General features: G+C 45.6%; 2 protein-coding genes across 8 annotated transcripts; both read right to left on the bottom strand.

Annotated features, from left to right (window-relative positions):
- Positions 1–823: 823 nt before the first annotated feature.
- Positions 824–23,235, bottom strand: TRAP1 (TNF receptor associated protein 1). Its single transcript, XM_032197844.1, has 18 exons — positions 23,123–23,235; positions 21,173–21,340; positions 19,690–19,772; positions 19,154–19,294; positions 11,841–11,912; positions 10,963–11,123; positions 9,707–9,816; positions 9,445–9,518; positions 6,742–6,897; positions 6,280–6,400; positions 6,085–6,154; positions 4,803–4,950; positions 4,087–4,272; positions 3,589–3,727; positions 3,028–3,113; positions 2,466–2,611; positions 1,986–2,058; positions 824–1,700 (listed from the first exon to the last, which is right to left on the bottom strand). The coding sequence occupies exons 1-18, from the start codon at positions 23,226–23,228 to the stop codon at positions 1,599–1,601; spliced, it is 2,142 nt and encodes a 713-aa protein (XP_032053735.1). The 5' UTR covers positions 23,229–23,235; the 3' UTR covers positions 824–1,598.
- A 1,111-nt stretch (positions 23,236–24,346) lies between these two features.
- Positions 24,347–118,988, bottom strand: CREBBP (CREB binding protein). Of its 7 annotated transcripts, XM_032197346.1 has the most exons (32): positions 118,614–118,988; positions 105,000–105,535; positions 104,823–104,873; positions 83,769–83,945; positions 74,427–74,676; positions 73,771–73,884; positions 66,334–66,576; positions 65,616–65,715; positions 65,008–65,154; positions 64,429–64,546; positions 61,576–61,768; positions 61,334–61,387; positions 60,335–60,459; positions 59,587–59,775; positions 57,690–58,106; positions 56,871–57,050; positions 56,452–56,638; positions 51,506–51,624; positions 51,131–51,370; positions 50,551–50,639; positions 44,980–45,090; positions 44,240–44,296; positions 42,298–42,375; positions 41,737–41,804; positions 37,891–38,041; positions 36,961–37,107; positions 36,418–36,531; positions 35,974–36,139; positions 34,587–34,754; positions 30,894–31,055; positions 30,362–30,643; positions 24,347–28,758 (listed from the first exon to the last, which is right to left on the bottom strand). In XM_032197346.1, exons 1-32 carry the CDS (start codon positions 118,696–118,698, stop codon positions 26,590–26,592), a joined length of 7,287 nt encoding a protein of 2,428 aa, XP_032053237.1. In that variant the 5' UTR covers positions 118,699–118,988; the 3' UTR covers positions 24,347–26,589. The 7 variants fall into 7 exon arrangements, with proteins under 7 accessions (XP_032053237.1, XP_032053235.1, XP_032053236.1 ...); XM_032197344.1 differs by having other exon boundaries at positions 60,335–60,429; positions 104,823–105,535; XM_032197345.1 differs by having other exon boundaries at positions 44,980–45,060; positions 57,690–58,103; positions 104,823–105,535.
- Positions 118,989–144,179: the final 25,191 nt, after the last annotated feature.

The raw sequence follows: 144,179 nt of genomic DNA on the forward strand, positions 1-144,179 counted from the left end.
CTACAAAGCACACAGCTGAACTTCACCTGTGTTGTCTACTTCCAGAAGCAAAGCCTTGTGTGTTTACCTGTGCCACCTTTGCTGCTGGCTTCCAGTCTGGACAATTTCAGGGTATTTATTGCATGATCAAGGAACTCCAGCAAATCAAAAGGCAAGATGCCATCTAGGTCTTACCAGGAACAGAGGCACGACCCGCAGCCTCTAGCTGAGCAGTACAGCTTCCAGGGATGTAGAAGGTGGCTCCTTGTTCTCAATGCCCCTTAAACTGTCACATTAATTCCATTTTTATTCAGATGCAGAAGAAGAATTTCAGGCAACATTAATAAAACACCTAAAATGACACCTCATGCAGCAGACCCTTTTCATTCCTCTTTGCACAGCCAGGCTTCCTTTTGCTTACTGAGCTCATGGTGTTCAGGGAAAGAGCTGGAGGTTATCCTGTCCAGCACAGCCTCCCAACATTTAACCAAATCCAGTTTCAGAATCTTAATCTGGCAATTTAAGGATAAGGTAAACAAATGTCACAGCTGCCTCGTGGCACCAGCTGAGAAAAGAATTCTTGTAAACCAATTTACATGGTGTAAACCTGATGCACAGAGGGAAATCTCAAGTGGTATTTTCTAACAGAATTCAAGGGTGGAGATTCTCCTGTTTTCCTTCCACACTCTGCTACAACCTACTGTTTTCACAGCCCTCTCTACCCACCACTGTCCAGTACCCAGTGCTCTGAAGAACAAAGCCTCATCTGACAAGAGAAGAAACACGAAATCACCTTCTGGAAGGCACAAAGACCAACAAAGTAAGAGGAAAAGAGAAGAGTGGAGCGATTTGGAAAAGAGGAATTTATTCATCATAAAGGTCAGCAAGACATGCAATTTATCCCAGAGAAGAGACAAGAACCCTAGAGACTTTCCAGAAGGCCGTACACTGGAAAGCTGTGCTCCACACACTGGAATACTGTTTCCCAGTTGCTTCTTTTTCTCTAAAGCGAGACAAGGATGAACTTGATTATTCAGCAGCTCAGTGATCTTTTCTTCCATGGGAATGTACTGACACGTTCCACCAACAGGATCTGTCTGCTAATGGCAGCAATCTATCTCCATGCCACCTAAGTTCTCCTGCCTGGTCAGAAGTTTCTTCACAAATTAATGGATTTTGCCAGGGCTTGTTCAGAGCACAATGGTGCACAAGAAATCGTTCTTCAGTGGATGGGGATATACTCAGAGAGCTAACTGGGACTCCACAGACCTAACTGGGACTCTTGCTGTTTTGGGAAAGGACATATCTAGAAACAGTGTGAAGCAAGGTTCTCTAGGCTTGTGTCAGAAATTTAAGCATATCATTTTAGCAGCAATCTCTGGATTTTGCTCTCACTAAGAACACTGCACTTTGAACAGGCTGATGACATGATGTAGTAACTACAACTGGCTCCTGCCCAGGCAGTGATGGTTGGAAGTCCCCTGCATTCTCCCTAGCCACCTGCCAGGTGAGCCCCTCACTGAACAGTGCCTGCAAGCAGATGCTGCAATAGCTGACAGAGCAACTGCACTTGAGGAAAGAGATATCAGCACAGAGTTCATCCTTCAGTTTTCCAGGGCTCAGTTTTTCTCCAGGATTTTTGTGAGGAGTTCGTTCAGCCGGCTCACCATTGGTCTGGGATCTTCGTTCAGTCCTGCTGCTATCATGGCATTCTCATAAATCTGAGAAAGAGAAGAACACATTAAATAAGCAGCAGGAGCGAGGTGAATGAGAGCTGGGGAGGAAATGAATGTCACACTCCAGGAGTTGCATGCTGACAACAAGCATGTCTTCTAGGCAGCCTGGTAGGAAAACACATTGGCCACAAGCAGCAGAAATACACAGAATGGGAAACACAGAAGAATGAATCCAGCCTGCTAAAAGGGCTCCACCCTGCTCCCTGCCACACACGGTCTGCAAGCTGGCTCTGGGGAGGATGGTGGTGCCTTTGCAGGCCTGGCTCTCACCTGATCAAGTAACATCTGGGCCAGATCAGGCTGACTGTCCTTCAGCTCATTAAGCTTCTTAATCAGAGCATGCCTATAAGAGTAAGAAAGATCCATACTAAGATTTAGCTTTTTTGGACATATGAGTGTTTTGTTTGTTTGTTTGTTTTTTCTCTCCTAGAATAAGCATCTAAGCCAAAGCGGGACAGAAAATGTTCTAACTAAAGGCCAAGACAGCTCCACCTTTCTTGCTCCTGTTCCAGGGGCTCTCTCTTCTCTCCCATCCCAACCCTATATCCCCCACAATCCTCAGAGGGCTGGACACAGTGTGGGTGGGTGGCTCATGTCCACCACACCATGCAGCCACACAGATCAAGGCACTGTAGTGCACGCTGCACTTAATGGGGAGAGTTCTGCTAACCTAGGGGCTTTAAGTTGCCTTCTCTCTGCTTCCACCCCAGCAGGAATGCAGTGCTTAGCACTGGTATTGCCACCCCTTACCCTGTGTTGATCTCTAGGGTGGGCTGCAGAAGCTGGGCACGCTCCTCTTGGGTCTTGGCCAGCTGCTGCATACGAAGGAAGTGTCGGGCAGCCCCCATCTCGAGCACAGTGATCATGGCAGGGTGGGTGTCCAGCCGTGTAGTCACCTGGGGCAAAAACAGCAATCAGTGCTGAGATGGAAACACACAATTCAGAGGTGGGTGAGGTTAAAGGACTCAGTCACCAAGCCTCTGCACAACTTGTCCCCACCCCAGAGGAGCTGCCTAAGCAGGCAGGAGAGCTGGGGTCCCGACCGGCCCTACATAACCTAAAGTAGGGCCTGGTAAAATGGGCTTTGCTCATTACACATTAAGTGGTTCTTCCCATTGCCACAGTGACCACCCAAATGACAAATACCAGCATTCACACCATTTACAGACAGGATGCACAGAAAATGATTTTTCTCATACAGTCCAAAGTAAAGTCTGTGGCAGGAGACCTCCAGTCAACCAGTGCCTTTACTTCCTAGGCTATGATCTCCGTGGATCTTCTGTACTCAGTCACCCAGGCACAGAACACCTACCTTAACATCAGTGACTCGAGAGCCTAAGACATTTCTCATCCAGGCCATCAAATCCCCAGCCTCTCTCTCTGTCAGACGTTCTGCAGCTAGCAGAAGAAAAAGGGCACATCTGATCAGTGGACAGTGAGCTTTACTCCTGGTTTCAGTACATTTCACACTTTCATTTACTTGCTATATTGTGAAAATGGGAATGCAGCACCACTCAGCACACCCTCCGTGCATCCCCTCATCCCAGACCATGACATGCCCGCAGAGGGCAGGCTCTTTCCCTGCCAATGCCTGCCTCCCTCTGTCAGGGCACCAGGTGTGGGTCTGTTTTTAAAGCTCTGTGTATGACATACCATCTGCTTAAATTAGCAAATGTCTTAAACTTTGATCTACAGCAGCATGTGCGACGAAAGGGATCTGCAAGAAGTACAAGCTGCCTCCGCCCGTGAGAACTGCAGGATGGAAAGGAGCGCTCTTGCTCACAGACTCAGGAACTGCAAGAGTGCTGGAAGAGGCACACCCAGGGCGGCAGGACTGCATGCAGCAGGAAGGGCCAGGGGGACCTCACGATACCTGGGCGACTCTCCTCAAAATTCTCTTCCTTATAGTGATCAACAACAATGTCCGTCTCCACCGAGATCAGCTTCTTCTTGTCAAACTCCCGAAGGTGCAAGAGTGTCAGCTCATCAAATTGCTCATAGCAGAACAGGACCTGTGCCAAAAAAGCAGACAATAACACGTTGTTACCACGGATGGCAGGGCTGCAGCTGGACAAGTTCTTCCCCAGCAAGTGAAGCTGGGAACCAGCACTGACTCCAGTCCTGAAAGGGCCACCTGCCTGCAGAGGACTCCTACAACAACGCTGTTACCAGCACTGCACAGCAACTCCTAGGCTCCTGCTCCAGGGTTCAAAGGCACTTAACAGATGTCAGAACCAGCAGAAACATCTAGATATCTGCACAAGCACTAACCCGCCTGCACAGGGTGCTACACTGCTCTGCTCAACTCCAAGATCTAGCTGAGCCCTGGGCTCTGGTGCAGTGTCCTGAGCACAGCACACTGCTCACCTACCTCCATGTCCTTCTTCTTCATGGCCTCAAAGTACGGGGAGTGCTCGGCCAGGTGCCGGTTGGGTGCACACAGGTAGTAGATGTTTCTGCTCCCTGCCTTCATGCGGGAGGCGTACTCGGTCAGGCTGGTCAGCTGGCCTGCAGGCAAGGCAGATGATTCGTAACGCAGCAGCTTCGCAATGTCCTCCTGAAAGAAACGTGTTCTTGTGAGCTAGAGGCAAGCCATTATAGCTCTACTTGATCACTCCCAGTTCCAGGACCTCTATTTGCAATGGACAGGCTTGTTTGCACTTTGTACTTCTGCAAAAGGGCTCAGAGGATTCCGGGTCCCACCTTTCCTGCTCCAGATATTATGGAATGACCTAGACGGGATGTAGGCCAAGCTCTCCTGGAAGTGGGAATCCAGCCTGAAGACAACAGCAGGGGTAAAGCCCTACTTTACCGCCTGCTGTAGTTCACATTCTATCAGTGAGGGCTGACAACAAGTGTGGGTACAGAGACTCTGCAGTGTCCTGAACTAGAGTGGGGAACAGCACCCAGTCAGAAAACATCAGTTACGGCAAGGTGCCCTAGAGCATCCGTAGGTCGTCAGACCCAGAACAAGAGTTAGAGGTATGTAAGATCCAGAGAAGCAGCAATGCCCCTCATCCCAGGTCATAGCAGGACTCTTTCCCATGCTCTTTCCCATCAGCTGCAGTGTATCAGGACTGCTGGTACCTTAACGTCCTGCTCTGCTATCGTGACAATCCCCTCTCTCATGAATACTCCATAGTCCTCAAAGAATTTGGCATATTTCTCAGGGTCCTTCTTGCTCTGGTCAATGAAGAACTTTATCAATCTCTTCTGCAAAACATCTCGGAGTTTCCTGCAGCAAGAACAAGCCTTTTTAAAGACAGCTGCTAGACCAAGACAAAAGAACATCTCCCCATGCAGTGTTTCAGTGATGTGTTTGGAAACAAGAGGAAAAAGAAGAAACTCTAGGGCCACTGTCTCCTTTTCCCCAAGGCTCTGCATTTGTTCTTTGTACCTCAGTCAAGAGAAGTCAAGAGCTGGAGAGATAGCCAGGGCTGCTGTACAAACACAAGGCTGAAGCTCAAATCTTCAATAACTTCAGTGACACTGCAGTACCTAACCAACTGTGCACAGGACACTCATCGCACTCCCACAGCTACCCCTAAACACAGGGAGGAAGCAGCTCTAAAAGGGTTACACTGGGAGGACTCCTTTCTAACGGCTTCAAAATCCAGTGAAGCGGCAGGGTTATTCTGATGACTACAGTGGAGCTCAAAGCATTTTAGCAACCGCTGAATGCCAGTTAGCCATTAAACCTAACAAGGTAACAGCAGAACCAAAATGCATTAAGAGCCTGCTCTTATCCTTGTGTATCAAGTTCCAGTGGTAGATGTTCAAGAGGCAGGCATGAAGCACAAAAATTAAGATCCAGGGGCATTTTATTTTATTTTATTTTATTGAGGAGACTGGCCTGTTGGTGGTCAGCTTCCCTAGGCTTCGGAACCAAATGAAAACCCTGTTGGCTGGCATTCAGCTTTTGACAAGTAACTGTGAGAGCATGGCAGAGCTTTGAAGGAAGTCTGGAGACAACAGTTACAAGATGCTGTTTGAAGGTCTACATGGTGACACTAAGGTAGGAACCAGCTTCCTAGCACTGCCTGTTTGGTTTTGTTTTCCAAACCACCTGGTGGTGGAGATCAGACACATTAAATAGTGAATCCACTCTTACTGCTATTGACCAGAGGTACCAAAAGGCAGCCTAGGGCACAAATTGCACATGGCCAAGGAGGAAACAACAGATTATATGACGGCACACTGGTTGAGATGTGACCAGCATGGCTGTGAAACTACACCGTGTTCACTTTACAGACCAAATAAATTCTCAAGCATGGGAACGCTGCAGCTTGCTTACATCCACACCCCTCTGACTACCCCACAATGTCCCCTCCTCAACCAGCAAGAAGCCACACGAGCCTCAGCCTCTTACCTGATAAGGGCACTTTCTTGCAGAAGCTCCCTGCTGAGGTTCAGAGGTATATCCTCGCTGTCCACAACACCTGGAACACAGAGCGACCCTTGACCAGCGAGGCAGACACAGGAGCCAGGCTCAGGAAGCAGCCCCTCCCCTAGCCCCCTTGGTAGCCACGTTGCACAGCCCACTGCTCCTGCTCCCAGCACACACCTCTGAGGAAGCGCAGCCATTTAGGCAGGATGTCGGCAGCCTTGGTTTGGATGAGAATTTTGCGGCTGTAGAGGGCGACGCTGGAACCCAGTTCCCTGCTGATGTCGAACATGGATGGTTTCTGCAGGAACAAGAGACAAAGGTAACACCAGCACTGCGCAGGGTGCCCGACCATCAGCTGCACACAGCAATCTGCTCAGCAGCACCAGCTGCCCAGGTCATACTGCGGTCACCTTTACCAGCACTGAGTCCAGCAGGAGCTGAAATCTTGGCTGTCTTCCCTAGGGACCTACCTGAGCCTCCTCCAACCCCTCTCATGGCCCAGTACACCCACCATTATCCTGTAGCACCCAACCCACTGCAGAGATGCCACGCTGGATGCTCCTCCTCGCAATTCTGCCTAAGGAGCAGTCCCTTTCTCTCCTCCTCAGAGGAACTGGGCAGATGTCCCACTGCACGTACTTGCTCAGGCACATAGAAGATGCTGCGGATGTTGAGGGGAGCGTCGGTCTTGTAGTGCAGGACATAGCGGGGCTTGTCGTAAGCCTGAGCTATGAAGCGGTAGAACTCTTCATGCTGCCACTCACCGATGTCCTTGGGGTCCAGCATCCAGAGTGCCTGTGGAGGAGCAGAGAGATGAGTCCCCACCAGCCCTCATCACCCATGGCCTCACAGCACAAAGCTGCTCTTCCAGAGTTGTATTTTTCCCTCCAGGGTGCCTGAGCGAGGAAACGCCGTCTTTCAAACAGACACACTCTCCTCTGCACAGCAGGAGGGCAGTGGGGTGTAGTAATATTCACACACTAACAAATTACTGCCACTCAGGTGACCTCTGGTCACCTTCCATGCAGGTACTCTTGTCCTGCAGCACATCTAAGGCAGATTTGTTCAGCCCAAAACAAAAGGGGTTTGGCTAACCTCTGTTACTTGACACGTGTCACTGGCCAAGAGCATCCCAGACAATTACCACAGCTCAGCTGACTGGCAGTCCTGGTCAAGCATCTCGGGGCTCAGACCAAGAAGCAAAAGAAAAGTGAAAGTTTAAGTGGGCCTATTCCAACCCACCTGTCCCCACGATAGGAGTCCCGTCCCACTGCAAGGTCTGCTGACTGCCTGTGAAGCAGGTCCTCCATTACCTGTTTTCTGCTTATGTATTTTGGAGCATTTCAGGAGTTGCTTCGTGAACAAATCGGCCAGCTGTGCCTCGGCAGCACAGTTTCACACATCAACACATGAGTTAGTCATGAGCTCCAGACCATGTCTTTCCCTGTGGCCATGCTTTCCACCTGCTGCTGCTCTGAACCCCGCAGGTGCCCAGCATTCTCTGGAGCACTTAGCCCAGTGCCCACACCACATTTACATTCTCAGTACCTCAACACGAGATTAGCATCTAGCAAAGATTTGGGAGGTTCTGCCTAGTTAACAAACACTGGGACCAATTAACAAACTCTTGTTTCCAGCTGGATGAAGACTACTGCACTTACAACTCTTTGCCACTTGAGCCCTAAATACTAAAATATTTAAGTACTTAAGTATTTAAGTAATATTTATGTACTAAAACATATAAGTACATGGAGTGACAGGTGTGATCGACCACCCTGGGCAGTGCAGACATCCAGCCCACCCTCACCTACCAGTCCAAGGGATTCAGGGCTCTGGCAACCCTGCTGTGCTTCTGTATTCCTTAAAGCTGCTTTTGCCTCAGAGCATTGTTACACAAGCAGCTTCCTTACATTTCCAGCACACGCAAGTGTCCTGGAGGGTTTGCAGGATCACAGGTAGGATTAGGGACTCAAGTGGGTACTAAGGTGCTTCATAGCAGCTGTTGGTAAGTAAAGTCCTGCTTTCCCAGAGTCTTACTTGTAGCTACAGCTATCACAGGCAGGATGGAAAAGCCTCTAATTCTATGCTGTCAGCTACATGGCAAGCATTCAAGATCTTATCTAGTAAAACCCACAGTAGGGATCTAACTACAGCTCTGTTTACAGTGAACTGATGTTGATGTGTGGAAAAATGGAAAAAAAGATCCCAGATAAAGAAGAGGCTTGAAACGGGAACATAGTGAGAATAAAGCTGTTGCCATATCCCAATGGAGAAAACACTTTCTGATATAAAGATAAAAGTACACGACTCCATTAAGCTCATTTCACCCCTTGCTCTAGTACTGCTCTTCTCTAGGGAGTGTTTTCTATTGATTGTGAGGTAGGAAGACCAAACAGCTGTCTAAATTAAAAAACTAGAAATAGATTTAAGGGAAACAGCTAGAAAGCCTTTGGAGCAGAAACGCTATTATTGTAGGAATCCAAATAAATAACAGTAACTAATAACACCAATTGCAGAACATTAGGTAAATTAACATGATAAAATATTTAAGTACATCCTTGAAAGCTTGCACATTTGGTGCCACTTCCCAGGAAAAAGCAAACACACACACACACACACACACAGACACTCTGTACCTACTCTCTTAAGTGAGGAAGATTTAACCAACCAGAAAATGAGATGCTGGAGGAAAAACAATTCATAGATTTTTATTTTAAAGATAACTACTTTCACCTAGGAGATTTCCTGCAACTGGGCCAGAACTTCTGACTAAGGTGGATCTGGCTGTATCATTTTAAGTGGTCAGAAAACATCAGTGTTTAAAAAAATGCAATTAAATTAAAAAAAATAATTAAAAAGCAGTTAAAAAAAAATCAGACAGTGAGCTGAGATGCAACAAAACCCAGATGCCCACTGGCATTGGCTATCCCACAGCAAAGGGCAAGAAGAACTGCAGCAAGAGGTATCAGCACACTACTGACGTGAGCAAACCCTACACCACTAACACGTCACCTGGCTTAAACTGTTAGAAGTAGCATTAAAAGCACTGAGACAATCATTCTGATTAGGGAAGAATCCAGAAGATATCTGTAAATAAAAACTGCTTTGTCAACCTGCAGGCATTCCCTCCAACAAACACCAATAGGCAGTACCAGACATGATTTATGCCAGATTACCTCCTCTTGTTTTAATTAACTTGTCACTAAAGGGTCTGTGATATCCTGGACAATCCTTCTGTGACTGCCAGAGACAGCAGCAGCAGCTTTATTGTGCTCCTGTCTCCGGTGGAAGATTACAATGGTTCATCTCCACCAGCAACCTGCCTGTGGCCCTCCTGCTTACCTGCAACGTGTTAATTCGTCTCCCGTTGAGGTACAGCGGGAAGCTGATGAAGTTGCTGTATTTTGTCACCACCTCTGGAATGGAAAGAGGACATCAAAGAGTCATGTTTGTGAAAACAACAGAGTAAGAATTTCTTCAATAACAGCATGTAACGGGTGCCGCAGGAGAGCACGGACACTGTACATTCACCTCCCACTCGTGGGGAACCAACAGACTCCGTGCATCCCCTCAGTGGGTAGCAGCATTTCCCTCCTCTGCTCACCCTTGACACGGTCTTCATTGGCAAATTCCTTGCACTCTTCTTTGAGGTGTATAATAATCTTAGTCCCAGTTCTGACACCAGAAGCTTCCGCAATCTCGAACATTCCTGAGCTAGGATTAGAAACAGAAGCCATGTCAGCTTGTGCCTCACATACAGGCATGACAAGATATGAAAATATGTAATTAAACTGACAGCATGCACAACACCTCAGCACCAAGAGGAAAAGGCAAAAAAATCTCAAATGTTTGAATGCTCTCTGTGCCTTCGAGAAGGCTCCCAGATAACACGTCTGCCTTCCTACGATACCCCAGACTCCTCTCTCTACAGACACCAGCAGCCTCTGCAGGAAAACTTCAAACAAACTTCAGCTTGCATAGGCCCAACATTCAGCCTCTCCCCTACATTTGACAATTCGGACTTGTGGGTCCATGCTCACACCTCCACTGGCCAGCAGTACCTGGCTGCAGTGCAACGCAGCTGTGCCCTGGTGAAGGCAGCCTGTTCTGGGTGACCGCTCCTATTCTGCTGCTGAGTGAGTGCCACTGAGAGAACTGACCTAGCAGAGAGACAGGCCAGCCTTCAAAGCGTTCAGCAGTACAGACTGCAGTGCACAGCAGCTTGTTGGCATCCCAAGACAGGCTGATGTCTCAGTTACAAGTTTTTTTTTTCAAGAATTTAAATAACTTGGTAACTAGAATCATAGAAATACTTCAGTTCTATGGGATTTTAATGGGATGCAGAGCTTCTCACCCCCAGGAGCTCCAATTTCAACAGGGTCCAGCACAGCACAGCTCTGCCATCACAGGTGTTTGCAGCTTGGAAGCAAGAAGCAAAGGCTGAGCGCACAGACCCAGCCCACAGAAGACACGTGCCTACAGAGCCACAGCACTGCACCAGCCCTGCCTACCAGGGGTGCCCTCGAGCAAAAAGCCAGGGAACTAGACCAAAGACAGCAAATTTCTCCCTCTAATCTGGAGTGCTGCTAAGAGAAATGCCTGCCAGCAGGGAAGGAACAGGAGAGGCAGGTACTGTCTTTGTCCACAACATGCCTGCTCTGACAAAGCAAGTTTGTCTGCGGTTGTTCACCCTGGCACATTTGGCCACGCTTTCTTGCTGTGTATAATCTGAGCAGGATCTAAACCAGTAAGCCCAGTCATGAAAGACCACACAAGCCCTGTCTTGCTCTGCTCAGATTTCAGTTTGTGCCTGATCTGGATGCAGCCCCTGCACATTTCCACCCCTTTCTGCAGCCTTACCCGTCTGAGGACCAGTGGTAGCCCGGGCTCCCCGGCTCTGCCGACTGTGAGAACACCTCCACTTTATCAGCAACCATGAAGGCAGAGTAGAAACCCACTCCAAACTGGCCGATGATTTTACTACTGGCTTCTGCTTGGCTCTGCAGAGCATCTAGAAATGCCTGGGGGAAAAAAGGAGGAGACATAAACCAGTGCATGAACTCTGGGACTGCTGTGGGGCTGCGACCTGTCCTGTGCACACTTATGAAGCCCTACAGCAGGCACCATGGGCCTGGCCGCTCAGCACCCACATCCCACACCTCTGTCAGCACTCAGGAGGGTGACTGAGGACAGGGTTTCTCCCTGAGGACACGGGTTTCTCCCGCAGGGAACATGCCTGTGGAAAAGGGGAGCATCACCCAGGGCAACACTCGCTGCAAGGAGCAGTAAAGGAGAACAAGGGCTCGGTCAATAAGGAGCAAGCAACCTCAGAGTAGTGACTTGGGAGAAAAAAAGGTAAATATGACAGTTTGCCAGCATGAGGACACAGCTGCTGCCCTCCCAGACGCAGTGTGAATGCCAAATGAGCATGTGCCCCTCCGTAACGATGGCCTGGGGAGGAAGGCACTGACTTTTGGGAGTGAGGGCAGGCAGGTGCAGCAGCATTACACACGGGGGCCATTAGTGCTGCTTCGGCACCACAGGCCTCCCTGGCACACAGCAGAGACCATTAAGAGGCAGAAGACTCCATAGGAAGGTTTCACCTTCCAAGAGGGGTGTATTTCACAGCTGGGCTGGGGGCCAAGGGAAGAGACAATGAGAAGTTACTGGGAGAACAAGAGAGACTGTAACTGGAGAAGGCTTCCTGAAGGGGAGGAAGGGGTAATGCCACAAGTTACCTTTGAGCCCGATCGAGCAATGGTACCAAGGTTAGAAACAAGCTCCTCCTGGGTCATCCCAATACCTGTGTCCTGAAAAAAAAAAAAGCAAACAGCAATAGCAGCTGAAATACCAGTAGAGAACTGCTGTAGCAACCAGCACCCAAGCAGCTCCTACCTCTGCCCAGTGCTCTCACCCAGCCGCCGAGCAGTAAATGCAACAGCAGCAGGCTTCCAGCTGGGACTGCACCTGCACAGAGGCAGGGCAGCAGGCACAGAAGGGACACGGCTCTAAGGGGCAGCCCCAGCTGTCTTGTGGCTATAAGTCATTAAGAAGTTTAGAAACTCAAGCGTTAGATGGAGAGAAAACAGAAATGTGCCAAGACTGGCTGGCGTCTGCACCGCTAACACGACACAGTATGACAGTGCTGGAAGGAGATCTCGAGCCAGGTCACAGCCTCCCTGTGTGTGCACGAGGCAGCCTCTGCTCCTCAGCAAGCACACAGGGGAGCGAGGAGCAAGAGCAGCAGCTCATTTCCAGCCTGCAGGTAGGGAACTGATGCCCTCACCCCAGGAGTCAGAGTAGCAAATCCCTTAAATCTCAGGTAATGCAGACCCTTGGCTCCACGCTCTGCTTTCGCTGGTCTCCTTCTCCTGCCTGTTCTTTCCCATCCCCTCTCCCCCTCACATTGTGCTCCGCAGAACTTGAGCATGAAGCTGTCAGTGTCCAGAGCCACGAGTCTGAGAGCTGGGCACTGCAGTGCCCGCAGGAACAACCTAACCCCAGCTGCAAGCACAGCGCCCAGGCCACCCTCAGTGCCCAGCCCAGGCTTTGAAGGCACAGCTTCATCTTGTCCTCCGTTTATATAAGGATTCACACTCCTGCATGCAGAAAAACTCCCTGCTGCTAGCGCGTGCCCCTCAGGCAGCAAACCCTGCAGCCCCATCCAGAAAAGGCTGCAGCACAGCTCAGACTAGGCTGCAACTTCAGTCGTTGTCACAACACATTTGCACAACCCCAAGGCAGCATGGACAGCAAAACCCAGCTAGGAATGGCCGCATCCTCACACAGGACCCCAACAAAAACCTTTCCCACTCACAGCCAGCGTTCAGACTTGCTCCATGTGCACCTTCCAAAGAAGCCAAGTACAAGCTAGCGGCCTCTGCAATGCGACTTCTGAAAGGAAGGAGCCATTCCTCCTCCCAAAATCCAGCAGTTTCTTCTCTACCTGCCAGAAACATCCCGAGAAGCCACCCTGACAGGTTCTCTGAGCCACTCGGTGAGGTGGCGGCAGCGTGAAAATGATGCATGTGAAAGGTGATCCTTGCTCAGGGGAAGGACTCGGCTCTGCTCACGTACTTGTGCGTGCAGCTGTCAGAGCTGACAGCTCCCTGCGTGTCCCAGAGCGCGCTGACATGCTCCGAGTGCTGCTGGTGGCAATTCGGCTGGCTGGAGTCAGCAAAATGAGCTTGAGCAGAACCAACTGCTGCTAGGTGGCTCGGAGGTGGGATGCCACAGAGATTTCTGGCACAGCACGCTTCTACCACCCATGTGGGGCACTCGGTGGGCTCATTTACTAGAGAATAAGATGGCATTAAAAATACCTGTACCTATCTTTTGGTCTAGTATTTAACTCCACCGAATGATCAAACTGTGGTCAACTTGTGAGGTTGCTGAGTGAAGTGCCACGTGGACAAGATATTTTTCTGCATCCCCACAAGGCACAGCACAGCAACACCCTCCATGTGATTAAATACGGTAAGGCCAGTCACAGGCATCCTGGCTAAGCGGGAAGATGGCAGGTAAAAATCTCAACAGTGGGAGATGAAAAGCCAGGAGAAACAAACAGAGCATGGCAAAATCTCAGGAATCTGACATGGTCCCTTCCCCCAGGGAAGGAAAGGCCAGAAAAAAAAAAAAAAAAAATGTTAGATGTTTTCAGCATCTGGTTCAGGTTTCCTTCGTGCCAGACCCTGCACAGAACTCTTAACTCCTCTGATCCATGCCTATTTATAGCACAGCGTGTCATTCCCAAATTCCAGTATGTTAAAAAAAATATCCCTACCCTGTGAATATATTTGACTATTGAATTCAGAGCTCCCTGCCAAACGTACTGCAAAATGCTTAAGGACAGTTCCTAGAGACCAGGTCGATGAGGGTGAATTGCAGCGAACAAAGAGAGCCCGGCTGCAAACACCGCCCGGCCACCGGCAGGGGAAGCAGAAAGCGTGCCCCGAGGTGGCCGACCCCAGGCCCACCAGCAGGCACCGCCAGGCAGGAAAAACCTGGGTGGATTCAGATGGGAACGCCACCGAGACTCCAACTGCTCCTGCACACGGGTGCCTTGGGCAGGAAGCACCCTGTGGTCCCACGGTGATTTACGAGCACTTTCTGTCGGCGATCAGCCAGCCTAGCTGCAAGGACTGCTGTTGCTTCACCACCAGCGCTGCGACTTCCCCTGCAGAGAGCTTCGAGCCCTCTCTTCATCCTACAGGAAAGTTTCTGCTAGCTGAGGGCAGCCACAGCAGAGCTTTTTGTGAAAGCACGAAGCCAACGGGACACGGGGCCTCCACAAACGAGGAGAAGTGAGGGATACGTTCAAAGTTCAAAGCACGCAACGCCACTCCACAGCTTCGCAGAGAAACCAACTGCTGTAAAGCGTGACACAGATCCAGGGCACTGACGCTTCGTTAGCTGGAGGCTGATTACAGAAGCCCTTCTGTTGCTCTGCGGAGTTGTGATCTACTCACCTGGCCGAATTTCCCTTCTGGGACTTCTCAGGGTGCCCAGTTAACAGCCAGCCCCTGAGCCCTGAGCCGTGCAGACCGGAGGCAGGAGCACTGCGGTCCCCTGCTGAACTACACATCTGAACAGAGCAACGTTTCCCCTGAAAACAACAGCAGCTGCACATTTGTTTTCAGCACTCTTCTCTTTTTACATGGAGACCTCCTAGGTACAAAGCGTGCTGTTGGACCGCACTGGACCTTTGTTCTTTCTCTGCACTTTGCTCCAACCCTCCTGGTGCGGGTGCTGGAGGCGTGCAGAGCCCACCCTGCGCAGCTACGGCTGGGTGACTGCCTGGCACGCAGCTCGGGACTCCCACCACCACACACCTTCTGCTTGCTCAACAGCCCTGAGGACTTCTGTCGTCCTCGAAAGACATAAACGAACACCTTCGGCCCCACTACCCATCTCATCAAATCAATCTTGCATTCTCATCAGACTTTTTAGTAAATTAGAAACAAACAGCACACAGTTACAGCAACAAATCTAGTTTAAGGTAATAAATTGCTTAGTTTAGCTGGTAAACAGGAACCTAGGTAAAGCATCATTATCTTTGCTCATTACCTGAGTCCAATTTAAGGTATTGCAGAGCCTTGTTACTCAAAACAATCCCTTAACTAAACAGTCTGCTGCCTTTGCCACAGCTGCATCTGAAAGAATGCTTGCAGCTAGATACATGTTAGAGCTACCGTGCCTTTCCTTTTGCTTTGTGGCCAAACAAAGATAACATTGCAGTGCAAAATCTCAATGGGGCATCGGGGGAACATCGACTACCTTATAAAATAAGGACATGCTGCTTTCGCCAACTACCAAGATAATAAAATCCCCAAATGTCAGATTAACAACTGTCCCCCCATTATTAAACGCGTTGCTTAAGGAAACTGAAAACCCACACGACCAGGACAAGGGCCACACCAGAGCAGCATTCTGGTTTAGAACCCATAATGAACGCATCTGCAGCAGCAATGAGGGGAGGAAACAGCACGCTAAAATTCATGTGTTCCAATAGAAGGTAACCTTGCCTAAGACACAGAATAAAGGCAGAGCCTGATGCTTTCTTTCCTTTCCAGTACCATCTATTCACATTATCACATTATCCGCAACAATGCTGGGCATCGCCACAGGCGCAGCCTCCACCCATCCAGGTCTCAACGCCTGCTGTTCAAGAAATTACTTCCTTTTATCCACTGTGAATTTCCCATTTTTAAACATGATGTGCTCTTATTCTGGCATGAAGAGAAAGAAAACAAAAGATTCTGCGCTTCTTTCTCTAGGCCACAGATTATTTGAGATGCATTTCTATGTCTGACTCCCCGGCTTACTTGTTAAAGATGATGCAACGACTGGAAGCTCAACCCACCCCTGCGATCAGAGGCACATTTCTGTAAGCTTCACTCCACCCGAGGCTTCCCCAGGCACAGAGAGCTTCACCCCACGTTTCTGTCCGTGCCAGCACCCTCAAGCCCAAGCAGCAGAAGGATGCTGCAATGCTGCACGCCTTCAGGATGCAGCATGGTGGCACAGGGTGGCTGCCAGGAGGAGACCCAGCATGGAGCAGGACCAGCTCTCCACCTGCACCACGCTCTGTTGGAGATGTGGGTGCACCTGCACTGACCTGCTGAAGTCCAGAAGACACCTCAGGTCCTTATCAGAGCCTCAGGACAACTCAGTCCTTGCTGCAGACCGTTTATAGCTCAGAAGCCAGGAGAGATCTGCTCACTGATCCAGGGAGCTGTTGCATGGTGGAGTGAGTGCTGTTTGCAGGCATTTGATCTCCTCCCAGACACAGCAAACTTGTTATTTCGAGGCTTTGCAAGCTTTGCAAACACTGCTTTTGGATGATTGCAAGGGCGAGAAGAAAGCCCAGCACAGGGCACCGAGCAGCCCAAAATCTAGCAACAATTACACCGCTACCCACGTTAAAAGAGGAGGCATGCTCCCTCGTCCAGCAGCTCTGTGTGTGCTTCAGACAATTTCTCCTAAACCCTCCAGCCCCTCGGTTCACGTGAGCACAGGGTTATCAATCAGCAGGTGGAGCACTAGGGCAGGCGTGCGGCCACCCCAGAGCCCGGTGCCATCACCACGTATGGGTGCTGACACCAAGCTCTGTGGTCATGGGGCTTTGGGGTCTGCTCCCACCTCAGACACATCTGTACAGCCTCAGCAGACAGAATTTCTGATCTTTCCTCAAGGAAAACACACCCCTCACGTTTTCAAGAGGATTTTCTTAACAGATCTGACCCCGCAGGCTGCAGCTGCTACCAGATGGAACTGCCCCAGACACAGAGCAAGGCAGTTTTCAGAGGGGTGGAGGAAACCACGGCGTCTGCTGAAACAACGGGGCTTTGGTGAAGGCACGAAGGCGGTGTAACCTGGTGGGCTGGGCAGCAAACTCCAACACTCACACACAGCGTTCCCCTCTGAGCAGGCACGTTGGCAATGCTTAGGTAGCAGCCCCTGAACGAGGATTCAGTTCTCCCAGCAGAGAAGCAAGCAGAGCCGCCGTCACCTCACAGAGATGAACGTGGTCCTTCATGGGAACAGGATCATCCCTCCCCTGGGGACGTGCCTGTCAGAGGCCACCACACACCACAGCCCTGCCACTTCTCAGATGGTGAGGCACGAAGAGCTGCTGTGTGGTTTGGAACGGGAGAGGAGGCAAGATTCAGCGGACCCAGGGGCAGAGAGCAGCCTAAAGATCTGAGAACAAGGTCCTAGGGGTCAGCGTGAGAACAGGACCTTTCTAGAAAGAAACAGGGTGACCACTGCCAGAGGTGACACATGAGGGACCTGCTGATTCTGTTCCAGTGGGTCCTAGTGGGGACAAAACCCAAAACGTTGACTAAAAAATGTCCATCTCTGCCTCAATCACTGTGGGCAAGGTTTTTTTTGCACCTCTGCAGTCCTGAAAGGTAGGGAGATGTTCTGAGGCTTGCTCAAAGTAATCCTTAAATTCGGTACATTTCTTCAAGAGGTTATAAATAAACCTTTCACTGGAGGTAAGGAGCTTTAGGCACTGTTGAGAAGGCAAACCTATTAAAAGAGATTGGAGCAGCGCTGCTCTCTCTCCCTTCTCAGAGCACGGCACTGCTGCAGTTAGAGGCTCACTCATTTAGTCGCATTAGAGACGCACAGGCAACCAGATAGGGGGTTATAAAAAGATAAATCCCTAAGAGCTCCAGTTGGGTGTGACGTCAAACACACGCTATCTGCAAGGTGGGCAAACAGGTCTCTTAGCCAAAGTGCCACCGCTTCCACAGCCAAGGACAAGAAGGACAAGGCTGGATGGGGTCAGAGGCTGCGGGAAAAGGGAAAGAAAGAGCAAGGCAGGGGTGATACCCTGCTCGGGGCTAAGTGAGAGCTCATTAAGGAGTCAGTGTTACACAGCAGTCAGAAAAATGCAAGTCAGGTGTGATAGGAAAAGCAAAGCCTCTGCATTACGATCCGAGGATCTTTGGGCTGGTAATCATGTTGCCCACTAATGATCGCCAGCTTCCCCATGGCAACTGCAGCCACTTGTTCTGCAGAGAAACAAGTGTAAAATAACTGAGCAGCCTCTAACATCAAGTGCTTTTGTCCACGTGAAAAATAGCAGACCGTGTGCTTTGCCTGTGCCACATCCCTCCGGGAACTGCTCTAGTCATCCCTCACGCCCGCTGCCGTCTGCTTCATTCTCAGATCTCCCAAGAACAGGATGAAGTTACGCTCTCACAGATGATGTTGGTCCACAAGGAAAGTTTCCCGTTTGCCACCTCTGCATTAATATATTTGCCATGAAAGCACCACGACTGAGCCTCAGCCTTCCATCCTGGACAACGGTCACCAACAAAAGCAATCAAAGTACAGAGAGCAGCACCAGCTCCACCTGCCCTCACCACGCTGAGGCCCACAGGTGAACGTGCTTACAGATTTCCCCCATTCCTGCTAAGCATTTTGTCACCAGTAGTGAACTAGTAGGGAGCCAGGACTGCAGAAAGGAGGACAGGCAGGTGCCATGGTGCTGCCACAACCCACAGTCCCTCCTGTGCTTTAGGGCAGAGCTTCAGCTGGCCTTGGCCTGCTCTAGAGCACGAGGATGTGGAGATGATCGGCAGTGGGAAGCTCTGACCACCAGCCCAGTATCTCCCAGCAACCCAGGTGGGAGAGGTCTGCTGGCTCCCAGGCAACACAGACCTGAGGAGGGAAGAGAATTCCGACACAAAGGTCAGGATGAAACCAGACTCCCAACTTCACCACTGAGAAATATACACACAACCTAGGAGGCGCACTGAAAGGATACTGGGAGAAATGCTTCTGGTAGCTACTAAAAGGAGAGGGAGGAGCAACAAATTTTCCTGTTAGGGAAGTTTGGGACAGATGAATTGGTAGTTTCCCATCAAATCCTGATGTACCAGCGTCACGACCCAGAGCCCAGCTGAGTACAGAACAATTCTTCGGGCAGGTTTGGGAATCCATGGGGCTGCACTGCCACTCAGCTCCCACCACTCCTGGCAAGGCCAGTGGTGAGAGCAGCAGGGAGGAACATTCTCCTGTTGCTAAAGGGAGGTACCTGGATAGTGATGGTTCCCTTTCCACCATCTGTCTGCAGGTGGATCTCCATCTCTGGCAAGGCCTTCCCTTCTGCCATCAGCCGGTGACGCAGTTTCTCCAGCGCATCGCTGCCATTGGAGATCAGCTCCCGGATAAATACCTGGGGAAGAGACAACCTGACACTGCAGCCTGGCCTTCTGCACTGCACGGGGCTCTCAGAGCCCAGGAGCTCATTGTCAACCCACAAACTAAATCCCAGCGTGCTACAAGAACTGCCTTTCCCCATTATCTGCCAGGAGAATGGTTTGTCTGAACTCACTAACAAAGCACAGAGCCTCTGAAGCCCACAGAGGAACCTTGGCCATACTTTTCAGATTTTCAAGGTGGCTTAGAAAAGACCATTCAAGAAAGGGTGGGATATGAATAGCACAGGATTTACTGTGAAACAGAGCAGGTATTCTTCCAGCTCAACGGCTGTGAATATAACCCTTGACAGAGACAGGACTTGGCTCACAGATGTTCTGCCAGCGCTGGGGCAGGTGGCAGATGCCCTACCTCCTTTTCTGAGTACAAGGAACGGGCAACGATGTCCAGCAGTTTCTTCGTTTCAGCCTGAAACTCATGCTTGGAGGCCGCACCTGGAATCAAACCAGAAACACTTATTTAAGGTACCTCACTGGGGTCATAATGGGAAATCTGGCAAATCTGCATTCTTACCACGTACTTCAGCTTCCCAGGAGTGAGAGTGTGAAGTGAGACAGGACACAGGCAGCTGTGGCCTCCAAAGAGATGACAACAAGAGTGCCATTTACACACCTTTGTGTTGCAGCACGCTTTGCCAAGCAGATGCTTGGCCTCTGCACCTCCACTCCTTGCATACAAACCTCAAGACAGGCACAGACTGCAGTGCCTGCACATTGGTCACCATGTCCAGGCTGCGGTCAGGTAGCCAGGGGGGAAAGATTCCCCTTGCTCCTCACATGTGGCCCTGTGTAATCCCCAGGCACCCTGTGAAGTGCCCCCATGGCATTCAGCCTGCCTTCTGTACCCTTCCTTGAGTCCACCTGCACGTGCCCAGCTCTAGGAGCTCTGCAGCCAGCTGGTTTCTCTCAGGCCAAACAACGCTCTGAGCCTTACACAGAAAAAGCCAGACTCAAACGTCTCTGTGGGGCTGGCATGGGTATACATTTACACCTATTTATGCAAGTGGGTGGCTGTGCCCTGGAAGAGAATTTTCCTCAGAAAGACTAAAACGCCACAATACTTCAGCCAAGAGACCATCCTTGGCTTTTTAAAAACGGCATTTCTCCTGCTAGAGGCTTTAGAGAACCCTAAAGCAATAAAGGGAGAGCCACAGGTCACACACCCGCCAGGCCTGGCTGGTAAGCACCTACGTTCCCTGGGGACAGAGGCTCAGCTGGGGCATGGACAGCAGCAGGAGCAGTGCATCAACCCTACCGGGAGCTTCACAGCCTGGCAGTCACAGCAATACCTGCCAGGAAAGCCACAAGAGCACAGAGTTAGGATGCTATTTCTGTGCTCAAATAACTCATGCGGTTTTGCTCTAAAGCACCTCTCTCTGGAGATGTGCAAGGCAATTCATTCTAATCAAAGCACTGACAACAGGATTCTCATTAGAGCTTCACGGTCCACAGCAATGTCCTGGGCAGAAGCTGTTTTGGGGACAAAAAGCCTCTTTTCAGGCAAAATCTAGTGCCTGTGAAGCCTCTACACATATGCCTGACAGTCAACTGCCTGGCTAAGCTCACAGATGCAACTTGTTCCCGCAGTCTTGATGGCCTCATTTCTTACTAAAGGCCATTCTAATTTGCACGCTCCAGTTTGGGGCGGGTGATGGTGCAACGCAGATTCAGGCTGCGATCTGCTGGCTAGGATGGGACAACCACAACCCACACCTCACCCCAGAGGGCTCACCCTCACGGTCAGGGCACAGCTACACCCAGCCAAGGCTTTGACATTGTCCTGGGTCTGTCTGCAGCTCGAGAGTGCTGCACGAGACAGCAGTGTCCGTGCCCACCTTTGACGTTCTCTGTGTTGCTGATGATGGTGTGCAGGGGCTCCTCTTCCTTGCTCTCCGCTGTCTGCGTGCTGTAGGTCCGGCCAGCAAAAACGCAGGTGGCAGGAACGCTGTGTCGGAGGCTCCAACAACGGGCTATTTCCCTTGGGAGGCATGCTGGGCCTCTTGCTAGAAGATACAATTCAGGATGTTTCAGTAAAAGACACAAGGATCAGCAGCAACAGGAGCCCTCTTTAAAGGCCCCATTTCAGTAGTCCCGTGGGGAATGACACTGGCCAAGCAACACCGAAGGTCCCTCGTGACACTTGCCATTCCCCTCCAGGAGGTTGCTGCCCCAGCCTGTCCCCTCTGAATTTGAAGTCTAGCCAGAATATGGCAACGTGTGACTTTCACAGTGAATTAACTGGTGAGGAAGAGGCATTCTGCTGCTTCCACTGGTGTTACCTTCTCTGGATGCTACACTAATGCATCAGGCACACCCCTCGGCACCAACATCCTTCTGCTCGCTTTCATCCCACCAGCAGCAACTTTATGAGCTCACTCCCCTATCTCCGAACAGCTCCAGCCAGCCCTGCTAGGCCCCTGTGAGCAGCTCCTTTGTGGCAGTAAATACCTGCCTGTCACAGCACAGGGACGACATCCTCCAGCCAAGCCAGCTCTGGGATAAGCAGCACGTGGAAGACGAGGGAGCCAGGGAGTGGCACAAGCCCCGTTAAGGACTAGGGTTCCCTTTCGCCCTCCTTCCAGCCCTCACCTCACGGTGCCCAGGTGAACTAAGCCTTCTCTCTGTGGGGAGATGAAACCAAAGCCAAACCTGGACACCTAAAAACTATTTACAGTGCTACAGAGCTCGTCCCAAAGCCAGTTGCTCGGTGCTATGTCTCAGGGGCAGCTCACACAGCCTGGGCCCCAGGGACAGCCTGGGGGGGCACAGACCCACTGGTCCTGGGGACAGGGCTGGGGTGGCCTTCCCCGACCTCACAAGGAACACAGCTGAACCGGGCTGTTGTGGGGGACAGGTGACCAGGAGGGGAGGAAAATTAATAAACAACAAAGGTGGCTGGAGGCAGTGACAAGCCCAGGCTTTTCTTACGACTCATTTTGTGCTCGTAAGAAGGGGAAGGAGGCAAGCTCCGAACCCTAGGGCTGCCAAAGGCATGCCTTCAGGGTGTCATTTGAAGGGGTACAAAAAAAAAAAACAAAACAACACCAACAGACAGAACTGGGAGCCATTTGCACGGTGAGTCCTCACAGAGCAACCGTGAGCGTTTTGGACACCGCTGGTTTGGTTTGGCCGCACGCAGCCCTGGGGCACAGCTGACACGGGGACACTCAGCTCTCCTCCGCCTGCCCCAGCCTCATCACAGCCCTGGGCAACGCCGGCACCCAGCCCTTCTGGCCCTACCTCGCATCCTCCAGCTCGTCCGGGAGGTCTCGGGCTCTGTCCACAAGTAACTACAGCCCCAGCCCACCCACCGTGGCAGGCACTAACAGCTCCTGCCCCAACAGCGGGCTCTGCCGCTCCAGCCTGGGCTCTCCCTCGTGGCAAGAGCTACGACTACGGGCAGCAGGGCCCCACAAGTGCCGGCTGCCTGCAGGACCCGCAGCCATTCACATTTATTTTTTTAACTATTAATTTTTTTGCCTCCCGACCTCTGCAGCACAACAAATCAATCATTTAGCAGGCATTTTTCCATCCGTGCCACGTTTGGCCTCACCCCCCCTACCTAACAGCCCGTCCCGTGCCAGGCGGAGCCCCGGCCCCATTTCCAAACCGTTTTCGCCCCGTGCCCGGCCAGCAGGCGACAGCCTCCGGGCAGCGCCGGGCACAAACCGCGACCCCCCCCTCACCGCGGCTACCGAGGAAGCCTCCCGGGACAAGCGGGGGAAGCGGCACCCCCGAGCCCCCCGCCCGGCCCCGGGGGCTGCTCCCGGCGGGGCCCCGCTCACCTGCGGCCCCCCGCGGCCCGGCCCCGTTCCCGAGCCCGTTCCCGGCCGCGGCTCGCAGCAGGGCCCCGAGGCGCCTCCCCCTCCGCGCCGCCGCCGCCGCCGCCATGCCGCCAGCTCCCGGTGCGGCGCGCGGCGATGGCGTCATGCGGCGGGCGTGACGTCATCCCGGAGGGGAATCCCCCCGAATTCCTCCCCCCGAATTCCCCCCCCCACTCCCGGGATCCCCCCCCCCCCCCCCCCCGGCCGCAGCTCCAGGCGCGGGGACAACGGGGCTGCCCCCCCCCCCCCCCTCCCTCCCGGTACCTGCTGCGGCTCCCGGTGGAGGCCTCTTCGTGCTCAGCCCCGCAGCGCCTGCCCTAAAGGGGCCCGGGGGGAGCACCGGGGGTGACCCTCGGCTGCACGGAACGCGCGGGCAGCCCCTGAGTGCCGCTACCAGGGCGGCAGAAAGCAGAAAGCAGGGCTGGGGACACAGAGCAGGGCAGCAAGGTGCTGCTGCTGCTCAGCGTTCAGGCCTGAGCGCCGCCTTTCCCTCCGTTTCCAGCCATTTGTTCGCGAGGGTTTGGGCTCGGCCACCGTGAAGATCCTGCACCAGGCTCCAGCTCTTCTGCTGTGAAATCCTGTGGTCCTCAGGTGCTGCTCCTCACGGCCAGGACCACCCCCAGGAAACACCGGCAAGGCCCTGGAATAGCAGACGTCCGTCCAGACTTCAAACATGCTGAGCTTCGTAGCAACATCCAAAGGAAACTGGACCAAAACCTCTCTATGGGGCTGCAGGGGCTGCACTCCAAGCCCAGCCTCTGCTCACATTTCTCTTCATCTTTGCTTCACTTATCTCCCTAAATTCTCTCCCTAAAATACCCGCTCCTATCTGAAACAGTTGCTCCAGCGAGCTGGGATTATCCAGTCTAAACCTATCCCTTGCTAGGTGCCTGCAGCATACATCGGGTTGCAGTTAAAAACACTCCAGTATTCGCTTCCCACCAGGTCTCTTTTCACTCTTCCCCAGGAAGCAGAGCCCAGGTGAGCTGCAGCCCGGCAGCCCGGCAGCTCTCTGCTCCGTACAAGGCCCAGCTTATTCAAATAGGGAAGCCGTGCCAACAATTCTTTAAAATGGATGCTACTTAAAGGTATTAACAAGATCGGGTGCAGTTATCTTAACCTTAGGCATCAGGCTCTGCCGATCCTAGCGGGCACCAGCCAACTGGAAGCATCCTTCAATCCAAGCAGTTTTACCAGCTTTTATTAGAAACACCAGCACATTTCAAGTTTCCTCTTTTTGATCACAAATATAGTATTTTTCCTCTTTTTAAGTACACAGCATGAGACACAGCATCAGGGCTTTCCATCTTTTTTTTTTTTTTTTTTTTTACAGCAATTTCTTTTGGACAAGCTTTGGGTTAGTGTTCACTGACCTCACCCCAGCCCCCAATTTTGACATCTTGAATTGCTGAAGACAGTTGCATGGGCAGATGAATCCAATGGTGGTGCAAAAGGTACAATAGTTAAAGGTTGGCAAGAAAAGTTTAAGCAGAGGCTCTATAGTTAAGAAGAACGGAGTAGCGCCGCAGCGCAATACTGTTTTGAGGGCACGGGGACAAAAGTTCTCCTTTCAAGCGAGAAACCATGCGCTCTTCTCACCCCATCCTCCCCCAGCCCCGCTCCTAAAAACACGAGGCTGGAGGGAGAGCTAACTGAAGGTGAGAAGCCAAGCAGGCCAGGTGCTCCCCCCAGAGCACAAACAGGCTGCCGGGCGTTGCTGCGAATCCCTCGTGAGTTGCATGGAATCGAGAAGCCTCAGGTCTGAGTGACGGCATTTTAGGCTAGTTGTGGTTTTAGCTCACACCTACGCTGGGGAAGTTTCCCTGGATTTTGACTTGGAGAAAGTAATTCAGTGGGAGGAGAAGGGGCAAGTATCCCAGGAAGATGAGGGCATGGTGACAGGATATTAAAGGGAACATGTACATGATTTGTTATTTTTTATTCCACAGAAAACCCTCAAATCTAGACTCAGAGTTAACAGCAGAAAAATAGTGTTAAAGTCAATAGGTTCATATTTTACTGTAGACTAAATAAATTAGCCTAGAATTAACTCAATACTCTCTATTTTCCTTTCATTGGTGATCCTTCTCTAAATTAATGCAGATTTTAAAAAGCAACGGCTATTAATAATTTATTCCAGTTAACCCTTATGGATGAACACCTGTAAGTATTAAATGTATGGGAACCATTCCCCTCTCCTCTCCCTCCCCGAAAAGGAAACAATCACTAAAGGGTGTTGTAAAACAGACATGCTACCTACAATACTCCATGTTTCGTGCCACTCCTACCGATGCCTCTGGCTGCTCTGTGTAATGAGTGAATATTCATAGCCATGTCTTACAAAGAACATGATCAAAAAATATATAAATAAATAAAAACCTTAAACATTCTTACATGGATTTTTAAAGAACAGAATACATGTTAAAAACTTCAGTAATTTATATCAATTTTAAGCAATACTTTATATACAATGGAAAAAAGACATGCATAGTCCAAATACAATGTTGAAAACAGCATTTTCATAACAAAAAACCCAAACACTAAGTGTTAATACCATGTACATGAATTCAAGAAGGACCACCCTTTTTTTCTGTTGCACACAGTTTATTTAACAATATGATATTATAAGTAAGAAATGAGTTTTTTTTTTTTTTTTTACCATTCTATACAGTGATTGAATCTTCTTGGATTTTCTTATTTATAGTAATTATAGCGCTTGCATGATTTACACTAGAATTGCTTTTCCTCATTTCAAGTTTCACATAGAAGAAAGAAAGAAAAGAATGCTTCTTCTCTATTCAAATCAGCACGGTCTAAGAGTGATCATCCCTATTTTCATCTAAAACCAGTTTTATCAGAGAAACAAAGCAACAATTTCTACATCTGCAAGACAAAGATTTTGGCATTGGCCAATGTGTGTTTTTGTGTGCAAGAGTCAATTCCTATCTTTCCAGGGGTAATACTTCAAACGCCTGCAGAGTTCACTATAGAAAAAAAATCTTCCCGCAACGTGTCAAAGTTACCGGGATACATTATAATGTTGCATTATTTCAGGAAACAGTTTCTGAATATTATTTTTCTTCTTTTAAACGCAAATGTTTAAAGTCTTGAAAATACAAATAAAAAATATGAATATAATGAACTTGTTTTCCCCGTTAAAAAAAAGGTATGAGTCAACAGCAACAAAAAAATAAAAACCAAAAAAACCCACAAAAGAGACCAGATATTTTAACTGCCTGGCTTTAACAAAAAAATATATTCTTTGTATTGTTTTTTTTTTTTTTTTTTTTTTTTAAACAGCAATTCATTCTTCCACGTGTAGGAAGCAGCAGTTCCATCTAGGATTCAAAACAACCCAGATGCCTGAATTTTCAGTACAAAATGTCCCAAGAACACGAAAGGAAAAAAAAAGTGATGCTCCCATAATGCTACAAACCCTCCACAAATTTTTCTAACGTGTCCCCGGTGGTATCACCGACCAGAGACAACTCGTTAGACAACGCACTCCTGTTCGGGGTGTTTAGTTGTGGAAGCATTGCACTCTGTTCTGGGTTGCCCAAGTGTCCCTGATCCATGGAGCTAGCCATAGTAACTGCGAGTCCTGGGTGGGGGGAACCAGTCTGGGGAGAGACGTGGTGCGGTGACGGCTGGGGCTGTATCCGCGGTGAAGGGCTGGAATGTGGCGGCTGGGACTGGGGACGGGGAGACTGAACGGGCGCTGGGGACCGCACCTGGTTGCTGAGGGAGGTGGCGATCTGCTGGCCAGGGAGATGAGACGCCTGCGGTTGTCCTGAGAGCATGTGCTGCTGTGGGCTCATGGGGTTGGGCTGGCCCGGGGACCCTATCTGCTGCTTCATCTGCTGCTGCTGCAGGATCCTCTGCTGCAGTGCTTGCTGAATGTTGGGAGTGCCGTCTGCCCCCATGCCGGGCTGGCCCATCTGGTTCAGCTGTCCCATCTGAGCCATCTGTCCCATGGACCCCCCCTGTATGGATATATGCTGCTGCATCCGCTGCTGCTGCATGGCCTGAGGGTAACCTCCCGGTCCTTGAGGCTGCTGGAACTGGCTATGTCCTGCCATCCCTCCTGCCATGCCAGCCCCTCCTTGCTGCTGCTGCTGTTGCTGCTGCTGCTGCAGTAATTGCCTCCTCAGTATCTCTCTGTACTGCGGACTCATGTTTGCCATGCTGGGGTTGTGGCCGGGGTTCATAATGTTTATCGCTTGTCCCTGGGGATTCATAGCTCCAATCCCTTGCTGCTGGGGAGGAACGCTCGGTCTCTGCACTCCCGCTTGCATCGCGTTCATGTTCTGCAATCCTGGTTGAGTGTGCATGCCTGGCTGTTGCATGCCGGTCTGCGGCTGCTGCATCCCAGGCTGGGGCTGTATGCCTGCTTGCGGCTGCATCCCGGGCTGGTTAGCCACGTATTTGGCTGTTCTTTGCTTTATAAAAGCTGCCATAAGCTGAGGGTTGGATTTAAGGATATTAAGAACCTGCTGCTGTTGCTGCGGTGAACTCGGTGATTTCAAGGTCCTCAGTAAGTCCTGAAGTGCGTTCGGAGGGATGCTCCGGGGCGGCTGTTGCACGCCTGGCATCCTGGGCCCAGCCACTGCTTGTGGCGTTGCCATCGGCATCACTGGTCTCGCCATTCCTGGCTGCATCGGTTGCTGCTGCGGCATCGGAGGCGACTGCCACTGCCCAGGCTGCATGTTGGACATCACCGGGCCGCTCACGGGGTTGGGCCGGGGTACATTCATGCTGACTTGCTGCATCTGGTTCACTGAACCCACCGTCGGGTTTACTAGCCCTGGGCGACCAGGAGGCAAACCATTGTTGATGTTGTTGACCCTGTAGAGTTGCTGCTGCTGCTGGGCAGCTTCTCTCTCGATCTGCCGAGCTGCTTCCACCGCGGCTGGCGGAGGCTGGGCCGGAGGTGGAGGTGCGGAAACCGGGTTTGTGGGTTTTCCTGCTGAAACAGTAGTGGGGGGCTGAGTTCTCGACACGCTGGGGAAGCCAGCCGGTGACATACTTACAGGGGAAGGCTGGGGCTGGGGAGGAGGCTGCGGTGTTTGCGGTGTACTTGGCTGCTGTGTAGGGGTACCAGGCGTTGCTGAGGTAGGAGAAGGCAAACTTTGCTGAGGCACGTTTCGGGTGTTCATGGTAGCCATCCTTCTGCGCATGAGCTGAGCCTGCTGCAGGCGATGCTGGATCTGCTGCTGTCGAAGCTTGTGTTTGATATTGAGACAGAATGGCACAGGGCATTTGTTCTCTTGGCAGTGTTTGGCATGGTAGCAGCAAAGAGCTATGAGCTGTTTGCACACTGGACAGCCACCGTTGGTCTTGCGCTTGCAACCCTTGGTGTGCTGGACAACCCGTTTCATCTTCTGGCAGGATGGCAATGAGCAGTTTGCATTGCGGCACTGACAGGCGTGGACAAGGGACTGAATGCAGCGCTGGATGCTCAGTCGTCGTGACTCCTGGGGGCTCTTGGACTGCTGCTCTCCTTGGCTGTTGCTCTCATCATCCAGACCCAGGCCCCACTTAACCATCTTGTGGTCATGGCTCTTAGTGTTGTAGCAGTTAATGCAGAGGTCGTAGTCCTGAAAGCAAAGAAAATCCAGGGTTCAGTTGTCTGTAAAGCACTAACTAAGGCAGTAAAAGAGGAAAGAGTGCTGCTAGGCGAGCACCATGATCCTGATGTGGAAGCACACTTTGGCTTTCAGTGGGTACACAGCCGAACAATAGCAAGACAACAGCTGCCAGTTTCAATACACTCCTGGTATACTGAGGTAGAGAAGCGGCTGCACAGCCCCCAGGACAGCGGGATTGGACCTTTGAGGCTGGGAGTTTTGGGCAGCAGAAGGCAGAAGCCCCATCAGCTGCCTTAGCAAAGTGAACCTGCAGTCACAGGTCTTGCCTGTTGTGGGTAATAACGCAAACCGGCTGTAATTGTCTCTTGATTTTTCTTATACAGCAGTCGTGTGCCTCCCTACCTTTTGAGGATGGTGACTTGACTTTGCTGTAGTGTCTACTGGGCTACCTACACAAGGAAATCTGACACCTCTGAACAGTTCAAACAAACCTAAGTGCTTAAAAATCATGGCTTTGCTCTCCATTTTACTATTCTTCGTGTGATTACTGACAAATAATTTGTAACCTGAAATGTACTTTTTAATCTCTAAGTGCAGGTTTCATGTCAAGACAGACACATCCGAAAACCTGCTCAAACACCCACATTTTCACTGTCCTGTGCTTTTTTTTTTTTTTTTTTTTTTCTGGAGAAAGGTCACTCTCTCATACGGAAGTACCCAGAAGGAACTTAAAGGCCACAATTCCTTCCACCACTTAATTCCCCTAGTCTATACGATCCGTTTCCTGCGGTCTTGCCTCAAGAAGCTCTATTTAATGCTTTCCTCAGAGGGATTAATTAAGATTCTTCCACCACAAACCTGGCAATAACTTGTAGTGTAAAAACTAGGTTACACTTATTCAAAAAAATTTTTTTTTGGTTCAGCTACAGCCAGAGGTCATCGCAAGCCCTCTAGAGGCTATCTTCTCCTCAAGCCCATCTGTATAACTCCGTGTGTAATTGCTCTCTAACATAGTTCAGTGGAAGTAATCTATCCTGTAATAGGACCAGACATTATAAGTATTGAGCCAGGTTAGGAAGCAATTATTTGGGCTGATCTGAAGGGCAAGCAACCTCCAATGCTGGGCAGAAGAGACAGCGATGAAGAGCCGTGTTAGCCTTCTCAGCCAGCTTCACAGCAGCCCGGCCACGCACCTGGCTGCACTCATTCTAACACCAAGTACCACGAACAAAGCAGAGTTAACCTCTCTCGTGGACATCCATTTAATGGGGATGAGCTTGTGTCTCGCGGATGCCTACTACTCTGGCAGTGTCAAACCCTACCACATCATTCTGGAATTCCCTAATGTTAAGTAAAAGCTTGTGTATGCAGAGGAGATGACACGGCTATACCAGACTCAGCTGTAGCCATTCCAGAGTATCACAGGTTTCCATGTAGAGAAACTAAGGGCACTTATTCTAGAAGAGAGACCCCACTGTTGCAGTCAAATTCCCTTAAGGCTTAGCACTCCTCACATCATGCTTAATTTGGAAGAACTCTGCGCAATATTTAAAAACAGAAACAAAACAAAAGGAAACGAGCTCGATTGAAGTGTCAGGTGATATACACATACCTCACAGACAGTGCAATGCCACCTTGTTTCCACATGATGTTTGCACTCATTGCACGTGTAGACAAAGCGATCCTGCCCTTGAGTATGTAGTTCTACCAGCATGCAGAGCGTGGACCACTTGGATCGGCGTAGTGAGGAGAACTCCCAGTGCTTATCTCTGGCTAAAGTGAGGAAGGCATCTCGCCCATCCATCAGATCACAGCTCAGTAATGGATCAGGGTCCACAATGGGAGGCAGAGTGTTAATTACAGGCCCAGCATGTAAATGAATCACAAAAAAGACCTGCAGATAAACACAGGAAAAAAAGCCAACAATGTTAGATAATCCTGCAGGAAATGCTCACGTTCTGTTGCAATAATGTTACGCTGCAAACGTTATTTGACTTAGTTTATGGTAATCTCTTCAATATGTTGTTACATAACTGAAACACTCAGCATAACCAAAAGCTTTACTCTCCCTGATTTTTCAGTTCTATCATCATGCCTTGATTTACGGGAATAAAATCTCTTTACACAGCACATTTTGACAGTACCTCTTTATGCTTCTCCATGGTGGCATACAGCTTCTGAGACAGATCATTGGACACATTTGGCATGCTGGGTTTCTTCTTGTTAGCTCTGCTGATGCTACTCTTATTCTTGTTGGTTTTTTTGTTGTTCTTTTTCTTGGCATTTTTGCTGTCACCCTGGCTTCCCTGCAATAAATGCATAGGAAATGTGTTAAACTTTATAGAGCTCTCTCCCATTCACTGCAGCTGAAAGTGAAACACTTCTGCTGTCAATAATAGAACTTTGTTCCAATGCCTGCAAATCAAGCATGCTGTGTTAAATATATCTTATCCTCCAGGAAAAATAAAAAGTCAAACCAGCAAGCAAGAAGTTTCAAATGTTGTTTAAAAATAGTCCATTTTTTCCTCAACTATGCATATACATTAAACAGTTTTCAGTTTATTTTTTTCCTTCTCAAACATTGTACTTCAGCTTCCATTGCTTGTTTTTCAAAATCCTGAAGACATTTGATAATAAAATGAGTTACTAGTTTAAAAATGAGTTATTAGTTTAAAAAAATTCTACAAGAGTAGATTTTGCTTTGTTGTGCATTTAGGACTTCACACACTTGCTCAAGTTCTAATTAATTAATCAACAAATCTAAGGCTAATGCATAGATGAAGACACATAGGATTTGAAACTAACAAAACACGTTTTTTCCAATCCTGAAGACTTGCTACTGCATCTGTAACTCCAAACAATATCAAGCTTTCAAAGCCTTCACTTGTGTATGATTACAACATAGACCACAGTGAACATATTCTGAATGCTGAGTAAAAAAAAAAAATAAATAAATGATGCTATTTAGATGACCTGAGAAAACAGGAACAGTTTTATATTTCTAATGTCCCTGAAAAAACAAAACAAAACAAAAATCTCCAAAACACAAACTCCCAACAGGGAGCACACCACCCAATAAAATTCCCCTGACTACTACAATGTTGGTCTGCAGAATGCAAAAATAAGCTACTGAAATCCTCTGATACATATACATACAACAAAAGTTCCTTTCATGAACACTATGTACAGGCAAACAGGTTTTATTTGCAAGCACATTTGTTCAAACAAAACAAAAATACTCCAAGTGAAGAAGCAGTTCTATGTGTAGACCATATGTCTCATTGCCATCTTTCATTTTGTTCATTAGGCTTAGACGGGAATTCCCTGTTGAACCTTGTTTTATTCAGTAACTAATCTTACTGACTTTTTGACCAAACCTGTTTGGAAATTAAAACTACGCTAAGGGCAAGCCAGACTGAGCTCTAAGTGATTTGCAGGTATTTGGAATTGAATTCAGTGTGTTCCTATGACTTTCTCTCCCAAAGTTTTCTACCGCCCCGATGGCATTATGGCACGTCTTCCCCTTTGCCTGTTCATTCTGGAGGACCTACATAGGTTTTAAAATTTGAACACCAAAGGAAAAAACAGATTGAAACCTAGCTGACAGCGTAATTCCGTTTCCTTTCTACTACATCTTTAATTTATACATGGTCAATCACACAAAACTATTCCAAACGTTTTAAGAAGATTGGTTTTGTACTCTTTCATTTTGATACCATTTAACAGATTGTCAGGTTTGCCAGAGACGCCAATGGCGCGGTTACTCACTGAACCTTGTCTCTTCAGAACCTTTTTCACAAACTCCTGAATATTTACCATGTCTTTAGAATCTCTTATAACTGATGCATGTGGCACACTTTCAAACAAATTCTCCTCCTTCCTAGGGTGAGCTTCAACATCCTAGAAGCTTCCTCCTATTCCTCCTAAAAATCAGTAAACCACATCCTCAAGGTCTTTTCTCATTGTCCCAGTACTGTTAAGGACCGAATTTCATACTACATAACCATCTCTGGACTGCAGTAGAAATGTCTGCATCCCTTTAATCTGTAGCCAACTTCCTTGGGAAGCTTGTAGACAAAGAGGAGAAAACGAGTTCTATGGTAGTAATAGTAGGAAAATGCAGGATGGTACCGTTATCTCTGACCCCTAACATTACTTTTGCTATTCCTATTTTGTTCTGATCCTGCATTTTGTTCCCCAGAACATCACTTCAGACAGGACAGCAGTAACACAGCTGACTTATCCATGTTTTCAGGACACCTGCAGAGCTGGGGCACTCTCTACTGTTCAGTTATACTTTAACTTTCTCTCCATGTACATGAAGTTTGTGTTTTTGTGAAGTTCTTGTCATAAACAGGTTCTGTACAACTGCAGTACAAGGCAATCTACTATGATTCATCAATTGTTTCTACATGTGGAGATCCCCCATTCCTGGGCATACTTTCCTCCACAAAATGATGCAAGTTCACAAAATGACTGCACTGGACAAGTCCTCACGCTTTCATTTTACTAATTTTCCTGAGCCAAGGGGCAAAGACCACACTGCTTCCCTTTTATTGCAATTCTGGTTAACATCTTGAGCAAGGTGGATGCAGATTTTGTTCCCACCACACTCCAAGCAACAACAATGGCATTAGAGTGGAATATACGGATTTTAACAGTCATGGCTGTCTCTTCTCGCTTTAAGTAAACTCATGAGTTTAACAGCTGTTTTGGGGATTTTAAAGCACCTTTTTTTCCACCTCTTGGATGCCCATGTTTACCCTGGCATTTTCAGAATGGCAGGCTACAAGGGCAGGCTATGATTTATTGAAAGTGATACTGTTAACAAAAGAATACTGCAACATAAATTTCAAGCCTTGCCTTACAGTTACTTTTATGCTGCTATGTTTGTTGAAATATTTCAAATTTTAAAATTACATTCAGAATGAAAAAGGTGAAAGCCATTAACTTTACAGTTCCATAAAAATAGCAGCAAACTATATTAGCTTTGAGGGAGCCGGTAAGGTTTAATAGATGGAACTTTCTGACATAAATGAAATTGCTCCACATCAATCACACGTGATATGTACTGTACGCAAATTGCCACAGCATCTAAGCTGAATGCAGTTTCTCCCTAGTTAAAGCTTCTGGTTCCACCTTGATCCTGACTTCAGATTTTCTTACCATATTTATTTTAAAAATATCTTGCTGTAAATCACAAGGGAAAAGGACAGTATAAAAGCACTACAACCATTTAGTTACAGGTACAAACCAGACAAATATAAATAATGAAATTCTGGCTGGGATGTGTTTTTTTTTTTTTTTAATAAATTATTCACACAAAAAGAATGCTGGTGAGGGAACACCACCATCAGGATCAAAATTTCACACCAGTGTCAAGTTTGTAGCAGTTGGGAACTGAAATTCAGAAGCATTAATTGCAAGTGACTTCAAGTATCTTTCATTAAATATAGGCAAAATTTAATTCATCTCTGAAAAATACAGCATCTTTCAAAACACAAACACCTTTGCAAAGGTGTGAACTAGAAGCTCCGCTGAATGACTGCAAGCCAACACAGCAATCACGATGCAATCCAGAAGTAGCTTAACACATTTCCCAGAGAACAGAAATGCTGAACTACATAACTGACTTCTAATTCTGTTAATGAAGTAACAAGCCAACAGAATATTTCTTACCTGAGAAGAAAACCAGAAATGCAGATAAAGGGAACCCCTGATTTAAAATCTGATGTGAATGACCTTTTTCCTAGTTAGACTGTGAACTCTAATTTACCGAAGTGTTAATTGTCAGCTTTGTGATCCAGAAGCACATACAACACGTAAAGTTAACTCACCTCTGTTGTTTCACTAGCTGCAGTGCTTTCTTCCTTCTTCCTTTCCTCCTCCTCCTGCTCCAACTCTTTAATGCTTTCCTCCAGCACATTGGGCCAGAAATCACCTTCAAAGTACGGCAGCTCCTTGGCACTTGTCAGCCTGTCCTCAGTCGCTTGTTTGAAGATGTCCTGTTAAGTGACACAATACCAAGAACAAATAAATGAAGACCACTGAGAGCGATGGGAGAACCAGAGAGGCAATCCATGGCCCACTCCTTGCAGGCCTTCTTTTCTGAGAACAGCACAAAGATCTGGTCTGACAGTAGTGCTAACAGCTCACTCCCTGCTTCAGCTTTGAAAGAAAGCTGCTGAGGCTCTCCTGAACCTCCATCACGCAACAGGTGCGTGACGGTACAGACAGGGATAATCCTGGAAAGGGTAACAAAGCCCTCCCTGCTAGGTACACCAATTTAAAAAAAAAACAAGCCCCACCACTGAGCTTTTCCTACACCGTTTCTGAACAAGAGCAGAATCAACAGCAAGTGTGTCTCATCTAACCCTTTCCCTGACAAATCTGAAAGTCTGTGAGCTCTTCATCTGGGAACCTGCTACAGGGTTCCTATCAAGACCAGCTTATTGGCAAAGAAAGAGACGTTCTAGCTTTTACTACTCCACATCAGATGACAAGGTTTGATCTATGCTGTTCTGTTCCACACATTTAGTAACTGTCATTTACAATCAAAACATCAATTATTTTTCATGCACTGTCACTACCATTAAGAAATACATGTAAATTTTAGCATGTGTAGGGAGTGGCATATGCTACCTTTTCCACTCTTTAACTTACTGCTTTGGGTACACATGTGATGACAAAAACCATCCTTTTTCTTCAAGTGAAAAAGCCATTTTTATATATATATATTTTTTAATTTTTAATTTTTTTTATTTCATACTAGTGAGGTCCCATATTCCACGTGATCCTCCAGAATCACCACAAACAGCTTCTCCCCTCCCTCAGCACAAGCTAATACTGACAACCCTGTCCTTTTAACCAGTCAGTACAGGAAAGTCCACTTGCTTTTGCTCATTCTTCTCTCCCTTAAGCACCTGAGTAGGGATGCCATGGGTCCACTTTAGGAATGCCTGCAGTATTTCTTACAGAGTCGACTGAAGAACATGAGCTGTACAATTCACAAACTCACTGAAGAAAGCAAATAGAGACAGCCCATGACCTTCAGTGATGCACAGCTTCGCCAAATGATTTTTTCCAAAAAAAAAAACATTACGAAGAAATGCAAAAGGACTACACTGCCCCCAATTTCCCAGATCACACTGTTGCTTGAAAGCTTTTAAGAAGATACAAATAAAAAGCCCATCAAAATAATTCAGCAAACAAGCAGTAGCAAACCTTGTAGTCATGAATGATTCTCTCAGCAAATGCCTTGTCTAGCATCTTCTTATACCATTCTTGTAAGCGTTTGGGTTTGGGTATTTTCTGATCAGGTGGATGGCAATGAAAAATATAGTCATCTCCTTCACTTGGAGGACAGGCCCAGATGTGTCCTGTCACATACCTGCAATTTACATACACATAAAGAAAGAACCTTAATGATATTGATTACCATCTTTAAATTAACTCAGCCAGACAAAATGAAAGAAAGAATCCTAATGACAGAAAAACAACCTTATTGACAAAATCCAAACTCTCCCCGCTGCAGAAAAGGCACGCGTTCCACAGACCTCAGAAAGGGTAGAAGTAAAGAGAGACTACCCCAAGTGCAAGGCTATTTGGCATCCTGAATAAACAAAATGCTAAGAAAAAAAACATTTCTTAACAAAAGATTTCACTTACCCCAGTTTCTTCACGTACTCCAAATATCCAATGAGGATTTCATGATAAACTGCAGTTCGGAGACAACGGGGGCGGAAGAAATGAATACTATCTAGATACGATATGTACACACGTCTATAATAATGAGAGAAGAATGAAAAAAATGATGTACAGATGAACTTCATTTTTTTCTACCGAGAACTGACTTTTACAGAAGGTATATACATAGCCATACTGAACAAAAAAGATGATTGTATATTATTCTAATGAATATTTAAGCATCTTAAGAAGGTTTAAACAGCCCTCAGAATGAAAAGATGGGTAACATTTTAATACAGCAAGAATATACATCAAGAATATTTTAATACAGCAAGAAAATACAGAAATCATAACATTTTTGTTAAGTTGTCCCTTTCAAAGTCATTTGCAGTTACACTGTAGGACTTATTTCATCCACAGAATTGAAATACATCTCCCACTCTTCTGTAGTTTAAAGTAATCTCCCAGTGAACGGAGCAAGATGTTCTCTGTGCATGAACCACTGGTACAGAAATGCAAGATTACCTTGTATTTGGAGGGGGACAATCTGAGCCATACTCCTGTACATGCATGCCAAAGAAGCATACATCTACTCCGTCAATCTCCTCAAATGCAAATAGAGCTTTGGTACGGTAAGGGAAGGATTCTGACATCTCACCAGAATCCACAAATCTGGAGAAAAGAGTGACAGGAAGGAAACAGAAAAAGAGACAGTCACAAAACCAGTAGGAAAAAACTCTTTAACTTCCTTTTAACTTGTTAGAAATACTTATGCAGAAGTTAAACTAGGGTCAGATCACAGCTGTATTAAAACAGAGCCTGTCACTGCACAACTCAGGGGAAAACAGTGTCCATATAGTTAACATATGACTGAATAGGCAAGTACTGAATACGAGAACATCCTTAGAAACCACCAGCCTTTAAACATACTGCAGAGTAAAAAACCTGATGCGCTACGATGATGTGATGTCAACATTACCTTTATGAATTAAATCCCAAATGCTTAATAAAAATTTAAAGTTTTTCATTTACCATTAAGTAGATTAAATAATAACTTTTGAAAGCTAAAGTATTTATAAAACACAACAAATTGACGGAACAGTAAGTAACAATCTCAGCAAATGTTCCAGAGTAAACTACGTATTCAATGTTAACCAAAGCATGGTCAGACTCTCCCTCTAGATTTAGTAATAAAAAGTCAGAGTATTACAACCAAAACCAAAGAGTGTCCCTCCACATGCCCACCAAACAGCTCAAATAAAGCTGTCAACCTCCTCCAAGTTCACTTGCTACATACTACTTTTTCTTACCTTTCGTAACCTGCTTATTCATGCCTAAGTTTCACATTTCTGCAACAGGATTCAGGTGTAAATTGGCACAGTTTTGCAGCATGTGTGCAGGAAGGCATCATAATAAAATATTAACATTGTGTTTATTGCGATTAATATTACTAACCTGGATTTCATTCCTGGTTTAACCTCTACTGTCTTATCTGAACTTGCTACCACTCGGACAAAGACCTCTCCAGCTTCAGGATGATTCTGTCGTCGCAAAAACTTGTTTACTCTATCTTCCAAATGATTTCCTAAACGAGTAGTCTGTAGCCCTGGAATTGAAGGGGGAGAACATGAGAACACACGTTTTTGATACCGGTGAAACCACTTCATTTCAGGGTCAGTTATGTTTGTACAGTTTCTCAGCTCACTTCTCCGCATAACTATGCTTTCTTCCTTTGTTTTACCTTCACATGAAAATTAAGATTTTTTTTCTTTTTACAGCCAAAATTAAAACAGCAAATCAATGCATGTTTTTAACCAGAGCATAAGCATTCATACCGTTAAGTGGAAACTAAAACCACTACAGTGGAAAAATTACTTAGTAAGTGAACTAACAAAGAAGGCTTTACGTAGCATTTTTAAATTTGCAGGCTTATTTTATGAACACTGCAAATGTTTTCTCCTAACAAAAACACAATTTGGCTGTTTGACAGAGATTACATCACTTTATAGATCTGGCTCAATGCCACACCTTTTCAAGCAAAGCAAATCAACAGAAATGAAAAGCCTTTTGACTTCAATGGAGATTTCATTGCTTTTTCTTTTCTTTTCAGGAGAGCTTTTAGATGGAACAGTTACAGTAATCTGCACATAAAGCTTAAATAGTTCTTGCACAGTGATAGAGGTCTTTAAAAGTTCAAGTCTCCATATTGTCCAGATCCCTTCTCTAAGTCTTTACATTTACAATTAGCTTTTGTGAGCATAGCTGCTCTCGTACTATTACAGAACGTGATAGTTTTCAAATAAATCCACAACAAATTACAGAAATTAAGATGAAGATTGATTTAAATTAAGAAAACAAAAGTAGCACACCACTTTGACTTGAACATTAATAACCACTTTTCTTATCCTACTGTATTTATTTTACCACTAATATTTCTACTTTCTATGGCCCACCAACTACCTTTGGCTAAAACGATGGTTCAATCTACAGATGCTTGTTTTACTAACATGCATTTAATTTTCAGTTCTCTGTTGCTTCGTTTTTCAGTTATTATCTAGCTACAGACACAAGGCTGTTGCTTCTTCCTGACTACTGAGCTTGCATATAGAATGCTGCAGTAAAAAATCTTTGATAAAAATTATTTTAGGCACCGACACTGGGAATGGAGCCACATATACTCAAAGGAAGATCTTACTTTCTACATTCTTAAATGCTTATTTTACGATCAGTTTATACAAATTGTCAAACACAATCTTATTTTACATCTTTTAGTCTTTCCCCTTGGTCCAGTGAGATTCTTTGGTTATAACATCAGCAACACAACACTGATGGCAATCAATAAAATAATTTGAAAGAAGGTTAAAGGATAAAGGTACTTATTTGCTTTACATATTCCAACACAGTACCAGCTAAAGATATTGGGATTTCCATAAATAACAGAAGGTGGTTGATTTTAAAGAATTTTCAGATATTTTCTGAAGAAATCATTTAGTTTTGTTGATTTCTTTTAAGACAAACTAGAAAAAATAGAAACAGCTCAATTTCTGCTAATGAGTTGGTACATTTTTAGAAAGCTCTTTTAGTTAAATCTACAGTCTTAGTGTATTTTCATTTTACCATCTTTCTAATGCTAAGCAACCAAAGGATATCTGCTTCTTCCTTATGCTGCAGTGCAAAATGACTCAAAAAATTAAGAAAAAGGGCCAAATAAGATAGACAAAAAAGGAGCATTAAGGCTACATGCACTGTAAGGAATGGATCTAAAATCCACGTATTATGATATATTAGAACTTTCAAATTCTTTTAAAAAGCAACTGTATTTTGTTTCTTGGACACATCTAATGCATGTACTTCCAATAAAAGCTCAGGACTCAGACTGAATGGATGGACTCGATGATCCTTATGGGTCCCTTCTCGGGACATTCTATGATTCTATGACTATCAAATCTGTAGTTCAAATTTGAAGAATGGTATCCAAACCAATAACAACATAGTAAGGTTTTCAGGCAGCCTAAGTACAGAAGTTTTGTAGTAGCAATGGCAAATGTTGGTTACTGGATGAGTAACAGACAGACAGGAATAAAGTCAGACTTCTGGCTTACTGTCATTTTTTGTCAGGATGCTTCTTTGGGTGACTTATTTGTCAGGATATCTTTAGGCTTTGAAACATTTTCTGCATTAGCTACTAGTCAAACAATATTTATATGTTTTCTTAGTAAGAAAGATTCTTCAACAGATAAGAATTTCACAGCATACCCCAGCTGTACACTCGTTTACAGGTTGTATTTAGTCTGCTATCAGTCAGCTTTATGCAATTTACTTGCAATGTGGCTAAGATAACTGGGTTTACTTAATATACATTATGAATGTTACCAGAACAGCTGAGCAATAGCTTTCAGCTGAGGGATGTGCTTTCTTGATCATATGCCACGTTTGAGAGAGTGTAGAAATACTAATCATAACTCAGGGTTATTATGGGGAGTGAGAGGAGGGGAAAGGAAACATGTTAATGTCTTAAACATTCACCACTCATATTTGTTTTTATGTCCATAGTAAGACCAAGGTTTTGACAACAAGAAGCAGCTTTCCTTCCCAGTTCTTGTGTTTCTATTACAGCACTGTTAAACAAGTCTGATCTCAAGAGCTGACCTCAACAGTGGGCTCTGGACTCAAATCTGGCAGCAGGACTCAAATCATAATGGGAAAAAGAAAACAGGATAGGCAATGAGCAAGGAGAAGGAAAGGGAAACCAATGCCTCCCAGTTATCCCACTCGAAATCTCTTACTATGCTGGAAATGCAGTCAACTATATATGATCACACAAAAATCTTTAATGTAAAACCACTCCTTTATTAAAATTTGGAAGATTCAGGTTTACAAATGTACTACGACAAGGTAGTGCCCAGAATTTCAAAGGATCGAAGAACAAGGGAGAAATCAAGTACACCTGCATGTTCTAGCCATTGAAGTTTGTTTGGATTTCTTCAAAGTACATCTGAATCACTTTGATTCTAAACTATTTTTCTACTCTATGCTGTTGACACTACATTTCCCATAATAGCATCTCTGCTTTTTTTTTTCCCCTGGCTTTTGTCCTCTGCAGTGCATAAAGGTTCTTCGATTATTCTCTCTGATGTTAGCTGTGTGCACAGAACGCCTGTATGGGGATTATTAAGGAGATGGAGACTACTTGATCCTAGAAGTTTTTGGCACACTTCAGTGAACATTTCAACAAGGTTACAACAAGTTACTTCCAAGCCTACACATAGGATGCTATTGCCTACTTATTCCATCTGAAAGTTCTTATACCGTAGTCCACTCTAGAAGCAAGAAAAGCTCTAGAACGACATTAGTGTTTGGCACCACCACAGCACACCTGAAATGCAGTGCATCTTGTTATACTACATAGTTTTTGAAGGGTCTAGATGTGACATTAATTTACTTCAGTTTCAACGCCACATGGAAACGTGTACATGCAGTCTTATGTTTCTTCTGTTCCTTTCATTGCCTTTTTCCTTTCCATTCATTTCAAGTCTCAGGGAAAATAGGTACATAGATGCTAAAGACATCAGGCAGCATTAAAGCTGACTGAACTTGTGAAGAGTAGGTCTATAAAATACAAACAGCTACTGAAGCCTTGGGTGACACTACTCCCCATTTTGCAATTGTTCTTATACTGTCTACCATGACAACAGAAAGTCTCAGTCAAAAAGCTAACATTAAAAAAACTGCAGAAGAAGATATCAGTGATGTGAGGGAGAAAATAAAAGTTGAACACACAAATGGAAACATCAAACTTACTTTTAGCACTGAATTTGTTTTCTTTACGTGTTCTACCAGTTTTCTTCAGACAATTGTCACAAACAAACCTACAGAGGAAAAGAAGCAGCAAAAACTTATAAATAAAGCCTTGATACTGGCTACCTTAAGGTCAAGGCTTGAACGCATAATATTAACTAAGTACAACATATTTTTCTCTGGATTTGAACAGTTTACATCTTTCCATTTTTGAGGGACTTAAAGCCCTTCTGAACTGGTTGAGTCTGGTTGAGTTCTGCTAAGCAGATAGAACTGCATTTGTTTTTTAGTACACATACCTACTTCCAATCAGCTTCCATTGTTTAATTTTTAGAAAGAAACCACAGAAATCTGAGTATATGAACAAGTTTGTTTCATGTTTTCACCTGAATATAGTGAAAGAGACCATAAATGCAAAAAATATATTTAGAAATGCCTTTGTCCATCTGTGCTAAACTACTAAAAGATTCTAATGCATATTAAAAAGCAAATGCAGAAAATCTTAATTATATGAACAACATCTCTCTTATTACACAAGGGTTAAAAAGCTAACAAACATCTTACCCTGAAGGCCAAATAATATCATAATGTAATACACAAATCTGGTGCATCTTCCGACCACACTCTTTGCAGTCAACAAACCTGAGAAGAAAAAAATAACAGCCAATCAGTTTTGTTATTAGTCAGGTAATTTTCCAAAATTGTCTAACCCTCTGCTAGGAACTGAATCAACTTTGGCAGATCCAATTTATACACCTGTTAAAAACAATGCTCATTGTACAGCTTCAGATATACATCTAATTATCTCATGTGCAAATAGGACATACATCTACCTATCTATATATCTTTACATAAAGACCTGTAACATGTACTAAATTTATTACTTAAAAATGTGAAATTTGTTTTTGTGCAAAACTTCCTGAATCATTTCTAAGTGGAGTTGTGAGTTTTCCCAGCTCCACAGAATTCTGCTTAACAATACCTTCACAGATTTAATTTTCAATTGTTGCAACAACCACAAGCTGACTAAATGGTTGCTCAACTTACTGTAAATGTAAAAACTAGTCATTCGTGAATTACTGTGCCAAGAAAACATGTATTAACTTGTCTTCGCCTGCACAGGTCTGCAACACTTTTTTTTTTTTTTTTAAACATATGTCAAAAAAAAAAATTATCTTTTAAGACTGCAACTCTGTTTATGGAATCAAATGCAATGGTCTAGCTCAGCAGTCCATCTTTAAAAGGCTGGCAAAGGAGCTCTATCTAGCATCTGCGAAGATGAGAAAAGGGATTAAAATGTGTTACACGTCAAACTGCCAGAGAACAGAACAGCAGTAAGATCAAGTCTTGCAGACGCTAGTTAAGGACAACAGGAAGAATACCACAATGCTACTACAGAAATATCCCACGTGACTTTCACTGAACTTCCCACAGGTAACAGACTCAAGAAAGGAGGATGTCTTTCAGTGGCTGAGCACGCAGGTGAAGAGAAAAACATGTTTTTAGAAGTCTAGCTAAATTGGATGAGAAAAATGCTGAATTCCCAGTGAACACCCACTGTGCTTGTGGCTGAAACACTGCGTGAAATGCTTGGTACAATGGAGGGCCATTTTTAAGTAGGTTGTGCAGTACCTTGCTGAACACGCCTTAGAAATTATACTCTTGGCTTTATTTGAAAATTACTTAAAACACCTGCCAACTTTTTTTTTTTTTTTCTTTTTTTGTGCTAAGCAAGAAATCTTAAATTTTTTCAAGGTGTCTCCTGTATTTAATTTAGCAAGGTCCTGCATTATCTGCATCCTGTTCCTCAGCATTCAGCGTATCGTGTAACTGGCTTATAGGAGCTACAAGTTACGTGAGGGGGTTACAAGGCAGCAGGTCACCACCAAAAGAGATTTTGCTCTTCTGTCCCACCCACAGCGATGCAGTTTTGGTGCTTTCTGCACCTTTACTGAGCCAGTTCAGATCACTACACCAGCAGGAATGGAATTTATCCCACCCAGGTTTTTTTTTCCTGGTCCTGGGTTAGTTTTCCACTGTGTGACAGGCACCCAACAGCCGGAATTAGCTCACCTAAGTGAACCAGAGTGGTACAAAGCAGCGGGGCAGAACCACACAGCATTGAACATGAGCTCCCTTTCAGCAGCAGCAGCCATTAAAGAAGTTCAAATTTAAGAAGTAAATCTTCAGCTAGACACTCTTTATTTCTAATTCCCCTTCCCTTTGAGTATTCGTAGGTACTCAAATATTCAGGGGAAGAACATAACTAGGCTTTTATTTCAGTGAAACAGAAACAGCCATTAAAAGGGGCTCACGTTTTTGTCCTGGTTATCAATAGTGGACATCAAGTTTGCATGTTGTGCTATGAACTCTAGAGAAAGATTTTACTGTGTTTAGGCAGAAATGAAGGAAATGGGAAGACTTTATTTGCTAATTTCTGAAGTGCTGGCTAAAGAACAAGTGAAAGTCATGAGACAATCTTAAAAAGAATGGTATGGTTACTTACGGCTCAGGATCTAGTGTGTCATTTTTCTTCTTCTCAAACTGATCTTTAGAGATGGTTCTAGAGACAAAGAGTTAACATGAAAACTCAGTAGTACCTTTACATCAGAGGCTGAGACATAATCATGCTATTCTGAACTGCAGCAAATAAGCAAACCAAATCTGAAGAACGCACATCAGTATTTTCTATTCTGAGAAAGTACTTCAGTTCGTTTTATTTTAAGCTACAGAAAATATTTTTCCAATTTCATTTTCTGTGGTAAATTAAAAGCAAAATAATAAATAGCCAAGTATATACATAAATTTTAAATCACAAAGAACAAGGGAAGCTATTGTCAGTAAAGCAGCCACCTTCCAAAGCAGCTTGTGTTCCTCATAAATCTTAGGGCATCTTATTCTCTGGCCAGGTTAAAGACAAGCCATTGGTTTCATAAACAAAAGCTGTGCTTCAAAAGGCGAGACATCAGGATTAGCAGAAGTCTTTCATTTGAAAAGATAAGGGATTAGTGACATTTATTGACACAGCTTCCTTCTCCCCCCTCCCGACCACGTTATTTCACTGAGCAGCGTGAGCAGACACTGCCGCACAGACTTCGCGCAGTAACAACTGTTATTTGTTACTGCAAAAATCTCTCTTTAGTAAGAAAGCCAGCATTTCCCCATCGACACCACACATTTGTATCAGGACTACGCGTTGCCCCCCCTCCTAAAAACGAAATGTGAAAGAGAAAGGAACCGACTTACGTTTGAGGCTGGGAAGGGTCATCACCCAGGGTGACATTCTCCCCCTGGATTTCAGTGAAACACTTCTCACAGAAGTGATACCTGTCAGCAAGAAGGCCATATTTGGGTGAACTGGTCCAGCACAATATACAGCCACCCAAGCACGGAGCCACCAACCAGAGCAGGGCAGATCACCACGACGAAAGGGGGGGCGTTGTTGGTTGATTGATGGGTCAGTGTGGACAATGAGAAGGAACAGAGGGGAGGGAAGGGCAGGATTAGAGAACAGGGAAGGGAACAAACAGCACAGACGTAAGAGGTAAGACGCAAACACCAAGACAACACAGAGCAGAAAGCCAAGGCAAAGCACAGATTAGCATTCGGTCTCATTTTATACATTTCGGCCATCATTATTAACAAATAGTCGAGCGTCAGATTCAAAATTTGGGGAGGATTAATGAAGTAGCTACCAAGCGCTACGTAGATACAGACTTCAAATTTAAGAATTTGGATTTGATTTGCATCACTTAGGAAAAAATGCTCTTTGATTCCAGGCTCTAGACTGATCAAGTTTCCTTTGGTTAAAAAAATAGCCTGTCAAAGAGCTTTAAGAGCACACTTTTACAGATTTAAGCAATTAGAAAATATGCTGAAAGCATTTACTGGTTGTCAGTAAAAATTATAAAAGCAGAAACACTTGGTATTGAAAAAATCTATAAAAATATTAAATCAAAAGTTATTTGACTATAAGATTAAATGTGACCAATTGCTCAGCTTATATTATTTAATATAAATGAAACCAAATCCATACTCTAGACAAACATTTAACAGAAATGCAATTATGGGTCAGAGTTTCCAGCCATTTATCTATTTAAATACGATATATGTATATATGTGAACAACATTAAATATTGTACATACATACAATATATTTATCAAATACGGTAAAGATGTGCAATTAAGCTTTACAAATCGAATACGAGACAGAATTTCTGGTCCCCAGACCAACTGCCAATCCAAGTTATACTCAGCAAAACCAATATTGCAATTTAACAAGCAGAGCTGAGTAAATTGGAACGAAACTCTACAAAAATACAATCTGCATTTGAAAAAAAATCTAAGTTACACAGATTTTTTTTTTGGCATTGTTTGTTTGTTTTGTTTTATTTCAGATGAACTGGAACCAAAGTTGTCAGGGTCATTAAAAAAAAACAACAAGAGGCTAAATGTTTGGAAAGGATATGAATTCACACATGAACAAAGGTAACAAAGAGAGGCCACAGCTGTAAAATGCAGGAAGGCCACAAAGGATCATCAAAATAAAGGAGCTTTATGGAGGATCAGGAGTGAGAGAGTATAAGCAGCAATGGCAGCACAGTAGATGCAGTTTTAGTACTCAAACGCTAGAACTGTAAGAATGGTAAGTATAAAAGGCATCAAACACGACTCAGTGTCACAATGAACCAACAACTTAAGGGATGGAGATTAATATGGCAGCTTGCCCCTTAAAACACATACTCAGACACTTAAACTACTGGAAGCCAGGTGACAGATCTCCAAGACCGTCAGACAACAGAAGCCATTTATAGGCCTCTATTGAAATTTACGGGTCAGGATTTCTTCCTGCGACACGCACTGGCCATGAGGTCACCACCAGACATTTTTTAGATGCTTGTAAAACACAATGCAAGCAAGTGGGACTGGGTCCTTCAGCAATGCCTGAAGAATGGAGGAAAGAAGCTCCTATGAGTGATCTGCATCTTCCCCAAACTGGAGCCAGGTCTGTGTTACCATAGCATAATTTACAAGAGCCTTAAAACTTCTGCAAACTCTGCCAGCTGGCTCAGGCTTCAAGAGCGACTCCGCTAGCCAAGAACCACTTAAATGCAGCAGCACACTGAATGCTGCTTCTGCTGTGGGATTGGGCGTGCAGCGACACAAAGAGGAAAAAGGTGTATTTTATTCTACTTAATATAGCCCATACTGACATATCCGTGTAATAATCTTACCAGCAGGGCAGCTGCAACTTTGATAGCAACCATGTGAGCTAAGATGTCTGCTCCCTGCTTGCCAGCCTACCGCAAGTTAAACTGCAAGTGACTTGTCTTCTCTGGGTCAGCTCAACTAGGATTAAACACATCATCCTCTCAAGCAAAACCAAGGCTTTTGGAGCTGCTAATGCAACAGAATGAGGCCAGGAGAAAAGATTTATTCCATTATTTTGTAATCACTGGGAGTGATAAATATTTCACGACTATTACAGAGCAATATTACAGAAGAGCTTTTTGGGAGTGTGTAGTGACACTTCACATCTCATTTACACTGACTTCACTTGCTCCTCAGCCCATACTCTGAAACAATACAGTATCTTCTAGTATTTTTTTTTTTTAGAGCCATAATAGGGTGAGAGTTTATATCATTTTTTACACATTGTCCGCATTTCTTTTTAAATCATCCCCTTCTTTAAAATTTTCTTCAATTTAAAAACAAGAAACAAATCCACGAACACTAATTCCCACTGATTATTTCCTTATTAACAAGGTTGCTTATTTTAGGAGTCAAATTGGGAAGGACTGAAACGCATGAGGACCCAAACAAAAGGGGGTGTAAGTAAAGAAAAAAATCCCTGATCAAGGCTTCTATAAATACTGTTACATTTCAGCAATCCCAGAAATAGTTCATTCTGATCCATTTTCAGAATCATTTATGGGCTTTCAAAGTGCTCCCCTGAAGCTGAGCAGCGAGGCTGCCTTCAATATTGGATTTAGGACACACCACACAAATCTAACTAGCTCCACCGGTCCCGACTGCTCGCCCCTGCTTCACGCTGCGGCTGTGGGAAGCTCGGTCTCGCAGGAGACCAGCGCTTCGGTTCCCCAGCAATCTGCAGATGGAAGCAGAGCACGGGATCTTTACGTGCTGCAGAACCGAAGCCTAACGCTAGCAAGAGTCAAGCCTTCATATATGATATTAAAATGAAGAAATGGAAATTGAAATACAGTGGAAATGAATCACCTGAAGATCATGAACATCTGTCCATAAAATAACCAAGGTGAAATAATAACTAAGTTATTATGAACATGCACCCTCAGAAATGGAGACCTGCTTGAAATTCATTGATTTTTGCATGCCACTACAAATATTCAACAAAAACTTTCGGAAACATACAATACTTTAGTTGTAACAGTCAGAAAATCTGAGGGATGTACTTATTGCAACACATGAAAAATGAAAAGCTTTTCAAATGCAGACTGTTCACGTGACTGATTCCTGTTTATCAGAGAAGAGTAAAATTATGGTTCAATATCAAAGTCCAGAAGAGACTTAGTTTCTACATTAACACGTGAATTTCCAACTGTAATTGAAATGTACTTGAAGGAAATTCTAAATTAGTAACTGGATGCTAGTACTGATGTGGAACACCAATCACTTTTTTTTTTTTTCAAATGGACACCGACACAAAAAGCATATTTTCTGAACACTTATTTTAACCTAAGCTTCTCTGTAATGTATGGAAGCCAAATAGTTCTATTCCAAATAATTAATTTTTAATCACAGAACTGCCGTACCCGAGTTAATTTATTCAATGGTGCCTAATCACTCTTAGTTGTAATTTGTTTATGAAATACATTGGACTTCAGGTAAATCCAATGTTGACATCTCCCAATTACAGAACAGCCAAGAATACTTGACCAAGTAAAGATCAGCTGGAGCCACAGTTTTTTTCTTCCACTGATTTAATACTTTAAGAGAAAATTAAGATCTGAAGATTGTTGTTATAGGAAATAGTTAATTTGACTCTTTTTGAGCAATACAGCTGTTGAATGAGGGGTCTCTGATCTGATAAGCTAAATGTACACTTAAAAATGTGATGACTGATCTTCAGAAATATCTTGTTAAAACAAACACACTACAAAAAAACATTCATCAGTCTTGATTTAATTGGCCTGATATAAAAACCTCAAAAAAAAAAAAAAAAAAAAAAGGCAAAATAAAACCAAATCAGAAAAAAATAATCCCAAAGCCCCCAACCCTTTCTCAATGTACCTGGATGAACAGAAATCTATGCCTACTTCAGTTCAGTTACTGGCCTATTGACACTGAGGCAGATTACCTCCCTTTCCCAGTGCCTCTTTTCCACCTTTTCTAACTACCTTTTTAGACTGAACTTTACAGGTAGGAAATTGAAATAGCATGCCACCAAGTCCAGAGGAACCCACTGCCCCACCAACCCTGTACTTCGTGCTAGCAACCTTTCACTGAGCAACCCAAATGACTTCCTAATAACTTAAACAGGAGAGGTATAACAAAGAAAAACGACCCCTTCTTCAATTATTTTTGAAGTTGCTATTCTTTTCACATACAGCACTATCTGGATGCATAATATAAAAAGTATTTGAAATTCTACCACACAGAATTGGTATTTAAGGATCACAGTGGCTACTGAAGTACTATCCATTTAAATGCATTTTATTTATTTCTCTTCAGGCTGACTTTTTTTTTCTTTTTTCCAGAGTTCACAGCAGCTGTATAAAATCTCTTATGAGAGCCTGTGAATTTACATTCCTCCATAACAATACTATCTGCCTCACAAAAGCCACCTCTGACCCAACATGTTTTCATCTCCCATATCCGAACTGCTTTGGCTATGTGGTACACAACAATCTCGCACCACCTTTCAATGTGTTTTGTGATGTAGGGATCATTTTAAGAGATACTAAATGCAAGCACTGACTGCCTAGATTCATTCTACAACCTCAGTTAGACGACAGCCTGCTGTGCCACTTCGAAGTTGTAAGACTGATAGACTGTCAGGCCTCTGAAAAGAAATTCATAACTTTGTTTTAAACAGGGAAAAGGAAGTTTGTTTCTTAGCCTGTTTATGTTTTGTAATTTTTTTTTGGAGGGAAAAAGAAACCTAAGAGACCAAACCCAAGAACAAAGCTTGCTTTGTTATCCATTATGGAACTGTTGATTTAAGCATTAAATGGAAAATACTAAAATACTAACAGTTGTTTAATAATAATACTAACATCAAATCCTAGTATTAATAAAAATCTAATATAGAGTATTATTTTCCTAGCTTTTCATGGAATCTGTGAAGTTTCCAATGCTAAGTCAAAGCTAGTTTAAAAATAATTAAATACTAACTGGGAAGACAGAACGTGAGTCTTAAAATTTATTACCATACTGTTTGCTTTGTAAATTCTGTCAGTAATTTGGAAATAAAACTGCATGTTTTTATAGTTCTCCCAGAACAAGGCAACATACATCTCTCAGTGCCTTTTTGCAGTTCTGTCCTTCTCCCTCCAGTAAGGCCTGCTACTGATTTTATGGAAAACACAGAGAACTTCTACTTCAGTGGTGCAGCCTAGCTAATAGCAAGCACTTAAGTGCTGCGTGTATCAACCTGCAGTACAGGAAGCTAAAGGGTCACCTGCAAAAGGACAGCATGCAAGGATAAACAAGAAACTTTTTCCTGACTTAGCAGATGAAGGAAAGAAAAGGTTAATAGTCCTCCTCCACAAGTGTAGAGAACTCAGAGGATTTTGCTTCCTGAGTAAGGGAAGAAAAAAAAAGTCAAGGACTTACCTATTCTGGTAACTGTAGTAGGCAGCATCACGAGGAATAGTACACAACTGCTTGCCATAGCAGCACAAGGTCTGTGGAGAAAACTCATACTGCAAAACAATGGGGAGAAAAGATACTTTAAAATGTAAACTTGTATTAATCAAGTATCTATCAGGCATACCTGACGCTTAAAAACATCATAATACATTATAACACTTTTCTAAGCTATTGTAAATATACTAGTAAAGCTCTCTTAATGGAATTACAGTAACTATATGAACTACAAAGCTGACCCCCCTCTAGTTACCTACTTTATTGCAATGGACATAAGAAGCAAAACATTTTAATATTGCTTATGATCAAAAAAGGTATTCTCCAAGGGAGAAAGATACAATAATAGAATAATAGCAAGCAGGATGCTATCCACTTTTTTTTTTTTTTTTAGTTCTTAGTGTCCCAATAAAAAGCTGAATTTTTACTAGCACTTTTATTTCCTTATTTCAATTTTTTAAAAAAGTACACAAAGCATATGTTTTATCTGATCCATCAAGCAAAGCCCTTTGGAAAAATGCAACTCCATCCAAAGCCCTGGAATACTTACCTTGCGCCCACAACAGTAGCCAAGTGATTGCATAACAGGATCAATTTCTTGTTCAAACACCTCCGCAAGTTTAGTGCAAAACTTATAGACCCTGGAAGTCTTGCGATTGTAAAGCCAGGCGTTGTTAAACATTAGCCAAACATCATCCACATACTGCCACGGTTCTTGGTACTGCCCAGTATCTAATTTACGTTTAATGGTTGAAAGGTCCATAGGATTCTTCACAATGTCAAAGTAGTCCTTCAAACACACACACAAAAATCCTTTATTTTTAAGATGTCAATTGATCACACTATGTTGAACAGAAAAGATAAAACGTTTATATGAGAAAAGACAAAATACTAGAACATTTAATATGTTTTAATGCCAACTCACCGGAATCCCTAAAAGCTGGGGATCCACAGGCTGTCTGAAAGGTAGAGACTCTGGGTCCTGCCGGTACAAAGCTTCAAGGGTAGGCATGAGAGCCTGGCGCAGCTCCTCAGGTTTGAAAACTGTTAAGAGAAGTTGGAAAGGTTAGAAAGTTTCCTTTCAGGTATCCTAACCACTTGACTCCCCACCCCAAAACATAAGCTACGTTAACATAAAAATCTCATAAGTGATTTTCCCATCTGCATAGGTGATTAAAAGCAAAACTTATAATCAAGAAACTGAGTAGCTTTTGCATTTACTCAAATCACACTAGACGATATTCTCAGCATAAGGGGATAAAAACAACTGCAAGCCTCAGCGATACAATATTCAAGAGGATGCAAAATTTATCCTTCTGACATCTTTTGCTATTCCTGCATCAAGATTTTTCTAGCAAAGGAAGCCTAGTGGACAGGGCCAAGGAGACAGCTCTTCAGCAGGTAACCAGATGTCTTGATAGCTGGCACAGGAATTTTCTGGCCATAGTATACAAGCAATCCAGGTCTGATGGACCCTTAATTGATTTTGAAAGTGTTAATACTTCCAAGATATATATGCATCATTACAACCACTTGGCAACAGTGGCATGGCAACAGCCATGTTTCTTTCAATAGTGGATGACAAGGACAAGAAAGGCAATGCATTTTCTGAAAAATAATGATAACTTGGAGAGCTCTTTGAACCTCTCAACAGCGTAATTACATTTATTTCCTTAGGAACAGAGCGTTTAAATAGGGAAGAATGCTTATTATTCAGAAAAAAAAGTCAACTAAGAAGAGCAGGTTGGCATCTAATATTTATCTACCTGGTTGAAACGAGAACAATACCAATAAAATGGAACAATTAGGAGTTCTCATGAAAGCACTTAAATCAATGGGGCTACAGAGACCCCTTTAAGGCTGATCGTTGCTTTTGTCACTCAGATGGTGCTTTGGTAAGATACGAGTTTTTTGGGAGGATGATTTCTGGTTAAAAATCTATGACTATTATATTAATATTTTTTTCCCCTCTTTTTTCATTAGGGTTATATTTCCAAGACGGAAGCTTTTGCCTCAATTGTGCTCACAGAAACTACACCAAAAAAAATAAAGCATGACAAGAAACCAAGTTGATGCAACTCAACGATTTCTGAAACATTATGTTCTCGGTGTTTTAAGCATTTGTGGATGCTGCAGCTCCTGGAAATTGTTAGCCAGGATGAAAGTAGTACTTGGAGAGCAGAGGGAAGCTGCAAGAGTTTGAGTGCATTGCCTGTAACTGGAGAAAGGACTGCTGCTCATGCACACGAGAGGTAAGACAGCATCCCCAAGTCAGCCAAATCATGGCAAAGGACTTCATAAGCTGCCATAAGGGCTTCGGCAAGGGCTTGCCTTACTGATACATCAAGATCTTACGCTACAACTACTGAACTCGAACCAGGCAGATTAAAAACAAGATGAGCCAGAGGCCCACCTTTGTTGTTACAACAGCAAATGCAACTTTATGATCAGTGCAGCTGTTGCCATTATCTCACTCCTGACAAAATGGTAATTCTCTTCCATTATGCTGGCACTTTCCCATGAAAAGAATATAACCATTGCTCTCGAAATTGTATAAACAAAGTTATATTATGGAATTCAAGAACAGCAGGAAATACAGAATTCTGTTCACAAGAAAAAGTGTTCTGTATTGCTTCTGGAACTGTCTTACTCTGGTTCAGTTACTTGATTAAGTTCTTTGGGTTATCAGGTTATAAAGTAAGATTTAACAGTCAAAAAGCATCTTTTAATAGTCTATTCTGGCCACCTGCTTGACGTTGCTGTTAAAAAGTTTCCCTGTACTGACCCATATCACAATATAGCACTAAGCTAGAGAATCTTTCAAAATAGAAAGAATCGAGAATCTAGATCTAAAAGCAAAGAGTAGAGCTTCCACAGAACTTTTGCCAAGCTCCTTAAAAAATAATTATCATTGCTGAGAAAGTTTACAATCCACTTTCATTCTGGTTTGAAAAAAAAAAATCAAAATCCAGTTATTTAGATTTATGACTTCACCTACAAATGTTGATACGCCTTCATCTTTAGCAGCAAAAAAGCTTTTCTGCCTCTAAGGAAAATGACTAATAACAGAACATTTGATCAGAGGACCTCTCCGTACACAGATTTTACAGCAAAGTTTCTGTTTTCCCCCCTGCCACAATTATATGCTCTCAGTTCTCCCCCTGTAGCATGATCTTTGTAAGGAGCTGGCATCCAGTTATCCCAATTTTGTCTTGGATGCGTGGGTGGTAAGAAGATGGGATCTCTGCCTGCATCATGATGATGTATTATCTGCCAGAAGAGAATATAATGCTACTTTTTTTTCCCCCTTTTTTAAATTTTTATTTCTTCAGAGGAAACACTGCTTATGATTACTAAGGAGAAAATTCTGAAAGGAAGATGAAGACTTCTTCAAAATTATAGGAACAATACACCTGAAAAGACTCCCTCAAACCAGGCCCTTGCAGGTTTTGCATTATTATGTCTTATAAAGAAGGAAAAAAAAAAAAAATCTGAAAGCCACCAAGCTGTAAGGTGGCCTCATCCACAATGAGAAGACAGGTGCACTTTTTCTTTTAAGACTGCAAGGTAACAGGCAAGGAAACAAAAACCTTCCCTTTTTGCTTATATTAGATGCACAGAAACCAAATCTTAACCCCAAATTTCTGAGTATCAAGCCCCCATTTACAAAGATGAAACTTTAAACAGGGAGAGGAAGAAGAGCTCACTGAAACAGGTGTCCGCAATTCTCCAGAAAAGCTAATCTCCTGGAATTCTGGTGCAGGTGAACTGCGCAGACCTGTAGTTCAGCATTATTAGCCTGCTGTTGTCTAGCCCTTACAGCATTTCCCACCTCTTCAGTCAGGTCACAATCTAGTAATACTGGTGAGTACAGCCAGGCCTATGATGTTCAGTACACCTGGATGTGTGGGGTACAAATAGATGAGATTCCAGCTCCACAACAGAAGTCACTTTTTCCCCTGAAACCACTCCTTTAAGGCCCAGGTGAATCTTTTCAAACATTAAGATGCCTGTCTACTGCTTGCTAAATGATCTTACAGCACACACCGTGCCCACTTCCAGCTGGGAGACTTCTCTCTGGCAGCTGCAGCCCATGTCGTTCACCTTAGGAAAACCTCATCCCTCCCGTGCAGTCAGGAGTACCAAATACCAATGAAGAATGAAACCAATGAAAAACATGAGATGAATCTCGTAAGTGGTTTTAAGATATATTATAACCCTTAAGCACACTTCATGGTATTTGCTCTTGAATACCTCTTGGTTTATTTAGCATTTTCATACAAACGCTCTATTAAAGTTGGATAAACTACTTGGTGGGAAAATGACTCCATTTAAAATTGTGGATGTAGTTGTACCTGCTCAAGCTGCACATGTATTATACTACACAGCTACTTAGTGACAGTATTTCTAAGACAAGAAATGTGTTTCTAAATGAGGTGCTGGAAATGGAGGGTAACCCAGACGGAATCACTGGAATGATGCAGTATAGCTCTGCGCAGACTAATGCTGTAAGAGCCTTCGTCTTTCAACCTCACCCCTGGATTTACTTGCAAGCACACTTCTAAACAAGCAGCAATGATTCTTTCCACTGGGAACATAACTGGTTTATAAACACTAATATGCTTTCCACTCCCTATGTTACATTTTGTTTGAAATAGACTCTGCCAGTTAGATCAGCAGCACGCTCTCATTTGGCTGGCCCACTGTGCTACAAACTGAAATTAGAATCTATGGGAAAACGTGGTTTACTGTGTTTTATTATAAAAATCCTATGTTTAGTAATTAAATGCAACCCAAGGCATATACAAGAGATCAAGATTCAAGTTGCACAAACTAAATCTTTGAATTCTTCATCACATTCTGGAAAGTATACACCTGTCATGTTCTTCTAATGTAATTATAAGTAGTTTCCTTCAAAAGAAAAGGCTAAAAATGAAATGGAACATAATTTTAATTCTTTTTTTTTGATCTTTATATCATGTTGAAAGCTTACCTTTGGTCAAAAGCAAAACAAAGAAAGGGTCATCTCAAAAGAACAGATGCTAAGGGACACAGATATCAAGACAGATAAAGTTTTGGGGCCTGAGTCCAAAAAACTTATCTTGCAGAGTTGGACTACAAGTAAGCCTGCACCACAAAAAGGAGTGATTTCTTTTGGCCCGTTTTCTTTAATAATCTTACTCGCATATTTCTTACTAATCAAAGGCATGCAGCGATCACTTCTGTTAGTCCATTCAAGATCTGTAATACCTTTGAGTTTTCTTTTGGAAAAATATACTGTATAGACACATTTAGATACAAATCTGTGCTAACACTGTAGGTTAACTTAAGAGACCAGTGACCTAACTATTTCTGAGGAGAAAAGTTTCAAACAAATAGTACACAGCAAACTACACAGGACTTCTTTTATAAATTTTAAGGCCAGAGTAACAGTCTAGTCTTGGAGATCCAAGACTCAGAAAAAGAGCTCAAGCACCTGATTCTCAGAGAAGTAAAGGCTAAAACTCAGTTTTAAGGCTGTGCATGCAGCCTCTTAGAGAAAACCAAAGTAATGAATACTTCTTGGTTACTGACAGCACTGTATCCACACTGAGCTCCCATGAAAGAGCACTGGCCAAGATGTGCAGGGAGAGATTTACGTATGTAATCTATGCTGCAATCACTGCCCTACTACCCTTGGTCCTCTGTGCAGAACCAGGAAACTGTGAGAATACTGGTGGGATCAAGACCACTTTTGTCACCTTTGATTCAAGTAACATTAAAAGAATCCTACTTTCAAAAATAAACACACCTCCCAAGCAGAAGAGAGAGTGTGGAAAATAAAAGGCTTGTATTAAGTACCCAAGAAAAACTCAGTTTTCATATACGTACTTTTTTTGCGGGGCTGAGATGGTGATGTGGATTGTGAAGTGGTTCCATTAGTGCCACTTTCCTCTTCCTCCTTAACATCTACTTTTATTTCAGGCTTCTTTTCTTCTATTTCCATTGGCTCTTGTTTCAGTTCTGTTCCATCTGTTTCTTCTTTTGTTTGTGAAGATCCTTGTAAATCCTCCTCCACCTTAAGAAAGGATGCAACAAGATGTACTGTTACATCTATGACTCAAACTTCAGTCATTCAAAATATTAGCTTTTGAGATCGTCAAAGCACTCTCCATCCATGGCTGTCCTCAGGACAGTTACTTTCCAGTAACTACCCTCCTCTCGCCCCTTAGCTCACCAATTCAGACACATTATTAAGTGCTTTTATATCTATCACTGCTTTCAGTTAAGCTGTATAGAATCTCATTTACCTCAGTCTTAGCTTCCACTTGTGTCTCACTAGTCTCTGGCTCAGTTTCTTCAGTTTTAACTTCTGATTTGCTTTCTAGCATTGGTGCATCTGGTCCTAGTTGCTGGGAATTCGTATCAGCACTAGCAACTGAGGCAGGGGTGGGGACCCTGTTATCAATACTAGCTGCTGCCTGGGATAGCTGTTGTAAAAACAGTACAAAAGAAAGACACTGCATATATAGAAATATTTTCCTTTACTAAAAAATGAACAGCACAAAAAAGACATGAGATGATATTCTAAAACAGTGCAGAACATGGATATAGGAGCTCACTGTAGTCAAGTTGCTATAGAACACATTCAGTAACTCTGTATTACAGAGGAGAAGCCAAGGAAGAATTCTGCCCCAAAGAGGCTTCTTTTACAGAGAAAACACCTGCCCAGTAAAACATGGTACATTCCTTGACATGTGCATTCCTCCTGACTAAAACTTAAAAGAAAAAAACCTATGCAAATTGCATGTTCAGGAAAGACTGACTGTGATCAAGGCCAAATATAATATTAGGCCTGTTATTCCTCATCTTTCCACACTTTGCTGCCATTTTTACTTTGAGCAGTTTGAAGTCATTCATTATGCCCCCCTCCTTCAAACAATGCCAAGAACATCTGAATGCACATTTTTACACATCTAAATAATGCCCCCTTTGCTCTAAAGTAGAAGCTATTATTGACAACCATATAAAGTACAGGCTCTATACATTCACAACATGATGCTATACATAGGGAGGACTCATGTGGAACACCACTACACAAGAAAAAAATGCAACTCTCTGGTACTTACTGGAGTGCCAGGTGGCTGTGCCTGCACAGATGTTGGCTGCTGCTGGGGTGGCTGCGGGGTTGGCACAGACTGGGGCTGAACTGGGGTCTGAGGCTGCGGGGTAACTTGAGCCTGTGCTGCAGTCTGCCCTGTAGGTGTGCTTTGTGTCTGTGTTGCGTTTGGAACAGAACCCGGGGTCGGTGTAGGGGTTTGTCCTGAAGATGAGACTGGTGTTGATGGCTGAGTGGGTGCTGCTGGTTGAGGAGGAGTCATTCCAGTTGGTGTTTGGTGCTGAATAGGTGGCATCCCAGCAGCAGTAGACACAGGTGGTGTAGTCTGATGTAGAGGTGGCTGGGTCACTGGTGGACATAGCTGACCACTCTGTGGTCCTAGCATGTTCATGGAGTTGGGAAGAGCAGCACTGGGAACCTGCCCCTGCTAGAGGGAGAGAGAACCTCTTAGAGACATGTTACTCCCCAGACTCTGGGAATCACACCCACCCTTTAAGTCACAAGTCATCTTTAAAACAAGTCTTAATATGCAATCACCTCAAAACAAGCGTTGCTACTGCGGATAACTATGCTCTGACTTCTCTGATCATTTTTATCAGCTCTTAGTCAAAGACCTTGCTCCTAGACCTAGATGTGCCTCACGTATCGTTTTACTTGAATACTACTGGCACAGAAAGGGAATCCTCGCGATCTCTGAGTAAAACAGAAACCTGCAGGCAGGCAAACTCTAAATCATACCATCAGCTGGGCAAAGTTCAGACTTTGCATACAAAATGGTTTCAAGCAAATACACATTTTAGGCCAGGACTCTCAAGCAGCCCTGCTCTGGAAAACAGCTCAACATTTTTAATGCCTGCTCTGTTGCACAGTGCAAGACTTAAGGTGGTTTTTTTTTTTGCTTTGATCTTTTAAATTCCAATTAGACTAATCCAGATGCTGAAGGAAATGGTGGATCTGTTTTTTCAGACCAGCAACAATAAAGTATATTGGACATACACAGACTTTTACTAAAGTTTTACTAAGAACTGCATCAAATAATTAGTGATAAAAAAAAGAACACTACCCTCAGATGTACATTTTACTCTTAGAAATCCTTAACAACCAGTAATTTCCTGCAGATGAGAATTCAAATTTAAAACTTGCTTCTGTATTGCCTGCATATAGTCAGTTTTAAGTAATTAAATGCATTAAGATTTTTTTTCTATTACAAAGGTGGTAAAATGACCAAACCAGCGTGTAAGAAATTGATTATTTTCAGGATGGAGTATCTACAAACCTTGACTTGACATAGATCAGATTAGGAGGGCTAAGTTGTCTCTCATTTGAAGATTGGGCTGTACTAGAGAACTGCGGAGGCCCCAGCTAACCTACTTTACTTGAACAGTGAGCTAAAAAAAACACAAATAAAAAAACGAGCATCTCCCTGCAGAAATGCATATACCTTGTCATCATAAATACCTGTTACTTCACTGACCACTACTGCAACAAAAAAGCCTACCTGTTAGAAAACATTTTCTGCTCAGAAGTGGGGTTACAAATTTAGAAATATTTTCACCAACCACATTATTGTAATTCTTGATTTAAAGTTGGCTAATAAGGTCCACACAAAAGCAAAAGCATATGCTCATAAATGCCCCATAAACTAACTTTTGATCTCCCTAAAAATCTCATCAGCATGCATTTCTTAGAATTTACACCAGAAATTACAGGGCATCGACCCCCAAGTTAGTTTATGTAGGTATGTTTTTAGAAACCTATTCAGAGTTCAGAGAAAGAAGGTATAACTCAGGATTCCTTACAGTTAGGAGTGACTACAATAAGCAATGCATATAAAGATACACCTACAAAATAAATCAGACCAAAATAATTAATAGTATTTAACCTAAGTATTAGAAAACATATCTTACCTGTGCCACCCCTGCCTGGGCTGTTGACTGACCCATGCCTACATTGTTCACATTCATAGCCCCACCGGGTGCTGGAAACTGATTCTGGGGCAGAAATTGGTTCTGGGTAGGAGCCTGACCCATCATATTGTTGGAATGAGCTCCCATCATGTTCTGTGGCTGAGGCATTCGGGAAGGAGACATTGCCATCTGAAAATTAACACCCAAATTAAAGCTATTAACTTTTATTATCATGTAGCAAGGCAAAGGAAAATACCCTCAAAGTAATCAGCCCAAAGACAGGACAAAAACAAAGGGCAAAACTGGCTTCAGTAAATCAAATGGAAGTGGGCATAGGCAGATAACATTAGGGTTTTTTTCCATGGTATTCGTGGGGGAGTTATTTTTATGCATCTAATATTCAAACTATACTAAGACACTTTTCTGAAGAATAAAAACATGTTTTCATGGAAGAATAAAGAAAGCATATATACTGTACAGACACAGGTTCCTGAAAAAACTATGCTCTTACATAGACGGCTGGAGAATATTGCAACTCCGGCATCTATCTCTCTAAAGACTCTTTTTTAAACACATAAATAGTGAAAACAGATACCTCAAAGGAATCCTGACAGGCTCGGTACATTTCTCTGAAATTATCCTACAATTTACAGCACTATTCTATGACATGGCCTTTTCAGAACAGCTTTAACACCACTAAATGTAATCAACCAATTTTGAGAAGAACTTGATAGCAAGAAGTACGAACCGCAGGAACAGCGCCCATGTTGTTCATTTGTACAGGATGGTTCATTGGAGAAGCTGCACGGGGTCCCATGGGTGCTTGTGGCATCTGTACATTCCCTATGGACATGGGGTTAAACTGATTCATTCCTGCAAATGCACCCCCAAAACAACTCATTAGGAACAAGTCATCAGAACTTATCTACGTATACTCTAACATTCACATTTATTACGACTAAAATGTAACCACCCAACATGTTTAATGTTGAAGGAACGTGTCAATGTTCCTTTAATGTTGCTCAAATTACTTGGCTTAAGAGAGAAATCAGAATGCAAAATTTGGAGAAGAATGTCAGTTAAGGGGAATACAACTTTTGGTGTCAAAAAAAAACAACAACCCAAAATGCAGAAGATGAAGAGAGCAGATGATCTGTACAGACAAGATGCTATTTATATATAACATAACACCAAAGGATCATTTATTGAAATAAAATAATTGTGGATACTCTCTTGGGGGAAGCTGAAGCATCTTAGTGTAGCCCACAGCATCCTAAATCCAGGATGGCAAACCAGCAGTGCTATCAACAAGCTAGAATGCCTTTTTAATGCACTTTGCATGAGAAACCAAGAGGGTATCTATCATTAGTTAAAGATTTTAGGATGTGCAGGATTAATGTGCTAAATTTGCAGCTACAGGTATATACTGGGATAATTACCTGATAAAAACATGCTAGTACCCCCTCCCCCCCACAATTAACATATTTAAAGGACAAATTATCCACAGTATTCATCCTCTTTTTGAAACGACTGAACTACTTCCCAGGTGCTAGCAAAGTGTCTAGTATGTACATGTAGACAGGCACTGAGACAGCTCCCATCACAAAGCAACAACAAAGAATGATGCTGAAAAAAAGGGAGACCCAGTAGTTACCCCCCCACAACTCCAAGAGAAAAAGCAGACAATCAGGTTTTAACCCTACTGATTTATATCGTACCCACAATTTAGAGAGGAAGACATAGATACCTTGAGAAACCTGCATACGACTTATAGGCACGGTTGGCATGGACATAGGCCCATCTGCAACAAAAACAAGAATGGATAAAGAAAGTTTAACGTATGAACTTGAGATTAGCCTAAGCACACAAGGACACAAATCGTGTGGGGCTATAGCCAAAGGAAAAAAATAAAAATAAAAAGCAAAAAAAAGCTGTTGTCCCTCTTTCTGTTTTCCCTGGCTGCTCTCACCCCCACGCAGAAACACTTACTGGGAGGCCTCACGGGCTGTGCCTGGCCCATGGCAGCAGCAACCTGCGGGATGCCAGGGGGCTGAGGTCCCGGCGTCTGTAAGGCTGGCTGATTTCCCAAGATCCCTTGTTTATGTAGACGAGACCTCCGCTTCTCTTCCAGCTCCTTTTGTATCTTATAGATTTTCTCCGCTAATAAGTGATAGTATTCATCCTACAAAAGAAGGATAACACTCAACATCAAGCATAAGAAAGCAATGACCAAACTCATGCATTCTACTTTTTTTTTTTTTTTAATATGCACCTGTCTATTTCAACAAGAGCTATTTCTTTTCAAAATTCTGTAAAATTGAGACAGTCTCATCACTGCTTCAATGCAGATAAGCAAAACCAAGCTTCCAGAAAACACATGAGACTTGGCTTTATGACTATTCACCCCATCTACGCTGCGTAGATTAGCAGACAAAGCAGAAGACTGCAGCTTATCTGTTGCTTGGACAAAAAACAACAGGAAGCTATGATTTAGTTTCTAAGCGTTAATGATTTTTAAATGATGTTTTCATAAAAGCATTTCAACTAATCCAGAGACAAAAGAAAAGATATCCCTAGAAATACAGTCATTCTATGTGAACTTCAGGAGACAGGTGTTAAGGACAGATCAATTTTTAAATAATGACAGAAGCCACTTTTCCTAAAGAGTCTGACTACCAACAGTCATTGCAGGCAATAAACAAAAACAAACAAAACCCCAGAGAAATGGAAGGAATCAGTGAAAAATAGTCCACAGGCACAGACAACTAAACACTACATCTGTGCAAGACAAGAAATCCATTTTACTCAATACACATTGACAACAGATCAAATAAGGCAGTCACAGTGCACAGCAAGGGAGACAATTTTGCTTGCCAGCAATTGCTGGACACATCTGCAAAGTGTGTGAGATTAGGCACCTGCTAAAGACAAAAAAAAAAAAAAAAAAACACCAACAACTCACAACAACAAAAAAATACAAAACCCCAAGACAACATTTATTTTGTGGGGTCACCAGTGCTCTTAAACCCAGTGTTACATGGAGCAAAGGTTGAGTGATACTTGTCCCACAGTCATTTCATCTTCAAACTGGACTAAAATTTGTTGTTACAGCACAATCTGGTTCACTTCAGAAAACCAGGGTGAGATGGGTATCCCTCACGAGTCTTGTTAAGAAAACCCAGTGTTATAATACAGAGCTTTGTTTCTAGGTCACCTCCCTCCTCCAAACATCTCAAAAATCCATCAATACAGGCGCTTTCCACTGTAGACACTTTCTACTGACCAGCTTCAAGGTGCTAGAGCCCCACCTCTTTTCCTGCTCCAGAAACTTCACTTACAAGTTCCTGTTAATAAATTTAAGATTGTGCTACTTCCACATTGCAAAGATTCCTGAAAAAATACTGTATTTACAAGGAGAGCATATTAATAAGCAGTTTGACACCTCATACTAATCTGTTTTTCAATGTCAAAGTAGAAGTGATGCTTCTCAAAAAGGATGCAATTCCACATGGAATCATTTAGAATGTCTTAACTACTCCCTTCTTCCAAATTTGCTGCTTCGGAGCCAAATAAATTAGATGAATTCTTATAATGGAGATCTCTGGCAACGAGGCTCTGACAGCTGTTTTCAGTGGTGAAGAGAAGATGCTTCTGAGTATTTGTCTGGCATAGAGGTCAGAAAGTATCTAATTTTATAACCAGAAGTCTACTACTCTCATTCATACTGACAACATATGGAGATGTTTATGTACATCTATGAAATGATCTCTGAAGTTGTTCCGTAAACCTACTGGGGTGCTCAAGGGTGATCACTTTTGATCACACTCGAAATCTTCCTTGCTAAACAACCACTGGGTAGCCACAAGGAGGACACGATATTGCCACTGACCGATGCTGACGCAGCAGCAGCATTACAAGTATAGGCACTGCCTATAGGAAACAAAACTTGCTTCTATCTTCAGCTCTTCTGGGAGCTAATCTGAGAGAAGTATCACCTGTAACACCGCTGATTGCTCTCTTCAGGTAACCCGTATCTAAAGAAAGGACCTCAAGCTTCTGATCACAGAATCACAGAATTTCTAGGATCAGGTAAGATCTCCTTAGCTATCAGTACTGGTACTACTAACACAGCCTTACCCCGATGAAAACTTCCAGGGAGTGGTTCCTTTAAGGTGGAAGCACCACAGTGACATAAAGAAATAGTATGCTCTGTGTCAATCAACAGGGTTTTGTTCTCTGAGTAACAGAGATTTGAGCTGACACCTCACTGTAGACAAAGAATTCATGAACAGGTAATTCTGTCTTGTTTCCCATGCACAGGATAAACACAGGCAAACTGATTTCTTATTCTGTTGAGACTTGAAACTGCTATTTGTCTTAGCCAAATCACTCTCAGTGCTGCTGAGTAGCAGAGAAATTATTCCAACACTGCAGGTAAGAGGTAAGCAGTTTAACAGGACTGAGTCCTAGACGAAACCTCCAATGGTAAAGAGGCATTAAAACAACCACCTACGCAGACTTCCATAAAGGAGAAAGTCAGTAAGGGAAACATCAAGAACTCTAAAGTCTAATGCATGTCAATCAGACTTTCAGGAGGGAATGCAAACAGGGCTAGGACTATGTTGTCTTGTTTTCACAGACCTGAAGGAGACAAATTAGTTCAAAGTGATGTTAACCAGACAGTATGGAACTACACAAATGCTGTTACAGAAGATAGCATGACTTTCTTCATCAATAGAACAGTGAAATTATTCTCTGTGGTTGGTTTTCATTATGCTTATAAGACTTGTGATACTACAAGCTCTTGAACATATGCTGAATACGCAGGCTGAATCAACATACCCTACTGTTGGCAGATTCATACATATCTCCTTCGACTTTCCTCGCATAAGCCACCAAGTTCTCCATGCGGCGATCCTTCAGTGCTGCTGGATCAGGAGTGGGGAAGATGGCTTGGACACTAACGTAGATGAGAGAGAATAAACAAAAAAATTATTCAGAGAAAAATTAATAACACTATGCAGCTTTATAATCTTTACTCTGCATATTCCCTTGCACAGAAATGTAAACGTTTATCAAAATTGTTTAAGAAAATCTATATTCTACTACTCCCCACAAGATTAAAGCAAATTTAGTGGTGAGAGAGTGTGAAGTTTGACTGTCAAGAATCTAAATACTTCTGTTTAGCACAGCAGAACAAGTTTACTAGCCATATGAACTGCCTACCTCACCCCTTAATGAACAAGAGGAATGAACTGAAGAAGAGGGTTAAAGACAGTGGCTCGTTCTCAGTGGAACAGCGTCAAGAGAACCACTACCGATAACCTCCTCCTCAACAATTTTTCAGCCTGATAATAGAACTACAATATTTAAATTCTTTAAAAATATTCAGGAAAAAATGTGGTCTTGGTGAATACTTACAGTTTATGCACTAAATGATTGCGCAGGTCCTGAGTGACATGTTCATGCCATGCTTTCCTTACCCCGGTACTAGAAGGAGGTGCAGCCGTTGGCATTGAGCTGAGGTTTCCAACATTGCCAGTATTTGTGCCATCATTCATTAGTGGGCTAAAGCAAAAAAGAAAATGGACTGTTAAGAGTACAATAATGCAAAGTTTGGTGGTATGTTTGATGCCTGAAGTAGTTTCTAAGATATTGTTTTCGTCAATTCTAGGTATTGCATCAAACGTTCTGTAAGTGAAATTCTGATATCAACAACTTACAGAGCATATAGCAGCAAAGCTCAGGAGACAAGATAAAGAATCACAACTGTTAAGGTATTTGTGCATTTAAAAATACAAAATACTGTTCCTTTGGGAATTCCTTTAAAACTACTAGATATTCCGGAAATCTCTTGGGGGACAAAGTGGTAGCTGTAGAATTGAAACAGTAAAGAAGAGCGTAGCTAAAGATGTGACTGATCATTTCAAGCAGCAATACAATTAGTTTTTCAAGTATTCTCTTTATTTACATTCATAAAGCATGTAAATAGATGTTTAAATGAGCAAGAATGAAAATGTGTGCATTACTTATTTGTCCCAAGGGATGTTGGAAGAGCAGTTTCAGAAATTAGACTAGCTTGCTGGTCTGTTGTTATTCCTCCTGTGGGAAGGTTCATCTGGTTGGCTCCTTTGGGATAAAATTAAACATCATTGGTACCCAGTTCACAATTTTGACAATAAAAACACAAAACTACACTTTACGGACATAGTTCGTTAAGAAAAGAAACCTTGTATCAGATATGCACAATTGTAATAGTATCTACTATGGTGCATATATACATAGCTACTTCATAAACTAATCTCAGTATAAACATTTTTTCCTAGAAAAAATGAATCTATGAAAATTTAAAGTTCATGAACTCTTGCTACTAGTTCTATAAGGTAAAAAGACAACAACAATTAGGTTCCTGAAATAAGCTAGCATTTGAGACAGAATAGTCTGCCAGAACATGTGGAGTACTTGTTAAACAAACCAAAATCCTGACGGAATTCTATTTAATCACCTTAGAAAGTGAGAAGTTATGGACTGTATTTTAGAAGGAACTAAAACTACCACCATTTGGCAGAAGAAATATATACAAAGCTTTCTAATATTCAGATGTAAATGAACAATAGTGTATATACAGTATCATTTTAAGTTATTAATCAACACGAACAGAAAGCCACTAGTCTAATATTGTTTGTCCTAAGTTTCATAGTTTGGTTTATTTAAACACCTTACTTTCTTGGTATTTTTTGCACTTACCCAAAGCATTAATGGTCCTCATTTGCTGGTGAGCCTGAGGCTGTGCCGCTTGTTGGCCTTGTACCTGGGGCTGCAACTGTGTTTGGGGCTGGTTGCCATATGGGAGTCCAAGAGCAGCGTAGGCTCGTTGCATGGAGCTGGGGTCAATCGGATTAGGATTACTTAGCGATGGATTATTCTGCTGGCCTGTTCCAACAGAACCAATGGAATTCTGCATTCCACCAGCTGGAGACCCTAAAAGGGCTATAAAAAGAAAGGATAATAGAAAATTGAAAATCTATAAGGACAATCAAAATTATCATCCCAAGAATCAACAGAACATGCATACAGTTATATGGTATGTATTTGTGTGCCAAAGGACTGAATGACACCTGAGATGCCAAGTGCAAAACTCAGTCTTTTATTCTACAGGACAGAAACCACAACAGCGACTAATACATACAGTCCAAAAAAGAGCTGTAAATTTTAGGCAGATAAGCCCATAATTACCACAATATACATAAAGTACAGGCTCCAATATAAGGTTAAACAGTGTACTTGGAACTGTCTACAAGGAAAAAAAGATTAATTCCTCTACTTCTTTCCTTCCCACCAATCCCATTTTAGGTCAAAATATTTGGCTCCATCCAGAACAGAGATCTTGAATTCAGGATCAGCACAAATACTGTGTCCTTGGACACAAAGGTAATATTGAAGTTCTGTTGGTAGGAATTTTTATTCTGAATAGTTGCTAAATGAATCCCCTGAAGGCCAAAGAATTTAGCCTAAAACCCAAGTGAGAGAGATGAAGAGCCCCGATAGGCTTCTGTACGAACAGAATCTGAAACAATCTGGAAACTCAGAAAGGGGATGAGTCTGCTGCAGGCTTTGGTAAATGATTTAGATAATGATATTTAGGTACTCATTAACCTACATGACCACGTGACCACTCTCACCACACAGATGTATGGAAGAGTCATTTCTATTTTAGACAGGAAATGGAAACTATAGGGAAAAGCAGTTTTAATAAAACAGAACTGAATAAAGATCTGTATTCCAGTCCTCATTTTAGCTGCCACTCCAAGTAATAACATGTTCCACAGCACATGACACACACAGCATATCCTTCACTATGGAGGAACTGCACTCTGCTAACTGAGGCTCTGGTAAAAGTAATATTTCACATTCAACCCCCCCAAGTAATTAGACATGTAATGTGTGCTACAAATTTGTGACCTAACTATAGCAACAATGATAGCTTTTGATAAAGCAACAATTTTAGAAAAAAAAACATTGAGAGGCACAAAGTTAGGAAAAAAAAGTTGGGAAAACAGGCCTTCTGAAACACTAACAGCACTGAAGGCTTTCTTCAATCCTTCCCACTATAGAAACCAAGAGACTGACTGAAAGAAATGCACACACTTTCAGCTTCTATTTGAGAGAGAAAATACAAACAAAACAAACCCCACAGACATCAGAGTCCAGACTTTTCCCTCCATGGATGGGAATTCAATTCCATCTCATCTGCTGAAGAACTCCAAAAACTGTCCCAGATGCCCCTCAGTTACAAACAAAAAGCCCCACAGAAGACCCCCCCCAGCTTTTTCCCCCCCATGTATTTCCATGGCATTTTGAATGCCGGCTCTACCATGGAAGTAGGCATACTTACACTTTGCGGACACACACCAGCTTTTGAATTCACTGATCATTTTCAACCGAGTTTAAAAACACAGAAACTCGACTGATGTCTACTACATTTAAGGGAAAGTTCAATAAAAGAGAGTGAGTGCGTGAATTCGCAAGTGATGGAAAAAAAAGCAGCATGAGCACAACCCTCAGACTCTGAAGAACCTACTCTGGCCAAAAACCCGAGAGCTTCAACCCCGAGGAAGGCTCCAGCCTTCCCCCCTCCCTCCATCCCTCTCCCAGGCAGGCTCCCCGGCGCTGTGAGGCCCTGACACCAAACCCTTCCCCGCAGTTAGCCTGTGCAAGAGAAGGGGTAACTCCCCTCCACCACTACGTGCCATCGCTATCACTGTACCTATCACAAACAAGTCAATTGATCACAAGACCTCTGTTCATTGGGAAACAGGAACTCATTAGCTCTAACATGCATTAGCTACTTATGTTTTCTGGCAGGACCAGGCTCTTGAAACCCAGCGCAGGCAGAGAGGATGCTCTGTTTATTCAGAAAAACCTTCCTGAAGGAGCTCAGTTTAATATTTCCGAAGGTCTTCTGTCAAAGAACCCAAAATGAACTCTATCTCTCCAGGATTTCTCCATCTCTGACACACAAAATTGTTTAGTCTTGTTGGATTTGCACATACTCCCTGGGCTCATGCAACCTAAAGAAAGATGCCTTTACACCAGTGCAAGCCCAGAAATAGGGAGCCTCTAAAAGAGCGTTAAATAGCACAAAACTTGTGCCACTTTGAAACCCACAAGGTTTCAGAGGCTGTAGTGGATTGCTTCAGGAGATAATAAAAACTTCAGCTTTTAAAAAAAGATGATAGTTCTCCCGAACAGCTATGACAAAAACCACATATGCTTTCCGTGTTGGTTGTAAATCAAAGGCAAATCTCTGTGGATATGGCAGAATGACCACAGATGAAGCTGGAGTTTGTGAACAGGAAAAAGGCTTCTAGTCACCACACCAAGGTTAGCCAAGTGTTTCACTGTTCCTCGTGCTCATCCACGGAAAGAAAACCAACCTGGCATTGATTGTTGGAAATAAAACACCACCCTGGCAACAAGACATCACTCCAAGCTGCGGGAGGTAAGCAGAGGCAGGTAAGGGAGGTAAGCCCAGGCAATTTGAAAAGACTAATGATCTCCAAGAAGTTCCACATGTGTGCACATACCTACTCAAGCAGGCAAAACTCCCAAAAGTTGGTAAACAGCCAAATGTTACCTTAAAATGAAATATCTTACTACAGGACTTACTACTACAGACTCAATGCTTACAAGTAGCGGTACACACGCAGCACAGAGAGAAATGGCTCTGTCTGGTGTCAGCTTTTCTCTACTTTGTAACTCAATAACAGACTGAGTCTTTTCACAAAATCAGGAATCTGATTTTAAAGGGGTTTTCTCTATTTTCATTGTTTTGTTTTCATATGAATGCATGACAGGATCTCAATCTGTCCCACAAGAAAACAGAGGAAGATGGTATTAATGGCATTTTATTTATATATAGGAAGATGGTATTATACTGGACAGATCAAGTGGAAATGAAGTCCTCTTTCTATGGCAGATACCAGAGGAAATCAAGTCAATTAAAATAATTACAGGATTGAAACAAACAGGAGTTATCAAACTAGCCTACTTACTGCATGGAGCAATGTCTAGTGTGATTTTTCATTAACTGATGTTTTAGACATTGGTAAGTTCATATGAGAAACTGTACAAGCATAGACAGGGCTGTACAGAACTGGTCACTTTCTACATCCTTTCAAAAACAATTAAGCTTCATACGCTTCTGTTACAAACTCCTGTGTTTATATATTTTAAGAGTGAAAGTTCAAACAAGCAGAAGTTAAGCAGCTTCAGAACTTCCTGAACAGGCTGATTATACCCCTCCTGGGTACATGCATTAGGATGTAATTGAAACGATCAAGCACTATCTACAGGACACTGTTTCAGTGTGCAAAGCAGATGATGCTGACTTAATGTATGCCTGTATGCTTTATAGAGGCAGGTGAATAGCATTTATTTTACAGACAGACTCCAACTGCCAGAATAACCATGAATGCCCAGCGCTTCTCTAATCCAACCACCTCGTTGGAGCAACTTATTAAAAATGGGAGAAGTCTGTTCTACAGAGTTTGTTTTGCTTCCATATTCTGGAACTAAAGCTCATTCAGCACTGTTCAAATTTGTTGTCCTGCAGTTCCTCACTCTCCTTTTTACATCCCCTCTAGTTCAAAGCGTCTGGAGCAAAACTTCTGTTGTTAATCTTGACTCACCAAACACAAGCCTGTCCTGCACCCAAAATGAGGCAGGTATAGGAAATGTAACTGTATGTAATTGTCTGATTAAAAATCAAATCACGGAGTAACTACACGAGCAGCTTCAAAGTAGGAAGTGTCAGTATCAAACTTTACCACACCAACGACATTTAAACTTTTTTTTTTCAGTAAGCATTAATCTAAAAGTCTTCACAGTATAGCATCATATTAGTCAATGAATGGAACTTTTTAATCTGTGGTTTAACCATTTATCATACGGCTCAGTGGAATAACTGATAGCCGGTACGTCACCATTCTGTATGATTTCCAGCACTAGAGGAGCAGGGGAAAAAAAGGACATTTTGTTTGCAGAATTTACAGGCAGTCACTGACAGTAAGACTTGACCAAACCAGATTTAATTTCCAGTTTTCAAAGAAAATGGGCTCCAGCAAACAAGTTGCTGCCTACTCTTTCTGAGCAGACACTTCCCTGTGCATCAATGCCCTCCTTCCTTCTCTACAACTGGCGAGTTCCCAAATGTTCTGGGTCCAGATCTTTCTTTTTCTGTCCATGCTCAACAACCTACTCCCTCAGCCTTGTTTCCTCTTCCCTTATCCAATTCCCACCCTTCATCCCTCAGTCTATACATCCTGGAATTTCTGGCCCAGTGTTCTTAGAAGTGACATTTTCAGATGAAAATTGGTCGTCTCAGATTTACTCTCTCAATCAAACTTTTTCCTGATTTTACCCCATTTGTGTATTTTTATCTTCTTCAACAACTCCTACAGGGAAGAACACAGAGGAGAGTGGCTCCACGTTCACAGCACCACCTTCCAGTCTTGCCCACCTGAACAGGGTTCATGATGAGACAAATCTACAGAAAAGTAACTTACAATAGAGCTATGATGCTAGCAGATAAATCAACAGCCAAGCCTTATAAGAGTTTATACCTTAATTTGTGGTAGGCTCAGCAGGGAACTAAGTACTTCCTAACAAAAACAAGCCTCCGAACCCAAGACATTAGTACCAATTTTCAAGTCATTACTTCAGAACTCAGGAGCAGATAGCCTGTTCAAAAGAAAAGCTTCCTGTTTTAGTATATGCAGCTGGGGGATGGGGGGCAGTTTCTCTCTGTATCCTACCCCAGTCAGAGCTCTACATGGTATATACATGAAGAGCCATGAGGAACACAGAAACAGTTCCGGCCTTGTCCCAGCACGTCCTATTAGCAAGTCATGTTACTACCAATAATGGCACCAAAGAAACTGAACACCAGGATGTGGAGTAAGATGCCTCTAAAGAGCAAGCTCCGTTCTATGACCCTGCACACTGCAAGCAGTCCTTGTTTCCAGCGGGAATCCCCAGAGGAGCAGGAACAGAAGCACAGGATCCACTCTGCAGGGAACAGGTGGAAGCAAGCCATCGTATTCCAGCATTTCAGAAGTGCCGAACTGCAGAACTTTCTAAAAGATTGGCACACTTTACAGGAGCTGCTTGAAAGCCTGGCACAGATACAACAGGAATCAAAGTACCAATGGTAAAATAGGCAACAGCACAGGAAAGAAGATTTGAGGACTCAAAAGACTTTAATGACCACGTGCTAATTCACTCTGCAAGAATGACAGCCTGAAAAGTAGCAAGTGTCACTACACCTCATTTCTTTTTTCCCTTTCCAAACGTTCTCAACCTATTCTGCCATATCTAGAATCCCCCATCCCCTCTCAGTTGGAAGTTAGAATTACAGCATCTACTAAGAGGACAAATTTCTTCAGGTCTTTAACCTAGCTTAGGTTAGTTTTCACTTGATCAAGCAGTGTTTTCAAACACATCTATTAACATAAATTATTTAACAAACTTCTTTGAAAGCCTAAAAAGTGGTCTACCTTATAATACATCTAAACAAGTACTCTTAGCATTCATCCTTAACCTTCAAACAAACCAGGGGGTGTCACATGCATGACTCAGACATTCAGAATAATGAGACTTGCATGCTAAGCAGTACATTTTCATGGTTATTCTTGTTGGATTATCAGTTACTTGCATAGAGAGCAAGATTTCATATTTATTTTCCTCTGCTTGCCATAAGAACACTAAACTCAACATTTACCCGTTATAATTCTGTTGCAGTCAAAACGAGGCATCGTATTTGATCTCAATAAAGTTACCTTTTAAGGACTTTCTTTTTGGTTAAAGTGCTTTCTCTTTTGATAAGCTGTATGAATGATGTAAAAACAAATACTGCACAAGCTAGTTTTCTACTACAGCTTGTATTAAAAAAAAAAATATCTATTGTGCTTTGATAACTGTGTCTTATGGATGTTATGCACAAACAGACCATGTTGTATTATAAAGTAAAGCTATCAAAACATTTTTCAAAGGCCAAACATGACTAATCACTTGCAACAAATTAGTTTTACCACACAAAAAATATTTTGGTTATGAAGGAGACATTTGGTTAAATGAAAACAAGATCCCTACCTTCAAGTAGCTCTTTGGTTTTATTTTTTATTTTTATTTTTGGAGGGAAAAACCCCTCCTGAAATTATAACGATAGCATCCTTGCTAGTTAATTTGGACAGTCTTATCAGTTATTCTCCTCTCTACCTTACTCACCTAACCTAAGTGCTCTTCACTACCCTGCAAGGTTTATTAGCTTTCCTCACTGCAGCCTCAGCCTAAATGGAAATTAGCAGAATGCTTCCAATACTATCCAAATGTAGAAGCTGCACAAGCCCTTCAGCTATTTTCCGCTTCTTAACCCTTCTTTAAATATACTTAGGCACAACATTACTTAGACTTCTAAAACTGCTGCATCTATGCTGTCAAATGTTCTATCTTGGCATCATTTCAAAAGAACCTACCAACCTAAGCTCAGTGTTTTCTGTTTCAGAACAAGAAGGAAGAAATACACTAGAAACTGACTGCCCCCAAACATCAGCAACAGCTAAGGCAGTATGAAAAAACAGGCATGGGCAAAAATACTATGGTTTGTAGATCTTCAGCTAGTCAGCACCAGCATTAAATACACTTAATGATTAAGATGCTCAGACCCATTCTTCTTCTGCACAAAAATACACTTCTACAGATATTTTTTTCTTCATTATTAGCATGTTGATTTTATTTTAGCAGCGTGAAAAAAAAAAAAAAAGAAACAAATTTGCCCCAAAACTCTACCTACATCCAAAATTTTATTACAGCTGGAATCATACTTAGACCATAGCAATTATTAATGTACCTCACCAGAAAATACCAGGCAGAATTTGCCACACCACATAAAAATGAATGTGGGCTCAATCTGAGACTTTCACATTTCATGTATTGTATATTTAAGTAATTATTGCATTCCATGATCAGGAGCAAGAACTCACTAGTCCATTCATCTTTATATACAGTTAGCAAACAGCTGTTAATTTTTTTGAGCTTGTCAAGGTTTATTCTTACACTGTACACATGATTAGCTTCATTTTAACAGTATAATTCCATTGTGACAGCAGCAAAGCAGCTACTTACGCTGTTGGTTTCTCTTGTCACTGGCGTTTTTCAAAGGAAGGCACACAGGACAGTCGTGCCGAGTACAATTCTTCCAGTGGGAAATGATTTGTCTCGAAGAAGCACAATGAGCAACTGCAACAAGGAAAAGCAACAAGACTGAGGTCACTTCTTAGCTAACTTGTTTTAAATAAACTCTTTTCATTTTTCAGAGCCATTCTATTCTCTCCGCTGCAAGCAATGATGTTTATGTAATTAAACACAACTATCTGCAATTAAACATTTTTGGGACTCACCGATAATGCCACAGTAAGTACAGAAAATAGTACTAAAATTTAAGAAATTCTACATGACTGAGTTACAGGCAAACACAAGGTGGATATTAGATCCTCTTTATACAAAGGAGATAAAAGTCTCTCCAGGATACTGTTGTAGCCTATTTCTAACATGGAAATACTGCATTCTGTTTTCTACACAGAAAAATGCAAAGAGATCAGAAATGGGAACCAGGGTAAAGGCAGCGAAAAGGGAGCTGCTGTTTAATTAAAGAGCTAGCTATTCCACTCATTTCTGCTGAGTACAGTGGTCCTTTGGACAAAAGGGAAACACTGCTGACAAATACCCAAGAAGTGGCATGCAGCTCATTTGCAAGAGTAGCTGCAGCGACATGCTCTCACCTTGACAGGCCTTCCCAGCTTGACAGTGTGTCATGTGGTTGAGGACATTCTTCATGGTTCGACAGTGTGGGAGAGCACAGGCTCGCACCTCCCCGTTTGCTTGCTCACGCCTCTGACATTTGTGAGCATGAAGCAGCAAAACCAATTGCTGCTGGATCAGTTTGCGCTTCTCCGGATCTGCTGTTGGTCCAGTTGCCATCGCCTGCGTTGGTACAATCCCCACTTGCTGTACTTGGGTTTGCATCTGGGACTAAGAAGAAAGTTAGTTTAGTATCATGTCTGCAAATCTGAATTTTGATCTTAATCTTGTACAGTAATTCTGTCATCACAAGACAATTCACCAAGCATTCCCGTATTACAGGCTACAGGGATTATTATACCGCTCTCCGCAGCATTCTCAAACATTTTGTATTCTAATCTCAGAACATCATATTAAGGGATTCTTTTATTAAGACTTTTACAAGCAGTATTTTAATCAAAAAGCCAACCAGAATCTTCTGTTTATTATGCAGATCATAACCGCAACAGGTATGAGCTCCTACCACACTTGGAGATAAGATTATTCAAATCTGTTTAGTATATTTTAGTATCGTAGGTATTACATGTTTCAATCCTACGTTCTTGTCCACAAGAGAAAGTATAGGTCAAAGGGAGAGGACTGTCTCACTTATATGACTGTCTCTATATAGTACAGTAAGAGGAAGAATTGATTTTCCAAGCCTATGTTAGCATTTCTTTTCATACATGACTGCTGTCATGTATGAAATGACTGCAAGGTAAGATGTACACAGTTTTCTTCCAGAAAGGGTCACCTAAGTTTAGGTTGCACTTTGTGTACTAGAGTTTACTAGAGGGTGATGTTAGGTTGTGTTAGCTCTTAGAATCTGCTCTTTTCTGTCCAGAATCCATTCTTCAGGGACACACATCCACAGCAATGCCCGAGTCCTGCCTCACAGAGCCCACAGAGATCTTCAGTCTAAAACATGGCTCATAATGGACTGGAAACGCTAAAGAACTTCCTTAACGCACAATTTCTTCGGAACAGATTTAGAGGCCTTTAAAAAAAAAAACAAACTACCTCCTCCCCACCATATCTTCTTAGACTTTTGAAGGACAACCAACGCAGAAACCCTATTTTCAAGATATTCTTATCCCAATCAAAAACTATTCCCCTACACTGAACGCATCCACAGCACAAAATGACTTCACTAGAAGCAGCAGATATGGCACTGCTAAAGTGCTTAAATCCTTATGATTTCCAGCCTGAATTAATCCCACGGACGAGATGAAACTGTCCCAAGAATCACCGATTATTCATTGTGAATTCAGATTACCTGGGAAAAGCTCATCCATTTCCAAGCTACCTAAGAAAATCAGCCATTTAAAACACATAAATAGAAAGTAAGAAGAGGCTTATACCGGGGAGGTAACGGGAAATACTTCAGGGCCATCTAGAGAACTCCTGACCAAAGCCTGCTTACTGCATTTTAAGAAAAATCAACCTTAAGTGACAAAACACACCATCAGTAGCCCACTCTACTTTTGACCTTTGAGAAAAGTTTTTCCACTAGGACCCCCCAGAAAATACCAAAACCAGCAAAACAGAGCACGTAACAGCAACAAAACTCATTTTCTTAGGTCAAAGCAAGGTTCCCTGACACATGTTCTCATTACTCCAGCAGCAAGCTTTGCCCTCAGCTTTGCCATGGCACACGAGGCTTTAGAGAGCTGGCATTTCTTCTGCAGAGCAATGCACACAAGTCGCATACAAAACACCACACCCGGTGCTCGGTGGAGGAGACGGGGACTGCCACTGATGAGGATTATAGTTAAGTCTGAAACAAAAAGGAATTGCTGCGTCTGTTTGCCTAAGAGCTTGCAAGATGACAAGCATTAAAAGAAAAGTGGGCTATGGAAAAGCATCCAGTTATGCTCCCAGGGCATGCAGCTGTAATTTTCAAGTCTTCCATTTCTGCTGCGAACAAATCCGTGACAGCAGACAGGTTTTGCTGAAACAATTCGTAGGTCATGAATAGGAAACAATTAGTTCAGCCAATCTGCAGAAAAATAGGGAGACCATGCCAAAGAAAATCTTGCTGGTTGTGATGTTTTCATCCCAGTCAAAAAATTGTTGCCTTAGCCAAAACTCTACTTTTGTTACTACTCTACCAGTTAGCAGACGTGACTGCAGCTTTATCAGCACAGATACAGTGCCCTGACCCAAAGGGGTTTCTTGATCATAGAAGAACAAGCAGCCTTGATCAAGAAGAGAATGTCTGCAGGTAGGCATAACCAAAGGAAGAACTCAGCATATTGCCAAAGCTCTTGAAGTTTATGGTGTTTGTTATTTCAACTCTGTTAAATCCAAACCTGCAAACACAATGAGCTTTCCACCACCTCACTTTCCAGACTCGGCTGCTTGAGAAAGCTGGTCTCTTCCTTCTTGTCTTCAAGAGCAGTGGTCTGCAGGAGCATTGTGAAAGGGGGGATGTGTCAGTGCACTGAGGTCACCCCCGGGCTGCCCAGCTCCTGTCATACACAGAAATCCTTCCACTGCAAAACCAGCAGGAGGCTTCGCATCGTCTCACGTGAATGACTAACAACTTTCTCGATGAAGCTGGAAATTCAGGTGCTTCTGCTCCCCCAGTTACAGTAAGTGCTTCCACAGTCAGATATCTGAGGAATAAAGACCGTTTTGTTTCTCTTGCTGGGCTCCACTACAAATTAAACACATCAGTGACTGAAAGTTTGCCACAACCTCTGACAGATGAAAGCTTCATTAACCAGAATTCTAGAAACAGAATAGCACAACCCTTTTATTGTGTGAAGCAATGATTAATGCCATTTAAACTTATGGAAACTATACGTTCATTCAGCAAGATGGCTTTGCCCTGCCCCTGCTCTAAGGAGCAGAAACTCGTGGGTAGTGCAGGTGCACAGGCATCCTGCGTTCATGGACCTGGAAGGACGCAAAGTTCCCTTGCAGCTTCACGGAGATGACCAGTAGCCCTCCACACTTTGATGTCCTTATATAAGGACTTTTAACATCATCTCTCAAGATAAAACACTATCTACTACCTTTCCTTAGACAAAAAGGCACCAATTACAGTAGTACTGTTAACCTCTCAACAGGTACACAGCCTCACAGTCAGTGTCTGTCACACTTCCATATAGCTTACATCTTTAAAGTACACTTCCTCTTCCACAACTACTACTTATTCCCATTTTTTTCCCTTCTTCCTGATGCTAACAGGAAACTACTTTCTGGAATCACTCTATTAGGCTAAATCCTGCATTAAAAAACGTCTGTTAATTCTTTAAGACAGGTTTCTAGTCAAGATGGGACCTGAGTGAGATGATTCAGGAGCAACTGCCACGAGGGATTACTGTTCTGATACAGACGTTTGCTTTGCAGACCTTTCATTGCCCTAACCAGAAGGCAGGCTGCACCAGGTGGTGGCTGGACCAAATGATCTTGAAGGTCTTCTCCAACCTTAACGATTCTGTATCTCAGTCTGCTGACATCTAGGACTAAGAAAGGGAGGTTATTTACTATTAGCAACACAGGCTTTGGTACACGTCATCCACACGTGCATTTACGCTGTGGGCACATCCAGTCTCTCAGCTATGACTTTACAAGCTCTTTACCAGCTCTCCCAGGCAGTATTTGCAGAGAGCAAGGTGGCATCGCACCTCTGGCTCACGCAGGAGCACACAAGGCAAAGCACACCTTCTATCTGAATTAAACATTTCCAGCGTGACCAACTCCAATCACCCACCCTGCACGTCTACACGATGACTGGAAGGAGCCCTTCCTGCAAGCAGCAATCGCAGGAAGGCTCTGATAAGCACTGAACCAGCTCCCAACAACCCAGAAAGCACTCTTCTGTCACAAAGCTGGAGCAGCTTTCTGATGGTATCAAAGACCAGCACGTTTCTCAGTGCAGTCACTGCATGAACCCAGGCATTCGCCAGTGACCACCAGAGCTTCATTTTGAAAGCAACACAGCCAGTTTACACTTCTTACATCTGAGTTAAAAGAGGAAGAGAGTTCGCTTCTAAAGCCAGCAAACGGCTCCATATTATGCAGTTGACTGTGCTGGGAATCAATGCTGGATCAGTGTCTTCCTTAAGGATTCACTTTTGGAGTTTTATCTCCTTGTATTTATAAGCTTTTTGATTTGAAGCACCAGCAAATGGCAAGAAACACAAAGAAATTCCTCAAAGCAACAAAAAAGGAATGAAACTGGATACAGCAATCTGCAGAGTCCTGCTCTTGCAGACAGGTATTGAAATGAACAAAGCATTAGGAGAGGTTTATATAGGATTTACTGGCTGATAGAACAGCCTAAGCAATGATCAATATTAAAAACCCCAAATAGCAAGTCCATGGATAATAGACAAATGAGAAGTTTGTAAGTGGAGGAAAGCTACCCGGGAAGTGCTAGCTGTGGGGTCCTTCACCTCAGCTGGTGGCAGGGAGCAGAAGTGGTGCTGGATATTCCCAGCACACACAAGGGGGAAGGAGAGAGGAAGACGAGCCAGGGTGCTGGCGAAAGAGCAGATCTTCCTCTTCAGCTGCCTTCATCAGCCTGGCACCATACCTACAGACAGCGCAAAAACGATGAGCTTCTGCCATTCAAAGCAGCACGTGTTCCTCCTGCCCCAAGACCGAACACAGACGGGGCTCTGCTCCCGGCACAGTAACACGGTTTCTCTGGCACCAGGCACTACCTGTCAGATTTGTCTCCTGGTCATTAGGACCTGTGCCTTTACAAGACCCATGTGCAGCAATGTGCTCGGGAGCTTTTTGCAGCTCTTCGCTAGGCTGTGGCTTCACCTCAGATCCGGTGGGAAACCCCTGAGCAAAAGACGAGTGAGCATACTGGAAAAATCAGCTTTTGGAGAGCAGGGCTGGGCAGGCACCGGGAAGGGGAGCTCACCACAGACTGCTGCTGAGAGCGATGGCAGCACGCACGGGGGTGACAGAGCCACAGACAACCCTGCAGCAGGGGAGGAGGCTGCTCGTGTTTGCTGCACGAGAGGAAAATCGCTGAGAGGTTATGAGAAGAAGCCTTCCGTGCTTTAAGTACACAACAGAGGAGAGTTTTCAGAAAACCTTTCATTTCTAGTCCCTAGAATAAGAGCTGTCAATAAGAGTTGTCTATTTTAAGTCGCTATAGCTCTACTCATGCTAATTATAATATCTGGCTTCAAAGTTGAAAACTTTCTTCCTCTCTTCAGAAGGCCCACTGCAAGGCACCCCTACTCATCTGCTAGTCTTAGCTAAAGACCCTTGTTTCCTATTCTGATCAAATTTATTAATAAAGAAATCCAAAGGACACAAAAAGAGAGAAACGAGGAGGAACACACCTCGAAACTCAAAGCATGCAGAGATTTGAAAAAAAAAATGGAACGGAACATGAGCTGCTCCAATTCTAAGTAGAGAGCCAAAGAGAGCTGATTTGTGTTACCTTTTAAAAAGTAATATTCTCTCAACTCCATCTGCTGGTCAGAAGGGTAATTGTGAAACCAAGGTGGTGTCTGTCAGGCACAACCAGCTGAACTTCACACGCTGCACTCCTAACCCATCTTGAAATAAATACCAGCTTTCCCTGTGATGTCCATCAAGAAACCACCTCTCACCACCACCTGAATGCGCTGCACCGCAGACACTGCAAGGCTTCAGCAAATTTGATAGGAAAGGCTGATGGGGCTCCCCTCACTGACTGCACATCCCGGAGCCACGGCACCCCGAAAGCAGGAGGCTGACACCTCCCGGCCCCGCTGTGCTGAGTGCCAAGGTGCAGAGCATGGCTCGTTTCTACCATCCAAAAAGTCTGGGTGATCTCACTGCAGCTCAGTATGGCCAGTCCTGCGTACAGCTTCGCTCACGCTGAATCTCACCAAGTGTTTCATCAAAACTTCCAAGGAATCAGAAACAACATCTTTTTTTTTTTGGAAATGAGACATCTGCTGAGGCCTTCCAGCTGCCCATGCTGTAAGAAGACGGACTGTGTTCTCCAGCAGCCATACAAAGCCAGAATTACAACTGCCTGCTCTGAGATGTTTCCAAAAGTTAGAACTTGCCACGAAGCTACAGGTCACAAGTGAGAGTTTTTCAACCTTTGCATCAGGAGCCATTCTAAAAAATGAATTTTTTTGTTCCCTTATGAAGTCGCACTGTATGTTTTTTTTAAATACAGAAAGCCCAGGCAATCAGCACGTAAGAAAAACTGACACAGTTCCAGGATCCCCAGATTCAGTGTTTGGATCCACAATTAAAAAACAAGCAAAAAAAACCAATCCATCCTGCTGGCACTGAACATTAATACCTTAAAGCTGACCTTTTAATACCATAAGGCCTGCTACTTCTTTCCTAATTAAAGAGATTAAACCAAATGTGCTTCTCGGGGCCTCGCGTAAGGTCAGGCTTGGAATAAAGATGCTCTGAGCTGAGAACCACAGCACTTGTGGGGCCAAAGGGGTGGGGAGATGGAGCTGTTCTTAGCGGAGCTGCAGCCTGAGTATGGGCAAGAAAATCCCCTTCTGCAACAGAGGTTTGTCCCGGCCGCCAGCACCTGAAGGCTGGTTCGGGTCTGGGATGTGGGTGCCACACAAACACCGTAATGATGCTCAGACCAACGTGGGTTAACACATCCTCATCTTCCATTTTGACTTTTGCAGTGTACACACAAGCTTACGGAGAAAGGCAACAGACTGAAAAGGAGTGTTTGAAAAATGTCCCTCTTTTCAGGACCAAGAGGTTTTAGGACATTGGCCTCACCACTTGTTCTTCCCTCTTCTCTTACTTACATACACTTAGTGGCAATCAATCAAAGTATTTGATTGATTTGTCTGCTGGAATCTGATTTCCTGCCGCAGGCAGGCCATATATAACCAATCTTCTAACTCACATGGGTTTGTGTTTCACACAGACGCATCCTGGGGGCTGTTTAAGATAAGGACCCCACAGAGGACTGGTTACCGAGATAATGCGGTTCCAATCATCCCACAAAAAAAGCTGGTGGTCCTTTTAAGCAGCAGCTGGTCCTTCTCCTGTTGTGGTAGCTGCAGAACGAACTGATCCTATTGCAGTCCCAGTGCAATAGTTAAACACTTCACCTCTGCACTAGGGAGCTGCCTCCACCACCACCAACTTCTCATAAGTGCCACTCAGGTCCTATTTTAGGTGCCCAACGTGGGATGGAGACATTGCTTCCACAAGCTATGAGCATCCCTTTATCCTTATGAATGCCTTTACTCATGAAATGAAGAACGTTTCAGCAAGCCAGGGAGCCTCCAGTCTGGAGTCAGCAGGTTTGTCCAGCCTCACCCCGTGCCTCAGCCTCCTGGTTAAAAAGGGGAAACCATCTTCGCAGAGGCGCTGTGATAGTTAACTCAGCCGAGTACGTGCACGTTTCACTGACAACTGCCACAGAAAACACTTGCTGAGTGAAATGTATTACTGCAAACAGCAAACAAGGCCCACAGCTATGCTCTGAGCAGCAAAAACAGAAGTGAGTCTTGACTACGCACCCTTTCAGAGGGCATCGCTCACGTTGTACGCTGAATAAAGCAGTGTCCCCGTGGATGAAATAGCACATGGCCGTGTGCGCACTACTACGATAATTACACTGCCTTACCTGGCCAAGTAAAGGTTGAAATTTAACAAGTCTGACATTTCCTTTTAAATTCTTGGCTTTACAATAAAAATGTTTAGATGGAAACTTTGGTTTTTAAAGATGAAAGTTTTACCCCCATGAGGAACAAACTGACCCCCACAAGATCTGTAACGCTGTGGCTTGACGGCAGGGCCGAGACTTTTTAGCTCTACAGCCCGCATGTCTGTCAGCCCAAACAGTTATTACTGGCTGGAGGGAGAAAAAGATATACTGGATATATGAAGGTTTTGACACCTGAGACACAAAAAGATGGTTTTGTTTGTCCTCCCAACAGACAACTCTCATTTTTGGCACTTAAAAGAAACTGCAATTGATAATACCAGACAAGTTTCCTGGATTTTGCCTTTTGGACAAGGAGGGAGAGGGGAAACATGGTTTCTTCTTTTTTTTCCTTCCCACGGCTACTGCCTTTTTTATTTCACTTATTTGCCACTACATCCTGTACTGATAAGCGAGTACATTCAGAGTTACACTTCCCAAAACCAGACATTTAATGAGAATAAAATCAGGCTTCAGCATCATCCAATCACTAAGATAAATACAGTACTGTGGGCAGATTTTCAGCTTCTCTACAGAATCGTGAGATAGTTCATTTGCTTTACACCTGAACCAAACTTAAAATATTTTAGAAACAAAATTAGAAGAGTTGTGCAGCAATTTGTCTTCTACAAACATTCTGCATGAGCGCGAGTGGTATTCTGAACATGGTCTCCATTCTAGTTGCCAGCTCCTTTCCGTAATTGCTAGCAGTAAATTACAGATAATGTTAGGCAAAGATTTCACAATGCAACAGTAAAGGAAAATTAGGAAGTGCTCCTCTAAAAATCAGGAAAGAAGAGGAAGTTTATCACATCCCATTCCTTCTCCTAAATAGCCTTATTAGCTATAGGCAGGTAGCACACTCACTGATAGAAGAACAAGCATAGCTTGTGCCAAAAACTAGCTGGTTTTCAAGTTAAATTAAAAAATAAGCAATTTGCATCTTATGGAAGGTTTTACAAGTTTCTATAGTAACTGCTATCATGTATAAGAATATAAAATGCAACAAGCTGGAGTTCCCATAGAAACGACACAAGCGGTTTGATTAATACACAGACATACTGAGACAAATGGGAATATTTCATTTCGCTTTATAAAGAAAACTCTAGTAAACAGAATACTACAAACTTGGGCAAGATATCCTAATAAGAATATCTTCATAAACTTGCGAGCTGCAAGTCATGCACAATATCAACTGAAAAGCATGTGGTGTGCTTACTATATTAGATTCAAAGGATATGAAAGGCACTATTTAGCTTTCATGGAAGTTTATGGTGTATCCAACACAAATTCTAATTGATTTAGGCATTTAAACTTCCAAGCAGCACTTGCAAAGAAAACATCTTCATCTGGTTTGGAACTAAATGTCCCAGACAAAATGAAAGGACGTAATGCAATCTTGTAACAAAACGTATTGCTTGCTTTGGAAGTTACTGTATAAAAACGAACACAGACTTCCCACATGCTCCACAGAGCAGTAGTGAAGAAGTCTGGGGCATCTCTGATGTTTAAATAACCCTGCAGAAGTCCAGTAACGCTGCAGAGGCCATTCAACCCCAGAATTCAGAATGCACGATCAATACACAACCACCCAAGGAAACAGTAAGATACAACTCACCATATTGGGCACACTGGTGACCGGAGTACTCTTGATGTCAGCAGGAAAGGCAGACAAACTGTTCGCCATGCCTGGCTTGGTTGGTAACTGAGGATTCACTCCTGTAGCTCCCATCTGCTGCCCTCCAGTTTGACTGAAAGGTTGCCCAAAGGGACTAGTGTTACCTGTCATTCCCATCTGGAAAAAAAAAAGAATGAAATTGTAACTTTCTAGAGTCTAAAGGGACATCAAAAAAAAAAAAAAAAAAAGAAAAAAAAGAAAAAGAAAAAGAAAAAAACACGTCAAATATCCATCTTCGCATTCACAGAGCCCAAATTCTAGTTTTAAGTTGTTCCATATTAGATTCTCAGTTTCACAACTTCAATCAAATCATAAAAAATGCTAATATTAGGCTTTATGCAGCTCCCATGTGTATCCAAAGTCTTGCAATTTAACTTTAACATCACTGTGCAAATGCAAAGTAGAAAATAAGATTATCCTTCCTAATCTGCATCAAGAAAAACATTACTTTTTCCAGTTCTGTAAAAACTTTTGAAAACCACACAAGCCTCAATTGCACTTTGCGCATTCTGTGCACGAAGTATGACTTCGTACATCGACCAGATGGGAAGGAAAGGGAAACAAGAGAGCAAATGCTGATCTGCTTGTTTTGATACTTAAGGAAAAATGTCTGAACAAAATGACATCCATCTAAAGCCAACAGCCTTGACAAATTACACCCCCAATCTCCTTAAGAACAGAAAAGCAGAAATACAATCCCCCATGAATTAGGAAGAACAGTGTCCATCCCAAAGAGCCATTCTGCCTGAAGAACAGCCTCACAAGAGAAGTGAGGAAATCTCTATTAGTTGAGCTAGTTAGTATTACACTGGACAAAAGGCCCCGAAAAGACACATTAATGGGAATTTACTTCTGTCAAAGAGGATGGCTAAGGCTATGAAACCCCATCCCTCAAACGCAGGCAACACAGAAAAGTGGAGTGGATAATCACGTTTGTGCTCTTTCCCCCCACACTGGGAGGAACTCTAGATGACTTTATCACCCGTCAGAATATAAATTGAAGCACGGAGCGAGCTTTTGTGTGAAATATTAAATCCTATTTTCCCCTCCCTTTGACCTCTGCAGCCCTCCCTTGCACAACACCCCAGCCGCCCACCGCCCCGCTGGTTTCACTGCCGATGTTCCCAGCAGGAATTCAGGGGGGGGGGACGACCCGTTCCTGGGCACGTGGCAGCTTTTTCCCTGCTGAAGTTGTGGGTTAGGAGCTGTCTGCCACGCCGGGGCAGAGTCCAGCACACAGTGCCAGGCTCAGCCGTGCACTTTGCCCCGGCAGCACCCGGCTCCCTGCAGCGGCAGAGCCACCGCCACCAGATCCAGGCCTGCTTCGACCACACAAAATGTTTTATCCTCTCAGAAGGATCTGATCCTACACCTACTCCTTTTAAAAGAGCTGCTACGTTGCAGTGTAAGAGGTTATCATTTATTTGCTGCGCTCCAGAGCAGAGCTGAGCCTACATGACCAAAAAACCCCAATTGCTTAACAGGATCAAAAGCTTAGAGGAGTGGTATCAGGTACTGTTACACCACGCAGACTTCAAGAATTTCGACTTTCTGGACTCCTGCGTTTGTTATGGAGGAGTTCCTAAGGAAAGCACCCTGCTGGCTTCCCAAGAGAGCCCTCAGATACCGGCCAGCTGCCAGGTCTGCTTCCCCAGGCCGCCCGAACTGCTCGCCCCGAGGACCAGACTCGGCGTTTCGAGCACAGGTCACATCCTAAACTTTCCATTGTTTCTGGAGAGGCCCAGAAATGTCTGCAGTGTGTTCCCACAAGGTGTGCTGGAATCCCAAAGTCTAGAAGAGATGCATGGATCAGATGGAAAATGGCAGTATAAATGCAACCTTAAAAAACCTTTAAGGGGATTTTTTCTTTTTGAGGAGCTGTTTTTACCAAAATGATCCTACTGCCAAAACGATACAGCATCCTGAGAACTGAAACACTGGATCAGCTTCCATCTGAAACGCTGAAGACCCTGGATGGTGCATTTCCATATAGGAAAGACTTTGCAATATCTAGCTTAACTATTACACTGAAAATACTACAAAGCATGACATACACAAACACAAAAAAAAAAAAAAAAAAGAGGTACAACCAGGAATAAAATGCTGCACAGAAAGCATTCCTAAAGCAGTGATCCCAAAAAAATGCCAACATTCTGACGTCAGCACATAAAAAAGCCCATGCAGTATTTCCTACTTTCTATATAAACGGTTTTCCTTTCAGTACTTGCAAACTAGGCGCAAGTCAAAACGGCCTGAAGTATAACCCGAACTTCAGATCCATACAACCTGAAGCAATCCGTGCTGGAAACACACCACTGTATGTTCAAAGACACTTAAACTTATTTATTCACTACAACATGGACTTAGGCAGGCTTTCTCTGAAGAATAGCAAAGTACTTAATAAACTTACCCACTCCTCCTAGTCCACTATTTTAATGTATGAGAAAGGATCATGCAATATCCAGGGCTATTCCTGCACACTGTCTACCAAATTCTTTTTGAAGGGTGAAGAAAGTTTCTGAAACTCAACGTGTGACCGAGCAAGTAGCTGACAACCTCAAACCTCTCCGAGGCCAGGAGCAGGAACAAGAGCGGGCTGGGCTGGCTGCTCCTTGCTGCATCCCCAAACACAAACCTCATCTCTCTGCAGCTCTTGGCCCTTCCATTCTTCTGTGAGCGTGCTTGCAGGTTTGCTTGCTTTGTGCTGATCAATGCATCGCTGGCAAGCACTGCTCTGCTAGAGCTTCCTACGAGCCCTACAGCCCACGCAGTGGTGAGCCCCCCGCAGGGGGAAGCCTGCTCCCACCGCCCCCCTGCCCTGCTGGGCCCCACACCTTCTGTCGGGATCCAAACACCTGAACCTGCAGAGAGGGAAGAGCTTGCTCTGGTTTTGTTTGCTTTTCAAAGGAAAGTGAATGTTAAGCAAGTTTCACACCACATTTCAGTTCTTGCTCTGAAAGAAAGGAAAAGGTATTATTCACCTGATTTCATTATCAGGAGATTAATCATTTTATAAAGGGGTTTTAAAAACTTTTTAAAATGAAATATTTTACAACTATTTCAGTCTCAAAGGATGTAACAAAACATTCATTTTAAGCTTGCCACAACCCTAAACCACTCAGACTATGCCAAAAGCTCCAAGAAACAGCAATCTGACCAGGCACCACCTGGCACCACCGCATCCTTGCCTCTTCGTTTTTTAATATTTGCTTTTCAGTGGACCTTGTTATGAAACATTTCAGAACCCAGCACAACAGCAACAGAGCAACCTTTCAAGTCATCCAAACTGAGTGCTTCATATGCTGAGGATAATAATTTCCTTTCTAGGTGATCATTAAGTGACAGACACCTGATCCAAATTGTAAGAAATGCTTTGCTGTTCTCTGAACTCGAGCTGGAAGCCGACTAGCTTCCACCTGAGAACTTGCATTTCTTTACACCCACTCTCCGCCACAAGGAAGGGAACCCACGGCTACAGTTACACCAGCCCACAACTTAAAATAAAACAAATGAACACATACTTTGATAACATTCTAAAATATTACACGTCCTTTAAACTTAGCTTCGTTTTTGTAAATTACTGCCACTGAACCAAAATGCCAAAGACTTTAAAAAAAGAACTTCAAACAACTAGAAAAAAAATATATCTCAATAAGTAGACAGACTTCTCTCTCTTATGTGGCAACCCACGAAGTAAAGACGGAGACAAAGATCAAGAGGGAGTACACACAGGTTTAGTAAAACTCACAGATGCTTGTAGTCTCAGCAGCGGTAATTTCTGTTTTAGATCTGTTTAGCCTCAGAGCAGTTACGCTTATCAGCAGCACTAGGGATTCCCGAGACTAGCAGTGCAGAACCAGCACAACAGGTGCTCTAACGAACCCACACCTATTTACAAGTTGTCAGCTCTGGCTAGGAAGGCTGAGGAGTTTTGGTGCCCACCAGCATCGGTACGCAGAGCTCCGGCGGTGCAGCTGGGTCAGGACAGCAACAAGAGGGGGTGGAAGGAAAGGCAGGATCACATCCTCTGTGTGCTCTGCCGAAAACGTGCCCAAGCACAAAAGGCATCAGCTGGCGTTTCCTAATTAATTGTAAGAATGTTTGGATCTGATGACCTTCTGTAAGAAGTTTCTGAACCAGCACTGGTTGAAATCTCCAAGACAACTGGTAAGCACAATCGTATGCCTGGGCACGGTAAAGGTTTTACAGCACTTATTCATTCCGCAAACTGAAACCAGCGGCTCCAAAGCAAATGAGAGTCAGAACGCCCCGGCGCTGCAGCTCCCCCTCGGGCCCCCAGGTTCTTTCCTGTGTGAAATGAGGGGGCAGGCGGGGCAGGCAGACGCTCAGCAAACCTTCCTTTCTGTGTCCCTGCACTCCTTCCCCCCAGGGATCCCACCTCCAGCAGCTCCTGTTTTCTGCTCCTCTTCCTGCATTCTTTCAGCTCGTGCTTCTCGCTCGGTTCTCCGTGGCCACGACTGCAGCGGCTCGTGATGAAGCAGAGCAAGCAGGGCGTTGTGGCCAGCTCCACGCCTCCTGCTCGCCGTTCCTGCAACTGCACTGGGGCAGATTCAGAACACGCCAGCACAACCCACGAGTCAGGGTTAGAAGTGCCTGAAGGAGCAGCGAGCACAACGAAGGTCGTCTTAAGTTATTTCTGCTCTAAGCCAGTTCTTCTCAGAAACAGGTCGAATGCTACTCGCCTTTAAGGCAGAAGATGCATTTGATTTGGTAATTCTGCTATCCCAGAAAGACAAGCAGATTCTCCTTCCCCTTTTTTCATCACTATGGCAACTCTCTAAGATACTGGAATCTATTGCTGAAATGGATAGGAAGGTAAGAGCATTTTGCTCTCCTCTCACAAGCCAAGAAATTTACAAACATCCAAGCTGAAAAAATTAAAAACCCTGCGTTTAGCTGGCTTGGACAAGGCGAGACATCTCACGCTGCAATGCTTTGGGCAGCAGCTCTAGGAGGTACTTCCCTTTGTTTTGCTTTCCAGTTATTTTCAGAGCAGAACAGCAATTAAATTTCCTCCAGTTCCTGGAGTTTCATAGATATTATACATCGAGTCTGCGACCAAATCTACGTACTTCATTCAGTGGTGTAACTCAGAGCCGATGCGACAGAGATGTGTGTTCAGGCATCTAATTCAAAGGTAAGTCAGGACCAGGCTGCATCTTAATACCACACCGTATCTCCTTTTAAAGCTTACTTTCTTCCTCCCCTCTGTACTACTGCTGACACACCACAGCATTTCTTCCTCCAACCTGCATCAAGGAGCTACTCCCTTTGTACACTAAGTGTCTGGGCCATTAATAAACCCTGTCCTTTCCTCCTACTCGAAGTTTTTATTAACTATCCCTTCACCTCTGCCACTCCAGCCAGTTCTCTTTCAGGCAGTTACTTCATTACCACTTATTCCTCCGAGGCTCCCAAGACATGCAAGCAACACAACATGCTGCAAAAATCATTCACTGCTCACTATTCAAAATCCACTTTTTAAACTTCCCATCCAATAATGCTGTCATAAATCACAGGTGTGTGTGTGTGTATATATGTAAGGATATTTCTGCTCCTTGCTACCCTTTTTCCTTTGGGAAACTATGCTCTCCTCTGTCACCCTTAACCCATCTTTCACACCAGGGTTTCCAGACTTAATAAAAGGTCTGGCAGGACAGACTGAAGCTGCTATTAGTTTTCTTGCAAGAGAGAAAGCTGTCCTCATTTGCAGGCACAAAAACACCCCAAGGAGCAGCACCTACCTCTGACAACGCTCCTGCTTTTCTATCCTGTAACATCACTGCCTGTGTAAAGTTACAAAAAAGTGAAAGCTCTGCTTTTTCTTTTCTTTTCCTTTTTTTTGAATTAGTTGGTCCTACCAGATCAGTTCAAAAAGCCCCCAAGTTAAACGTTGATTTTCAATAAGTTTTGAATGACCGACTCTTCTGCACAAAAATGGAAAAATATTTAAAAACAAACAAACAGAACCAAATAAATTAGGACCGGCCTGACATTAGAAAAAAATATTGAAAGGTTGATAGGAGAATCAAAGCAACAGGGGTTCAGGGGAAAATACACTTGACTGAAGTAATCTGGTTATGATTCAATCCTGTAAACTAAAAATAAAAGTTATCATTAGTATTCAGTTCTGTATCTACACGATTTGTATCTCGAAAACAGTCCTAGAAAGAAAGGAAGTAAGCTAGACAAGCTTGGCTGGACTGTCTTTGAAACTGTGAACGTGCAAAGTGATTGAACAACAAATCTGAGCTCTTAGCATGCCAACAGGAGGTCAGAAAAGATGACTGGGTGAGCAGAAAGTGACATCTTCATGCTTCTGGCTTGATGTGAATGTTACTGTAATGATGAGAATTCATGCTGCATTAGTTCTTCACGACTGATACGTGGACATGACAGGATTCAGAAAGGCCTCGAACTATTCAAAGGACTAATAGTCTAATTGCAGTCTAATAGTCTAATTTACTTAGCTCATTATTTACACTTATTCATTTGTTTAGCTTATTATGGCAAGCACTGAAATGATCCTGAAGTACCACTTTTGGGAATAGAAAGGTGACAACACAAAGATCTGCTATCTAGCAAAAACTTCTTAATAGGTTAAGATCTGAAGTTTTACAGCTTAAACCAAAAACAAGAAAAAAATGCAAGTGCCCAAATGCCACTGAAATTCATAAGTTTATATTTACCTTTTCTCTAAATAGAGTGTACTCCTACTTCTAAACAGGAATTAATTCACAAAAGCCGCATGGCCTGTGAGGTTGACCTTGGGTCACTCGTTTTTATGTGCTTTGCCCTTTATAAAATGGAACCTACTGATAGGGAACGAGAAGCTCTCTTGGCTAGAGACAACGCAAAAAGGCGAGAACAGCTTATCTCGGGAAGCAAAAATGATGCAATGGATGGACCACACTGCCAAGCCCACTGACTAGCCTCAGAGAAGAGCACCAAAGCCCAGAGGTGTGGACCAGAAGCCAAAACCCACAGCCAGCCCCTACAGAGCCCTGTTAGAGCACGGCTCCAGCCGATGGCTCTGCTCAGGACAGGGCAGCAGCGACGGGGGGTCCTCAGGCTGATGGGGACTGCAGGGTCGCTCCTCCCTTCCCCAGAACAATTCTTCTCCGACTGCTTTAGAATCCACCAGCCAATTTGGCCCATTTTTGTGAAGGCCTCGCAGATAATTAGGTTCGTAACACTGCAGAGCAGACAGACGGACAGGTAAATGATGACTCTCCGATGAACATCGCCGTGAAGCAGAGGCACAAAGGACTCTGCCATTTCCCATTGTGCTCGGCCGCAGACAGGCAGTGTCTCCCAGGCTCTGAATGAGCCCCCATTATTGCCGGTTTTGTCCTGTCAGCACATCGGAAAGATTATCTGAGGACGCGGCAGGGAGCTGGAAGCAGGACGGGAGGCGTTCACGAGACCCGTGGGGCGGAGGACCACAAAGCGTGGCGGTGTAGGGCCACTGCTTGGCAGTGGGGAGGCAGCCAGGGGAGAGCCTCTAACTGCTCCTCTTCCTCCTCATCTCACCAAACAGGAAGACAAAGACAGCGTTTTAGTGAGCTAACACCATCCTTATATTATTCTGGATCTAGGCTATGATAGAAAAGCTAAAATCGATGTTAACTCTAAGCCCCAGATTAATCATTTGAATTACCAGCTCTGAGAACAGAACCTGCACGCTACAATCAAGGAAAGAGGAGAGACCAGCGGCATCCCAGGTGTGATCTGGGTTGATAAAGGGACAGATTGCCACAAACTACCAGCAGTGTCGAAGAGCTGCACACACAAGAGCTTGGCTGCTCGGCAGCAAGATCTGCACTGAGACCTCTGCCACTCACTGCTGCTCTCTTCTACATCTCCCAGTCTGCGAGGATGTTCCCCTTGCTTTCTCCTGCTTATCACTGCAAGAACCCGCTGATAAATAACAGGCTGAATGCTGAACAGATAACTATTTCCACCTTTCCAAAGCTATCTGTGAACTATGATAAAGTTTTCTGGATGTTTGAACTACAACTTTAAGGTTATACCACTATTGAGAGCCTTAGGTTGACTGAGCACCTGTGCACTACGCATGAATGTCCTGAAGAAAAGAATCCAACCCTTCTAGAGCCATTACTACTCAATATCTCATGTGCTTCATGCAAAATCCCCTATTACCTCACCAGTATGTAAGGGGCATTATTTTTTCCCCTTTTTTTTTTTTTTTCTTATAAAAAAAAGAGAAACAACTGGCATGGAATGGAAATTCTGCACTTCCCATTATGTCCCACAGATCCAGGACTTGTCCTTTGGGTTTGGCATGCACAGAATCATGTCATATGGAGAAATGGTCTCCTGCTTATGCCACCAAGCTACTGCTGCCATCAGTCAGTAGGGGACAGGGATGATCCAGAACTTCTGCTCTTGCTGCCACCAAGCCACGCAGACCCACACACCCTTCAGTCTCTCCTGTGGGCCTCACAAAAGCAGACACTTAACTCTGTTACTGGGCTGAGCCTTCAAACCCTTTGTCATCGAATTATTAAATCTACTCCAAATCTCAGCTTTCAACACTCAAGTTGGTTACAAAGCTCAGCATTTTGTCCCCCCTTCTCCCTTCCCACCCATGGATGTGTTTTTGCTACCAAAAATTGTGCCACCTTGCTTTGTTTAAATCACTCAAATAAGTTAGGGCAAGCTTTTTAATAAGTAAGTTTCTTGTGATCTTCCTTATCCTCTCAAGGTAAGGAAATGGAGCACTCAGGTGTCTCAGACACTCACAAATCATCAATTACAGTTACACAAAGCACTGGGAATGCTGGAGCAGATCTGCTGTAATGGAGGAACGTCATGAAACCCGACTGACGGACACCAGCTGCCTCTGACACGGCCGGGAAGCACCAGCGAGGGAGGACAGAACGGTGGGTTCCTGCCTTCTGGCCCCACAACCAGCTCCTGGGTGCATTCAGCCCGTGCATGTTTCAGAGCTCCGGGGAGCAGGCAGCAGCCTCCCAGCGCCGTTCCCTCCTCGGCTGCTCTGCCCGCACACCCAGGGCATGCACCGAGCCGTCCACGCGCCGAGGACTTCGCACTTTGGACTCTTATCGCCCTCTGGCATGAAGCACAAATCTCTAACACGAAGCAAGGTCCACCTCGTTGATTAAGGCTCTCGGAGAAGTGTAAAAGATAGGTCCGTTGGGAATTTGTGTTCAATTGCAAAGTGGGAAAGACAGGCTTTCTTTACTACGTTGGCATCATCTTGTATCTGTTTACTGACAAAAAAAAGACGTAAGCCTCTGCTAATTGCTGTTTCATCCTATAGTAACGTGTTCCAAAAGAAAAGTCACCATGGTGCTTGGAATGTAAATGCCAGAGGGACAGATGGAGAAGCAAGGAAAAGATTAATCATTTTATGGCAGAGGGCCAATGGCGTTACCAAAAAAAAAAAAAAGAGAAAAAATAATTCAATTTAAGTGCAGGAACAGTGGCCATCCTATTATCTAAATTTAGGTGAGAGCTCCTCACCTAAACCCATCTGGCAGCTTGACAAAAATACCTCTTCGGAAATATTCACTTTTATAGTCAGTTAACAACAGGGCTGCCTAAAATGGAGAAAAAAAAAAAAAAAAAGGAAAAAAAGGTGTGTGCACACAACTTTTCAGGAATCTATTTTGGGAATTAAATCAGGATCTGGTTTCTGGCTAGCAGTGTGCAGAGGAAGCCTACCTTGCACTGAAAGTCTCCGCTCTCCTGGTCTTTACACTAGCTGCTGTTACAAAAAAGCCTATTGAAATAGGTCTGTGAAGGTTCTAGAGCATCTTGCTCTTCAGTAGCAAAATAACTCAAATAAAAATACTCAGACCCAGGAATAATTGTAATTTACTTCACCCTTTATTACAGGATGAAAGGTTTAGTGAAGCTAGAAATAAAATCTTAAAAATCCCATTAAGACGAAGCCAGGTGTTTTATTACCACTTGTAATAACATTTGAAAACCTCTTCCAAGGTTTTTTCAGGAGGTCAAAGACAAATTTACATATTCCAAGGCAACAAAAAATCTCTTAAAAGTATGTACAAATATTTCTGCATTGTTACTGAAATGCAAAGGTCAGAATTTTGTGGAAAATGCTCTTTACAAATGCCTATTATGCAGTAAAAAATTCTTAATGCATTTAACTAGAAATTATCCTGTCTCAGGAAAAAAAAAAAATCACATGCTTGCACTGTATGCCTGCATAAGGAAAACATCTCCAAACTTCTTTTGGGAAAGGTCAGCTCAAGCCTGAGTGCTGATAAAATGGAATATACCACTGGAAGAATCAAAGCTTTTGTGTTACTGAGCATCACTGCTGCACATCTTGCTTTGCAGAGAGTAACCTTTGCAAATAAAAAAAAATATCAAACCTTTAATATATATATAGCCATGAATGATCAATGTATTCTAATTGCCTCAAGAGCTTTTATGATTACCAAGCAGAAAAAAGTGGCTTTCTTCTGAAATTTTCTTACTACATAAGGAACAGAAAGTTAACCAGACCCACATCGAAAGCAGTAGCTGAAGAGGTTTCAAAGGTTTGCTGTGTCAAGTCTTTTCTATTTTCTTTCTCTCTCTGAGAAAGTTACTCAACACTTAAAACAGGATTTTGAAGGACTGAAATTCAACTAAGCTACACCCACAGAAACACCTGAGAGAATATTCGCAGGCCAAAATCTTTCTGAGTTACCAACAGAAGAGACACCAGGTTTCCTGCAGCACATCCACAGTGACATGGAAGCAGAACGCTGTGCCACAGCTCAACCCAAACGTCCCCTCCACTCCCTGTGGAGGCAGTAGCAATATTTAAGATGGATTTTTTTCACATTTATCACCAAGAAGCTGTCTGAAGATGCGTTATCGGGCATCTTGTGTGACAGGATACTCCATTATTCTTCCCTGTATCATATTATATTCCCCGTATTATATGGGGAAGAGGCAGCAGCAGCTCTAGAGAGCAACAGCAATGGGAAAAGTGCCTCCAAAACACCGTGGAGAGGGGCATTCAGCTTCCCTTCCTCACAGCAGTTTCAGTTTCCTTTCCTTACAGCACGTACTCTTCTTGGCAAACATGAACCCTAATGGAGGAGTGGTTACACTAAGGGAAAAATTGTGTTTCTACAACTAATAGATAATTATTGTATTTCAATCCACAACCAGAGGAAAAAGGAAATCAAAACAGGCAAGAAACTAGTTTATGCTATAAGTTACCATAAACACATTAAAAAAGTCAATATAGTTTACTCAAAACAACCACTTAGCACAAATATCATAGCGTGACATTAACAGTAACTCGAGAGAAACCTAACTATAAATATTTTATACTGTTGAAATAATTTTTAAGTGATAGTTTTAAGATCCAAATGTGTTTATTTTGAAACACCACACTGGTATGAAGAGCCACCCTGAAATCTCCAGCTTTTCTGTAGAAATACTCTTCCCTGAGAACTTCTGTGAAGCTACCGAGGCTTCTCAAAAGGTTTTAAATAGGGGGATGGCCACCTTTAGGACAGGCGTGTAAGCTGAACAGCGAGAACCAACCCATCCTGCACACGCACGGCTCCCTGGTGTCACCCGTGGTGGCGTTTTCCAGCCGGAGCAGCGCAGCAACACGCCGAGGACACGATCCTGCCCGACCCAGCAGCTTACACACCCAGTTCGGGAGTGAAATCCCAGGTGTCAGGCTCATCATGGTCTGACCCCTCCGCTTCCAGGGGACAAAGATCCTCCCGTCTTAAAGAGGGTTATTTTATTTAGCCAAATTGCCCAGAGTATCAAAGGGCGTTTGTTCTGGTTTGTTTGCTCGTAAAACCCATTTAGAAAAGGAGCTGATAGGGACAGGTAACGCTATGCTGCAGCCGTTCTCAGAGAACAAAAACCTTCTGCCTGCCCCAAGCCAGCAGCGTTTCTTGGAGGAGGCCGAGTAACCTATTTACACTCTCCTCTAAAAGCCTTCTTCATGGATCTTTTTGGCAAGGACCTCTTATATTTAACACGCCTAATTTTCATCATGATACATGCTAAAACAAAGATCCTCTCAAGTCCCTTTTATGGCACAGCATGCTTCTAATTTTGCTAAACTAAAGCAGGTACATACACCTAACAAAGGAACAAAAAATAGGTGTTGAGCCTGGCGCTTTGGGGCCCGAGCATCTGTAGACCACCTTTCCAGATGCAACCCACACGTAGTCCCTGTAGTGTCAGGAGGCCAAAAAACCACCACGAGAACACACCAGCAGACGTCCTCGTCCATCTAAATCTCAATTCCACAAACTATTGCTGGTCTTGAAGTCAAACCCATCACTGGGATTGCATGGGAGCACTTACAAGGCAAACAACAGGCTTAGCACGCCGCTTCCCTCCCCGGTCACAGCAATTTCTCCAGTTATTGGAGAATCCAGTATCCAGTTATTATATATATTATTCTCTGCTGCAGAGGCAAGAAGGGGAAGGGTGGGGAAGAGGAACGAGCATGGCCCATGGACAAATCTACAGCAGGCAAACCCTCCACCAATGCCACACGCAAATGAAATTACGCTTCCGAACACAAAACAACAGGTATTTCCTCAGAACATTAGCGTTCACAAGGAGGAAGGAAAATGCTATTATATTCTGCCATTATTTAGACTCAGCCCTGCACAGTAACCAGCAATTGTGTCAGTAAAGAGCTGAGGATTTTAATTGAGAAATGGGAGAATGTGTGTATTCAAACACCTTTTCTAGTTTACATTTAACTTAAAAAACAATGAAAAGTAGCCTGCCCACTACGAAGTAGACTCGGGCACGCACTGCGTAGCCGCTTGTACTGAATCCAACCCATCTAGCTAAGTGAAAAGATTACAGAATCACAGAATCACAGAATTTTCTAGGTTGGAAGAGACCTCAAGGTCATCGAGTCCAACCTCCAACCTAACGCTAACAGCCCTCCACTAAACCATATCCCTAAGCTCTACATTTCAAAATGCTAACATCAAACTCTCAAAAGAAACGTCATTTTTTGTCCAGCAGTGGAAGCCGTCCCATCCACACTTTGGGTGTTCTCTCAGGGGAAGCAGCAAGGAGCACCACCTCCGTTTCTTGCTCCTGGTTAGCTTCTCAGGCAGGGTGACGGAGCGCACCGTGCCATGCGGAATATTCAAAGTTCCTTGCATTGCCTTTTTTCTCAGAAAACAGACCACCAGCATTTCATTTTCAGACCGTAACGCGGCTGTTCTGACACCTTTCTGTATGGACTTCCAACTACATGATGCACAATGTCATCACAGCTCCCTGTCAAGCACGACGATGAAGTGCATCATTAACTACAGAAAAGGTTTTTTGGAGCTCTTAAAAGGTCTTGTCATTGGAAACGCTCCTGCCCAGTAGGATCTATGGGTATGACTGGGCCCTAGTAGGAATACTACAAAAAAGACATTCCCGTCTGAATGAAATAACCAGGCGTTTTGTAACTTCCACATTTAACACCAACATTTAAACAGGCAGGTTCTCCTCTCTTAGGGAGAGATGTTTTCACCTGTATATTGGAAAAAAACAAATGATGAACAGCAGCAGGAAGCTATGTGAAAAACAGTCTAAAAATGAGAAAGAAATCAATAATAAGAAGGACGTGGAGGTTTATTTTATAAAATTTTAATTTAACATTTTAATAAGCTTTTTGAAACAACACAGCTTTTAACCTGTGGCTTCCACAAAAACTGGTGGATCTCTTAATTTGACTTATAAAACCTTCTTTCATGTCAACTCCTAAGAAATAAACCCTACTCCAATGACAAGAATTGAAGGATTACAAGGCCCTAACCAGTATGAGTGAGAGCTGGTGATAAAATCCTTAATGGCTGCATTACTGCACTAGGAGATAATGGCACAACTCCACTCTGAAAAGATACCGTACTGCACTTCTCTCAGCTGGACGATAAGCCAGAGCACGTTTAACAAATGCTGTTTTTTTTTTTTTTTTTTTTTTAGCTCCTCAAGCTGGAAGCAGAAGGAGAGGAAACGAAGCTGTGGTTTTCCCCTGTGCAGGCTGACTGCTCTCTTTCGCAAATTCTTTTGACTTGCAGCAGCAGTCAGACCAAACACAGGTACCTGCATAAACACATACAGAGGACAGAAGCCAAGTGACTATCGCTTCAGAGATCTTCAATGACATTGCACAACTGCAAATGAAATTTAACTCAGGTACTAGAAATAGGAAACAATTTCCGGTGCCAGGAGGAATACCTGTGGTAGGAGAGCTTTTTAAGTCACCAAATCTCTTTGGCGTATCAAAAGTCAAGTCATCTGTGAAGTACCACTTTACACGGTCGTGTTTCAAAACAAAACTGTGTTACAGAGATTTTAATTTTACTACAAGTCAGTGAGTTTTGCTGTTACGTGTTTCGATGTATTTATATCCTGCTTCTGCTTGTTATTATTATAAAAACACTTGTCTCTTCTGAGTAAAAATGTTGTTTTGACGATAAAGTTGTTGACCAGGGAACCAAGGAAGTGGTCGAGTCTGTAACTTCATGAAGAGCCCACAGAAACTGGGAAGCAGCATTAGGTAGAACATGATTTGGGCTGGCTATCTGAGCTTGCCAGAGGCATGGCCTGCTAGGAGGCAGTCAGCTTGGCAGCCGACTCCAGACAACTTAGAGGATCAGCAGCAAATTACGCGCAAGTCACGTTAAAACAATTCAGGCAGATCCAGACAGATTGAGGCTCACCAGAGAAACAAACAGCACCAGCAGTTCGCTCAAACAAACAGAACTGCAACGGAACGAGAACATCTTCAGCTGACTTAATTCACAATCAGCAAGCGTATCTAAATCTGGTACTTAGAAATATCAATTGGGTAACCTGTTTAAATAGCCTGCTTTATTTTTTTTCCCTATTACAAGTTTTCCTTCCTACAGATTCCTCAAAACAGACTCAACCACCATAACTACGTATGCAGGAGAAGCCTAGTATCACAGTCCTTGCTCTTTAAAGTCATTCATTATCTTGCTACATTTCCTGACAGTTACTATCCAACACCGAAACATCACTGAGCAAACAGCCATGGGGAGCAAAGCCATGGATCTGGTGTTCAAGGCACACGCAGGCACGTACACCCAGCACTGAAACAGCAAGTAACAGAATCCAGTTCTTCGACAGCTCAACAACAGGAAGCGAGACAACTGCTTATTCTCTCGACAGACATAAACAAGGATTTTACTGTTTTCTGAACATCACTTCTGGTAAGAATTCCTCCTCCTCTTTAATCTTAAACTTCTCCTACTGCCACTTGCACTGCCACGTAGCTATTTTGACTGAAATGAAGTTAAAAACACAAACTATTCAAATTAATTATGCTAAGATACAGTTAATAGACAAGATTACAGAGAAACCTAGTATATTAAGACCTATTTTTCACAAGGTTGGTGACATTTTGAAGCCGTAAGATTTTGGTGTCAAATCTGTTACAGGTACCAACTTCCAGGAAGAGGTGTGTGTGTGGGGGGGGGGGGAGGTCAAGCACATTACACACAAGCAGGGAAAACACATCACTCGCGCACACTTTGACCTCTGTATCAAAAGCACTGCTACTAGATCACTTCCTGAAACACTACACTGGAAGACCTGCAGACCAGATCACCATTTCTCTCACTTCCTGCTTGCCGCGCAGGTTCCAGCTTATATCAGCACAAATATTTTCCTTCAGAATGTTCACAACGCACATAATGAGGTTACCTACAAGCTACAGCCTCAGAAAGACGTTTTACTGAAAACCACTAATGCTGGAATCCTCGTAACCAGGTATAAAAATAACCAACCATTTTCTCCTGATTGACGTGTTTATAGCTTCAGACTAAGATCTGACCAAACAATTACTTCCATTTATTGCCCATATAGAGCCCAATAATGTTTGACTAAACTGCATCTTTCGGAAAGGAAACTAATCTCGAGGTAGGTTTAGTAGTCCTGTAAAGGCAAACACATTGAAAGGAACTCCCAGACAAGCTTAAATTTCAGGTTTCAAGCAGTGGCTTCCACAGATCAGACACACGCAGCTTCAGATTGTTTTTGCTGTTGGGTACCTGCATACCCTTATTTGAGCAAGACAGCTCTGAAGTTACTGAAGAAAAGGTGATTCCTTCTGCAGGATCGTAGAGAGGCATTATGTCTCAGAAACATATGAAATCGAAAACACCAAAGAGTCCTACTCACCTCAATGGGACTCTACTGCTTCTTAATGGAAAGAGCTAAAGCAGCAATTAGGTGAATCACTGGCAAAAACTCTTACCAGGGTACAGAAAAGAGATTAGAGAACCATCCAAAATAAATAGAAACTTTCTGAAGCTCTCTTCTGGTTTTCCACAGGCTTTGACAGTAGCAGTAGGAAGAAGGGAATGCATCTCAGCGAGAGACTATATGCCATCTAATCTCCAGAAACACAACTTCAAGCTCTAGCTGCCAGCCACAACAAACTTCATGCAGGCCTCATCTCCCTCATTTGGAAAAGAGGGACTCTCAGGGCAACAGAAGAGCATTAGGCACAGAACACGCTCGCAACAAAGTGCTCATTTCTATGGAAACAATAAGCCATCTGCTTAGCTTTGCTACCCCGTAAGATGTCCAAAAACTGACAACCTTCAATCTTTTGAAACAACCCTAATTTAAGGAGATTTTCTAGATGGTTTTCTAGATGGTTTGAACACATTTTCTGGACCTCATGGACTTTAAAGAAAACAAATTACAACAAAAAGAGGCAATTCTACTCCTGTTAGAAGTCACAGTGACAAGACAACCCGCCCCTCTACCGCTACCACATGATACTTGTTCGAAGAAGAATTCTTCTGCTCTTTGAATCTGATTTCTTGAAGAACTTCAACCCAAATGAAAACTATTTTTGTGGCATTCATTGTCCAAGAAAACAGGGCCATAAACCCAAAATTACAAGCAAAACTGTTTCAGGAGAGGAGTCTGGAAGTGAACTGAGCAGAGAGATAATGTAGCATAAAAAAGGTTTCCTCAGAGGTTTCCAGAATAACTCAGATGGGTCAAAATCACAAGGCAGGCACTCTACACAAACCTGAAAATGCAAATTGCACAGTCATGGCCAGCGAAGAATTGAAATCCTTGCTATAGCAAGTTGCTGTATCTTTCATTCACAAAATATTTTCAGTGCCTACCCCATTCCCTATTTCCAAAAATATTCCAGGCTATCAAGAACATGCTACGTACTCCCTAGAAAACATGACTATGACTTCAATAGCTATCATTTTACTTGTATTGACAGGTTGCTTCTTCTGGAGGATCATATGAAATATGAGAAATCTTTTGCTCATGTCTCTACAGACTGAATAAATGCTTTGCTTTAATCTCTCCCTACTGATGGGGAAGCATTAGCCCTGATGCCAGCACCTCACAGCCTTCTGATGTTGAGACTCAGCTATTTTTCATTCCATTTTCATTTGCTTAAAGTTTATCTGCCACCTTCAGCTTACGCAAGCACGTGCATCATGAGTTTGAGTTACCATGAATTTCTGGCCTGCTTCTCATTGTCAAGAGCTGCCTTAAAACAAGTCCAGCTTAAAAGGAACAGTATTGGCTTAAGGTACTCTAGGTGAAGTGACTCCCAGTTACTTCTGAGAGCAGGTGAAAAGATAGGGTTATTTTTGGTTAATCCCTCTTACTAGGGAGAATTGGTATACATTCTTGGAAAGAATTGGTACAATTGGTATATTTTTATACAAATATAACACAAGGAGGAAAAAATAGAAAAAGCAAAAACTTACGCAATGGACTTTCCTTGATTAGTCACTTAGTTAAAAAGGGTTAGAACAAACCACCACGGAAGCAAGGTCTCCACCAGCAGCCCTGGTCCCGAACTATGCAGGGTCACGGGACTGCTACGCACCGCACATAAACGTGCTGAGCTAAGGAAAACAGGCTTGCTAGCTTTACCTACAACAGATTCGGCGGGTTAGGCAAGTCCCAACCGTCCAGCAGCTCCCCCCAACTGCCCCAGGAACATCGGGGCACGGCAGAGCGCATGTCTGGGAAGCCTGGTGCAGCACAGCAGCCCAGGCACAGCCTGCACCGTTCTAGGAACCTGCATGGAGATGGTTCAGACCACAGGGATTTCCAGAGACAACGCAGATTTGCAAGAGAGCTCTCGTGCCCTCCATCTGCATGTGCTTGCAGCTCTGTCAGTGGATTAAAGAAAGTAAACCAAGCAGAGGGGTTGCAATCTTACCTAGCTATCAGGATGCTGAAAATCCTGAAATAGAACAATTAGACTGGAAATAAAAGAAATCAATCAGTGATGCACATCACTTAAACATAATGAGAAAATCTTGGTTTAGGACTACGTCTTTTCAAAAAATGAAAATCTGCATTCGTATTTCCCACCTCCTTCCCTTAAGATACATTGCTATAGTTACCAGCTAAAGAATTCGTTTCCTGCCTTGATGCAGCTCTTCCAGCACACGGCAGCTACATTTTAAACAGTTTACTCCAGTTAGGCAAATCAGCTGCCTCACCATTTTAATTGCTACTCTTCAAATCTTTTTACAGTGTGCACATTAAGTGGTAAACATCAGGGAACAGGAGGTGAAAAAAAAACAACAAACTAACCCACATTCTCCTTCAGCAGAAATTTCAGTTTCAGAACAGACAAACCCACTGAAATATTTACTTTTCTTAAAAGCCTTCATCACAACGGGAGTACCAATAAATGAAAAAAGCTAACACGAGCACCATTGATGGCCCTATTAGGACAACACGCTGGGGGACAGGAAAAGACTGAACAGGATGCCTGTCCTCAAATGCCAATGAGAAGAGGCAAAAAGGGAACGCTTCTGCTTGTGAAGAAGAAAATTCAGGGAGCAAACCAATCGTTCCAAAATTAAATGAAGTATTTGTGTAAAACATCTTTCCTGCTTGCTTGCTCTCTTACCAAAAGAAAATTAAGCTGTAAATAAAGTAAAACTTTTACAAAAATGCGATGCCTTTAAGCTTCATCTTGTTTGGCAAGAGATGGAGGTCTGGAAAAACACCAAGTCTTCTATTTTTTCAAGTTTGCCAAGGTTTTAAAATTGTTTTTTCTTCTTAAGTGCTAGCACTTTCACAGAAGCGCTGCTTTATCACTTATGCTCTGTTATTAAGTAGTCATACCTTTTCAGTTTCTCCAAACAATTCTGCTTCTAAGGCCTCCTGAAAGCACTAATTTTGCTCTAACCTTTTGGAAATGCATCACCAGTGCTGAGCACAGCACTGCGCACAAGGAAGAACTACTGACGTGCACATTCGGGGTACTTCCACGACTCTTTTCCAACATAATCCATGCAAAATTAACTTTACTTCTTGAACCTGAATCACGCTGAAAACACGCAGACCATCTTCCTCAGCTGGTGAATCCCACTTGCAGCTGGCTTCAGGCTAAGACTGAACTCCTTGAAAAATGCAATTTGTTCTATTCTATTCTAATCTAGTCCTTACTGGGGTGGGGTTGCTTAAAAGAAACCAAGACATCACAGAGCCTCTCCCAGCAGAGCCATGTACATTCAGTCAAGTAAGACCTTAGGCAAGTCCCTTTGCTTGGGGGTATTCTACTTAAATTAGTTCACACCAAAAAATCAGTAGTTTCACTATGTAACTGTGCGGTGGCTAGGGAAAATCTACTCCTGAACTCAGATATCCATAAATTTACAGAAATCAGCTACACCAGGTAATCAGAATTTGTCACTCTTCCCCCAGATTACAAAGAAAAAAAGAAACGAAAGGGAAACATTTCTTTCTGTGCAGACCAATCCCTCCACATGGCAAATTTAACCGATTTGGATGCTAGAGACAGACGCACTGACTTTTCCGTGCTATGACCGTCACCCAGAGCACAGGCATCTCTTCCTTAAGCAACAGGATCGCTTTCAGTGCCACTGGAATGCTTCTTGTATTTTTATTTTCAAAAATTAAATAAATTGTGCAGTTCCACAAGGATGGCAACATTTCTTGAATACATAGGTTTGCCTTTGTCAGGCAATGATTTTTTTTTTTCCAGAATTCTTAACACATGCATTAAGACTGCTGTTAATAAACTACAGTGATAACAACTAGTGGTGTATGGATAGATAAAAAAGTAGAGATGCAATTCTCTTCTGTATACCAGAATAGAGTGGTTTTGCCATCAAAATTCTAGGAAGGAACTACACCAAAGCAACATAAACAAGAAATGAGGTGCACTGCTTCCCAGCTGAGACAGGAGGAGCAGCAATCTCCTTCTCTAATCATTTCTCTATGCTTATACCACGCAAGTCAAGAGCTAAAAAACAATGGCTGTGTCAAGCAGGGATCAGAGCAGCATCCCAAGACAAAGGTAGATACTTCCAGGTATATATACTCCCTGCCCCTATCCGTAACGGTCCCTGAATTACTTCTTGTCCAGCCACCACCCCTCCCTTTTGTGAATTTTGCACTGGCTTGGCAATCCATGTGAAATTTAATGTTTTCAGATCAGTGCTTCTGTATTTAAAAAAAAAAAATCGCTGCACAGCTGCTGATAGTGGTCCTTGACAAGAGGACCAGTTGCTATACCTCTGCCCCTTCAAACTTAGAGCTCTAACAGATTTCATGTTGCTTTAAATAAAGATACTGCTGCCTGGCAGATAAAACGAGATCCTGCACAGAAGTAATACTGTTTTCTTCTTGCAAGTTTAAGCTTTTGTTTTCTAATTCAGCCTGCTAAGATACAGAGCAAGGTGTTTTTTAAACAAGTGCTTTCATTTCTGATCACATGAGAAATACTGCTTCAACCATCATTCATGATATCACTGCTGACTGACACCTGTAACTACAGACTCATGAAAGCGCATTCTTTAGTTCTGTTGCAGAAAAAGGAGTCCATTCATTTTTTCCCTTTTTCCACACAGGTATTTAGAAACCCAAAAACTCACAAGTGCAATAAATTGGATATACTAAAGCATATATACATACTTTTGTCATTGCTCCTGTCTGTGCTGTGTTCAGTCCGGTGTGACCAGCCATCTGTGGAGATACTTGGGTTAAAGTCTCTGCCAGCACACTGCCTGCATTCCCCTGCATGGCAGGGGCAGAATATTGCATTCCTGCTCCCCTTCCTCTTCCAGCTGCCCCAAGAGATCCATTCATTACCTGCCCTTGTCCTTGCTGAGGCTGATTCATTAAACTGTGACCAGAATTACTGTTGAGAAGGCTCTGGTGTGTCTGACTGAAATTAGTATTCATACATATTCCAGGTCCAGTCTGTGATGTTGCAGGGCTGCTTGTCACCATCCCCACTTGTTTTTGTGCTTGAGAGTTCAGTGTTTGTGATGCAGGTGTGGTAGGTCCAGAGGTGCTGGCTACTTGCTTTGCCAGGCCTGAAGCAGACGAGTCTCCCTGGTTCAAAGGGCTCTTACCCATAGCACCCAGATTACCGATATTAGCACTGTTCGGCTGCCCTTGAACTTGACTACCAACTCCCTGCTGGACAGGGCTATTCGAGTTCACATTTCCAATTCCTGGGTTTAAGGAAGAGCCGCTGCCTCCCCTTAGAAGTTCGGAAAGTTGCTTGTGTTTGGAAGCCGCATCTGGAACGAGGTTCCCACTGCTGTTTAAAAGGCCCAACTCGCCATTGGGGATCAGCTCATCAGGAAGATCATTTTCCAAGTCAAACAAAGATCCAAAATCTGCAAGTTAAAGCAGAAACACAAGTCAGAAAACACAATAAATAAGCGACTAAAATATTCACCTATGTTACTACATACTTGTCTTGTATGTAGTCAATGTCACACATTTAGGCCAAACTTCACCCAAGACTGCCAATGTTGGTGGCGAGTGCCCACTGCTGTGAACTCTGGCACCCTTCAGAAAGCACAGTCCCTGATGGCATACGGTGTACACACAAAATCACAGGGTAAAACACAGGCCAGGAAGTAGGGCTTTTGGCATGATTTGACACAACACTGCACCATGCTTAAGAAATGGAGGTGGAACGAACAGCGTCATCTGACCTAAGTCCCTTTTTTTTTTTTTTTTTTGGGCTAAAAGAAAACAGCAGAAATATCAAGGGAGGTTTTCCAATGGATTTGCTCTCCCAGAAGAGCTATCACATCACATTCCCTGACCTCTCGAGTAACCCCATTTCATCCAACAATCCTACCTCAACACTGCAACTTCTGTTTGCGTATGGCCAAAGACTTCTTCCAGCTACACTTCAATGCTTAAGCAAAACAGAACCACTACGTAGTAGTTTGCTCCCAGTCTCTCATAGAAATGCTTTCAATATCCGTTTCTCATCATTTTTTCCCCCATGACATACGACCTCAAAGACACTCCAGCATTTTCTCCTCAGAACGCCTGAACAGCTCAAATAATTCAAATTGCTCTCCAAGTGCCCAGCCCTCATTTATCATGGCCAATATTGACAGAGGTAATCCACACGCTGTCCAGATGGGCAAAATAAATCAATCAAGTCTTCATTAAGCCCCTTGAAGGAACTGCTTTGACCGAAACACCGAAATTCTTTAAAAATAAGAAGTTGTGTTTTGTTTGTTAAGATTAGCAGCTCAGATTCACCAAAATGTTTTATTACACATTGTGAGTGGTGTCTGTGTAACACTTATTTTAGGTATTTAACTAGAAATAGAAAGTAATCTGATTGTATATAGGTAATTTTTAATTCCATATCTGAAGACATGAGGACAAGTGTGTACATCCACATTAATAAGAGCCATCAGCAGACCAGCCCCGGTTCATCAGAGCAGCTGTTCAAACACGACACACCGCTGAAAAGTTTTGCAGTCCAAGGGCATGATCTAAAACAACCACTTTCTACTATAACATAACAGAACTGTATTGAAATGTTATTGTGCCCCTGGAAAGTCAGCCCTGAAGAATCCTAGCCCCTCGGAGTGAGAAACAGACTAACAAAACGTTTCTAGGTTAGAGCAAACAGAAGTTCTCTTCTAAAGAAGGAAATCCCAAATGCTTCGTCATCTTAAACATTCAACTCACTCTTCCAGGAGGAAAAGCTAGCACAAGACTCAGGCTGCAGAAGCGCCATCATCTCATTCAGGAAGCAACAAACTGGACCACACCAAGTGCCTTAAAAAAAAAACAAAAAAACAGCAGCAAAACCCACAACACATTTCACCTGCATCACACAGCTAGGCTGTACTACCCTTAACTTCCAGTACGCTGAAACACAACGCATGCCATCAGCATTCAAATTCTCAGTTCATCCCAGCTGGAGAAAAACAAGCACGCATTTTAGATGTGCTGCAGCGACCACGGAACGACACCAATCATCTCAGTAACGTGCGAAAAAACGTTCAATTCGCCCCTGTATGAGGCTGCACGTATCTGGCCCCAAAGCATCCTTACAAGCTTGGGGGAGGCTGGCCGTGACGAAATGCGCTACGGCTCAGGAACAGACCAAGCAGGGAAGGAGCAAACCAGTATTTTCTTAAGCCAATTTTGTTCATCACTAAAGTATTCTTCGTTTCTCTCTTATTTGCTACCCTTTGGTCGTTCAATTCACCTTTGAACATCTTTTACAAAAGTCCCTGTGTACTGCATGTTTTGGCGATCACTTCATCATCATCCCTCTTCCTCTTGGCACACAACCGCTGGGTGTTGGGTGCCTTTTCCCAAACCCTTTTGTTCCACCTTTCCTCTCCCAGCAGTTCAGATTTAATCCCACACATGGCCCCAAGAGCAGCTCCTCTCTGGACCAGCAGGGCCCTGTCCGAGACTTGGCCTTCCTTAAGCACTTCTGGTCACCGCAGCTCATCGGGCACGTTGAGGCTTAAAGCACTTGTTCAGGGAACTTGTGTAAATCCCACGAATGCTGTTTTTCCAAGCTTCTGCACTAAAACTGCTCGTTTTTCAAGAACAAAAAGGGCCAGCCACGTGCGTGTGGCTGTGTACGGCCAGAGGGAGATGAGCAACAAAAAGGAGGGGGGAAAGATGTTGCTACAGCTTGAAAAGAAAAGAAATGGAGAAGTTTTTTTCCAGTTGTATTTCAAAACAGGATGCTGGAGCTGCAGTGCTCAAATTTTTCTGTTTCACTGGCTGGACTCTCAACCATGTTGCCAGAGCCAAGGACTGGAAATGTTTTTGCAGTTTATGAAAAGAGTGAAGCAAGCATTTGGGAATACTTAAAATATTCTACCACTCTTAAGCTCCTGTAAAAAGTCTATACATTAATGTTAGGCATGGAAAGTTTACAGCTCTGCCTGCAGGAAAATACAAAGCAGGTAAACAGCTTAGCACAGCGGCCGTGTAAAAATTCACCAAGTATTCAAGAGTTCGGGCAACGATTAAATCAACACGAGGCATTTCACAGTTACACAACAGAAAACTGAAGTCTACTTAAGCATGTCTGCAACAAATCTATAAAGATAACAGATTGTCTTGGCAGTTATACATACGTGTACTTATATACACATGGAGAAGTCTGCCTTAATGGGAACGACCCATATCTGCTGGCAAAATGGGAACTGACCTCCCCCCATCCTCACAAGAACACAACTGATCACGTCCTTGGTGCTTCAACTAGTTCTCAAAATAAACAGCATCTACCAAAAGCCTAAAAAAAAAAATTAAAAAAAAAAAATCAAGATATTCCCGTGAATTTAAACAAAGTTATCAAAAGCAATGCACAAAATACACCCAAACAGAGCAGTCCTGCTCCACTCACCCAGTTTTGTACCCGCTGCATCTCCCTGCTTGCTGTCGCACAGCAGAACAGAGCAGTTCTGAAGGAGGTCAGCCTCCCTTACCCACAACAAACACACTTATTTCAGTGCTCAGGAAGTCATGGGCTAGAGATCAATGTGGTAGCACCTCTTCTATACCCCTCCTTATCTCTGCTAACATAAACCCAAATGGCCTCTAAAACAAAGAGCCAAAACCCACAGATACCACATCTTTTGGACGGGAAGGGGAAGCACTGAAGCATCAGAACCCACCCACTTTTTCCAAAGGGCTCCTTTTCCAAACTGAGAATTTTGTGTTCTTTGAGCATCTCTTTTCACACACAGGAGACAAACACAGGTTCCCCTCATTTCAGTTTTTTGGGCTCAAATGTAAGCTGTTTGCCATCCTGGACAACGCTTCCAGCAGCCATTAAAACTTTCCCCCCTTGGCTCCTTCAGGCCAGCCTGGAGAGGTGACACACTCCACGGCATTTCTTTGTCATATGTTTAAGATGCTAAAGCAGGTGGCCAACTACCAAACTCAGCTTCAATTTTTCGGAGCTGTCTTCGCCTGGACGTGACTGGGAGTTTCCCTGCCACAAACATCGGCTGCCCATCCACGGAGTCGACGCTGAAGTCACCCTGGAAGTCCCGGCGCACTGGCAGTATTTTCACTGTGCCTTTCTTTTCATGCCAACAGAGCTGTTACATTTCAGTGAGCCCAATTTTGTTTTGTAAGGCTTCTTTCAATCACGCCAGACCCCAGCAGACAAAGCCTCAACAGTTCAGAGCCGCAGCCATTCCCTACAATTCGATGGCAGGTAACTCGGCTCAATGGCCACACTGTTCGGCGCAGGCAGCAATTACCACATCCACCCCAGCCTCCTTCCGAGGTTTGAGGATTCTGTAATTTATTGTTTCATAAAAGACAATTAGCACATTTAAAGTTTTAAGAGCAATTAAAAATGCCCTCGTAGGAAAAAAAAAAAAATAAAATTTCCAGTAAGGAAATTTTACATTAGCGACTTCACCTAACGAGGCAGGCACAAAGACTGACGGGCATCTGACGCTGGCTTTCGGCTTCCCAAAGCAGACTGCTGCTTTCTCAGAAGCTGACGTTCAGCGACCAGGCTGTGAAAGCCAGCAACAAGGGACCTGGGTGGGCTGAGGAGACGCCAAAGACCGGGTGGAAGGGGCAGGGGGGAAAACAAGGGATCCATTAGCGGGCACATGGATGAGCCCCAACTGGTTACGGCTTGTGTAAGAGGAGATTTGAATAATTAACTCAACTCCTTTCTGCCCAATCTTTTGAACTGTTTGTGTTAGGGATGAGAGAGAAGTCCTGCTTTGCTTCGCTCATTCCTAAGTCAGCAGATTGTATTTGAATTTTGTCCATTGATACACAGAAGTGAGCGTCGCCTCCAGACTTTCTAGCTACTTAACCCCCAGGAACCTCATTAGGCTAATTATCACAGTGCTCCCTCGCCAGAGGCAGGGCTGCTGGACAGAAGGCTGGAGTTTGGCAGCACCCCGGCCCCCCAGCCCTCCCCTCTGGCCCCTCTGGGTGGCCACCCACCCCGTATCGGCGCATCCCCCAGCACTGTCACCTGCCCCAGGCCCTTGATAAGGACATCAGCACAGACTCGCTCCGTACAGACCCCTGCAGACTCATACAGACCCCCCCAGACTCTCCTCTGACTGGCCTGCAGCTGAATGCATCCCACTGAGCACCACTTCCCGAGCCCAGCCATCCAGCCTTTTTGTTTGTTTTCTGTTTGCTTTTGTTTTAAAAGCACCCACCTTAGCCACCCACTCATCCGGACCACACCATCCCGAGCTGGAAGCAAGGACATTGCGGGGGATCAGGCTGGAAGCCTCGCTCAGGTTGAGGTAAACAACATCCACTGCCTTCCCCCTGCCCCTGGCCCAGTCCTTTTAATCACAGAAGGCAATCAGGCTTGTCAGGCGTGATTTAACCTTAATAAATCGATGCTGACTGTTCCCCGCCCAGAGATTTTTTCCCGGAGGACCTCCCCCCGCGATGGGAAGCAGGCTGACCGGTCTGTAGTTGCCTGAATCATCCTTTTAGCCCTTCTTGAAAACGGGCCCAACGCTTGCCTCCTTTTGCTCTCCTGCTGCTGGGATTTGGGGCACGGGGCACTGAGATGGAGGCGTTCGATCCCTCCGTGCTTCCTTTACAACTCGCCTTCTGGCGAAGCACACTTCACAAACACTGTTCAGGGTACAACTAAGCAGTGATAAGTTCCCAAAATCAATCAATTTTGATACAAAATGAATTCTGTATGTTCCAATAACCAAAAGGGACGCTACCAGCTTAGCATACAGTTAATCTTGAGAATGAGTAAAAGTCATTTCAAGCTCCTAAAAAAAATCTCTCTCAATCTATTTTTATAAGACTTCAGCAACTAAGTGACTTTTCAAAACTGAAGCTCATTACACAGAGCAAACAAATCAAAAAAGTTAACAAAAAAGGGAAGAATCTGTTCGTTCTCTGCTAGCCTCTGCTGCAATACCACGAAGCAGCGACTCAGCTTTAAAAACGCTCCCGGCTGCCGCCCGACCGCTCAGGAAGGGAAAAGTAAACGCAGCTCAGTCCCCAAAACCACAACTGATATGCGTGAGACCAAGCAACTGCCTGGTACAGGGAAGTTCAGCTCCTCTGCCCCCCTTCTCTCTTACCACCCTTAAAAAAATATAAAAAAAAAAAAGAAAATGGTATAAGCTGAAAGCCCTGTTTACACTGAGTTTAGCTCCCAGCCTCTCTTTGTATCACCTCTCTGTGTATCACCAAGTCGTTACCTCATGTTCCTCTCTCTGCTGAACCTATCCAGACCACCTCGACCATCTCTCTTTTGCTACATTCACAATGAAAATACAATGTGTTAAAGGTCCAGAAAAAGCTAAGGTACTAACTTCAGGAATAATCACTGTTTTCAGACTTAGTATGCTTCTACTTAAAAAAAAAAAGTTAACAACAGCACACAGATTACTTGAGTATTCCACTACTGACACAAAGTAGTATACGAGGGGATGTTAAATGTACCCGGTACCAAAGTTCATGTACAGAAGAAACTCCACAGAATGCACTCAGACAAGGAGCTAGTCTCATCTCTTCCCAGATGCCAGAGGGGAAAGAGAACCCCAAAAAAGCAAAACCAAAAAACATGCAAAAGAATCCCAACAAGAACGCTCACTCCGGTCTACTCTGGAAGTACTGGATGGCAAATGCTGGATTAACTTTCCTTTCCTCTGGTCCTACAAAGCCTCTCCGTAACTGCTCTTCCCCTTAACTGCTTCCCAAGGTGTCTTCACCGAGTGGACACGCTGGTCGCATTAACTTTTCTTTTATGGGATCATCCTGATTAAGATTAAATATTTCAGGGTTCTTGGAGCACATTAATGGAAGCGGGGTCTCACTTTCTCACCCTATCACAAACACAAGTATCTTTTCTGTTGCCCTATTTTAACAGCTGACAAAACATTAACGTTCAGGACAGCCATTTAAAGCAAAATCATCTGAGAATCCAGGAATAAAAAGCAAGCCCTTGCTAAAGGCAGCATGAAATGCACACCTAAACAGAGTGTCAGCATGAGAATGCCTTCGGTTAGCTCACACAACTGACAGATCCATTGCTTCATGCTCAGGCTGTGCCACCCTCACTGCACATCTGGGAACAAAATCGGCAGATAGCTCACCACGGTGTGAAATATCTTGACAAGCAAACTTTCACTGTGACATCCTCTGGCTGGAGATTTCTTATCAAATACACAGGCTCGCACAAGGTGTTTCAGATTTTAAATCTTTCACTCCTGCATCCTGCCCACTATGACTGATGGCATGGGTGGTGAGAACTCCATCCCAACGCTGCTTTTTAGCTCAGGCTGCTCAACCGTTCCCTTCAGCTGCACAAGTCCTTCTGTGAAGTCCTCACCTTTGTGCACCTTCTGTATTACGAGCCCAGAGCAGATCTATTTCTGCAAAGACTGAAATGGCAATGATTAATGTGCACTTGAAGTAGTATTATGAAACAAAAAGAATTAAACATTGTGCAAGATTACAATAAAACAGGCAAGTTTTCTGTCTCCTTTGTGATTTATAATAGCTCAAAAATCATGTTTCCTTTCTCTTTGTTTTAATGCCGCTTTTCCTCCCTATTTCTGGTACCAAATTACAAGCAAAGGGTGGTTTGTTCAGCAATTCAAATTCATCTGTGCAAGAACACACAACACAGAATACACCAAACGCACATACGGAAGCAACAGCAGACATGCACTTTATTTTTTTTTTTAATTTTTAAATAATTTCACTCTAAAAAAGCTTCCAACTCTAACTAACTGCATACAAAAACACAATACCTGCTCAGATCTGTTTTGTTGTAAAGCACTGATTCAGAGCAGCCCCTGCTCGCTGCCTTCTCATTAATACTTTCCTTAATGGAGCCTATGAAACTTTGGAAAAAACTTCACAGCCACAACAGAAGCGAGCAGCACTTGAAGTTTCCAGCTTTCTTCGCCCCATGAGATAACGCCACGCCGGAGATGACACAGAAGCTGCGTCACCCGTGCAGTGACACCCACTAAAGCAGTCATCAAAGCGCGGGCTGTGGCAAAGCTGGGCGGGCAGGGAGAGACAAGAAGCTTGTGCTCTTCAGGTGCGACGCAGATGGAGGGGCTGGAACCTCAAATCCCCTTTTCCTTCCCCCTGCACAACAGGCAGCTGCTGGTGCACACGAGGACCTCAGACACCCAGCAGCAGCTCCCTGGGAGGCTCATCGCCTAGGGAGAGTAGCTCGTGGGGCAGCACCGACGTCCTTAGCACATCCCCACAGCACTGAAGAGGACCCTCAGAGAAGCAGACAACTTCACGTCCCTCTCTATACACATAAAGCAGCTGCAGACCAAAGATCCTATATTTATCCAGCTTCCCAAATGAGAAAGATTCTTACACCTCAATGGCTAGAGGAAGAGAACCTTCGGCGTGTCTGTGCCCTAAAGATTGAGACTCTGAGTTCCTTGTGATTGTTGAATTACCCCTGATAATGGAAGTTTCAGTTTTCTTTTGATTCACGCTATGATTCCGCACAATACAGTATTTGTCGAGACATTGCTATTAAAGAGAGAATTCCAAATAAAAGATTTAGGTTCGCGCTGTATCTTAGACATCTGAGAAGACAGATGGAAAACATAACATATGTTAAAAGGAAGATTTACAAAGCAAAAATTCTTGAAAGTGTAAACCAAATTAGGATGGAAGTGTCAGATTTCTAAGTTGTCCCACATGCTTTTTCATTGTATAAGAACAAACCCCAGGTTTTTTCAAATCCTGTTTTTCGACTCCCCCTGATTTCTCATTAAACTGCAGTATTTTGATAAAACAGCAACATTTTTGCTCACATGATTCTCTATTAGCAGGTAACAACAGAGAGCAAAGCCTTCAGTAGAAATAAACACCAAGGATAGGTGGATTTTTTAATGTGAAGTTGCAGATAGAGTATCGGAACGCAGCATGTTGCTGTGGAAATAATTAGTGGCACTGGACTATGACTCCAAGGAACATTCAGCCAGAATAGAAAGTGAATAATCTGCAACAGAAAACTGGGAATTATTTCACAAGCTATCAAGAGATCTCCAGGGTACAACAAAGACTGACCCCCCCGAGCACAGCCTTTATTCTTGTCTGGTGTTGGCAGGCCTTCTCCAGGAGCCGTGTTAATTTCAAATCATGAAGAAAATGAATCAATGTGATAAAATCCCAAGCATATATGCAACTATCAGTCAAAACACGAATAAAAAAAGAAAAAAAAAAAGCAGGGGGAAACAACCGCATATAGACTGTCACATAGAATTAGACTGGCAGACCTTCTGCTCAACTTTGTCATCTCATGCAGATGTTAGCATCAAACTCCTTGGAGAAATCTACAAAAATCTCCCCCCGATGAGAAACCATAGAAAACCCTGCTATTAGCAGTGCTTCGTGAATTGGCACAAATGTGCTGCCTCAGATCCTCAACAAGCGAACCAATTTCTAATCTCTCGAATCTCTTGGCCCAGACGACGACTGCTGGCACAGCACTAGGCAGGTCAGCCGCTTCAGGTGCACAGCAATGCAACTTGTGTCAAACTTCAGACAGCTCAGAAAGTAAACACTGCTGCTTGGCGTGGCATCCCTCATCCACCATTACATATATGGCAAGAAACAATACAGCCATAAAATATCACACGCTGCATTTTTCCTATCCCAGCTAGTTACAGTACAAGTGCCACGGAATAAAGGGCATTCCCGTGGCAAGTCAGAACTCCACACACGCCTTCACCTACTTCTTTTCAGAGAAAGCATTTCTTCTCCTGATTTTCTGCTTAGAAATCCAAGCCTGTTCCCTTACTGGAATTACTCTTTTTCTTGTCCCAGAGAGAGAGATGGAGAAAGCGTGCATATAAAAGCAATTTCTTACTGTTACAGTCCGCAACTGACACTGAAGATTTGCTCACGTCATGTAAAACGAGCACACCAATTAAACAGCTTCCGGGAAACTTCTCCGCTCCGCAGGAATGAACCCTTAGACACACACACTAATGCTCTCATGCGCACAAAGTTTGGCCTTGGATAACTGAGCAATCAGTTCACCTGAACTCCCAGCTACGTACGGGAACGCTAGCAGAGAAAGCCTGGGTGTCTCCGTTGAGTTACTTTGTTCAAAAGGCGGACCTTCTCTTTTAAAGCTAAAAGCCAAATCCCCTGAGAGATACACCTACCCCGTTTTTGGCATACTGCAAGAGAACAAGATCAAATCAGGCCGCGTACTGAGACACAAACTCCCCTCGGTGAAGTTCCGTAGCTCCCCGGGAGCTAAGCAGAGCTCTGCTCATCTCAGCACAGGCAAAGGAACACGCGACAAGCCCAGTCCTTCCCCAGTGTTAAAACACGGGAGCCGCAACACTACCACACCAGGCCGTACAGAAAACGTGAATTACTGGAGTTCTCAGCCTGCAGCTTTCGCAGCAGCTGCACCACTTAATCTGTTTATGATCTGAAGCTGTGAAAAAAACACGAGAAAGTATGAGGTGCAAATCCAGCTCTAATGGACTTTTTGAAGCTGCTCATCTCACCTTCTTTCCGACTTCACCTACTTCAGGAGTACGTTAACTCATACCACAGCTCAGGACACCCTCTGCTCTGGCCCACGTTATCACTTGTCACTTCTGGAGCTAGCACAGCCCCACAACTGCAGCAGGCCGCAGGGTACGCAACAAATTCCGACGGATGCGTTACTCACGGTGCAGCACACAACGCCACCGAGCTAGCTATCTGCAGAGCGGCGGTGACAGGGCACCTGAAGAATGCTGGCTGTACTGCCGCTCCGTGCAGGCACACTTTCCACAATCTGCGTGCAGAGTTCAGACCAGGACCAGCCCCAGTTCGCTGCATGTTCTGCTGAGCGATCAATACCGGCAGCATTGGGAGCAGTAACACCACCCACCATTAAAATAACATTCTGCCATTACCAAAGTTTCTGCATTTCTACTTCTTGTACTAAACCCGTGTTTACCCTGCAACACGCTAGATCAAAATGCCTCGTAACAGTTTAAATAAATAAGGATACAAACGCTTAGGTATGAAAATTATGTATCTAATAAAGAGGTAATGAGACAAAAGCACTCCTCCTGCCTGGCTAGATAAGGGAAAATCTCTCCTGTGGATACTCCAGCGTGCGAGCCAGCTCGTCGAGTGCTGCTCGGTAACGGTCAGCTACCAGCCCCGAGTCTCAACCTTCCTTTTCGATTCAAAGGGCAACGAGACAACTGCAGAATCTATCGCGAAGCCTTAACGATGTTCACAGCAAGCCTGTCTGTTATATCCCCTCAGTTCCCCCACTTTCCCTTTGCTCAGACAGTTGTTTCAGCTGCTTTGCAGAACGCAAGCAGACCGATTTCGACTGCGCAAACTTCGCTACGGTAAGCCAAGGCGCTATTTTTACCAGAAAGATTAAAGGCGGCTAAAATTCACCCTGACAAAAAGAGTTGCTTAACATCACCGCATCAAAGCATAAAGCGAAGTATAAACAGGTGCGAGTGGTTGTGTTCTGCTGAACGTTCAGGCCTGCCACCAGACCCTTCGCCATCGCGCTGCTACGCTCGCTTACGAGCGCCTGAACACTTCGTGTTCAGCAGCAGCACAACTCGGCCTACCAAAACGTCTCGAAAGCACGTCCCCAGCACGTAAGCTGCAGCATCAAGTGGCATGGGTTTACGACTGCAGCTACAACTCAGTTATCCATCCCAGAACTCGCTGCCTGCCCACCTACACAAAGACAACTTCCCAGGTTGTCCCAAAACTTGTTCATTTAAGCCCCAGCGCAAGAAAGCGGGCAGTTTTGGGTTCAGGAGCAGGTATTTGACAGCTATCACCACTCATACCACTTACATTGCCTAATACAATGCATAGAAGCATGCAGCAATCTTTCCACCAGCAGCCTCGGCAGCTAGGATCCAATCTAAAACGTAGTTTTTGGAAAAAGCACCGCCAAGTGCACCAACATACCTGCGCTCTCCAGCACTGAGGCATTTTGCCTGGGGGTCACGGCACAACACCACGGACACAACCCTACTTCTCCAGGACACAACGTGGGGCTTTCCGTCCCCGCTGGCCAAAGGCCCCCTGCGCCGTGCAAAACTTCCCGCAGATACTGGAGCCTACATCTCCAGCGCGGCACAGAGCTCCCCGAGACGCATTAGAACTTGCTGAACAGGACGTAATTATGACTGAAGCATTCCAGAACAGACCAAGAGAACTTCAAAAAAAAAAAAAAAAAAAAAAAGAGAGAGAGAGACAGCTTCAAACAGCCTTCCCTGGCTACCCGTACAGTCTACAGGTCTGAGGAATTTCAGAAAAATCGTGTTTTTCCCAGGTTACTCTGGTGCATTTCGTAGCAACTTACGTATCAGCCTTCCCTATGGCATTCTGTCACTTCCACAAAAGAGATTAACGCCGTTCAGTCACAAGACCTCACCTAGATATTTTTCTGCCAATTCTTACTCTTAATACTCTTTCTCTTTTTGGCATGTTTCTTGGGAGGTTGAAAATAAAAAGATTTCATGAATTAGAAAAAAAAAAACCCTGAAGTATCTGTAAGCTACTGCCAAATGCACACTAAGCAAACTGAAAAAAAAAAAAACAACCCACAAAATTTATCAGCTCAATTATAGTAATATTTTTTTTCTATCCATAAAAACACAGCAGGCACACCACGATTAACTTATCACCGACCCTCCGACGAGATTCAGCAATCTCTGAGAACAGAGGTGCAAGTCAAACACCCGACCCGACCCTACGACGGCAATTAAAACGGAACACTTCAAGACTTGAGTACACGCACACACGCGCTTATGCACACACGTGCGTACTCGCAGTGGGCGCACGCTCGCTGGGAACGAGAAATTTTGCTGCGTTTCATCACCCACGAACCCCCCTCGGACAAGAAAAGCAGGGCGAAGACGCTCCGCGACGTGGGGACGAGTCGCAGCTACCGCCGGGCTGCCGGGCATTTCATCCCAACTTGAGTGCCCGAGCGGGTCTGCAAATTCTTTTATTATCATTATTTTAAATTTTAAACGGGGAAAGAGCTCGGAGCAGGTCGAACCGAGCTCCTTAAACCTATCTCAGCGCACTCAGAGATGGGGGGGGGGGGACAGAAGGAGGATAACACCAACAGATATATGAAAAAAGCAGGATAGGGATGTGGCGTTGAGTTTTTTTTTTTTTTTTTTTAAGGCTCCGCAGCACAGCCCGGAGACGCAGAGCGGGGTGGCAGCGAGGGGGGAGGGTGGGATAAGAGAGGGGGGTGAAGGAGAAGCATGGGGACCCCCAAAAAGAGGAGGGGACCCCCGGGGAAGGGTGGGGACCCCTCAGAGAAGGGGGGCGGGCGGGTGGGCCCGGAGACCGCTCGTCGCCATACGGCGACGAGCGGTCTCCGGGCCCACCCGCCCGCCCCTAAAAGAGGGGGGGGGACCCCAAAACACCCCCCTCCCCCCCTCCCTGGTGTCTCACCTGTGCTGTCGCTCGCGGAGAAGCCCGGCGAGTTGAGCTTGGCTCGCTTGGGGTTGGGCGGCCCGTCGAGTAAGTTCTCCGCCATGGCAGCCGCCGCCGCCGCTCGGGGCCCGTCCCGAGGCGCTCCCGGAGGAGAAGAACGAAGGGGGAAGGCGAACAACAGCGCCGCTCAGTGCCCGGCCGCCGGCGGCCCCCTCTCCCCCATACCCGGGGCCGCAGCAAGGCCGCAGGGAGGAGGGCTCGGGGCGGGCTCGGGGGGAAGAACCCAAGCGCCCCCTCCCTGCCGGCCTCGCTCCTCCCGGCCTCTCCCCCGCCCTGCCGCCGCCGAGGAGGTGCCCGGATGGCGGCTCCGGCAGTCACTCGGGGAGCATAGCGGGGCCTCTCCTCCTTTCCCCCCCCCCCCACCCCGCCCGCCGCCCTTCCTCGGCCTCTCCGCGATGCCGGGGGGGGCTCGGCCCCCGGTTCCCGGTCCCCCCCCCCCCCCCCCTCCCTGCCGCCCGCTCCCCTCCGCCGCCGCCGCCGCCGCCCCCACCCGCGGCTCTGAGCCGCGGACCCAAAACGGGAGAGGTGGAGGTGGAGGTGGGGGGGGGGGGGGGGGTGGAAAGGCTGGGGCTTGGAGGGGAAGGGAAGGGAGGGAAGAAAAAAAAAAAAAAAAAAAGGGAAGGAAGGAGGAGGAAGGCGGGGGAGAGGAAAAAAAAAAGAGAGGAAAAAAAAAGAGAAAATGGGAAAAATTAGGAAAAAAAACGCCCCAAAACAATGAGCGCGCCGCGGTCGCCGCCGCCGCTCCCGGTCCCGCTGGCGGAGCCCGGCGGGCCCCGTCCGGCGCTGCCCCGCGGCCCCGAGCCCCGCTGCCCGTCTGCGGCGCCCGGCGCGGCTGCCCCGTGTCCCGGCGGGCGGCCCCGCTGCCCCGGCCCGGCCCGGCCCGGCCCCGCTCCGCTCGCGCCGCGCTCCGGCTCCGCGACAAGATGGCGGCTGTTGATTCCTCAATTAAAAAAAAAAGTTTTTTTTTTCTCTTCTCTTTTCCAGAGACCATGGGGGCGGGGACGGGGAGGTGCCTGCGCGCTCCGTCACCGCGCACCGGGCACGCCTCCCCGCCGCCCCCGCCGCCGGCCGCCGCCGCCGGAAAGGCGCGAGCGGCGCCGGAAAAGCCGAGCTCGTCCTCAGTTGCTCCGCGGTGTCCTGGAGAGGAGGAGGAGGAGGAGGAGGAGGAGGAGGAGGAGGGGGGCGGCCGCCGCTGCCGGCTGCTGGCCGTCGGTGCCTCCGCGGTGTCCGCTCGCCGCGCCCCCCCTCGGTCGCCCCCTCTCAGTTCCCCTCAGCCGCCTCCTCCGTGTGGCGTCCCGGTCTCGTTCGCCTCAGACTCAACCGCCGGCCTCGGCCGGGCACCTCGTAGCACCCCTTGTTGCCCCCTCACAGGGTGTCCCCTCAGTGTGGCACCTCACAACATGTCCCCTCAGCGTGCCCCCTTCGTGTATCCCCTCACAGCGCGTCCCTTCACAGTGTGACACCTCACAGCGTGTTCCCTCAGTGTGTCCCCTCAGTGTGTCCCCCCACACCGTCCCTTCCCAACATGTCCCCCCTCGGTGTGCCCCCTCCATGCATCCCCTCACAGTGTGTCCCCTCAGTGTAGCACCCCACAACATGTCCCCTCACAATGTCCCCTCACAGTGTGCCCTCTCTGTGTATCCCCTCACAGCACGTCCCCTCACAGTGTGCCCCCTCAGTGTGCCCCCTCACAACATGCCCCCTCAGCGTCTACCCTCACAGTCTCCTCAGTGTGCCCCCTCTGTGTATCCCCTCACAGCATACCCCCTCAGTGTGGCACCTCATAACACGGCCCCTCACAGCATGTCCCCTCAGTGTATCCCCTCACAACATGTCCCCTGAGCGTGTCCCCTCAGTGTGGCACCCTGCAACATGTCCCCTCAGTGTGCCCCCTTCGTGTATCCCCTCACAGTGTATCCCCTCACAGTGTGCCCCCTCGGTGTGGCACCCCAAAACATGTCCCTTCATAGCGTGCCCCCTCTGTGTATCCCCTCAGTGTGGCACCTCTCAACATGTCCCCTCAGTGTGTCCCCTCACAGTGTGCCCCCTTGGTATGGCACCCCACAACATGTCCCCTCACAGCATGCCCCCTCTGTGTATCCCCTCATAACATGTCCCCTGAGCGTGTCCCTTCAGTGTGGCAGCCCACAACATGTCCCTTCACAGTGTGCCCCCTCAGTGTGTCCCCTCCGTGTATCCCCTCACAGCACATCCCCTCACAGTGTCTACCCTCACAGTGTGCCCTCTCACAGTGTCTCCCCTCAGTCCCCTCACAGCATCCCCCTGCATTCCCCCCTCTCGCTGTCCCCTCCCAGCCCCACCACAAATTCCCCTTCTCAACGTCCCTCTGTGTCACCTCTCAGCACCCCCGGCACCCTCAGGACCTGCCAGCCTGTGCCCTCCCGTGGGGTTTTGCGGCAACGCCAAGGCCATGGGGCCTTGTCCCCCTGATGCCTGTCAGCCTGCTGTCCCCCCACAATGGCTGGCTTCCCTCAGCACTGTCCTCATCCTCTGCCCCCTCACGCCACAGGACTTGGGGACGCCCCACACGTTCCCTGCCAAAACTCCCGCTCCCAGCACCCAAGCCTGGGCACCAGCAGCCTGCAAGAGGCCGCTGCGGACCCACTGAGGGTCCAGCTTCCAGCAGGCCCGGTGTCCCCCGGTCCCCCAGGGCTGCCTGTCCCCATGCTGCTGGCTGGCACAGCCGCACACCGGGGCAGCACTCAGGCACCGGGGGCCCCAGCGGGCGGCGGCGCCAGGCGGCGGCTGGGGCTCCTGCCTTTAAAAACGCCTGCACTCTGTCTAGACAGACTTTCCTGGCTGAAACAGGTTTATAGGACTGGAGCTCATATGCTTCAGTGGATTTCCATACTGGTTCCCAACTTGAGAAGCAGGTCGTATAAGCCCCGGTGACGTGGCACGCCAAGGCAGTAGCAGATCACCTTGTACCCAAACTAGTTGCTCGGGGCTGTTTTCATCCCCAATATGTCGACATGTCCCCAAAGAGCAGAAATTACTGGAGGCCAGACTGGAGAAGGGCGCTGGGACAATGCCGATGAAATCCATAAGCTGAGATGGATCAATCAGCAACTTTGCATTGGTTTAAAGGAGATCTATAATGACACCTTTTGCAAAGGGCAAGTCTCTCTTTTGTTTACTGCTAAACTCGTATTCATTACATCTACTTTGACATTTACATGCATTTCATTACATTTACTTGCAAATTCAATATTTATTTACATGGTGCCTGTCCATGCTGAATTCTGACTGTAATCACGCACAGGAGGTCTCTTATAGGCCTCTGCTTCCACCACTACATTACTCATTAGTTACACAGGTAGTGTTCCCTGGTTTTGTCTGCCATACAGACATTTCCTTCGAAAGCAGTGTTTCCGTATGCTTTCGGATAGGTCAGGGTGGGACGGGGCTTAGTGTTTCACAGCGGCTCCAGATGTGAATGCTCTGATTCTGAACTGGGTCTTGCACCACAGACACCAGTCCTTTGGGTGGAAGGCTCAAGGTCAGTCAGTGAGGCACTTGCTACCGAAACACCGTTGCTGCAGAAGCAGTAGAAGCCGATGGGCACAACAGGCCACTAGCCCTTGGCTTCTGGTCTTTGCTAAGCTACCACCTGTCTGTTTCAAGTTTAGGAGCACAAAAATGTCTACTTGTCCATCATTTTAAAAATGAGGGCAACACACCGAGGAACAGTACTTCCCTTAGGCAAATAGGGCATCTAAAACACTGTAACAAGGATCTGCAACAGCTTCTGTCCAGCAGTGTTTCACTGTAATATAAGGCAAGTGCCCTGGTTTAGGTTAAGGGACAACGTTTTGTTGTTGGAGGTGGATGGATGGAAATCAGGTCAGATTGTCTGTCTGTCAGGCACAACAGAAGACAGCAGTGCCCTTTGCTATCTGCTACCTGAACTTTTTAAAAAAAGTGTGGTCTGGACATTTTGAACTGCAGCTAGCATAACTTTTTGCCCTTGCCTTGCCCATTACATCACTTGTGGTCTTGAAAATGAAGGATTCACTGGAGCAGCTAACCCCAGGAGATACCCACAGTGTTTTACCCCCTTCTGTACTGCTGCAATGACTCTACAGCTCTGGTGTGAAGTCAGGAGGGGGATCTACTGATGGGAACAGAACCTGGATGGATCCACAGCTTTTCTCTAGGAAGGTGTTTATGCTGCCTGAATACAGACAGCGTGCTCATGTTATACCAATACTGCAGCTCTGACTGTACAGCTACAACACACAAAGCCCAGACGCACCACCACAACTCTAACAGCAGCTCGTGCCTGCTAGGGCAACCCTGTGCTCTCAGTACTGGGAATGGGGATGGGGAGCAGGTGGAAGCAGGCCATGAATCCTCTCCCACAAGCTGGGAGAGCTCCTTTACCTTTACAGCAAGTGTCAGGCCAAACCAGGCCTGCCACATAAGCAAAATCAGAGGGGGGCTTTGAGTCCCGGGGAGTGGGAGAGGAAGGAGCTGCTTTGGAGGGAGAGAATCCTATACCCTGGGGCAGTAAAGCAGGAGGAGGATACTATTGATGCTGTCTTGCAGCTTCTCCTTGCCGAGGTCTCCTTAGGGTGGCCCCAGCTGCCTCCTGCCATGGGATCAGAACAGCATGGGCTTCATGGCAGGAGTGAGGGGAAGAACTTGACTCTTATCCACCACCCCTATAAATAGAGCTATGACAGCTTGCCCAAAAGGCTGCCCAAACAGTACTGCAGAGCTCGGGGTACCATGCTCTTTGTAATAACACCCACTGAAAATGCCAAACACAGAATGAGCTCAAGCAAATAGGAGGATTTTGTGAGAAGGTACTGTGTAGCAAGCGAATGAGCCTCGTACTCCAAACTCGCACCCAGTGTTCCCAGTCACAGATCCCAGCTCCCCGCTTGCCCAGCCAACAATTAAGCACTTGCATAGATTCCTGAGGACTTCATTGGTGGTGCTCAGGAGCCACCGTGAAGCAGGTGCTTAGTGGATAGCCCCTTTGTTCAGGGACTAGTTCCAAAAGAAATTGCATAATAAAATCTGCACTGCTGCAGCCCACTTCCAGACTTCCTGTCTCCAAAACTAAGCTGCTTAAAGACACAGTTCCCAAGATCAATCTTCCTTCCTCAGCCAAAACATGGAAGTATCATTTCTATAGCACGCAACCTCTGATCCTTACAACCAAACAATTAACAGTGTTTGAATAACTTCTGAGGAGCACTGCTCTGCAACTCATATTCAACATGGCATCATCCAAACAGTCCTAACGGGAAATAAGAGTCAGTATTTCCTGGGAACATTATATCCTGGCATTTGGTTGCCTTACCTGCCACATTTGCTGCCAAATGAAGTTGTCCCAGGCAAAAAGATAAGCACAGCATCCGTTATCTCCTCTCCGCCCAGCTGCTGAAGAAGGTGCTGCATATTCTTCCTCCAAGTACGTCTGTCTGGTTAGACACACCCTGCTCTCTTGGGATTGTGGAACAACTTTATGTGACATAACTGCTGTTTCTGGCTTCTGATTTTCATCGTATGTGTGAATTCTTGTTGTGTTCAGGAAGTGGTGGTAACCCCTGGGACCGCAATCATAGTGCTGTTTTGTGTTTAGTTAGATGTCTGTGCACTTCTGCAAACCCTCAGTTCCTCGGGCTACAGAGCCTAACTAACGTCCCAAGCAGTCTGCTTGCTTCATTTTCTCCGAAATAAAACATCTGCAGGTGGCTAGCTGTGCTTCATAGGTGCCATCCTGTAATGCAATACTGTCAAGTATCAGCCAGACCTGATTCTGCATTCCTTGTCAATGCGTATGTATCATTTTAAAGCAATTTCCTACCTCCAAGTTGAACAAAGTCTAGCGGGGATGGGATGCAAGCATGGGTATTACTGTGAGCTGCTCAAAACCCTGCCCATTCATTGTCTGTCAAGACCATCCTCTCCACTGGCATAAATCTGGTGTAGAGGAATCATCCATTTAACAAGTAAAGCTCTCGCTGAAGTGAGAATAACGGTTCAGGAAAAACATGCAGTCTTCTGTCACCAGCACAATCACGTCTCTCGCTCTGAGTGGTCCTTTCTTCATATGTCCCAAATGTGAAGTCCTTTTGCTGGAGTTGGCCTGTCAGTTTGCCATGCCTGACAAACTGTTATGAAAAATCTGTATAAATCTGTGTTTATGTTCTCATCCTGGGCTCTTTCTCTAGAAATCATGGTTTGCACTTTGTCTGAGACAATAGTCCATTCGCTTTTCTTTTCTTTTTAAATTATTTTTAAGTCAAACTGCTATGAAAAATGTCTGTTTTTGGGCTCTGTTACACTACAGTTTTGTCTGTATGCCACCAGCTCTCAGCCTCACAGTCAGTTTGAAAATTGTATTTCTATCCATAAAATAGTAATCTGTGTAATCTCGGCAAGTTTCATGCCTGCCAGTTCCCTCTTAGCAGTTGCAATTAGTGGTTTATGGGAGGCTTCAGCCAACACGGGCCAAAATAAAGACATGAAGCTTTTTTTTTTTTTTTTTTTTTTTTTTTTTTTTTTTTTTTTTTTTTTTTTTTTTCCTGCAGACCATGGTGAAATATTCCCCTTTCCTGAGCACATGGAAATATGGGGTGCCCTGAGGTACACTTGACCGTTCAAGATGGGTTGATTTCAGAGGTTTTTGCCTCCCTGCTCTCCGCCACGTCCCTCTGTCAAACACTTGGCCCTTCCCATGACACAGACAGCAGAAGAAAGCATCTGCAAGTGCTTTGGGTGCTGCAGGTCACAGTCTGGTGTGCCAGTTTAATCCCAAATCAATGACAGCCCAAGTTAACATGCTGAGTTGTGAGCTCTGGTGGCTAGCACGGCTCATGCTCCTGCCTACTAAGTTCACTATAGAGTCCACCTCTTAACTGAACGTCCATCTCCTCAAAAGACCTCATCCTTCCTGCTGCAGCTGGCGCCTCAGCCCACTCTTCATTCACTCCACGAACCTCAGAGCAGTGACATATTAGCAATCTCCATGAACTGCTGCCCCAAGGTGGGGGATTGGGTGCTTGCCTGTCCCTTGAGAGATGTCTTCACATTCCTCCTTATCCCTTTTTATCCTCTGCCCTTTCCATGAGGGCTTTTACAGAGACAAGATCAAGGGCTCAGCACATTTTACCCCACTAAGCATTGCTCTGTTTGATCGAATGCACCATGTATTAACCTACTTGGATAGACTGCATATTTCTTTTGTGGAAGTAAAGTCATTACTGTAAATTTCATAGTTCAGCTGTTCTTCTCTCTCTGCATATAGCTTCTTTTACTACTGGTAGCACTGCTCACAGCAACACAGTGACTTCCACGTAAGTGTCTAAGATGACATTTGGAAATGTCCTCCTGGTGTTCGGCCTGACAGTCCCTGTTTTCTGCTGAAAAAAAATAATGTGACGGCCCCATGAAAACTCTGCCTGAGCTCTCAGTCTCACCATCATCCTGTTAGTCACCCGTGTGCAAAATTCTGCTGAGCCTTTGCAAAGCCAGGCCGTGGGGACACTGACTGCGTTGTTCCTCTGCTCTGGGCATTGTCCTGGCTGATGCACGGCTCTGCTGCTGCTGCTGCTTCACTGAGCCTCGCCTGGCGCTCCTGCCTCAGCCCTCTCCTTCAGAGGAACTCCTGGTGCTGGTCGTGGCTCTGGTGCAAGACCTCTGGTTATCCCTAAGAGCTCCATTCCTGGAAAATTCTCTCTGCCTTGTCAAGGGCTTGCCCATCTGCCCACCAGCTTTTGTCTCTGGGCTTGACTCCTTCCACCTGCTAATAAACTTAGCAGAGACTCTGTTGAACTCCCAGGGTCACCCCCAAGCTCTTCTGCAGTGCCAGCCTCTTTGTTACCTGGATCCAAAGCCATCTCTTGGCTCTAATGTCAGGCAGGTCCCTCATCTTCTGTATTGGGTCCGGGAGTTAACTCTGTCACAGCTCCCAGAGAACGATTAAAGCCCGAGGGGTGGCTGCCCTCCAGGAGGCTGTCCTGTCCCTGCTCAGCCACTGCCACCTGCATTCATGCCCCGACTGTGCCACTCAGGGCAGAGACCAGCCCCAAAGGTGAACACACAACAGCACTGTGCCTCTGCAGGCACAGAGCTGAGCTCCTTGTGGGGGACAGCCAGCTCCTCCACGGGACTTCCCTGCCCTCCCGAGCACCCAGTCGCCACCCCGTTCTCTGCCCAGCCCTCACCTCTCCCCCGAGGCGCCTGGGTTTTGTGCTGGCTGACACTTCCAGCTATGGAAATGCTTGCTAACTGTGCTTCTGTGGCTGGCCACGTGCAAACCCCTCTAGCTTACGGCACCACCAGGGCCAGCAGCTCTGCAGGCAGCCCCTGCCCCACCACAGCAATTGGGGGTCTCCCCACAAGCGGCCTCCTCGGGGGGCCCCGGCCTGCACCGGTAGCGCTCGTCCCCATCAGCAAGGCCGGGGCCCGCGCTCCTGTTGCGGCGGGCAGGGTCCCCAGCGGCGACCAGGAAGCCTTTCTGGGCTGGGTCTGTGGAAAACTGGCCCGCCGAACCAGTTCCCATTTGTATAAAGTTCTTCAATATTCATCAGGGAAGGGAGAGCCCATGAGCAGGGCCCGACGAGGCGAATACATTAACCGCCTGTGTGTTCCCCCAGCCTCGCTCTTCCTCTAGCACAAGGGTTCTTGCCCTGTTTTAGGCAAAAACAAACAAACAACAAACTTCCACAGGAGAGAGCAGCCTGGTTGGAGGTGGGAGAGCCGTACTGGTGGCCCCACACTGCCTGATGAGCCAAGCCATGCTGCGGGCAGCCGGTCCCCATCACCACCTTGTCCAAGCCGCTCTCAGGAAGGATCTAGCTCCGGGACCAGCCGTGGGGTGCGTGGGTGGCTGGGCTCGGAGGCCTCTCGGGGTCCCTCCTGCTCAGGAGCTGAGGCTCAGGAGGTTCAGGAGGCCTGGGGCCACACCGTAGGGCTGTCCATCTGCAGAGCCCTACAGCGAGCAGAGGGGACACCTCCCTCCAGCCTGGAGTTGGGAACTGCATTTCCTAGGAGAAGTGCAGCTGAACTCTGGTCTCCTCAGCATTTTGGGGGAACTGGAAGAATTGGATGATGCTTTTTTCCCCCTCTTTCTAGCCAAAAACACATTTTCAGGAAGTGTACTTTTCTGCAGGTGGACAACCCCTGCATATTCAGGTATTCAATGAGTATTCAGAAAACCCTTGAGGTTTCGGTTTTTGGATTTTGGAAAGCACTGAGACATTCTGATCTATTAATTGATACAGAAAACAATTCATCTCCATGCTTCATAAGCAAAGTTTTAAAAAACAGCTTCTAGCTCTGAAACTAGGAAAATAACGAGTGAGAAATGACAAATTAACTAAACTGTATTGTTTCGCCACCCTTCCCTCACTGAATTTCTCACATTGATTCAAACCAAATTTGTTATTTTTTCCTGTTACAGCAACAACCACATCAAAGAATCCACTACTTCTCTAACCCTGTGGTTCTCTTAAGACAGCTTCTCAGCTAAGGTCTGGCTCTTGCACATCCCACACGGATGCGCCTCATTTCCCCCCACTGGCCCAACACCTGAGGTCTCCTGGGTGTTCCCTCTGGAGTGTGCTGGAGCCAAACCCAAACACTTTCTATCGATTCAGCCCAGAATTTTTCCTGAACACAGAATCAGGGCTTCAGCTGTAAAACCTGTTCAGAAGAAATCACCTTTTGCCCTGTGTTTGCACAGTGCCCAAATAATGGGCTTGGGTGAAAATAGAAATAATTGTTGTCTTTATTGCTTCTAGCTCAGGTTAAGGGGATCAGAGCAAAGCTGACTGTTGTGGTGGTGATAACTGGCACAGGAAAAACTGGGATAATTTCCACTGGAAAACCTGTGTGAGAGCAACTCTGACGAGGTGTTCTACTCTGCTGCTTTCAAGGTTATCAAAAAAATGATCGCCCTCTCGGCTGCGATGTCCCATTCTGTGACATTAATGGCAGGAAAATTTAAAGCCAAAGGAATCTCCTGGCACAATATGCAATTTGCCTGGGGAAATTAGTTTAAAAAAGGATCAGAAAGTTAAATACTATTGCTGGGCTTAAAATGAAGGCGAATGATTTTATAGGCAAAATAATATTTTTCTATGATGAATTATGTAGAAGGCAAGAGTAATAAAATGTCACGCTCCAGGGTATAAAACAATCCCTGTAAAGGTCAGAAAGCACTTTTAACGTACATGCACATCACCGCACATTAGTCCAGATGCATTTTAATTTGTTTGGATTTTGTGTCCTTGATTGGACACAACACTTTTCTCACCTGAAATTCCTCAAGGCCAAACACCTTGTCAGCTGGACCGGGAGAGGAGCCTTCACCAGCTCTCTCAGATTATTGCTGCATTCCTTTAAGCGTGAGGCTGGATTATTTTTGTTATGCGTATTACTTCTGTCCCGTTCTTGCAAGACCTGACGCACTCTAAGTCTTTGTGGCATCTCGCCCTCTGATTTGCGACTCTGCGATTTTGCTATTACGACACCGCCTCTAATTACAGCAGGATTAACTTTTCAAACCAACCTGTCCACCTTGCACGCAGCTCACTTCCTACACTGCTGAATTTATCAGGCTGGCTGTTCGACCTGCGCAGACGCGCACTAAGCACTCTGCACTTAGGTCCTGGCGCCGAGCGTGCTTCTGTTTCCTTAAACCAACAGCAGATTAGGAGGTAAGCAGAGAACCTCCCTTTTTTTTTTCCTGGTTTTCTTCCCATCCCACGCCAGCCACCCCAGCCTTGAGCGTGGCAAGGAGCTGGGTGCTGGACAAAGCACTGCACCTCGCCTCTGCCGCCCAGCTCTGCCATGCTTGTTTTATGGCCACATCCATTTAATCACCCTACAAGCAGCCAGCACAGCCCCCCCTGCCAGGTGGGCTCTACTCCCCGTGGCCCAAGCCCACAACTCCCTGCTTATTTGAAGCTTCTCAGCTGCCTTCCAGGCTCTCCCATACAAGAAGGCACTTGGTGCTCATTTAGGGCAATTTCCCAGGCTGGTTTGAATTTGAGAGCTCTGAAAAACACTTGTGAAATAAAAAAAAAAGACACAACATTTTTACAACAGTTTTCAGTGACGTGCGCAGCATCCTGAAATGCTCGTGTGGAATTTGCTTGTGAGCTTTGTAAAATTACCCTCTAGCAGAGAGCAAATAGGAAGAATTCAAACTAGGAAAGCCAATTTACATTACTGAAGTGTTAAAACAGGACAGAGCTGTTATCTCCAATCCATGCTAGAAAAGCAGCGGAGGACAGTGTGAAATACAGGATTTTGCATGGATGGAGACTCTGCCAGGAAGACTTTATATCTTAAAATGTCTCAAAGCATCCCAAAGCAAGCATCAGCCCAGTTGTTAGAGCAAGTTCGGTCCCAGGACCGCAGCCCGTGTGCAGGGAGGAGCAGTGGCAGGGACAAAGAGTGACCTGAGACCTCCAGGCACGGAGGTGACTAGCCCTGACTGACCCCTTGCCTGACACAGGAGCCCTCAGTTGGCAGCACCAACACCAGCTGCGTGCTGTGCTCTGCAGCCCCCTGTGTGCCCTCCTGCAACTCCAGGGAAGGGGCCATGGAAGCCTGGGGAGGCTGAGGCTGGGTGGCCAGCACAACTATGGGTGCACAACCCACCATGGGGTTGCTTAAAAGCTTCCAGGAGGCATCCATGAAGGAGGAGACCTGGAAGGGGATGTGGATTTCACTTGCGGACAACGTGAGGCTTCTTACCCTCTTGTCACTGCAGCAGCTGGTCCAAAATTCCCCATGGTGGAGCCCAGATGCTGGTTTCTGGGCACCTCTGAGCTCGTGATGGGGACACATCTGCATTGAAAGGATCTTCAATGCCCAGCCCACATTGAGCAGGGCACAACCTCCTCTCCAAGTGCCTGCTGGAGCCGTGCTCAGCCTGAGGGCTGTGCAGGATCTGGCCCCGTGCAGGGATGTGCGGCTCCTCTGTCCTGAGCCTCCCCATGGACCTCCAGGGGCTCAGCACTGCCACAGTGCCATGGTCCCACCACACAGCAGCAGCCAGACCATCCCAGGCCAATCTGCTCCATCAAGCAAATCACTCATTTGCCACCTAATTAATTAACAGGTTATTAATTAAAACGGAATTGTACCAGATTCAGCGCCCAATCCAAAACCTCCACTCATCACCGTAGGGTATTAACCCAGCACCCAACTCTCCGTACCCTATGCACCCTCATTTCAGGCATTTAATCCAATCTGTCTGTTATGTTCTTCATAGAACTGGGATGAGGGATCGTGCTGAAGGCCCTTATGAAATTGAGATACGTCCCATCCACTGCTTCACTGCTGTCTTATGAAGGAAGCTAGGTTAGTTGGAAATAATTAAATTTCTTAAGTTACACCACTATCAAAATTACTCTAATGAGCCCCTTTGTGCCCTTTTTGTGCTTGCCCTTCTGACACCTCTCCTGTTGTCCCTCTGGCCTGGAAAGCAATTGCTTGTCTGGGTTGTCAGAGAGCTCCTGATGCACTGGACACCAGTCCTGGGCCTCGCAGGGCTGCTCCTGTAGCCATTCCTCCTCCGTCCAAGGCTGGGGAGCATCCTGGCATGGCAGCCTGCAGCTCCAGGCACGGAGACCAAATCCTCCTGCTGGGCACCTTGGGCTTTTTGGAGAGCTACTGGAAAGAAGCCCCACTCTCCTCCTTTGCACCCTCAGACACCCAAGCCCCAGAGCGGGGCACGCTGCAGTTCTGGGGCAAGGTCATGCACCCCCTGCCCGCTCCTCGCTCCCCCCAGAAGCTGAATTAAAGCTTGCAGTTTAAAATGAGCTCATTTTGCTTCACAGGCTGCAAGCCCCGGTGAGCGCACCGCTCCCCTCATGCACCGTCACAGTGTGCCATTACTCACTGCAAGAGAGTTGCAGCTTATTTCAAGGTTGAATTTGCCCAGCTTCAGGTCCCCGGGACATTTACATCTCTGGAAGCAATCCGGGGGCACTGCAGAGCTGCTGCTTTCCATGGTCACATCCCTGGTCAGGAGGCTGGCTTCTAACAGCCTGATGTCACCATATACCCGCTTTCTTTACATTCTCTGTATTTTTAACGTTAGGGAGGACACATTTCATTTTTTAAGCTTTCCTTTGCAATTGCAAGGACTGGATGCTTTTTGGATGACGACAGCTGAGAATCTCATGCATTTGCGTGGCTGCAACCAATGACTTAAAAAACCTACTTTAACTAAATCACTGCCCAGGATTTATCAAAGACTCACAAGGCTGATGTACATGAGAGCTGTTGACACACAGCACAGAGCATATGAGCCCTAAAGTACCTAAAATTATCTCATGTTATCTTTTGAAAATATGTCTCCACCCTCCATTCAGAATGACAACTTTTGGCAACAACAAGAAAACAGAAATGACAGATGGTAACAAAATCTGGTACACAAACATGACAGTAGGCAATATAATGAACATTTCACCCACTCTTTCATTTATGCTAATCATTGCTTTTGAGCAACCTGAATTGTTATGCCAGACAGCAGTGGATCTGAAGCATGGCATATCAAATCTCAAAGGGCCACCAACCTGAAACCAGAATAAAACCCCCACCGGGCTGCTCATTGTGAATGAAATTAAAGTATCGCTAAACTACAGCCTGCTCTGACGTCTGCTGAAAAATCCCCCTGGTTCCTAAAAAGCACATCAGCCCCCCCTGCAGAAACAGAACCAATTCGTGCCCTGAAAAATGCTACATCCACAAAATACAGGTAGTCCAATTTTCCTGATATCCGAATCTTCACCGTGTTCAGATGAAGCAGCAAGAAGTTGCAGGCAAAGGTGAGAATTAGTGTTCTTGCATTAAATGCACATTGTGCTATCAAAACATTATTATGGCGACAACATTTTTCTTTTAAAAATTCTTCCCTCTCAGACGAAGAACTGAGTCCCCATGGGAAAAATGTTTACTTTCCCATTTGTAGCCCACTTATCTCGTGCTGACATTCTCAGTGGAAGGTGCTATGTCATCCACAAAACTCCTTTTATTTCATAAAAATAGAAATCAGCTTTTTTTTTTTTTTTTTTTTTTTCCCCACAGCCTCGTGTACTGGACAGTATCCCTGTTCAATTATTCTGAAGACATGCTCGTAGCCTCTGACACAGCAGTCTGTAAGACTCAGACCGTTCCTTCCCTTCCTGCCCCGCCATTTCAGTGCTTCCTCCTACGCCTGCTGGTACAAAGGTTCCCGGGGTGGGGTTAGGACCTAAGAACATCTCAGAGGCACCTTGGAGAGCAACAGCAACACCCGTTTATTCTCCTGAGGGAATAAAATACATTTTCCCACAAATAAATAGCCACTGTTTTCAGGAAGAAGAGGCAATCTTGAGCAATTGCCCTCACAGTTGGCCAAGATGCGTAATTGTACAAAACTGTATATATTTGCAATTATAAATGAGGCCAGTCCTCCTCTATGAAGGTTTCCAGACACTTCTCTTTATAAGACCTGATTTTCATTTGCTTACAACCCTGTCAAACATTACCTACGTTAGATGAAATGCTCTCTTCTCGGGCCAGAATCACAGTGAAAACTCCCAAGAAAAAAAATAAATTTCAGCCAAAACATTTCAGTTGCTTTCGAGGAAAAAAATAAATACTGCACACTCTTGGGAGCCTTCCAGTCAGCACTTCTACAATCCTACGCTCAGCCCCAGGAGAAGGGGCTGGAGAGGTTCCCTGTGACCGTGGTGCATCCCCCATCGGCCTCACGGGGTCTGGCTGACCTGGTGCCATCCTGCATAGCGGTTGGGAGCGATGCTGCTGTCCTGCCCTTGAAAGAAGGATGTTTGGGACTCCTAACACTCCTCCTCAGCCGGTTCATGCCCTGTGGCTGGCTCCCAGTCTTTGCACTGTCTCCACTGATGGCGAGAACACATTGCGAGGTCTCACCGCCCCTGCTCCAATCCCACCTCAGATCAATGCCCTTTTGGAAGCATCTACACAAGCACGCTCCAGACAACACCTCTTTGAGTCACTTCTCACCTCTCCCCGTAGAAGACCAGGACGCTCACAGACCATCCGATTGCTGTGGACAATACAACAGTGTTGGGATGACCCCAGCAGCAGGATAGCCCCGGACTGGAGATCAAAGAACCACAGAATCACAGGAAAAGACCTACGAGATCATCAAGTCCAGCCACCAACCTGACCTACCGAGTCCCATCACTCAGCCACGTCCTTGCCAACTAGTCCACGTACCTCTCAGACACCTCCAGGGGAGAAGACACCACCTCCCTGGGCAGCCCGTTCCCGTGCTTCACCACCCTTTCTGTAAAGAAATTCTTTCTGACGTCCAACCTCAACCTCCCCTGCTGCACCTTGAGGCCGTTTCCTCGTGTCCTGCCACTTGTCATCTTAGAGAAGGGACCAACACCTTTGAGAGAGGTGCAGAGCATGGCGAGGTCTCCCCTCAGCCTCCCATGCTCCAGGCTAGGCAGCTCCAGCTCCCGCACTGCTCCTAGGTCCAAGTCCTGCTTTCCAGCCCCTCTCTCAGTGTCCTTGCTGTCCCCCTTGCTGTCCTCGGGCCTGCGTGCGGCTGTGAGCCCAGCACGTCCTCTGTCCTTTTGCCCCGTTCCAAGCCATGCCAGTGTGGCTGAGCCACCAGCCAGGAGCACTGCATCCAACGTGGGGCCCGTCACCCCCTAGGTACATCTGCTGCAGCATAAAAGAGATGCAAAAACAGAGGTTTTGGGGGCCTTAGGGTTTTTCCAGGGGCCGGGCCAGGACGTGGCCCTGCTGGCGTAGGGGACCCAGCAGCCTCCGGCCCTCCCTGCATCTCCGGCTCGGGCTTTGCCCGCTCGCTGGACATGCTCAAAGTTCAGGGTGCTATAAATACCCCAGCACAGGGCTTGCCAGGGCCGCGGGGTTAGCGTTAGCGGCTGCTAAAACCAAACAGGGTTTAATTGCAATTAACCCTTCGGGCCTGTGGCTCCCCCTACGCAGCTCGAAAGAGAGGAATCCTCCGGTTCCAAGACATTTCTAAAGCCAGAAGAGTGCAGCAAACGCCTTCTTTGGGCTGGTTCCTGCTGGAAGCGTCCCAGGGCTCATTCTGCACGGCGGGGACGCGCAGGCTGTGGCCAGCCCTGCTCTGGCAGCAGTGGCCGCTGCGGTTCTTGTGTGGGTTTGGGGGCTCCTCCAGAAGCAGTGGGGACTGGGGGCACAGCGTGGTGGGGTCTGGGCATCCCCTGGGGGATGGTGCTGTGGAGCCAGCCCCTCTCGCACCCCACACGGCATCACCTTGTGCACCATGCTGCACAGCCCCACATCCCGCAACCTACAGCTCCACACCCCGCAGCCCCACACGGCCCCACGCTGCCCAGCCCGCACCCCCTGCCCCTTCCCCACATGCAAGTCCTGCTCTTCACCGCAGAGGAGCAGAGAAGTCCAACACCCCTCAGGGCAACAGAAACACATCCAGGTAGGGCAGGGTTGTGAGCCAGCTTCCACCCCCCCACACCGCTCCCTGTAAGCCCACAGGCACATCAACCCCACATCGAGCCAATTCCCGTGCTCTGTCCCTGCCCTGGGGACAACCCCAAAACGCCCAGTCCCTGGCACTGCAGAGCCTGGGGCATCACCAGCAGTGGGGTCATGAAGCTCCCCGACACCCACAACTATACAAAGCCACTTTGTGGTGCCAAACGTGCTTTTTGAACCATTTCCCTGCCATGTACCTTACCAGAGTGTGCCTTGGCCAGGCTGGGCTGGCGCAGACCGTCTGGCCTCCAAGGAAGGGCCTCCTCCTGCCTTTGTCCTTCTCAGACCATGAGAGGTGGAAAGCACGGAGCTGACAGCAGGGACGGACCCCATGTGCCGGGCTTTTGCCCCAGAGATCCTTGGCCCCACAACTGTGGCACTGAAACAGCCTCATTTTAGCCTTCAAAACAGCGCTTTTTAGGGACCTTCGGCCTTCAAAACATCACACCTTTGGGTACTTGCCCCTAGGCTCCCCCTCTCCCCCATAGCTGGGGGATGCTGAATGCCTCCTCGTTGCTGCCAGCTGCAGCACCCAGTGCTCACTCGCCCAGTTTGGGGGTTTTGGGGTGATCGCTCCTGCTGCCAGCAGCCCTGGGGGGCCGGGCAGGGCGCTGAGCCCTGGCTCCTGGGGCTTCCCCTGCTGCAGCCGGAGCGGGGGTGGCACTAGGGGGAGGTAAAGGCCGGGACATGCAGGTGCTCCTGGTGCTGTGTCCCCGTGTCCCCAGGGCCACCCTGCCCCAAGCTGCAGCTTTCTGCGGGTGGCAGGCCCTCGGCTTTGCAGGGGCTTTCCCGGCATCTTTGGGAATGGTGCCCAGGGCTTCCTGGCTTTTACGTGGACTTGCAGCAGGCGTGCCAGCTGCAGGTAGCACAGGGGCACGCAAAACTAACCCCAGAAGGAAAAACAGTGCCCGGCACACTGAGCAGGGCCCAGCAGGGACAGAGGTGTGCTGGTAGGGAAGCAGAGGGGGTTTGCTGCAAACCTCACCTGGGAACTCAGCCCACGCATCTGCTGCAGCACCACCGCACCGGGCACCTCCAGGGCTCCCTGGGAGCAGGACCAGCAGGAGCTGCCCCATCCTGCAGGTCCCCATGATAGGAGCTCCATGGGGCAGCAGCAGCACTAGAAACGCGTATTTTGCTCATATTTTCTATGGATTGCAAAAGAAAAGAGAAAACTCTTCCCCTTTTCCAGGAGAGGGATTCAGAGCCCCGCGGGCACACAGCCTCACCTAACACAGGCTCTGGAGCTACAACCACACGCGATGTCGGTAAGTGTCCTGGTGCCGGAGGGGAGCTGGAGGATGCCAGCCCCAACGCTCCAGCCTTTCTGGAGGTGTTGGGACACACCTCAGCAGTGTTGCCCCACCGTGCAGCCACAGCTCAAGTTGTGCTGAGGGACCAAAGGTTTTGGTGTGTCCCCAGCACAAGCATTGGCTGTGGAACCCCTCGGCACGCAGCATCGCCATCCCTCGCTAAGGTTTACAAGTTTTTAGAGCTCCAGATGACGACAATTCTTCAATATCATCTCCGAAGCTGAGTGTCTGGCTGTGCTGGAGGGAAAAAGGGGAGCTAGGGTGGCTGGTAATTTGATAGGGATGTTGGCACTGGACCAGGGAGGCTGGATGCAAAAAGGGAGCAAGGCAGAGGGCTCTCAGGACGGGGTGTTATCCGAGCCCCTCCGGGAACAAGGTGTCTCTGCCATGATGTGAGCTGGCAAGAGTGAAAGGAGGGAACGAGCTCTCCGTCAGCACTTTGCTATGCGTGGCGGCTCCCCGTTCCCAGCTCGCTGCTTACCACGGTGTCCACGGGACGCCGGCCTCAGAGCTGCACAGCCCCGGGGCTGCTGCTGCCAGGGCAAGAGCTGCAGATCCGCACTGAGCCCTGCTGGTGTTTCCCAGCCGAGACGCTCCCCGCGCCCAGCACACAACTGCAGCATCTCCAGCTCCACAGCCCCAGCTCCCTGGGACTGCTCCCTGCACCTCGGCCCCAGCACAGCCCCAGCACCACGGTCACCTGCACCGCCTCCTGTCCAGCAGGTCTGCAGCTTCATGAGGCAGCCTGGAAGAAAAGGCTCCTTTTTATGCTATGCTTGAATGGAGTTAAATTATTATCTAAATTAAATTATTATAATTATTTACTATAATGCAATTAATTTGCAGCATCCCCTGCGATTCTGCTTGTGGCACCTGGTGCTGGGACCACAGTGCTCCTCTGCCATGGTGAAATGCTTGTACAGGGAAGGAGGCGATGGAAGGAGTGAGGGCATGCCTTGCCGAGAGGAGCCAGCGCAGGGCGGGTTATAAACTTACTGACTTGGTGGCATTGGGTGGTGGTGTCCACACGGGCAAGGAGCCGACCACCAGGGAAGACTCCGGTGCTCCAAGTTCCTGCCAGCGGGCTGGAGCGCAGCCTGCACAGCCAGGGGGCCAGACCTGGAGGTGCTGCTGGAGAAGGCCCCAGTGGGCTCCTGGGTGGCCCTGCCCGTGACTTTGCTCCTAGCACCAGCAGCAACCTGGGGATCCGCTGCCAAGACGGACGGATGGCTCCCATCGCGATTATGGCCACGGCTGCTGGAGCACTGCTACAGCAGCACCTTTGGAAACACACAAAATAGCTTTCTGCTGAAAACCACGTACATCATCGAGGTGTTGAAGCTTCAGGATTCCCCCTGGTGTGGGGGCTGGAGTTTGGACACCTCGGAGAAGTTTCTGTGTTCTTCATTTTTTATTCTATGTTTTGCCTTTAGCAAATCATCCCACAGGTAATGCCGCACGCGCAGCCTGGTGCTCGCCAAGGGCTCCTGCTCAGAGCCGCCTCGTGCCACGCTGATGTGGATGCTTGCCTTAAAGCTTCGAGTACAAAGCATATGCAGGACAGATGGATATGAGGTTTATAAGATAATTAAGCACATTAATGAAGTTCATTTGCATCCAGCTCTTAAATTCCCATAAACTCCGCAAAGCTGTGAAATGAGAATTGCTGCTCGACACCACAAAGCGACAAAGCTCAGTTACCAACAGCAAAACAATGATTAACAAGTGAGAACAAAAGCCTGCTGCATTCCCGAGCCGCCCGGCCCCAGGGGCTGCGCAGCGGCCGAGCGCATCCTTGGCAGGTCCCCGCTCCCCCAAGTGATGTGGCAAACCCACGCCGAGCGACGCAACGAGCGGGTGCTTAAGTGGCAATGTTAATTGAACACAAATCGCTTATGGGCCTTTGGCTGGACTGAACGTTATGAAACCAGGGAGAGCAGGGAATAAAATATTGCTCCGAAGACAGATTTGGCCCCAGAGATGGAGGAAAAGATTTTTTAGCACCATGGAAATCAAAACCAGTTCCCAGGGTGAGGAGCCCAGCTCGAGCTCCCTGGGGAAAACCCCAAGGAGACACCAGGGGCAGGGAGAGCATCACCACTCCCCGACCACCTTCCACGCTGCTGGAGCTGGAGGGCACCCACGTCCCTGCTCCCTCATGGGCAGGATGCACTCAGGTTCTCACCTCCCAGAAGGTTGAGCAGCACTTCTGGTGGCAAGAGGCCAGCGCCCGCCAAGAGGCCAGGCGGGCGCAGCAGGCAGCCAGCCACCCCGCGAGGTGGGACTGCTCTGGGTGCCACAGCACCAAGCGCTGGGGCAGCTCGGGCTTCTGCATCTCTTCATTACCCCGGAGGCAACAGCAGCTCCTCCAGAACAGCCAACCCCTAGAGCAGCACGGCTGGGCAGTGCACGCTGCACTGCGACCTCCACACCACGCTGCTGGGAGCAAGGAGCGAGCCAGTACTCACGTTCCAGGTGTCTGGGGGATCCTGATGCATGAAGAAGCAAGAAGCCGGCTGCTGCAGAGCTTCCTGTGCTCCTGGCATTACTGGGGTGTGGGACCCCCGCAAGGCGATGTCCCAAGGACACGGCATCACCCCTGCCATGGTCCCCTGGGAACGGCAACGAAACGTGGCCCTGGGAGATTTTGGGGCTTTTCTCATTCCCAAAGTCCCCTACTAAGCTAAACACACACAAGCCAGTATCTTTAAATACATCTAACACATCCTTCACTGCGACCTGAACAGAGAAAGACAGGAAACTGAAAAATGGGGCAGCTTTGGGAGAAGACAACACAGAACTGAAAAGGAAAACAGAAGGGCTGGATTTATTTGAAATGCCTTTATAAGATTTATTAAAAAATATCCCTTGGCAGTTCACAATCACCATGATCTACAATAGAAAACCCACTGGATAACATTGGAACAGTTTTCACCTACAACAGAAGGCCAACACCCAGGCACACTTGAGCATCGCCTAAATTTGCACATTGGCACAAAACCTCGGGTTGCCATCGAGTGTCGTGGTGCAGCCGCTGGCTGCTGGCTGCAGAGCGAGTCGCACCACGCACATGACGTGTGCTCTGATACTTACCTCGTCTTCAGAAAGAAAATGTATTTAAAATACAGGGGGAAAAGCAATAAATCAACACTCTCAGGGGGAACAAATTTCACCTCTCTGTGGTTCCAGGACAAAGCTCGTGGTGCGACGCTGCTGCAGCCTGATGGGCAGCGGGGGAAAGGGAACCCGAGGCTCCTGAACACGGCGTCTGGCTGAACCCCACGAGAGGCTCAGCACAGCCCCGTCCTCAGCGCCCAGGGGCAGGGAAGGGTTCGGTGGTGATGGACACGGTGGCCGTGGGCACCTGAGCTCGCCGGCACAGCGGGTGAGCACGGACCCAGAGGCAGCCTTCAGATCTTCCAGCTCAAGGCCTTGCTTTGCCAGGGCTCAGGACGGTCCTCCGACAAGTCTGTCTCCCCATGACACCCAGTGAAAACACAACGGGATGCTTCAAGGGAGGTGGACACAGACTCCACTGCCCATGGCAGCCCAGCACAACACGTTCACCTCTTTCTGCCGGCCGGACTCGCATCTCAGAAACGTCAAGGCTCGTCTTCACAGACAACCACTCCTGGGAAAAGTGACTTCTTGTCCTGTGGACTCTTGCTCCGGAATAACAACGTCCTGCTCCACTGTTAAAGCAGATTAAAATAATTTGCAGAATAAACCATCCAGGCTGTTTGCTAAAGAAAAAATGTCTGTCTTAAATCCATGCCCAACTTCAACCGCGATGAGCTCCCCAGCACACCGAGCCCTGGGCTGTCCCTGCCGCAGAGATGTGGCCGAGGCCCCGGGGCAGCGCTGAGACGAGGACGAAGCGGGGGGATCCTGCTCCTGATCCTGCTCCTGATCCTGCTCCTGAGCCGCTGCTGGGGGCACGGCGGCCGTGCCGAGCTACGCACCGAAGTGCAGCGGGCCTGTGCTCTGGGCTACGCGACAAATTCCTTCAGCATTCAAAACGCCGTCTAAATATGCACCTAATCAAAAATTAACTCGGTGGTTTCATGATTTATCAAAGAAACATTGCAAGATGCCAGATCCAAAACAAAGGGCTCAAAAAAACTGCTGTTCCAAACTATTATACTTTGAAACAATGTGCAAATGGCACGAGATTGCATTTGAAGTTGTGCTGAAGCAAAAATAAAAAAGCAAACAAATTTTAAGTTGACATAGTGTATTGTGAATTACGTTCTCAGCTTGTCTACATCTAAGATAGCGTGAAATGATCTGCGGTACAGTAAAACAGTTTAATATACAATTGATTACAGATCCGTAGTAACGAGTCAGAGATAATACGCGGTTTATCTATATACATATATAGCTTAATATTTCACAGATACAACTTTTCTCCATTTCTGCTTTGCCAACGAAGCATATGCAGAGTATTTACAGTGAAGCCGCTGCGCGGAAGCCCCGTCCCCCAGCAAAGCGACCCGGCAGAAGCGCCGAGCTTCCCCGCAGGGCGCTTGTAAACAGCGCGGTTCTGTCGTTCTGCAGAAAGGGAGGGGAGAAGGTAGTGTGAGCACGGCCCTTGCTAGGATGGGAAGAGAAAGAAAACAAAGACGTCATGAAGAAACAATTTCCAGCTAACCTGGATACTTGAAAATGTTTTCATTTGCCTTTTTTTTTTTTTTTTTTTTTTTCCTGAACTGGAAACTGTTCTCAATGAACGTTTAACACTTTCCATACAATCTCCACGTGTGCTTAGGCAAGGACGGGCAGCGCTGAAGTCTCCGTACCACGTCGAGGCAGCGGCCCTGCCGGATCTGGGTTCCTCGCTTCCACCTGGCCAAACCCCACCACGGCTCCGGCACCGACACCGTGGGGTTGCCCCGTGGTGGGGCCGAACGGGAAAAGAGGTGGCCAGCCCCACCACCACCAGAAAGCTTTGACGCCAGGTTAAAAGCAGCATTTCACAGAAAGGAGCTGTTATGAGAAATGCAATGTGACGGCAAGCCCTGCGGGAGCGAGGCGGCTTTCCTGAGAGCACCGGGGGAGCCTTTCTACGTGTTCCTGGTGGATTTGGCGAGCGCTGCCGAGGTCCTTCACGTCTCTGGATGCTCCTGTTACCTCCTCACGGACAGGAGACATCCATGGCTAAAAATTCCTAAGTATTCGGCACAAACCTGAACCTGTGCTTTGTCTCTCAGCAGACGGTGGGAGTCGTTAAGGCTCTTGGCTTTAAAGAGTTTATTACTTTGGAAGTTGGAAGCTGTACTCGCAGGAGGGTGCAACAAGTCTCTGTCTCGGCACGTACACGCATGGGCATGTGTATCTCAGCACGGCCTCAGAAAACTAGCAGTGACAAATGAAATCTGGGAAGGGCACTCTGGTGGTGGGGGAGTCCCAAACCTCTACACACGGAGAAAACCGCCGCAGGTGCTGGAGCCAGCCCAGAGGCAACCCCGGTGCCCAGCAAAGTGCTGCGATACCACCAAAACCCTCCCTGGGATGCTCCTGGGGGCACCAGCGAGATGGAGGTACCCAGCTCACCTCTCAGATAAACCCCAAACGAAACGCTGCTCCTGCTGGAATCAAGGCAAAGAGTCAAGGATGCTGAAGAGGCAGACGCCTTCCTGCTGCACACCCTCCCCTCGGTTCATCGCTGCCCCACGCGCTGCATTTCTTCCTGCCCCGAGCCACAACCAAAGAATACAAACAATCTCTGAATCGTGCGCTAATATTCAGCCAATGCATGAATTTAGAAACAGGCGAACTCATTAGTAAGTAAGGGAGAAAAGAGTAAAAATTGAGAAAGTCACTTTGACACGAATGCGTTAATATCCTCAGAAAGCTCAAAAACACACGAACTGCGGAGCAACCCAGAGCCTGGCCGGGTACCTTGGGTACATAGCGGCTCAAGCGACCACAGATGATGAGCTTGGCGAGGGCAGCACCAGTCAAAGAGCTGAAACTTGACATTTTAGAAGCTGGTCCCAGCCACTGCCGTCTTTGCAGTTCTTCAGATTCAGGGAATCATGCAACATCTAGAGATGAAAATACGCGCTGCTACAGCGAGCCAAAGACCAGTGCAAGAACAGAGTAAAACATACAAAGTAAGACCGAGGGCTACAGTGTGAGAAGCGGATGCAGCAGCCTCAGGGCCTTTCCAGAACAATAAAACGAGCGACTGCTCCCCCTGCACCAGCGTCCAGCCCCACGATGTGTGCAGAACAGTGGCTCCCCACAACCCGCATCGTACCGCAGGTGGGACAGCTCGCGCCCCTGCACCTCTCCTGGCCAACTAATGGACAGCAGCTGCACTAAAGAACCAGGGAAAAAAGCTTTGAATGTCTTCTACCCACCTGTTTTTGTTTTTGTTTTCCCAAAATAATCTTAAAATCTAATATTGCCTCTTGAATGTAAAAAGGAAACATTTCTCTAAGTTGTATAGCCAGTTTCCTTAGCTGAAGACAAAAGTTTAGCTCCTCTGCTCAAGGCTTAAAAAGGGTTTTCTGAAGAAAACCCGCACTGCTGTTATTCCACAGAGCTTCACTCAGCACCCCTAACCCCCCAGCAACGCTCCAGCTGAGCCACTGGTAACACAAATCAGATTCCGCAGTGATTTTAGTTACTGCTTGAGCCTATTCAGAGTCTGACATTTGATTTTTAATGAACTCTAATTTAAAGACAAAGCCAGCAAGCTCCTGGGTGCCTGATGGCTGCTGACAAAACCCGCCGTGTTGCTCAGAGGACAGAGTTCAGAGGGTGGCGTTACAGCAGCTTCACAAACTGCGGCCGTTTTCAGGCTCCCTCATCCTAACACAGAAACCCCAAACCTCCCCGTGCTCCAGCCGAGCAAAGTCACCGAACGTGGAAATTTGAGATGAGCCTTCAGAGCACCCCACACCTCATCTCATGTCCACCTTCCCCCTTCCTCACTGATCTGAGCACTGGTGGCCAGGCACCGGGGCGTGCTGCCCAGTCCCCATCCCTGCGGGATGTGGCTTAGCAGAGGATTGAGAGGTCAGGCTGCTGGTTGGACTTGGAGATCCTGAAGGTCTTTCCCAACCTTGATGACCCTGGGATTCTGTGTTATCAGCGTGCTCGGTGCCTTGTGCAGCATCGTTTGCTTACCCCACATTTCGCCACCAGGCCAGCAGTTACGGCAGGACGCGAGGGGGCTGCACAGCACCCGTGAGGATGAGCACGAAGAGAGAGGATGTCCCCAGAGACCCCATGGATGGCTTCAGGAGTCTCAGCCCCCTGCTGCGGTGGAGATGTAGGGGGCCTCTGTGCCACGTGAAACCATAAATCATGAGTCTGTAGCAGGTGAAGGCTGGAAGTTGGTCGCTCCTCCTTAGAGAAAGGCTCTCGCTCCTCCTGAAGTTGGCAAACGGGCTTAGTGCCCCCCGAGCTGAGGAGCTGGGCATGGCTTCACGTGAAAAACTGAGCTGGGGGACCCTGTGCCATGCAGGAGCACCCAGAAGCAGTGGGTGAACGCTGCGGGTGACTCCCTGCTGCAGGGGACAGAGGCACCCACCTCTAGACCCCGCAGAGGTCTGTCGCCTGCCTGGGGTGTCACGGGGAACACTGCCGAGTCCTGTCCGTGCGTCCGACCGCTGCCCCCTGCTGCTCTCCCCCATGGGCACCAAGGACACCAAAGGCAACCTGGAAACTACCAAAGGGATTT

Source organism: Aythya fuligula, chromosome 15, assembly GCF_009819795.1.
Source record: "Aythya fuligula isolate bAytFul2 chromosome 15, bAytFul2.pri, whole genome shotgun sequence".
Taxonomy (NCBI): Eukaryota; Metazoa; Chordata; class Aves; order Anseriformes; family Anatidae; genus Aythya; species Aythya fuligula.

Bases quoted from the DNA above. Each gene is read 5' to 3' on its own strand.
- TRAP1 (XM_032197844.1), bottom strand. From the start codon at position 23,228: ATGGCGGCGGCGGCGGCGGCGCGGAGGGGGAGGCGCCTCGGGGCCCTG. The intron at 4,951-6,084 runs GTAAGAGGCTGA...TTCTTGCTGCAG, and splicing joins CAAGAAAGTGCCCTTATCAG to GAAACTCCGAGATGTTTTGC. The intron at 4,273-4,802 runs GTACCAGCAGTC...CGTTTCTTTCAG, and splicing joins TAGCAGAGCAGGACGTTAAG to GAGGACATTGCGAAGCTGCT.
- CREBBP (XM_032197341.1), bottom strand. From the start codon at position 118,698: ATGGCGGAGAACTTACTCGACGGGCCGCCCAACCCCAAGCGAGCCAAG. The intron at 66,577-73,770 runs GTAAGTAGCTGC...TTCTTTTTATAG, and splicing joins TGACAAGAGAAACCAACAGC to CCCTTTTAGGGTCTCCAGCT. The intron at 57,051-57,689 runs GTAAGTACCAGA...TTTTTACAACAG, and splicing joins CACAGCCACCTGGCACTCCA to CTATCCCAGGCAGCAGCTAG.